At 43.0% G+C, this 144,179-nt stretch overlaps 1 protein-coding gene across 1 annotated transcript; it reads left to right on the forward strand.

The window, feature by feature from the left end:
• Positions 1 to 1,683: 1,683 nt before the first annotated feature.
• ADRA1A (adrenoceptor alpha 1A) lies at positions 1,684 to 101,453 on the forward strand. The gene is made up of 3 exons (XM_075273165.1): positions 1,684 to 1,852; positions 67,378 to 68,984; positions 100,445 to 101,453. Exons 2-3 carry the CDS (start codon positions 68,087 to 68,089, stop codon positions 100,984 to 100,986), a joined length of 1,440 nt encoding a protein of 479 aa, XP_075129266.1. The 5' UTR covers positions 1,684 to 1,852; positions 67,378 to 68,086; the 3' UTR covers positions 100,987 to 101,453.
• The last annotated feature ends 42,726 nt before the right edge of the window (positions 101,454 to 144,179 follow it).

Raw genomic sequence — 144,179 nt, forward strand, 5'->3', positions numbered from 1 at the left:
GCTTCAATTATACCTATATGGAAGCCGCCAGCATTTCTGTAGGTATAGGGATGCTGTGATTTCCAAAAATGCGATAGTTTTGGAAATCGCAGCTCTTGTGCTGTGGATATTTTTCTGCAATGAGTGAATGGGATTCGCTAGAATCCCATCCACTTTGCTGGTACTGTAAAATGCCACTTCAGCCATTCAATGAATAGGAGCTGTGGAAGCACAGCCGCAAAACCGGACAGGAAAAATAGTCATTAAAAATAGATTGGCGGGTTGGGCAAAAAAAAAAAAGAAACTTTTTTAACAATTCCAATAAAGAGAACCTTTTATATCTTCTATGATGTGATATATTATGTACTGCTGAAATCGGCGCACCATTGGGTTTGTAGGTAGGTGCCCATACAGAGATGTTGGTGACATTAATTTCAGCTATCAATATCACTGCCCCTCCTTTACAGTCTATAGAAGTATTGTCAAGAGGTCGTTCCTCACTGCCCAGGGATGATGCTGAACTATAAGATCGACTCTTCTGACAGTGCAGGGATATTGGTAGCCGAGAGTAACAGCATATATCCGGCACTGGGAGACATACCTTCAAAACCAAAAGTGCTGAATTGAGCGCACAGTCGAATTTGCAGCACTGTATAACAGGGCACATCTTAGAACCTGTTCACATCTACGTTTGAGTCCCAAGTTGACTTCCCGAACAGAAACTTATACACATAAAAAAGCAGTTACCTAAAGAAACGCAGAGACTCCATAGACTGATCCATGTGGTTTCTACATGCGGAGAGAAAAGTCCTGCTTGCACAACTTTTCTCTCCACACGTTTCATGCGGAAACCACACGGACCCCATTACAGTCTATGGGGTCTGCGGGATTCCTTAGGTAACCGCTTTTATATGCATATAGGTTTCCATTCGGGGGTCCTGAAGTGGAACGGAATCCCGAGCGCAGATGTGATCCGGGCCTTAGAGGACATGAGAAGTCCTCCTTAAAACCAGATGTATAACAGATGACACTTGGCCGCCAAATATAAACAAATGGACATGGAACAGATATAAAACAGATGCAGGACTGGCAGATTATAAAAATCTCATCTACTGGTAGATGTTTTCTGCACATAAATTAACCTCTGACGCAACATATCATATTGCAATGCATAGGGTGAAATCCAAGGCAAATCTACAACAAAATCCCTACAATTTGGATGGAATCACAACCTATTCTGCATGCAGATTGGCACAGAAATGTGCATTAATTGATATAATGAAGCAATAATTACTAGCTAACACCTTTACAACGAATTACCCACCAATCTGTAAATTATTCTAATTGCATTAACCTCTTCCCTGCTTCTCAGCACCTATTAAACCCACAGTTTATGTCACACATCCATTCATAGAAATAATAAGCAACTTCCAGGGATTGAGTTGGAAGGAGATGCTGGGATTTATAGTGTCACACAGTCTCTACAACTATAGCATCAGCCCTGCATGTCCATGGAGTCTTACAGTTGTACAGAAGCCACTGGTTGCCTGAGCTGTTTTTTAAATGCTACACTTAAAGGGATCAGACACTCCTAGCGCTTGCAGCAGGAGCTGACCACCCAGGGTAAGCTAGGAGTGCTCCTATACACCAGCCATTACGGTAGCAGCCAGGCTGCTCCCTCTCCCTCTGCTACATGAAGAGATGAGTAAAGTTGCATTCACATAATGCGGGTGTTAATGTGAGGATCAGGCAGTGTCCTGTCACTGAGGACTATGTGCCATGCAGACTGTACTGCAGGAATCCTGCTCAGCAATGGCAGCCTGAGAGGGGACAGGTCACATCTGGGGACTGATGGCATCAGGCTACTGACAAGGTGAGTGATTGATCACATCTATCGATTATTGGCTCCTGTACAGACAATGACATTGATCCAGGACAAGTCGTACCTCTGCGCTCAGTGTGAACACGCACACATGCACTTACAGCTTTATGCATTGCATATTTTGCAAAGTTTTTCCTATTTTCTGCATTTTTGGGTTATGGTCTAGATGTCTTATGCAGCCATAGACGTAACAGTTGTCATTGATAATAGGATATTTCCTAATCGGGAGCAGATTATTATTCCAGATGATTGATGATAATAATGTGATTTATTCCTGCACGCTTCATTAACTATCTGTGACCGGCGCGTTCCATGTCATTGCCAAATATAGGACATAATAACACTATAAAACAATAATAACATAATAACACTATAAAACAATAATAATCAATATCAATAATTGGAACATGTATTGTATCCAACAATATGTAATAGATACATTTATAAAATAATAATATATCTGTGGCAGAACCTGTATAATAGCAGGGTGAAGTTGTTCTTGCTAGGTGTCTGGCAGGAAAGAGTTAACGTTATATAGTGTATATACGTTACAGAATGACATACAGTATACTATGACACCAATTGGTGACAATATTCTGACCAATATGTGTCCCTGGTGCATGGAAACGTTCAGGTATTAGGGTAAGTTCACACGCTGCAGAAATTTCTGCAACAGAAAATGAGTTCCGTGTATCTGAATGACAGCAAGCAGAGAAAGCACATGGGTTTGTGCAAGGCTTGATGGAATATTTACTAAAATTTACTGTGTGTGAATAGAGCCTTACGCTGCAGTGCTTGGAATGGACACTTGAGTCGCAAAATTAGTGGAAAAAATTACCGATGTAATTTACTGTATTTGTCAGGATATTAATGTAAGCATAAAATAAATTAAATTCTGTGGATATTTTTGCCATTTGCCTCCAATATATTATTCTGGGTACTATCTCTTATCCTAAGAGTGGTTTGTGGTGTACTAGGCGAAAGGCAGTGCATATATATATATATATATATATATATATATATATATATATATATTGTATATATGCAGAGGATTGACTCCCAGTGCTGGGAGTATTAGTAACAACAGATAGGACTGATCTCATCTATCTAATTAAGATAAGATAATCATTTAATACGTGTGAGTATTAATGCCAGCAGTGCTCTAAGAATCTTAAGGATCTATTCACATGTAACAGATTTGTTCCAAAAATTCTGTAACTTAAAATCTGTTCAGTACATCAGAATGCATCGATTTTTCAAGCCCTATTTAAATGAATGCGATAGTGACAAATCCTATATTTTTTGAAACACATCTGCCAGGTGTAAATACGCATTAGGAAAGCAGAGAGCATTCCTAAAGGCAAATATATACTCAGCTAAGGTGTATGGCCGGCCGTAGTGAGGAGACTTATCTACAGGTAAGGCACTCTGATATCATAAGAAGTTGTGCTAAAAGTAAAAGCCAGCTCTGCTACATCTGTAGTTTCACCACAATATTACTTCCTTTTGGTTAGGATTTCCCCATCGTGCTATGTAAGTACATAGATAAAGTCCTAGCAGGTTTTGTGATGTTATTCTGCACATTGTAAGAACTTAACATGGTGTATGCAAATAATATGACCATAAAATAGATGCACGTGGAGCAGTGGTGACTTCTGTTATACTGCTCATATTGACTACGTTTCCCAAATGCTCTCATCTACAGCGTTCATTTTAGTCCTGTAAGGAAATGTGTCACCAGAAAATAACCGATTTTAACCCCAATTTTATGCTGAACATACTTATAGGAATTTTTTGATGATTTTTTTGAAATTTTCATATCACTATATATAAAAGACTACTAAGTCCTGCAATGTTCACTCTGGCCGCTAAGCCTAAATATAGACTGGCACTTGCAGATTCTGTAAGGGTTTTCTTTGCAGTAGTCAACTCATTTACATCACAGGCACGCTTACAATAGAAGATAGCACCTCCATTGATAACACCACTGACCCATCATTGCATTTAGTACTGACAATAGATGACATATCTACTTCCTCTGCCTGCTCATAGTATGCCTAGACATCTCTCACATAGATCTAATGGACTATTCCTGCCTATGGCTATAACTATGCTGTAAATCATATCACTGCCTTCCTCTGGATCAACACTGTAGGGGATTAGGGGCAACATGGTAGCTCAGTGGTTAGCACTGCAGCGCTGGAGTACTGGGTTCAAATCCTGCCAGAAACAACATATGTAAGGAGTTTGTATGTTCTCCCCGTGTTTGTGTGGATTTCTTCCCATTCTACAAATACATACTTAAATGAAAAAAATTATAATGTACATTGTGATCCCTATATGGGGCTCACTATCTACATTTACAAAAAGGGATTGTAGGGTTATAGGTTGGACTTGATGGACTGATGTCTTCATCCAAAATCATCTACTATGTAAATGTTGTTAACAGAGCAGAGGAGAAGCTCAGGCAAGATGGCAGCCCCCATAGTCATGTACAGAAAATCTGGTGATTTCGGACGGACATACAGAGGACAGGCTCCCATCGCAGATGCTAACATAGCTTTATAGTAGATAACTCTAAAATACACCAGATTTATCACAGTGTCTAGTGCTAAATTATATATATGGAATATTTTTTGACTGTCTTGTCTCACTTTACATCATCTCCCTATTGCTTTAGTTTAGGTCCAGTTGCGGAATTACTGCCCTAGTGGCTGCTATGAGGATAGAGACCTTAGGGGGTCTGGTTGGCTCCCTTATGTTTTTTACTTCCACTGGTAACAGCCACTATCTATTTATCAATCCCTGCTAATTCCCATGCCCGCCTGCACATCCCTCTCATACATCCCACATCACATTGCTGTGAAAACCTCCTAAACGCTCAAGGGGAAGCGCAAGCGGAGGCAGTCGTGGGCAGGAGTTGGAATTAGTAAAAAAAAATAGTAAAAAGCAGAGGTCTCCATAGGAAGCAGCCTATAGTCAAATTGGAGGTTACTTACTGTATTGGGTTAATAAAGCATCTGAATGCAGTGTGGGAGTCCAGTAAAGGGGGCATTTACTGTGTGAGGGGTAAGTAAGGGGGTCTTTATACTGTGCGGGGGCCAGTAAAGGGGTTGTTATACCATGTGGGGGCCAGTAAAGGAGATGGTATACTGTGTGGGCGTCAGTAAATAGGGAGTTATATCATGTGGTTGGTGGTCAATGGGGAGTTATACTGTGCAAGAGCCAGTAAAGGGGGTGTTATACCATGTGGGGGCCAGAAAAGGGGACTGTATACTGTGTCTGTAAATAGAGAGTTATATCGTGTTGTTGACAGTCAATGGGTAGTTATACTCTGCAGGGGCTAATAAAAGGAATTTTATACTACGTGGGGGGCAGTAAAGGAGGTGTTATACAGTGTGGGGGCCAGTAAAGGGAGTGTTATACCATGTGGGGGTCTGTAAAGGAGGTGTTATACCATGTGGTGGCCAGTAAAGGAGGTGTTATACCATGTGGGGGCCAGTAAAGGGGGTGTTATACCATGTGGGGGACAGTAAAGGAGGTGTTATACTATGTGGGAGCCAGTAAAGGAGGTGTTATACCATGTGGTGGCCAGTAAAGGAGGTGTTATACCATGTGGTGGCCAGTAAAGGAGGTGTTATACCATGTGGTGGCCAGTAAAGCAGGTGTTATACCATGTAGTGGCCAGTAAAGGAGGTGTTATACCATGTGGTGGCCAGTAAAGGAGGTGTTATACCATGTGGTGGCCAGTAAAGCAGGTGTTATACCATGTAATGGCCAGTAAAGGAGGTGTTATACCATGTGGGGGCCAGTAAAGGAGGTGTTATACCATGTGGTGGCCAGTAAAGGAGGTGTTATACCATGTGGGGGACAGTAAAGGAGGTGTTATACCATGTAGGGGCCAGTAAAGGGGTTCTTATACCATGTGAGGGTTCAGTAAATAGGAAGTTATACTGTATGGTTGGCAGTCAATGAGGTGTTATACCATGTGGTGGCCAGTAAAGGAGGTGTTATACCATGTGGTGGCCAGTAAAGGAGGTGTTATACCATGTGGGGGCCAGTAAAGGGGGTGTTATACCATGTGGGGGCCAGTAAAGGGGGTGTTATACCATTTGGGGGCCAGTAAAGGAGGTGTTATACCATGTGGTGGCCAGTAAAGGGGTGTTATACCATGTGGTGGTCAGTAAAGGAGGTGTTATACCATGTGGTGGCCAGTAAAGGAGGTGTTATACCATGTGGGGGCCAGTAAAGGAGGCATTATACCATGTGGTGGCCAGTAAAGGGGGTGTTATACCATGTGAGGGGTCAGTAAATAGGAAGTTATACTGTATGGTTGGCAGTCAATGAGGTGTTATACTGTGCGGGGGGCAGAAAGGGAGCCTTATACCACATGGGGGCCAGTAAAGGAGTTGTTATACCAAGGGGGAGGGCAGGAAATACAGAGTTATATTGCGTGGTTGGCAGTCAATGATGCTTTATACAGTGCAGGAGGCAGTAAAGGGAGCATTATACCTCGTGGGGGCCAGTAAAGGAGGCATTTTACCACACGTGAGCCAGTATATGCAGTGTTATACATGTGGGGGCCAGTAAATGGGGATTTATATCATGTGGGCACCAGTAAATTGGGGCCAGGAGAGGGTGCTATGTCATTTGGGAGGTGGCTCCAGTCAATAGTTTGCTATGGCACCGTTCTCCTGACTAGGACAAACAATTCCATCTTTGCCAGAAACAATGGACCTGCATGTTGTAAAGCTATGGAAGTCAGTGGCGGTGGTGAAAGGTCCTCTTTAATATACGAACATGAAGGTGTCAGTGATTGCTCAAAATCTAGAATCCATATTACTGTATAAGGTGCATATTTAAAGCGGATCTGTCACCAGCTCTGAAAAGATCTCTTCAGACCTGTTGACAGATCCTCTTTGAAATGTTATTCCAATGTTATAAAGTGCTGTCCTATTACTAGCATATACTATCACTTTATGATTAATGGTGGTCTGACCTCTAGGACCCCCGCAAATCCTGAGGATAAAGCTTCCGCAGCACTGATTTAGCACAGGGGTCTTTCATTGTTTTTCTGTGCTCAGTGGTCCGCAGCCATCCGCTGTGCCAGAGACTCCAGCACAACTGTATTGAAGTGAATGGAGCCAGCAGCAGATCCCTGCACGCCCGACTATGACAAAAGGAACAGCACTAAAGCAACACTGCAAGTCCTATAATGTCAGGATTAGTGCAGTCCCAGAGGTTAGACCAGGGGTAGGGAACGTACGGCTCTCCAGCTGTTGCAAAACTACAACTCCCAGCATGCATACTGGCTCTGCTGTTCTGGGAACTCCCATGGAAGTGAATGGAGCATGCTGGGAGTTGTAGTTTCACAGCAGCTGGAGAGCCGAAGGTTCCCTACCCCTGGGTTAGACCCTCACCAATCATAAATAATGTCACATCCCAGCTATATATAAACATCTTATCAGATAAAAATAACCCTTTAACATTTCACATTTCCTTATTGGGGGGGGGGGGAGCATTTTTCAGTCTGTGCCTCCTACACAGTTGCATAGTGAATACTGCAGGACATGTCCATAGAGTTCAACCAGGTGAGAGAAGAGAATGAGGGAAATCTATGAAGACATGGCGGTCCTGATCCCCTGTGCTCTGGAGTGAGATGTGCCTAATGTACTAATAGACACATTGACACTGTGGCCTCTGTGGATCAAGAATCTATACCAAAAGGATAGTGTAGATTTATGCTATCATGTACATCAGTAAAAAATCACTTATTTTCTCTGCAAACACGGTCTAACAAAAAACTTACATCAGAAATCTAGGAAAAGCAGCTTAAGGACGAGGCTCCATGGGCCATAAACGTAGCGCTAAAGCGCTGCAAGAAGAACCGCAGAGTGAACACATTGCGGTTCTTTCCGCAGTACATTGAAGAGAAAGTTCACTGAGTTTTCTTCCGCAGACTTTCTCTTACCATTATATCTATGGGAAAGCCACCGGCGTTTCCATAGATATAATTGACATGCTACAATTTTCAAAACCGCAAAGTGGGCATGGGATTCGCATGAATCCCATCCACTTTGCAAGTACTGTAAAACGCCACGTCTCCGCCACGGGCAAATCGTGGCTTTTCCGGCCCGTGGAGCCCAAGCTTTAAGGGGTTTCCAAGACTAAGAATCAGTGACACATCCTTAGCATAGCTCACCAATTTAAGATCAGTGGGATCTGTACAATGAGCTGCTTTTAGCACAGTGGTAAGGAGCCAGGAGCAGACAGCTCTGTACACTGTGTAGTGACCAGACTGTACTATAGCAGCTCAGATCCCATTCAAATGAGTGGAAACTGAGCTGTAATAGTGACGGTTTGTGTGAATAAAGAACTAAAACAACTCAAAACAACACAGAGAAGGATTTACTAACATTCTCTAAGGGTCCATTCACACGGAGGAAAATGATGAGGAATTTAATGTAGAATTTCAGCGCTGAAAAAAAAGTCTTCCATTGACTTCAGTGGGTTCCTTTTTCAGCATTGAAGTCAATGGGAAGCTTTTTTTTCAGTGCTGAAATTCCACACCAAATTCCTCACCATCTTCCTCCATGTGAATGGACCAGTGTAAAATTATCCTAGACAGTTATAACATGTGCCATCTTTATCACACTGGCTATTGCTGGATGTTAAATGGGGCATATCTTTTGACTGTCTAGTCTACACCTCTTTGTTACCTTAGGTTTGGTAAAAACTATGCACTTGCCATCGCGTTTGGTATTCCTTTCGGGTCCCCATGCAGACTCCCCCGAACAGATTACCAACACAGATGTGAATTAGGCCTTAGCTAACCAAAGCATACTACTTTGGCTTTAGCGAATAGCTACTCTGGTGTAAGGAATATGAGAAACTGAGTAAGTATAAAGGTTTTTTTAACTCATCTATGGACAAAATTAGTATTGGGCTATCTGAGGCTCGGATCACATCTGCGCCCGGTCTCCGCTTTATTCCTCTATTACTTTCTCTGCATTTTACACCCTTTTAGTCGGAAACTGAAAAGAAACCACGCAGACCCCATTATAGTCTATGGGGTCGGCACGTTTAAGGTATCCACTTTTGTATGCGGACTAGATCCCCAAGTGGACCCCCGGTCAGAAACCTGAGCGCAGATGTGAACTCATCCTGTGACACCAAACCACTGTCCAATAAAACAGTACAACACAGATAAAGAAAGGAATTTTGAAAGTTTTCTACATTGTGGATTGTTTGTTGAATTTCACAATAATGCTCAGTAATATCCATTGGAGTATGACAACGCCTGCACACTAGTGTTAGGGTGACAATAAAGCTATATAATGTGAATATCTATACTTTTACCGCCCTGTTGAAATTTGATTGATGTCCAATTGATTCTGCAAATCCAATGCGCAGTGTTGTCAGATGAACTTTAACTATACAACACATCTATATCCTATAGTAACTTTCTACAAAGACATCCTATTACTTACATTATAGTCTATGGGTATAAATACAACAAGGTCACACAAGGTGCCCGTACACAATTTAGCTGAGGTGCAGCTAATGGAGCTGAAAGATGCGCTCAGCAGCTCCTAAAAATACTCATCTTTTTATAGAAAGATGATCACTCTCATTCTGTTTACTCAATTCGTGTCCCAAGCCATGATCCTTTCGGACAGCGTTTTTATCCAGTGTTTACCCAGCGTAGTATAATTTCCAGAATACACATTGTTGTGTCTTATCACATCACGTTATTAAATAACCCACCATGACGCTCTACTGCAGCTATCTCTGGCACTGAGAAATAAGTGAATGGAGATAAAACCAGGAATGGGTCAAAACACAGGGCAGCTGCTAATCTTTCCATTATACCTTGTAGTCTCTACTCCTGGTTTTGGCTACATACTGATGCAAATCACTGACCAATACACTGATGTGTGAATACTGCCCTAGTCACTGCTGTCTTAATTGCATAAAATAAGTCAGTCTACAACCAGATATTGAAAACTCTCCTTTTCCTACAGGTGGGACTTCCAAATCCTCTGTTTCCTACCCCCAAGGGTCACTTGACTGTTTTGGCTATATTAAAGGGATCTTCTAGTATTGTGACACTGATTGCTGCAGCTCTTCACTATTTACCAAACACAGCGCTGTACTTTGTATAGTGGCTGTTCTTGGAATTGCGGGTGAATGGGACTGAACCAAACATTTTGGGCCATGCCGACAATCGCTGGCCTGAAACAAGGTAAGGGGCGGGTATCGTCACTCCTTGGGGAGAGACCACCATATAGGTGTGTGGAGACTTATTAAGCCTTTAGCACTCCACTTTGCAAAGGACTATGGGAATAATATGCAAATCTGTCTTCCATGATGTAATTAGGAAGTCAGGTGCCTCAGTGTTGCAAACCAATAGAGGGCGCTCACTGGAATGTGACTTCCTAATTACATCATGGAAGACAGATTTGCATATTCTTCCCATTGGCCTGAAACAAGTAAGTAAGCTCAATATCAGAGGTCTGGATAACCCTTTTAAGCCTGGAATAGGGCTTTGCATTGGGAGGCTTCATTGTCTGGTTGCAGTGGATGAAAATCAATCCTGATCATGTGATGTACAAGAAGCTTTCTTAATGCCACAGATGCATCCTTCTTTACCTTTCCTCTTGGCTTATTATATACTGAGATATGTGATGCGAGAAGACCAGCTTTTCAGAAAAAATATATATTTTATGATATTCTGTCACAAGATGTCTATCCTCTTGTCATGTGACTTGCAGCCTGTTGAGGATTATCCTAGTGTTTATACAAAAACACTAAAAGCATTGAAGAATTAACACAAAAACTATGTTAGGAAATTGGATGACTTTTCATTATAACATGAATAGGCTTTGTACAAGCTATAAATGGAATGCCCCTTTAATTATACAGAAAAGGATATTACACTTACAGTAATCGTGTCCTGCTAAATTAAATCCTTCCTTTCCATCCAGAGGAGAATTGAGCTACATTAGTCATTTGTAGGCTGAGAACACCATCTCTCTATTTGTAATGCAAAATCCTGTTCATCTGTAGCTATCTTACTCCATAAATCTGTTCTCTGAGATGACAATAGAGACACAGTGGCGGAGACTGGAGAACAACAAAGAATTTGTACTGCACTTTTTTCGTCTTTGAAACTAAACTAGTGACATAAAATTGGGATAAGCACATTGTACTCATGAAATAACCACCTAACCTTCACTTATTAAAGGGGTTGCCAGGACTTATGTATTGATGGTCTAACCTTAGAATAGGCCATCAATATCTGATCAGTGGTGATCATAGAAGATGATGCCAGAAAGATGAGTGCTGCAGCTTCACATTTGTGCATGGGTTTCTGTTTGGGGAGTCTACTTGGGGACCCCCCAAATGGAAATCTAATCTGCATAAAAAAATGGTTACCTTAGGAAAACCGTGGACCCCATAGACTATGAGAAAAGTGCTTCATGTGAAAAGGGTAACGGAATGGCCCGAACACAGATATGAACCAGACCTTATCACTTACTTGCTTACACTTTACAGACATTGTCAGTCACTGTCCCATATACGGCTCACAATCTGAAGTCCCCATCAGTATGCTTTGGGAGAAAACTGGAGTACCTGGAGGAAACCCCAATATGGGTGAACATACAACGAAAGCCATGGCTGCTTCAAACATCTGATATTGGGGTATCTGGTTGTTGGATCCTTGTTTTGGGTTTTTTTGTAGATTGTGAGCCCCACATAGAGCTCACAATGTACATTTTTCCCTATCAGTATGTCTTTTTTTTTGGAATATGGGATGGAAATCCATGCAAACACAGGGAGAACATACAAATTCCTTGCAGATGGTTTTTTGCCCTTGGCGGGATTTGAACACCAGGGCTCTGGCGCTACAAGGCTGCAGTGCTAACCACTGAGCCACCGTGTGCCCCCCTGTTGGACCCTTGTTGTACCTAAGGAGCGGCTATCACTATTTTACTCCTAAAAAACCCTTTTAAAATGCCATACTACAACTAGTGGGTTCAAGCCAGTTCTCTTAGTACATTTGTCTGTGTCGATCAATGAAAAATTCTGTTTTAGATTGAGATTGTGAGCCCGTAAGTGCCAACCACAGTGTCCTCTCAGTGGTTAGCCACAGTTAATGACTTCCCCTTTCATGCTCTCATATGCTTTTCTTCTAGTCTTATCATACACATTACAAAGCTGTTGCCTGTACGCTCATTCAGCCGACGGCTATTTCTCCTGTTTCCAACATACATACGCATGTTATATCAAGAGTTCTCTATAGGAAAAAGATTCTAGGCCACTGTCAGACACCTCTGGCTGCAGAACGTCTCCTCTGAGAAGAAATGTTCTGGCATATTGAAATTCCGAATTCCTTGGACACCACCATTGGAGCTCTCATTGGAATATCTAGAATATTTCCTCCTCTAGTTGTCATCCTTATTCGTTGTCACACAGAGTTCAGTCTGAATTCTAGAGTATTGGGAATTCATGGAAGAAAGCATTCTCTGCTGTGGGTGTCCTTGTGTTCTTCCAGATATGTGGGCAGCATGTGGTCCGACAGGTGTTGTCAGATGTTTTGGGATTAGTTTTTCCACATTAACAACTTGTAGGCATGGGGACAACGTACGGGAGTTCAATCCTCTCAAGTTTGTGCTTTTATGCCAGATAGTATAAGTCACAATTATGTAGAATTTGTCTGAGATTCTGTATACAGAATGTTGTCTCTAGGTATAATGGATTTATCCATTGGAGTTTCATTGTTTGTTTTTTATTGTATTGGTAGAATATGATAATTTTTGTGATTGCATCATGTCCTATCAGTGTGAATAGATGCCATAGAGATGCCATAGAGATCCGGATTGGGGAGCATTTGACAAAAACATTGAAATTGGACTCAACATACAATGGTGGAGGTTCCATCAAATGTACATGGTCATTTCATTGACAAATCCCATGTATTAGTGACATGCATGCACTGATTTATTGACTAGTAGCGCCTCTCTACAGTACAGTGCATTACTACATGTCCTTTGTGTCTATACGAGCTGCTCCTTTGGGTACCAGGTGAATACGGCTCCATGTTATTTTTTGGATACACTATACGTACTGGTGTCTTCAGAACCAATGACCAGTTTTCCATAGAGTTACCAAGTTACAATGGTTTCATCTTACAATGGTCGTCCTGGAATCAATTAATATTGTAACTTGAGAGACCACTGTGCATATACCTACCAAAAGCAGAGTGAGTTCACACGGTCCTGTTGTAAAGACGGCATGTTATAGTCAGGACAGTAATGTTACGCTTAGACTGTGCTCGCTTAGGGGATACGTTTCGTTATATCAGGTTTCTATCCAGGATGTCTGTTGCCCAGTAAAGAAAAAAACAGATGGAAACATGACAGACATATTCAAAATAACTATAAGATTTATTCCATTATGAAAAGGATCAAAATAGATTTGACTTATCCATCTTGGATCCTTCAAATCAAATCAAACAGGCTTTATTGGCATGTCCGAATAGATATTTGGCATTGCCAAAGCTAGTAAAGTGTGTGTGGGGGGGGGGGAGTTGGAGTCGGGGGGTGTAGTGGGTATGGGGGGGGGTTGATTTGGGGATCCTGTTAAAATGGATTCTATGATGTCTGTGACAATGAAACATTACAATTTCTGTAGTTCAATATGTATAGGTAAATGTCTTTTAGGACTTACAGTATAAATTATAGCCTCTAAATAGTGTATCTGTCATTTTGTATAATATTAAAGTTTTATTGACACATCAGAAGGTTTGGATCTGTAGAGAAGAGATCTGGATCTTGAAAACCCAACCAATCACTGAAATGTAACGGACAAAGGTCTTAGTTGTGCACCTAAGTTTCTGAATGACTTTGTTTGACTCTTCTCTGAGAGCCAAGCAAGTAGTTTACTGGCCACATACGTTCAGGCAAATGGTCTTATTTCACAGGTGTCTCCATTTTAGATAACTCCCAATTCACTCCATGAAGGTCCATCCATAGATACTTTAGATACATAACATAAGTAGGTGGAAAGGGAGGATCTGTTGTGAATGAAGAGGGAAGGGGCTGATTCTCCTCATAGTCTCCACACATTTCTGCAAACTATTTCCCTGCGCAGAAGACAGAACATTCTGCAAATCTCACTGTTTACAATGTAAGAAATCAATCTTCTATGTATTTGTATTAACTTCTGTCTGCTTTTAGGATAACAGATGAGATATTATTCACAGACAGCAAGCAGCTTTCCTGACTGTGCCAGATTTATTTATTTTTTGTATTTGACACTTGTATTGCATTTTTTTTTTGTATTCCAGAAAACAGAAATTCAAGCCGCTTAAAAAGTGGTTATCCACAGAAACCCATGAACCCCATAGACTATAATGGGGTCTTCTGGGTTTCCGCCCAAAAAATATCCTGCTTGCGGGAATTTTCTCTCCACATTTTTCAAGCAGAATGGGGGACAGAATGACCAAACAATGAGCAATCGCAGATGCGTGGCCAGTCTTTGCTACTTGCCTGTGTACATATGTAGCCCAGTGGTACGGGATCTCCTATATTATGGTGACTTGAGCTATGTGTTTGCAATTGTACAGTTGGTCCTGGCAAAATTACATATAAAGAAGCTAGTATTATCAGTGATGGATAGAGGAGGGGGGTCAGACTTCTCCTTGTACATGCCTACAGCCTCAGACAAATGTGAAATATGCTGAAACATTATTCGCAGCAGAAAAACTGATAGGACACCATGTATGATGGCTTATACAGTCATAGAACAGACTGTCCCACAAGGCTCTGCATATAATTTAACTTTTCATTAAAATTTAGGTAGCCTGTTCAACTTTCACAGGTCTAGTGTAAGCCTAACAAAGCCTTTTTTGTGACTGTAGACAGTGTAACCTTATAGGGAAGACTATTCTTTATGACCCCCGCTAATTTTGTTCCCTTATTAATTGAAACAATTTGCTAGAAGTAATTATTTAGGATTCATTTGCCAAGTATCCAACTGTTTGTTTTTCTTTCAACCCACAAAATGGAAAACTTTGAAATTTAAAACCTTTCCCACATTAAAATGGTAGGTGGGGAGACGGCCTTTTTGCAGATTTTGTATTTTGACCCAAGAACTTCAAGTTGTGACTATGTCCATACACAAAGTCTCATTCACAGATTGGAATATTCCAATCTCAGCCGTCATGGCTCAGACCAGAATGACTTTCTTGATGGTGGCCCAAATTACACTCTCTGTGATACACTGTTTCCTTAAGTCTCCTTCACTTTTGTGGGAGTTACAGAAATAGCGTAAATTGAGTTGAGCGATCGGGATCGGGAAAGATCATATCCTGATTGGTGATCGAGCAAATTTCATGATCGGGTTTGGGATCAGCTGGAAAATGATCGAAGTTGGATTTTAAAAATGATCCTGAAATCTCAAGATCGTCTCACCCCTAAAAGTTACTTTTCCCATAGAGAAGCATTGACTAGGCTTGAGCAATCGGGATCGGGAAAGATCGGATCCCGATCGGCGATCGAGCAAATTTCACGATCGGGATGAACTGGAAAATGATCAAAAATCGGATTTTAAAAACTATCCTGAAATCTCAAGCTCGGCTCAACCCTAAGCATAAAGTAAACTGCTCAGCTACTTCCATACTCCTGGCCGCATCAATCCACAGCATGGATGGGTGGACCAGTCTCAGGCACGGTTTGACACACCGTAAAAGCTTGATGGTAATTGAAACTGGGTTACCGTGTCCCTAAGCACAACCTAAAGGAAAGTCCTTAGAACTGTATGGATGACAGATTAAACACCATTTAGTGTGAAACAATTCAGTCTGATACTGTACATCCAAGATGTGAAATGTAGTCTGGAAGAAGCGAAAACCTTCAGGCCATCACATTCATAATAAGACAATAAGAACTGAAATCTTCACAGACTGGAAACAATTCCTCTAGAATGAAGAGTTCCAAAAACTAGAAGTCTAAATTAAAGGTGAAGAAAAGGAAACACAAGATATAAGTAGTTTCTACCTGAAATAAACCTAATGTGTTTGTAGCCTGCGGGCTTCATTTGCCCAGTATCTAAAATAAGGTACAAGAAACATAAAAGTGTATAAGAGGTATTGCCTGCTGGATACTGCCACGAAGGAATAAAGCCGAACGCGGCCGCACATATAACCCTTTCAACCACCCAAGTCGAGGCAGAGATAGGTCTATTATGTGTGCAGTAAAAGGAGTAATGTTCAGCTATAGTCCATTAAAGATGTGTTATGGTCTTCAGCCAATAGCTTTGATCATGGGGACTGCGGTTTTGCACAGTAGGGATGGCGATGTTAGTTTATTTGCATCTGCTACATGAATATCAGATACATCTATGTATAGATATCTATTGTATATATACTATTTAATAAATCTGTGTTAGCATTACATGCCCTATTACAGAATATGGATTCTATCACAAGTCTGGTGGACTCAAGCGTCAATATACTGTATTACATGAATGGCAATTTATCTAAATGTCCGCATGTAATATTACTGTTCCTTAAGTGTTTCCAAGAGCTTGCTCTAATCTGCTGATCACTGGGGCTGCTTATTTAATATCCAGAGATGTGGAAACTCTGCTCCGTCACCCATGAAGGACTAGTGGTGCCTACAACGGACAAGGACATTGGCATCTCATTCCCAGTGGTGATGTTCAGACTGGGAACCTTTTTGTAGCATAATATACTATTAACCCATTTTTTAACAGCACCAATCTATCTCCTGTCCTAGGATCCAAGTCGTCTAACACTGATACATTGTATCAAACTGGATCAATCTCTGTAAACAATAATCCATTCCATTCACTGCCTGCAAGCAGCAAAAATAGTATTTACTATGTCATAAGGTGATCTGTGTCTGTAAGGGGCAGAATGGATTCGATTTCTTTTAACATATACATTTCAAGTACCTTTGTAGATGGAATCTGATGGCTGCAAGATGAATGTTATGTATCGTGTTTATTCTGGATACATGGCTATCAATATTAAATGGGATAGGGATCATAGTGCCAAAAGTCATGTGCCTATAATCTACACTGGTGCAAATTCATTCCTGGTGCAGTGAAGATAAATGGGTTCATTTATTTAACAGATGATGTACACTGGATAAGAATGGCATAGAAAGATTGCTTAAGGTTATTGGTTCAGTCCTGATGATTATGTAAACTGCAGGTCATTGCAGATTATACTTTCTATGGCAGGTGGAGAAATGAGCAGGCACTGGTTTCAATACTAATACCCAGCACAGCCCATAAAGCCTATTCTAGTATCAGAGTATTGGTATAATACTAGCTTAGAGGGCATAGTAGGAGCCAGCAACAAGAGGGGCTATTTCTTCTTATATATAAGTTAATGATGACAATGGAAGGGGCTTGTAAAATTAAATGTGACCCTGTGCATTGTCCATTCTCTTGGCGTTACTTTTTGCATTATACTCTTGCCGCCACCAGCATGGGATATTGTTATGTGTTTATTTCTACACTGTGAAGACACAGGTACATGAAGACTTTTATGGGTGCCATATCACTGCTCCTTGATATTACTACATATCTACAGTATTTGTATAGTTTTGTTCTGTAACATCCATGAACTGTGACATCTTCATATATTATTGTTAGAGCTGACTGTGTTCCCTATCCCCTGTCGCAACTTTCAAAGAACAGAAAGAGGGACAAAAAGTTTGGCACGCTATATGTGTCACAGAAAATTTTGCCCCATACGCTTATATGTTGACTCCGCCCATTCTCATCCATTTGTTTGTGTGCCCCCACACAGAATAATGTTCCTTCAGTCACCCTAACATTATATGCCCCCACATTATAATTTTCCCCTCAAATTGCTCCACAATATGAAGTCCCTCTCCTCGGTCCACATTTTAAACTAGGGGTAAATAGAGGGGGCATTAAACTGGGGGCAACTAGAGGCAAACATATCCTCCTCCAGCTACCCCCACAGTTTAATGCCCTCCTCCATTTGCTACCACTTTAATGTCCTCCTCCATTTGCTACCACTTTAATGTCAACCATCATCTGTCCCCTCAGTTTAATGTCCACTTCTCCATCTGTCCTCACTTTAATGTCTCTTCCATCTGCCACCAATTTAATGTCCCCATTCATCTGACTCCAGTTTAATTGCCCCATTTCAACTGTCACCAGTTTAATGTCCCCCTTTATCTGCCAACAATTTAATGTCCCCCTCCATCTGCCACCAGCTTACCGTCCCCCTTCATCTGGCCCTAGTTTAATTGCCCCCTTCATCTGCCCCCAATTTAATGTTCCCTTCATCTGCCACCAGCTTAATGTCCTCCCTTCATCTGGCCCCAGTTTAATTGCCCCCTTCATCTGCCCCCAGTTTAATGTCTTCTTAATCTGCCACTATTTTAATGTCCCCCTTTATCTCTCCCCAGCCTAATGTCTCCCCCAAAGTTTAAGATACTAAAATCACTATCCCTCTCTCCCCTGTTTAATCTGTATTGTGACATCATTCTGCGCATTATCCCTGTATTGTAATACTATTTTGAGCCTTATTCCTCTGGTTTAGGAACAGCAAAATGCTCATTAAAGGGTTTATCCAACCTTTTTGTAAAAAAAAATATATATATATAATAATTTTGGCTGACCATAGGGTCAATACAATAGATTAAAAAAAATTCTTGCCACTCTCAGTTCCTCTGTTTCTAGTTTTGAATGTTCTAATTCCGTGTACAGGGCCACCGACTAATGTCAGCCATGACACCTATTTGTGTCAGGTGACCCCTTCAATCAATCACAGGCCTCAGCAGTGGCCTCTTCACAAACAGAAGCCATTGCAGAAGCCAGTCTGTTACATGCTGTTCATTTTGGCACCGATATCTCCCCACTCTTAGAAGGATGGGCCTTACAATGTAGCGTCATCGCTGGACATTGACGAATGGTCCCCCTGACTGTACTCTTCCATAGACTTGTACTGTCAAAGGGGGCGATGATGTTGAGCTGTAAGGTCCGTCCTTCTAATAGCGGAGATATATCTGAGTCGAAATTATCAACACTAATATCTCCAGCACCAGTGCACTGTTGGCTTTCTAGCCATATAAAATGCAACACACCAATGAGGACATGAAAGGTTCTCTTTAAAACTTTCTAAATTCTGTACTTGCTGCAGAGAGGTTTCCCATAGAGACCCATGGTTACTTGTTACACCCCTTGTATCAGAGCTAATTCTCCCTCAATAACAGTATATGCAGCCCAGACACATCTTATCATTGTCTTCAGATTTGATGTGCATATGGTAAAATATTTATGACTTACAGTCTGCGGGAAGTATTATAATTCTCGACTGTGTTCGCCTCATTGTACAAACTATTCATATTCTAGAAGGCTCAATTCATCATATGGTTTAATAGACAGTGACACAAGGAATAAGACCTAGAAATATTTCTGATAAATCGAGACACAACATACATATTTCTATAGCCATTTACAAATTGTAAAAGATGCCTGATCACCCCAGGCGCCCAACCCAAGCCCATATATCAGGCCGATATTATTTATATTAGGTAAACAATCTTATATAGGGGGGTATTGTTTCATATATATATATATATATATATATATATATATATATATATATATATATATATATATATATACAGCAGGGGATGGAAGCATGCAGCTTCAAAGACATAGGAGCTGTAGGTTTTATAAAGTGGGAGAGTGAGCTTCATGCGGAGCTGCCGGCAGTCAGTTCACTGGAAACTTAGGACATTACTAATAATACACAAAGCATCAACTTCCTAGAAAATTGATGCCCTGAACACTAAACAACCCACATAATATTCACTTCATTTGTACAGATTTAGTAATTGTACATAGATATTTTCATCCCCATATGTGGATATGACAACATGTATTTATACTTATATGAAGACAATGGTGAAAGTAATTTTATTCTGGACGAATAATCTGTATATTAATAACACTAGAATAAATGTGTGTGTGTGTATATATATATATATATATATATATATATACACACTGCCTGGGCAACCATGAGCACGAATAACAGCACGCATTCGTCTCGGCATGGAGTCTATAATGTTCTGTAGTGTAGACTCAGGGATTTTGATCCAATTCTCTAGTATCAGGGGGCCCAGGTTACGCAGATTCGTTGTGGTGAGTGAGTGACAGCGCAGGTTCCTTTCCAGCACATTCCAGTGTTTCGTGTGCTTCTCGTCGCACCCAGACACGACCATCACTCTGGAACCATGTGAAACGTGATTCATCTGACCACATGACCTTTCTCCACTGCTCTAGGGCCCAATCCTTGTGGTCTCTTGCAAATGACAGGCGCCGACATCTGTTGGTCTCTGTCACCAATGGCTTTCGTGTGGCGACACAACTGTTGAGACCCATTCCTTTGAGTTGTCGCATTGTTTGCTCCGAAATGTGTCGCTCTGTCGAGTTGAACATCTGTGTGAGCTCAAAGGTGGTTTTCCAGCCGTTATTCTTCACCAGTCGCTTTAGGGACCTACGACCTCGAGTTTCGAGTATAGTCTTACTCCCACACTTTCCACGGTTGGAGGGGGGTTCTCCACCATCTCGTCATGCTCGTATGATACGCTGAACAGTTCTCTGTCCGATACCAGTTACTTCGGCTATCTCCTTGGTCAATTTGTTGGCCTGATGCAATCCAATGACTTGCCCCTTCTTGAAGGCACTAACATCTCTTCCTCTGGTAGCTCTTCCGTTGGTAGACATCGCTTCACACCTTTAATTATGATCTGCACTTGACAGGCTACAGCTCAATTATATATATTCAAGAATATGTGCAAATTCCTGACAGGAACAGTTCATAATTAGAGATGAGCGAACACTAAAATGTTCGAGGTTCGAAATTCGATTCGAACAGCCGCTCAATGTTCGTGTGTTCGAACGGGTTTCGAACCCCATTATAGTCTATGGGGAACAGATACTCGTTAAGGGGGAAACCCAAATCCGTGTCTGGAGGGTCACCAAGTCCACTATGACACCCCAGGAAATGATGCCAACACCTCTGGAATGACACTGGGACAGCAGGGGAAGCATGTCTGGGGGCATCTAACACACCAAAGACCCTCTATTACCCCAACATCACAGCCTAACAACTACACACTTTACACACTCAATACCACCTCTCTGACAGTAGGAAAACACCTTGAAACATGTGTATTTGGCACTTGCAGTGAGGAGAGCTTGTCACCAGCAGTGAATTTGGCCCTTGTAGTAAGTTGAGGTTGGCACCAACATTTGTTTTGAAAATCAGGGTGGATTGAGCCTCTAACCAGCAGAGTTTGGGCAAATTCATGGTGGAGGGAGCCTCTAAAAACCCCAGTTTGGACCAATTCATGGTGGAGGGAGACTCTAAAAACCCCAGTTTGGACCAATTCATGGTGGAGGGAGACTCTAAAAACCCCAGTTTGGACCAATTCATGGTGGAGGGAGCCTCTAAAAACCCCAGTTTGGACCAATTCATGGTGGAGGGAGCCTCTAACCAGCCCAGTTTGGACCAATTAATGGTGGAGGGAGCCTCTAAACAGCCAAGTTTTGGGAAATTCATGGTGGAGGGAGCCTCTAACCAGCCCAGTTTGGACCAATTCATGGTGGAGGGAGCCTCTAAACAGCCCAGTTTGGGCAAATTCATGGTGGAGGGAGCCTCTAACCAGCCCAGTTTGGACCAATTAATGGTGGAGGGAGCCTCTAAACAGCCCAGTTTGGACCAATTAATGGTGGAGGGAGCCTCTAACCAGCCCAGTTTGGACCAATTAATGGTGGAGGGAGCCTCTAACCAGCCCAGTTTGGACCAATTAATGGTGGAGGGAGCCTCTAACCAGCCCAGTTTGGACCAATTAATGGTGGAGGGAGCCTCTAAACAGCCAAGTTTTGGGAAATTCATGGTGGAGGGAGCCTCTAACCAGCCCAGTTTGGACCAATTCATGGTGGAGGGAGCCTCTAAACAGCCCAGTTTGGGCAAATTCATGGTGGAGGGAGCCTCTAAAAAACCCAGTTTGGACCAATTCATGGTGGAGGGAGCCTCTAATTAGCCCAGTTTGGACCAATTAATTGTGGAGGGAGCCTCTAACCAGCCCAGTTTGGACCAATTAATGGTGGAGGGAGCCTCTAAACAGCCAAGTTTTGGGAAATTCATGGTGGAGGGAGCCTCTAACCAGCCCAGTTTGGACCAATTCATGGTGGAGGGAGCCTCTAAACAGCCAAGTTTTGGGAAATTCATGGTGGAGGGAGCCTCTAAAAAACCCAGTTTGGACCAATTCATGGTGGAGGGAGCCTCTAATTAGCCCAGTTTGGACCAATTAATTGTGGAGGGAGCCTCTAACCAGCCCAGTTTGGACCAATTAATGGTGGAGGGAGCCTCTAACCACCCCAGTTTGGGCAAATTCATGGTGGAGGGAGCCTCTAACCAGCCCAGTTTGGACCAATTAATGGTGGAGGGAGCCTCTAAACAGCCAAGTTTTGGGAAATTCATGGTGGAGGGAGCCTCTAACCAGCCCAGTTTGGACCAATTCATGGTGGAGGGAGCCTCTAAACAGCCCAGTTTGGGCAAATTCATGGTGGAGGGAGCCTCTAAACAGCCCAGTTTGGGCAAATTCATGGTGGAGGGAGCCTCTAACCAGCCCAGTTTGGACCAATTAATGGTGGAGGGAGCCTCTAAACAGCCAAGTTTTGGGAAATTCATGGTGGAGGGAGCCTCTAACCAGCCCAGTTTGGACCAATTAATGGTGGAGGGAGCCTCTAACCAGCCCAGTTTGGACCAATTAATGGTGGAGGGAGCCTCTAACCAGCCCAGTTTGGACCAATTAATGGTGGAGGGAGCCTCTAACCACCCCAGTTTGGACCAATTCATGGTGGAGGGAGCCTCTAACCAGCCCAGTTTGGACCAATTAATGGTGGAGGGAGCCTCTAAACAGCCAAGTTTTGGGAAATTCATGGTGGAGGGAGCCTCTAACCAGCCCAGTTTGGACCAATTCATGGTGGAGGGAGCCTCTAAACAGCCCAGTTTGGGCAAATTCATGGTGGAGGGAGCCTCTAACCAGCCCAGTTTGGACCAATTAATGGTGGAGGGAGCCTCTAAACAGCCAAGTTTTGGGAAATTCATGGTGGAGGGAGCCTCTAACCAGCCCAGTTTGGACCAATTCATGGTGGAGGGAGCCTCTAAACAGCCAAGTTTTGGGAAATTCATGGTGGAGGGAGCCTCTAAAAAACCCAGTTTGGACCAATTCATGGTGGAGGGAGCCTCTAATTAGCCCAGTTTGGACCAATTAATTGTGGAGGGAGCCTCTAACCAGCCCAGTTTGGACCAATTAATGGTGGAGGGAGCCTCTAACCACCCCAGTTTGGGCAAATTCATGGTGGAGGGAGCCTCTAACCAGCCCAGTTTGGACCAATTAATGGTGGAGGGAGCCTCTAAACAGCCAAGTTTTGGGAAATTCATGGTGGAGGGAGCCTCTAACCAGCCCAGTTTGGACCAATTCATGGTGGAGGGAGCCTCTAAACAGCCCAGTTTGGGCAAATTCATGGTGGAGGGAGCCTCTAAACAGCCCAGTTTGGGCAAATTCATGGTGGAGGGAGCCTCTAACCAGCCCAGTTTGGACCAATTAATGGTGGAGGGAGCCTCTAAACAGCCAAGTTTTGGGAAATTCATGGTGGAGGGAGCCTCTAACCAGCCCAGTTTGGACCAATTAATGGTGGAGGGAGCCTCTAACCAGCCCAGTTTGGACCAATTAATGGTGGAGGGAGCCTCTAACCAGCCCAGTTTGGACCAATTAATGGTGGAGGGAGCCTCTAAACAGCCAAGTTTTGGGAAATTCATGGTGGAGGGAGCCTCTAACCAGCCCAGTTTGGACCAATTCATGGTGGAGGGAGCCTCTAAACAGCCCAGTTTGGGCAAATTCATGGTGGAGGGAGCCTCTAAAAAACCCAGTTTGGACCAATTCATGGTGGAGGGAGCCTCTAATTAGCCCAGTTTGGACCAATTAATTGTGGAGGGAGCCTCTAACCAGCCCAGTTTGGACCAATTAATGGTGGAGGGAGCCTCTAAAAAACCCAGTTTGGACCAATTCATGGTGGAGGGAGCCTCTAATTAGCCCAGTTTGGACCAATTAATTGTGGAGGGAGCCTCTAACCAGCCCAGTTTGGACCAATTAATGGTGGAGGGAGCCTCTAACCACCCCAGTTTGGACCAATTCATGGTGGAGGGAGCCTCTAACCACCCCAGTTTGGACCAATTCATGGTGGAGGGAGCCTCTAAACAGCCCAGTTTGGGCAAATTCATGGTGGAGGGAGCCTCTAACCAGCAGAGTTGGGGGAAATCAGGGTGGAGGGAGCCTAGTATTAGCAGAATTGTGCAACGCTTATGGTGGATGAGTATGAGGATGCGGAGGAATTGGAGAGGTTGAGTACAGACATGGAGTTTCATGTTGGGGTGCTTTACACAGGTGGGCACAAAAATGACGGCTCTACCCAGTGGTGGTTCATTTTTATCAAAGTGAGCCGGTCGGCACTCTCAGCTGACAGACGGGTGCGCTTGTCAGTGATGATGCCACCGGCTGCACTGAACACCCTCTCAGATAGGACGCTGGCGGCAGGACAGGACAGCACCTCCAAGGCATATAGGGCAAGTTCAAGCCACAGGTCCAACTTCGACACCCAATACGTGTAGGGCGCAGAGGGGTCGGAGAGGACAGGGCTGTGGTCGGAAAGGTATTCCCGCAACATGCGCCTATACTTCTCACGCCTGGTGACACTAGGACCCTCCGTGGCGGCACTTTGGCGAGGGGGTGCCATCAAGGTGTCCCAGACCTTAGACAGTGTGCCCCTCGTTTGTGTGGACCGGTGAGAACTTGGTTGCCTACTGGAGGAACTGCCCTCCCTGCCGCCAACGTCACATGCTGGAAACATCTCCATCATATTCTGCACCAATTGCCTGTGGCAAGCATTGATGCGATTGGCCCTCCCCTCTACCGGAATAAAAGACGAGATGTTGTTTTTATACCGGGGGTCAAGGATAGCAAAGATCCAGTACTGGTTGTCCTCCATGATTTTGACAATACGCTTGTCGGTTGTAAAGCACCCCAACATGAACTCAGCCATGTCTGCCACAGTGTTAGTTGGCATGACTCCTCTGGCCCCACCGGAAAGTTCAATCTCCATTTCCTCCTCATCCTCCATGTCTACCCATCCGCGCTGCAACAATGGGACGATTCGAAGTTGCCCGGAAGCCTCCTGTATCACCATCACATCATCGGACAACTCTTCTTCCTCCTCCTCCTCCTCCTCCTCCTCCATTAAACGCAGTGAAGCGGACAGATGTGTGGACCTACTCTCCAGCTGTGACGGATCGGATGCTATCCCTAACTCCTCTGTGTGATCTGAGTTATCCCTGATGTCAATCAGGGATTCTCTCAGAACACACAAGAGCGGGATTGTAAGGCTCACCATCGCATCCTCAGAGCTCACCCTCCTTGTGGACTCCTCAAAGACCCGTAGGATGTCACAAAGGTCTCTCATCCATGGCCACTCATGGATGTGAAACTGAGGCAGCTGACTTTGTGGCACCCTAGGGTTTTGTAGCTGGTATTCCATCAAAGGTCTCTGCTGCTCAACCACTCTATTCAACATCTGAAACGTTGAGTTCCAGCGTGTGGGGACGTCGCACAAAAGCCGGTGTTGTGGCACATGCAGGCGTTGCTGGAGAGATTTTAAGCTAGCAGCGGCTACTGTCGACTTGCGAAAGTGGGCGCACATGCGCCGCACTTTCACCAGTAGCTCTGGAACATTGGGGTAGCTCTTTAGGAAACGTTGCACCACTAGGTTGAAGACGTGGGCCAGGCATGGAACATGTTGGAGTCCGGCAAGCTCCAGAGCTGCTACCAGGTTCCGGCCGTTATCACAAACGACCATGCCTGGGCCCAGGTGCAGCGGCTCAAACCATATTGCCGTCTCATCGAGGAGGGCATCCCTCACCTCGGAGGCAGTGTGCTGTCTGTCCCCCAAGCTGATCAGCTTCAGCACAGCCTGCTGACGTCTACCAACGCCAGTGCTGCAACGTTTCCAACTCGTAGCTGGGGTCAATCTAACAGCGGAGGAGGAGGCGGTGGCGGAGGAGGAGGCGGTGGCGGAGGAGGAGGCGGTAGAAGAGGAGGAGGAGGGGGGTGTTCTTCTCGTGTCCCTGCCAGGAATGTTAGGCGGGGAGACGAGGTACACCGGGCCAGTTTGGGAAGCAGTCCCAGCCTCAACTACATTCACCCAGTGTGCCGTCAGTGAAATGTAGCGTCCCTGTCCGCATGCACTTGTCCACGCGTCGGTGGTCAAGTGGACCTTTGTGCAAAGCGCGGAACTAAGGGCCCGCCTGATGTTGAGTGACACGTGCTGGTGCAAGGCGGGGACGGCACACCGGGAGAAGTAGTGACGGCTAGGGACGGCATAGCGAGGTGCCGCAGTTGCCATCAGGTCCAGGAAGGCGGGAGTTTCAACAAGCCGGAACGCCAACATCTCCTGGGCCAGCAGTTTAGCGATGTTGGCGTTCAAGGCTTGCGCGTGTGGGTGGTTAGCAGTGTATTTCTGCCGCCGCTCCAATGTCTGAGAGATGGTGGGTTGTTGTAAAGAAACGCCTGATGGTGCCTTTGATGGTGCAGGAGAAGGAGATAAGACAGGACCAGGGGAGGATGAGGTAGAAGTCAACAAAGTGGCGGAGGCAGATGAAGTGGTGTCCTGGCTCGTCCTCTGGAGTGCATCGCCAGCACAGTCAGCAGTGGCAGTGGCAGAGGCAGAGGCAGAGGCAGTGGCAGTGGCGTGAACGGCAGTCGGCCTTTGTCCTGCCGTTGCTGCCTGCCACTGATTCCAGTGCTTGGATTCCAAATGACGGCGCATTGAAGTGGTGGACAGGTTGCTCTTCTCAGAGCCCCTAATCAATTTCGAGAGGCAAATTGTGCAGACAACACTATATCTGTCCTCGGCGCATTCCTTGAAAAAACTCCACACCTTCGAGAAACGTGCCCTCGAGGTGGGAGTTTTTCGGGGCTGGGTACGAACTGGAACATCTTGGGAGATTCCGGGTGTGGCCTGGCTTCGCCTAAGCTGCTGACCTCTGCCTCTGCCTCTAGCTACCCTTTTTGGTGCTGCACCTGCCTCAACATCCACACTACTTTCCCCGCTTGACATCCCCCCTGTCCAGGTCGGGTCAGTGTCCTCATCATCCACCACTTCCTCTTCCAACTCCTGTCTCATCTCCTCCTCCCGCACAATGCGCCGGTCAACTGGATGCCCTGACGGCAACTGCGTCACATCATCGTCGATGAGGGTGGGTTGCTGGTCATCCACCACCAAATCGAACGGAGATGGAGGAGACTCTAGTGTTTGAGCATCTGGATACAGATGCTCCTCTGTTAGGTTCGTGGAATCGTGACGTGGAGAGGCAGGTTGAGGGACAATGAAAGGAGCGGAGAACAGCTCTGGGGAGCAGGGACAGTTTGGGTTATTGTTCTGTAAAGCTTCGGAATTTTGGGAGGAAGGAAGACAAGACTGTTGGGTAATAGGAGGAGAGGAGGCAGAGTCTGACTGGCTGCTGGACAATGTGCTGTAAGCGTTCTCTGACAGCCATTGCAAGACCTGTTCCTGGTTCTCGGGCCTACTAAGGTTTGTACCCTGCAGTTTAGTTAATGTGGCAAGCAACCCTGGCACTGTGGAGTGGCGCAATGCTTGCTGCCCCACAGGAGTAGGCACGGGACGCCCTGTGGCTTCACTGCTACCTTGCTCCCCAGAACCATTCCCCCGACCTCGCCCACGGCCTCGTCCACGTCCCTTTCCGGGAGCCTTGCGCATTTTGAATTACTAGTTAGAAATTGGCACTGTATACCAGTAGTAAAAATTGTGGGTGCACGTAACCCCAATATATTCTTTGAATTCCCAGTCAGAAACTGGCACTATATGGCAGTAGCAAGAAATGAGGGTATTTGTATTCCCAATATACTCTTTGAATTCCCAGTCAGACAATGGCACTGTATACCAGTAGTAAAAATTGTGGGTGCACGTAACCCCAATATATTCTTTGAATTACCAGTCAGAAACTGGCACTATATGGCAGTAGCAAGAAATGAGGGTATTTATAACCCCAATATATTCTTTGAATTCCCAGTCAGACAATGGCACTGTATACCAGTAGTAAAAATTGTGGGTGCACGTAACCCCAATATATTCTTTGAATTCCCAGTCAGAAACTGGCACTATATGGCAGTAGCAAGAAATGAGGGTATTTGTATTCCCAATATACTCTTTGAATTCCCAGTCAGACAATGGCACTGTATACCAGTAGTAAAAATTGTGGGTGCACGTAACCCCAATATATTCTTTGAATTCCCAGTCAGACACTGGCACTATATGGCAGTAGCAAGAAATGAGGGTATTTGTATTCCCAATATATTCTTTGAATTCCCAGTCAGACAATGGCACTGTATACCAGTAGTAAAAATTGTGGGTGCACGTAACCCCAATATATTCTTTGAATTACCAGTCAGAAACTGGCACTATATGGCAGTAGCAAGAAATGAGGGTATTTATAACCCCAATATATTCTTTGAATTCCCAGTCAGACAATGGCACTGTATACCAGTAGTAAAAATTGTGGGTGCACGTAACCCCAATATATTCTTTGAATTCCCAGTCAGAAACTGGCACTATATGGCAGTAGCAAGAAATGAGGGTATTTATAACCCCAATATATTCTTTGAATTCCCAGTCAGACAATGGCACTGTATACCAGTAGTAAAAATTGTGGGTGCACGTAACCCCAATATATTCTTTGAATTCCCAGTCAGAAACTGGCACTATATGGCAGTAGCAAGAAATGAGGGTATTTGTATTCCCAATATACTCTTTGAATTCCCAGTCAGACAATGGCACTGTATACCAGTAGTAAAAATTGTGGGTGCACGTAACCCCAATATATTCTTTGAATTCCCAGTCAGAAACTGGCACTATATGGCAGTAGCAAGAAATGAGGGTATTTGTATTCCCAATATACTCTTTGAATTCCCAGTCAGACAATGGCACTGTATACCAGTAGTAAAAATTGTGGGTGCACGTAACCCCAATATATTCTTTGAATTCCCAGTCAGACACTGGCACTATATGGCAGTAGCAAGAAATGAGGGTATTTGTATTCCCAATATACTCTTTGAATTCCCAGTCAGACAATGGCACTGTATACCAGTAGTAAAAATTGTGGGTGCACGTAACCCCAATATATTCTTTGAATTACCAGTCAGAAACTGGCACTATATGGCAGTAGCAAGAAATGAGGGTATTTATAACCCCAATATATTCTTTGAATTCCCAGTCAGACAATGGCACTGTATACCAGTAGTAAAAATTGTGGGTGCACGTAACCCCAATATATTCTTTGAATTCCCAGTCAGAAACTGGCACTATATGGCAGTAGCAAGAAATGAGGGTATTTGTATTCCCAATATACTCTTTGAATTCCCAGTCAGACAATGGCACTGTATACCAGTAGTAAAAATTGTGGGTGCACGTAACCCCAATATATTCTTTGAATTCCCAGTCAGACACTGGCACTATATGGCAGTAGCAAGAAATGAGGGTATTTGTATTCCCAATATATTCTTTGAATTCCCAGTCAGACAATGGCACTGTATACCAGTAGTAAAAATTGTGGGTGCACGTAACCCCAATATATTCTTTGAATTACCAGTCAGAAACTGGCACTATATGGCAGTAGCAAGAAATGAGGGTATTTATAACCCCAATATATTCTTTGAATTCCCAGTCAGACAATGGCACTGTATACCAGTAGTAAAAATTGTGGGTGCACGTAACCCCAATATATTCTTTGAATTCCCAGTCAGAAACTGGCACTATATGGCAGTAGCAAGAAATGAGGGTATTTATAACCCCAATATATTCTTTGAATTCCCAGTCAGACAATGGCACTGTATACCAGTAGTAAAAATTGTGGGTGCACGTAACCCCAATATATTCTTTGAATTCCCAGTCAGAAACTGGCACTATATGGCAGTAGCAAGAAATGAGGGTATTTGTATTCCCAATATACTCTTTGAATTCCCAGTCAGACAATGGCACTGTATACCAGTAGTAAAAATTGTGGGTGCACGTAACCCCAATATATTCTTTGAATTCCCAGTCAGAAACTGGCACTATATGGCAGTAGCAAGAAATGAGGGTATTTGTATTCCCAATATACTCTTTGAATTCCCAGTCAGACAATGGCACTGTATACCAGTAGTAAAAATTGTGGGTGCACGTAACCCCAATATATTCTTTGAATTCCCAGTCAGACACTGGCACTATATGGCAGTAGCAAGAAATGAGGGTATTTGTATTCCCAATATACTCTTTGAATTCCCAGTCAGACAATGGCACTGTATACCAGTAGTAAAAATTGTGGGTGCACGTAACCCCAATATATTCTTTGAATTACCAGTCAGAAACTGGCACTATATGGCAGTAGCAAGAAATGAGGGTATTTATAACCCCAATATATTCTTTGAATTCCCAGTCAGACAATGGCACTGTATACCAGTAGTAAAAATTGTGGGTGCACGTAACCCCAATATATTCTTTGAATTCCCAGTCAGAAACTGGCACTATATGGCAGTAGCAAGAAATGAGGGTATTTGTATTCCCAATATACTCTTTGAATTCCCAGTCAGACAATGGCACTGTATACCAGTAGTAAAAATTGTGGGTGCACGTAACCCCAATATATTCTTTGAATTCCCAGTCAGACACTGGCACTATATGGCAGTAGCAAGAAATGAGGGTATTTGTATTCCCAATATATTCTTTGAATTCCCAGTCAGACAATGGCACTGTATACCAGTAGTAAAAATTGTGGGTGCACGTAACCCCAATATATTCTTTGAATTACCAGTCAGAAACTGGCACTATATGGCAGTAGCAAGAAATGAGGGTATTTATAACCCCAATATATTCTTTGAATTCCCAGTCAGACAATGGCACTGTATACCAGTAGTAAAAATTGTGGGTGCACGTAACCCCAATATATTCTTTGAATTCCCAGTCAGAAACTGGCACTATATGGCAGTAGCAAGAAATGAGGGTATTTATAACCCCAATATATTCTTTGAATTCCCAGTCAGACAATGGCACTGTATACCAGTAGTAAAAATTGTGGGTGCACGTAACCCCAATATATTCTTTGAATTCCCAGTCAGAAACTGGCACTATATGGCAGTAGCAAGAAATGAGGGTATTTGTATTCCCAATATACTCTTTGAATTCCCAGTCAGACAATGGCACTGTATACCAGTAGTAAAAATTGTGGGTGCACGTAACCCCAATATATTCTTTGAATTCCCAGTCAGACACTGGCACTATATGGCAGTAGCAAGAAATGAGGGTATTTGTATTCCCAATATACTCTTTGAATTCCCAGTCAGACAATGGCACTGTATACCAGTAGTAAAAATTGTGGGTGCACGTAACCCCAATATATTCTTTGAATTACCAGTCAGAAACTGGCACTATATGGCAGTAGCAAGAAATGAGGGTATTTATAACCCCAATATATTCTTTGAATTCCCAGTCAGACAATGGCACTGTATACCAGTAGTAAAAATTGTGGGTGCACGTAACCCCAATATATTCTTTGAATTCCCAGTCAGAAACTGGCACTATATGGCAGTAGCAAGAAATGAGGGTATTTGTATTCCCAATATACTCTTTGAATTCCCAGTCAGACAATGGCACTGTATACCAGTAGTAAAAATTGTGGGTGCACGTAACCCCAATATATTCTTTGAATTCCCAGTCAGACACTGGCACTATATGGCAGTAGCAAGAAATGAGGGTATTTGTATTCCCAATATATTCTTTGAATTCCCAGTCAGACAATGGCACTGTATACCAGTAGTAAAAATTGTGGGTGCACGTAACCCCAATATATTCTTTGAATTACCAGTCAGAAACTGGCACTATATGGCAGTAGCAAGAAATGAGGGTATTTGTATTCCCAATATATTCTTTGAATTCCCAGTCAGACAATGGCACTGTATACCAGTAGTAAAAATTGTGGGTGTATATAGCCCCAATTCTATTGCTAGGGGACTTGCAGGGTATTTCTGGGGTGAAGGTGGGGGGGCACACCGTTGGAACGGGTATCGGGGTATATATCGGGTATACGGGAATACACTGACAGTGTATTCCATTCAGGATCCTGGGAAAGCTGGGTTGCGGCGATTGAGCCCGTCAGTGCCACGTTACACTGACAAGCTTCTCCCTGGAATTTAGCTCTTACAAGAGCTGTTGGTTGTCTTCTCCTTCCTATCCTAGCCTGTCCCTGCCTACCCAGAATCTAAGCCCTAGCTAGCTGGACGGAAACCTCCGTCCTCGGTGAATTGCAAGCTCATAATGACGCGAAGCTGGGCGTCGCTGTTCTTTTAAATTAGAGGTCACATGTTTTCGGCAGCCAATGGGTTTTGCCTACTTTTTTCAACGTCACCGGTGTCGTAGTTCCTGTCCCACCTACCCAGCGCTGTTATTGGAGCAAAAAAGGCGCCAGGGAAGGTGGGAGGGGAATCGAGTAATGGCGCACTTTACCACGCGGTGTTCGATTCGATTCGAACATGCCGAACAGCCTAATATCCGATCGAACATGAGTTCGATAGAACACTGTTCGCTCATCTCTATTCATAATTATATCAGGGGTGGAACGGTACCTTGTTGCACAAGGCGACTTTTTGTTTGGCCAGGTAGTGTATGTATATAATTTGGTGTGACTGCTCATTGCCTTCCATTGGTTCTTCTTGATACTGTTAGTTAGTTAGTTGGTTAGTTAGTTTTCGCAGGAGCACAGCAGGGAGTTTGTTCCCGCCATCTTGGATAACTAAGCACAGACCTTGTATGGATGTAGACTTGCTCCAATCCTTCTGTGTTTTCATGTAATCCCAGACAGACTGGATAATATTGAGATCAGGACTCTGTGTGGGCCATATCATCACTTCGGTCACACCAAATATTGATGGGATTTCTCTTTCATTCATTCACTTCATTTTATTAACTGACAAATATAAACTATTAACACTTCTATTTCTGGAATCATTCTTGCTCTGCAGCATTTTCCCACACTTGCCTAAAACTTTTGCACAATGCTGTATATAATATATGTAGAGTAGATAAACTCTGAAAGACAATAAATTCCCCTGCAAGGCATTACTCAATCGGGGCATTAAAATGTCCATGTCCAATAGTCAGTCTGGCTTCAGAGTTATGGCAGGGCCATTAAGTGTATCAGTTTGGGCATAAAGTCGTCGTCCACGATCCTAAAAGATGGAATTTATCACATTATGTCTGGGAAATTAATGAGAACATTTGAGAAAATACAGTCTTGCTCAAAAATGTGCAACTTTTTATAACCAGTTTTCAGCCACAAGGGACTTGATAAATTCTTCCCATTGTTTAAAGGTCCAATGTAATTTCTGACTATTTCTTTATAATGTTCAGATCTCGATTCTCCTGCCCAGACAGGGACAAAATTCTGGCAATCTCTATCCAAAAATATCATGTTTTTACCATATAATATCTCTTTAACTCATTAGTATTCTCGGCATTGTCAAAGCACGGTGATTTATTTACAAAGCCCATCTGCCTCTTCCATTTGCTTTGGGTCGTGCACAGAAAATTGCATTTGCTTTTTATTGTAAGCTGCATTACAGAAATGTCACGGTGTGCGGCAACAGATGATATTTCTAAGGAATAATACAAACAGACTCAACGTGTGCCGCTCAGGTGATTTGTAAGTAACACCGGTCATTGTATCCAGGGCAATCCAAGTAAATGCCTGAAAATAAAATTGTTTTGCACTTTGTACAATAAACTTCAGTCTTGCTGACGCTCACAACCCTGCACGTAAAACTTTCTGTATAATACAAATTGGGATTACTACAGCTCTCATATAATGGGACTGCACCCCAAGTGTGAGAAGGAGCGCTATCGGAGGTCCTTCCTCCCAACCATGGTCAGGCTGTATAACCAGCATCAGGCTAAGCGAATATCACTTTGCACAGAGAACTAAATGATCCTGAAGTATTTCTTTTACTTCTTAGTTGCTATGACTCTTAGTATCTTTTCTATCTGCTATGAGCTTGTATGTGTTCATTCTTGTAATATATCACTGTATTATCCGTGCTGCTGTAACACACTGAAATTCCCCATGGTGGGACTATTAAAGGATTATCTTACCGTCAAGAATCCACCATGTGGAATCCACCAGCAGCATAAATGGAAGAATCCTTCCTCGCAGGTGTTTACAGGAGGAGTAATGGTGTAAAGAATGTTTTCTCCATACATCTTGGGTTCTCTGATACCTGTTGGTGGACATTTGGTCAGTAGGGCTTCCCTAAGCCTTGTACTAGACCAAATTCTTCCCTTCATGCAGCTGTTTACTCTGTAGAAGAAACAGATAACGCACAACGCAACCCCTGGTATAACTATTGGGGGGTCTCAGGGGCCCCACAAGTCATCCTCAACACTTTGTTGTAAGCATCTGACCCAGTACAGGTGGTGGGTGATAGAAGGATATTGTCTGTGGTGAGCTCCATGCGGGAGAATAAATCCCACCCCATGTATGAGACCTTGATGGCACTTGGCAGTGACCGTCTGCTTCACCCCAAGTGTGAGAAGGAGCTATCGCAAGTCCTTCCTCCTAACTGCGATCAGGCTACATAATCTACATCAGAGCAAGCGAAGATCACTCTGCACAGAAAACTAAGTGACCCTGACGTCTTCCTTCTTTCATCTCTTACTTAGCTGCTACGGACATCTAGTATATCTTCTTTTTCTCAGTATATGTGTGTCTATTTCTTTAATATATTACTGTTTTATTATCCTGTATCTGTATTACTATGCTGCTGTAACATACACATTAGGGAGAGTGTGTGCCTACATAGGCGTACGGAGACTTACAAGTCATTCCTGCTCTGCTAGGGATTCTGGGTAAAAAATCTGCAAATCTATTCTCCAGGATGTAATTAGGAGAACAGTGCCTTTGTATGCTGCCCTCTAGGGACAGCCCCCTTAACATCATGCATGACTCTAATAAGCCTACTGACATGATGCTGCAACATACTGAAATTTCCCCACGGGACTATTAAAGGATTATCTTATCTTATCTAAAACAGAAGTTCTACCATTATACTCTGAGGTCTCTTCAGAACCCTAAAGTATAATAAATCCTCTTCAGACCTCCTGGAAGACGTCACATCAGACAAACTTAATTTCTTTTATTTTTTCCACCCTATTAACAAATAATATAGAAGAGTCACAAATGTTGGGATATTTTTCTTCATCGTTGATCACCTTCTCTGGCGTATGTTTGATCATTTCACTTCTTTCTGATACGTTGACCTCATGACATTGGCATAGTCTTTGCTGTTTGTTTTGTCACATATGTCCTTTCTTCTATTTGTCTTGTCACATATGTCCTTTACTGACCTGTAATATAAATTGGAGTTTACCAGAATTTGCTCAGGCAGAGCCTTAAACTTCACATATTCTCCCAATGTGCGTTCCCTGAAATTGCATTTTATGCAAATTCCTATGTAATTTATTGTTATAGTTGTATGCAAATGAGATGGAGTCTTTAGCACCTTGGCATAGACTGAGGTAGACCAAGTAGAAGGAAATTACATTGTTTTATACATAGTTATTGGAAAAGAAGATTATATCGTGTTTTGTGAAATTGAAATTCAGACGCTGATACAGATTTGCAAATCTTATGTGTGCATGGTGTCATAACTCTTTCTAAAAGAGGCTATCCCTCCTTGGAGACTATGCTTTAGATAACATGTCTCACCCAGGTAGACATACAGCTCTTGGGATAAGACGTACAACACTTGGGATAAGAGATGTTTTACAGAATGAATTTATTTTCTGATTTGTTATTGATCCATGAAGGTAAAGATATTGGAGATCCATGATGTGAAACTTCTACAGATATTAAAGGAGCTGCGGCATCACGTAACGCAATCCAACATCTTGGGAACTGATTTGTAGTTTTACGTAACATCGAACCTTTCATAAAGGACTGGACTAAAAAAGCTAATGATACTAAATGTAATTGTAGATGGACATTGACATGGTAGGTTTAGTAGCATTACTGAGATGGGAAGTGTTTTAGCTCTGTTCACCTCACAGTTGCACCACTATTATGACTTTATCATATATACTTAGATATATCCATACTTTAGACTTAATAGTCCATTTAATATGTACTCTCTACATCATTGCACCTCTTGTAATATATTGCAATTGATGGTAGATGCTCTGTATTTGGTATATTTTATGTGCACTTCTTCCATTACAAGGATTCTGAAATGTAACTTTCTCATATACATTATGGGCACCATAGTGCAGCTGTATAATATTACTGTATTTTTGGACTATAAGACACACTTTTTCCCCAAAATTTGGGAGGAAAAAGGGAAATACGTGTTATAGTTCGAATGTGGATGGGGCAGGGTGGGATTAGAGGGTGTCCCGGGGGGTGCTATCTCTATCCCGACAACCACCATACTATCATGCTGGATGTCAGGTCTCTAAAGATGATGGCGGCCTCTAAGCTGCAGACTGGCTGCAATGGCTACCAGGTCTCTGCTGTAATTCCCCTGAATGAAAAACTGAGCAAATTGGCAAGCGGTGAGCTTATGAAACCACACGAACTCCATAGACTATATTGGGATCCGTGTGTTTTCCGCACAGAACATGCAGACAGAAAAGTAGTTCATGAAGTACTTTTCCCTCCGCATGACTCATGCAGACATCGCATGGAAAACACGGACCCTATTATAGTCTATGGGGTTTCATAAGCCTACCACTTGTCAATGTGTTCGGTATTTGGTTTGGTGGGGGTTCCCATGCGGAGTCCTCGAACAGAATACCGAACGCAGATGTGAACCAGGCCTAAGTTCTTGAATCTCCAGCAATCAGCTTATTAAAGAAGCAGACACAGCACCATCCATTATGTAGTGGTCATGAATGGTACTGCAGCTCTCTCCCATACTTGGAGGAACGAGGAGTCAACTTCAGTAAGCAGGGAGTCTCCACACACAAGGAGCTATGCTGCAGTCCTTTACTCAGTTTGCAGGTGTTGGACCCATAACAATGTAATGTTTATGATCTATCCTACAGATAGGTCATAATAATAATAATAATAAAAAAAAAATTTATTTCTATAGCGCCAACATATTCCGCAACGCTGTACAATTTGTAGGGTTCAAATACAGACAGAAAGATACATTACAAAGGAAGTCATTTCACACAATGGGACTGAGGGCATCAGTCATAAAGAAGGGAAAAAACCCTATAAGTGATGTTCAAGCCATAGCTTATCTATTCATAAAATCTTAGCTCTTGCATTGCATTGTAAACAAATTCTAACCAAAATTCTAGATGCCTCACATATAAATATAAACCATATCATTGATGTTGAGCGGATTGGATGGCGTTCTGCGGCTCAGATGTCGCCCTCTTTTGGACTTGGTTTCCATATCTGCCTGCCAATGATATAATCTGCGACTCTCGCAGGAGCTCACCATCACTTATTCTCGGCAGTCTTCATTATATTTCTTATGTTGTTTTTTTGAGAAATGTTTCTTATTTTCCTGCCTCGGGGAAGACGACTGTGATGGCTTCTGCACGTTAAATTATTCCTTTACCTGTGCCCTCAAGCCCTGAACACTTATGGGAAAAAGAAATGTTTCATTGGATGTCACTTGGAAAACCAATTCCCCAAGTGCCATAAAAGAAAAATTATTGCATTTTGCAAACAGCATCTATTTTGGGTCTTATTGTGTCCTTGTTGAGAGTGCGGTGTCATACATAGCAAATAGAAGGCAATGTACATTCCAGTACTGTACTGTAGTGGGACGGATACTTGTCGCTAGGGCAGACCTCTTCCTGTAAGGGCACCTTGCTTGTAAATTTGCAATCCAACAGCCGATATAATTCAGTTTTTAGAATTCTGTGTTTTGAAATTTTTAGAAATATACAAGGGACAGCAAAATACAGGGTTACACTGAATATATTACTGTGCAAATATTTTAGGCAGATTTATGGAAATGTGCTGAAGTAAGAATGCTTTCAGACATTGAAGTGTTAATATTTTATTTTGGTCAATAAGCAAAGCGATATGAACGAAGAAAAAAGAAATCTAAATCCTATCAATATTTGGTGTGACCCTTGCCCTTTAGAGGAGGAAGCCTGGAAGTGATGATATGCCCCCCCCCCTCCCCCGTAGAGCCCTCATCTCAACATCATCCAGTCTGTCTTGGACGACATGGAGACACAGAAAGATTGGAGGAAGCCTACATCCACAGAAGATCTGTGCTTAGTTCTCCAAGATGGCGGGAACAACCTCTCTACTGAGTTTCTTCAGAAACCAAGTGCAAGTGCACGAAAAAGGGTGGTCATACCAAATATTGATCTGATTTAGATTTTTATTGTGTTCGTTCACTTTTTTTAAAAAGCGTTTCCCAATGGTAATAAATATGGTGCAAAAGTCTACAGACACTACAAGACTTAGGTCTCATGAATGAATCCCATACTACAGCCAGTGGTGTAGCTAAAGTCTTGTGGGCCCCGATGCAATCTTTTGTCCAGGGCGCCCTACCTCATCCCTACAGTGAATTCTTGATAGTGATGGTTATGGGTGCTAAGGAGTTTAATCAACCTTAGTGTGGTCCAGGTAATCTCTGGGTCTCCTTGGCTTACAGGACAGATGGAAGCTGCAATCTCAATACTGATGCCAGGGCTTATGGGCGCCCTAAGGCTCCTGGACCCCAGTGCGACTGCACCTTCTTCCCCCCTTCAAGTTACAGCACACATAGTAGTATGAAACTGTAGGCACTATACGATATGTGTAGGGGAGAATACCTACTTATATGGTGATGGGTGGAGCATGCTACAATTTTGTAAATTAATCTGTGTGCTAGGGCACCCGGATCCCGCACAGATCCGCCAATCCAGCTGACTCTACGCATCAGAAGTTTGAGAGGTGGGCAGGGAGTGGAAGCAGTCTGTGACTATTCAAGTAATGGCAGTGGAGCTGCAGTTCTTCCTCTATACAGTGGATGGGGCTGCACAGAATTTATCTGAATAAGAGCAGAGTTGCTTCCTACCCACTGGAGAGGTCATCAGTATCAAAAATGCATTTGAGGCTGGAAAACTAAGCAGCTCACTAAAGGCAAAAAGTTGCAAATTTTGCCCAAAAATCCAAGTTTGAAGCTAAAAACGCAACTTTTCATTCATACAACCGAAAACTAGCGTACAAGTCATGAAAAATCACTCAAAGTATATCCAAAAACTGTCAACTTTACAATGGTGCCATTGTATAGCATAAAATATACAAAGTCCTGTCTGATACCAACTCAAATAACTTGCTCAGTTGAAGTAAACCCTTGAGAACACAAAAACAGGATGCCGTGTCACAAAGTCTAGGAATCTTCCTGGATTATATATCAAACAAATGGAAGGAGTGACAGCACCCAACTGGGTGTAGGAAAAACCCAAAGCCTTTACGCCTCCAGCATCAAAAATGTGAGGTTTCAATTCACAAAGTGATTTTTTTTTTTTTTTTGCATGTCTAAAAATTCTCCTGCGGAGGGTTGAAACGTTGCATGATTTTGATGCTGGAGGAATAAAGGCTTGGGAGAATGTTACACCTAGTTGGATGCTGTCACTCCTTCTTTTTGTATGGTGTTCCACAAAGTCCCAAATGACATAGATGTTAGAAGTAAGCTCGTTCTAAGTCATAGTGGACACGTGTCATCAGATTCATGGTTAGGCTATGTTTATGCTGTGATACGGCATATCACAATTATCTTAAAGGGATCCTATCATAAAAACTCAATTTTTTTTCCCTTTTGTCGGAATAGCTTTAAGAAAGGCTATTCTTCTCCTACCTTTAGATGTCTTCTCTGCACCGCCGTTCAGTATAAATCTCAGTTTTCGTCGGTATGCACTGGAGGCGGGCCCCAGCTCTTAAACAGCACCAGGGGTGTCCCCAATGCTACCAGAGAGCTCTCCAGTGCCGCCTCCATCTTCTTCAGGAATGGGTTCTCTTCGCGTCTTCTTCCGGCGCTGGCTTCAGGCCTAGGGCAAAGCAAACTGTGCATGCACACCGGCCACAAGAAAATGGCTGCTTACACAGTATTGTAAGTAGCCATTTTCTTGTGGCCGGCAGGTATGCGTAGTTGGCTGAGTGAGGCCTATAAGTTTGAAGCTAGTTCTGGAAGAAGATGCGAAGAGAGCCCGTTCCTGAAGAAGATGGAGGCAGCACTGGAAGGTTCTTTCGCAGCATTGGGAACGCCCCTGATGCTGTTTAAGCGCTGGGGCCCACCTCCAGTGCTGCGAGAGAACTCATTTGCATACGGATGAAAACCGAGATTTATACCGAACGGCGGCGCGGAGAAGACATCTAAAGGTAGGAGAAGAATAGACAAAAAATTGAGTTTTAATGATAGGATCCCTTTAATAAAGAACTTTATATTTCATTGTGAAATTGAAGTAATATGGATGTGCAGTAGAACCACATAGGGTAAGGAATTGCCTCTTTGTAGAACCAGAGATAATATAAAGCGAATGAGCCACAATCCAGCATATCAACTCAGCCACACAGATAGATAGGTTATGGTCAACTGATTTAAATGGTGCCTTCTCCTTGTGAATCGCTGCCTCCATTGCTGAGATATCGTCACATGCATGAGATCTTTGGAGCAACAACGTTGTTGATGCTTATCTTTTTGGAACTACAGGAACGGTCTCATTGCACCAAAGAGCTCATTTCCATATTGACAAAACTGACAATTTCTTGACAACAAGGGCACCGAATCACCGTTTGGTATACTGAAGGGGAAAACACCATTTGATTAAGGTAAACCTAATCTATCTTTCTGGAATGTTATGATTCTGGGGTCCTGGTGGCAGAGTCACATTAAAGGCAGGAATTTAAAGGGATTCTATCATTAAAATCCCTTTCTTTAACTAAGTACACGTCGGAATAGCCTTAAGAAAGGCTACTCTTCTCTTACCTTTCTTTTTCTGATCTGTGCAGATGTTCCTGAGAAATTTCTTATTTCTTCCATATGTAAATCAGCTTTCAGACAGCACAGGGAGCGACCCTGTGCTGTCGGAAAACTCTACAGCGACACCTCTGTCTTCTTCTCCCGATGACTCTTCACCGGGTCATCGGCCCCACCTTCAACCAAAAGTGCCAACTGTGCATGTCTGACGGCCATTCGGGCGCTCATGTAAAAAGCCACAGGAAAATGGCCAACGGACATACTCAGTCGGTGCTTTTAGCTGAAGATGCAGCCGATGACCAGGCGAAGTGGTGGCTGGAAGAAGAGAACAGAGGCGTCACTGGAAAGTTTTTCAACAGCACATAGGACGACCCCTGTACTGTTTGAGAAACGGGAAACGCCCCCTGTGTGGTCTGAAAATTCATTTACATATGGAAGAAATAAGACAATTCTCAGGAACAGCAGCGCGGATCAGAAAAAGGAAGGTAAGAGAAGAATATCCTTTCTTAAGGTTATTCTAACGTGTACTTGGATAAAAAAGCGATTCTAATGATAGAATCCCTTTAAGGTTGTCCAGCAAGAATTCAAGACAATTGTCTGCATTTGGTCAGAAATATAAAATTATTGGACATACTATTATACTGTATTTGTGAAATGTGTCCGATCTCTCGCTGTCAGTCGGGATCTGGATCCTGGCACCTCCACTTACAGCTTGCAGAGTTGCCTTTAACCATTACTGTGTGTGAATGGGGCTGGATGACTGGCTCATTTTATAGCCCACTTCTGTGTCTGCAGCAATCATGGCAGCCAAGTGAAGTTCGCAGGACCAGGCTGGGACAGGGACCGACAGCGTGAGATCGGTGGACTTTCGGCAACACAGCGTATTAGTCCCATAATTGTACATTTCATATTTAAAGGAAATGTATTCTTAGCCTTAAAGGGACAACCCTTCAAGGTTAAGCAAATAACTTTACCTGCTAAACACTAGCTATATCCACTTCTATGGGGGCAATTATCAGCTCTTACATTCTTGGCACTTACGTTATAAATATTGAGCAGAACTCCTTATAAAATGAGCTTGGAAACAGCTGGAGAGATAAAAATTCTGTAATTTTGTAAATTGCTGTAATTCTAAATAATTTCAGTGTGCCGCAGGCTATTTTTAATGACTCGACCTTGTATGAATAGAAGGCAGCGTGACTAAATGCATAAGCCTGTAAATGCAATTTAACCAACGTTATTTTCTAATCTCGCCCTTCACGTCGCCTTCCGTTAGTCCCTTCGTTCCCTGCCACAAGTGATGGCGGTGTGTGTGATTGATACATAACCGGCCCCGGTCCTCTCAGTGTGCTACGGTTACATTTATTAGACAGAGTAAAGTAATTGATTTTTGTTAGAAAGCTGAAAAATGAGAGAATTAAGTCTATTCCCTAATGAAAACAGTAATTGCTGCGTCGGCTGTGTTTCTTTCTTAAATGCCATTTCTGATTCACTACAAGCTCTCCAATGCTAAATACCTAGAGAGGAATTTAATAAAATCTGTATTACTCTCGCTGATGAAACGTCAGCCGCCAGTTGACAACCAAGAAATCAAAACTTACACGGTGGCGCTCAGACCCTGTTAATCTGCTTTTCATTTGTTATTTTAATCTCTCTGATCACCTCCATGCCGACGTGCCATGAACAGCAATGTGTTCTGTGCCCTCGATGACTGCTAACCTTTATGGCCTGACAGCATTTCCGCAGACCCCGACAGAACTGGCCATTAATAGGTCTGCAGATATTTCGTTACGTGCCATAGAGAACAGTAGAGACTGTACTGTGCATTAAGGTAATTTATATCAAATGAGGTCTCTTCAAGAGCAAATCCTAAAAAATTGGCAGTGTTTTTAGAAATCTGGGATGAATGCTCAGTAAACGTGAACATATCAAATGGTAGGGGACTAAAAATAGATAAGTGTGAAAGAATACAAATACTGGAACATTGCGTGCTGCAGATCCCTGCCTACTCTCATTTTAAAGTAATCTCTTGTATTCAAGGCTGAATAGAGGTTGGTGGAGGAGCTCGGGCCAAAAATTTGGTCAAGGCTATGCCAAACTGAGTCATATAATGTAGCCAAAGGTTTTGTTGAATTCATATATATGGCAGTAACCCCACTTACTCCCAAATATCTGAAGTTTGGTAAGGTTAAAGAAGACCTTTCACCACTTGGGGCACATGCGGTTTTATATACCACACGTGTTGGAGTTACTCCAGCCTGTAACGGGCCCTACTTACTTACTACTTACTACTACTTACAGGCCCCACAAACACTATTATTATACTTGGGGGTCTTTTCGGACCCCCTGAGTATAATGATCAGAGACCAAGGAGAGGTAAGGGAACATAAAAAAGAATATTACTTACCTCTCCGGGATCCGCGTGACGCCACGTGACCAGGAACTGCGTCCATATGCGACACGACACAGGCCCCCCGGTTACATGATGTCCCAGACGTCATTGAAGATGGCCAACAGTGGCGAAGAGTGCAGCGGAGCCAGAGATAGGTAAGTAACAGTGTTTTTTTATGTTTTTATCCCCCCTGGGTCTCCAATTATTATACTCTGAGGTCTGAAAAGACCCTAGAGTATAATAATTGTTCATGGGTGTCCACAATGGGGCATAATACCGTGTGCAGGGGCTACTATGGGGTATAATGCTTTGTGCAGGGGCCACTATGGGGGATAATACTGTGTGCAGGGGCCACTATGGGGTATAATACTTTGTGCAGGGGCCACTAAGGGGCATAATATTGTGTGCAGGAGCCACTATGGGGCATAATACTGTGTGCAGGGGCCACTATGGAACATAATACTGTGTGCAGGTGCCACTATGGGGCATAATACTGTGTGCAGGTGCCACTATGGGGCATAATACTGTGTGCAGGGGCCACTATGGGGCATAATACTGTGTACAGGGGCCACTATGGGGCATAATACTGTGTGCAGGGGCCACTATGGGGCATAATAGTGTGCACAGAAATGCGGTGGGGGGGAGGTTGGTTGAGGGCTTTGGCATCGGCCGGGGGGGGGGCATGTCAATAGTTCACCATGGGTCCCGCCATTCTTAGTTAAGCCACTGGGCTGTATCTTCTAATCCCCCCATACACATGCATGCGTGAGTGAGTGAGCGGGGTGTGTACTACTGCCAGAGATATTTGGTGGGTGCTTATCTCCCTTGAAAACAAAAGAATTGGACTTACTTAAACGTAACAGCCCAAACAGTCTTTCACTCAAAATCTACTGTTAGGGGAGAGCCTGGACACCCCATACACTTTTGTCTAAGGCAAGGTTCACACCTACGTTGGCTCACCTCTGGAGAATTCCGTATCCCATTCCGCTTTAAAACTGCGAAGAGAAAAGTCCTGCAAGCAGCGCTTTTTTTCTCTCTGCATTTTTTGACCTTTTTGGACAGAAACCCAGCAGACCCCATTACAGTCTAAGGGATCCGCGGGTAATCCCGGGTAAATCCAAACACAGAAGTGAACCTATCATAATGTGTATTTGTTACCAGAATAATCCCTCAACATACAACCTATTCGGATCTATAAAGACTATAGAGAGAGTGGTCCGCTGCTACTAGAGAGCAGATAGATTATTCTGTAAACCGCTCGACATTATCATCTTCATTTGCTGCAGGGGAAATGTGTAGGTGTTGGAAACTTTCCTGGTCATGAGTTTAGCGACATTCCTCAGAAAATGAATGATCCTAACTAGAGATGAGCGAACAGTGTTCTATCGAACACATGTTCGATCGGATATCAGGGTGTTCGCCATGTTCGAATCGAATCGAACACCACGTGGTAAAGTGCGCCAAAATTCGATTCCCCTCCCACCTTCCCTGGCGCCTTTTTTGCACCAATAACAGCGCAGGGGAGGTGGGACAGGAACTACGACACCGGGGGCATTGAAAAAAATTGGAAAAAGTCATTGGCTGCCGAAATCAGGTGACCTCCATTTTAGACGAATAGTGGATTTCAAATCCGGGTCATATGAGAATGTGAACTTTGTGACTATGAGACAGGGATAGCTGTACAGGCAGGGATAGCTAGGGATAACCTTTATTTAGGGGGGAATGTTATTAAAAATAACTTTTTGGGGCTCTATCGGGTGTGTAATTGTGATTTTTGTGAGATAAACTTTTTCCCATAGGGATGCATTGGCCAGCGCTGATTGGCCGAATTCCGTACTCTGGCCAATCAGTGCTGGCCAATGCATTCTATTAGCTTGATGAAGCAGAGTGTGCACAAGGGTTCAAGCGCACCCTCGGCTCTGATGTAGCAGAGCCGAGGCTGCACAAGGGTTCAAGCGCACCCTCGGCTCTGATGTAGGAGAGCCGAGGGTGCACTTGAACCCTTGTGCACCCTCAGCTCTGCTACATCAGAGCCGAGGGTGCGCTTGAACCCTTGTGCACACTCTGCTTCATCAAGCTAATAGAATGCATTGGCCAGCGCTGATTGGCCAATGTATTCTATTAGCCTGATGAAGTAGAGCTGAATGTGTGTGCTAAGCACACACATTCAGCTCTACTTCATCGGGCTAATAGAATGCATTGGCCAGCGCTGATTGGCCAGAGTACGGAACTCGACCAATCAGCGCTGGCTCTGCTGGAGGAGGCGGAGTCTAAGATAGCTCCACACCAGTCTCCATTCAGGTCCGACCTTAGACTCCGCCTCCTCCGGCAGAGCCAGCGCTGATTGGCCGAAGGCTGGCCAATGCATTCCTATGCGAATGCAGAGACTTAGCAGTGCTGAGTCAGTTTTGCTCAACTACACATCTGATGCACACTCGGCACTGCTACATCAGATGTAGCAATCTGATGTAGCAGAGCCGAGGGTGCACTAGAACCCCTGTGCAAACTCAGTTCACGCTAATAGAATGCATTGGCCAGCGCTGATTGGCCAATGCATTCTATTAGCCCGATGAAGTAGAGCTGAATGTGTGTGCTAAGCACACACATTCAGCACTGCTTCATCACGCCAATACAATGCATTAGCCAGTGCTGATTGGCCAGAGTACGGAATTCGGCCAATCAGCGCTGGCTCTGCTGGAGGAGGCGGAGTCTAAGGTCGGACCTGAATGGAGACTGGTGTGGAGCGATCTTAGACTCCGCCTCCTCCAGCAGAGCCAGCGCTGATTGGTCGAGTTCCGTACTCTGGCCAATCAGCGCTGGCCAATGCATTCTATTAGCCCGATGAAGTAGAGCTGAATGTGTGTGCTTAGCACACACATTCAGCTCTACTTCATCAGGCTAATAGAATACATTGGCCAATCAGCGCTGGCCAATGCATTCTATTAGCTTGATGAAGCAGAGTGTGCACAAGGGTTCAAGCGCACCCTCGGCTCTGATGTAGCAGAGCCGAGGCTGCACAAGGGTTCAAGTGCACCCTCGGCTCTCCTACATCAGAGCCGAGGGTGCGCTTGAACCCTTGTGCAGCCTCGGCTCTGCTACATCAGAGCCGAGGGTGCGCTTGAACCCTTGTGCACACTCTGCTTCATCAAGCTAATAGAATGCATTGGCCAGCGCTGATTGGCCAGAGTACGGAATTCGGCCAATCAGCGCTGGCCAATGCATTCTATTAGCCCGATGAAGTAGAGCTGAATGTGTGTGCTAAGCACACACATTCAGCACTGCTTCATCACGCCAATACAATGCATTAGCCAGTGCTGATTGGCCAGAGTACGGAATTCGGCCAATCAGCGCTGGCTCTGCTGGAGGAGGCGGAGTCTAAGATCGCTCCACACCAGTCTCCATTCAGGTCCGACCTTAGACTCCGCCTCCTCCAGCAGAGCCAGCGCTGATTGGCCGAATTCCGTACTCTGGCCAATCAGCACTGGCTAATGCATTGTATTGGCTTGATGAAGCAGTGCTGAATGTGTGTGCTTAGCACACACATTCAGCTCTACTTCATCGGGCTAATAGAATGCATTGGCCAATCAGCGCTGGCCAATGCATTCTATTAGTGTGAACTGAGTTTGCACAGGGGTTCTAGTGCACCCTCGGCTCTGCTACATCAGATTGCTACATCTGATGTAGCAGTGCCGAGTGTGCATCAGATGTGTAGTTGAGCAAAACTGACTCAGCACTGCTAAGTCTGCATTCGCATAGGAATTGATTGGCCAGCCTTCGGCCAATCAGCGCTGGCTCTGCCGGAGGAGGCGGAGTCTAAGGTCGGACCTGAATGGAGACTGGTGTGGAGCGATCTTAGACTCCGCCTCCTCCAGCAGAGCCAGCGCTGATTGGCCGAATTCCGTACTCTGGCCGATCAGCACTGGCTAATGCATTGTATTGGCTTGATGAAGCAGTGCTGAATGTGTGTGCTTAGCACACACATTCAGCTCTACTTCATCGGGCTAATAGAATGCATTGGCCAGCGCTGATTGGCCAGAGTACGGAATTCGGCCAATCAGCACTGGCTAATGCATTGTATTGGCTTGATGAAGCAGTGCTGAATGTGTGTGCTTAGCACACACATTCAGCTCTACTTCATCGGGCTAATAGAATGCATTGGCCAGCGCTGATTGGCCAGAGTACGGAACTCGACCAATCAGCGCTGGCTCTGCTGGAGGAGGCGGAGTCTAAGATAGCTCCACACCAGTCTCCATTCAGGTCCGACCTTAGACTCCGCCTCCTCCGGCAGAGCCAGCGCTGATTGGCCGAAGGCTGGCCAATGCATTCCTATGCGAATGCAGAGACTTAGCAGTGCTGAGTCAGTTTTGCTCAACTACACATCTGATGCACACTCGGCACTGCTACATCAGATGTAGCAATCTGATGTAGCAGAGCCGAGGGTGCACTAGAACCCCTGTGCAAACTCAGTTCACGCTAATAGAATGCATTGGCCAGCGCTGATTGGCCAATGCATTCTATTAGCCCGATGAAGTAGAGCTGAATGTGTGTGCTAAGCACACACATTCAGCACTGCTTCATCACGCCAATACAATGCATTAGCCAGTGCTGATTGGCCAGAGTACGGAATTCGGCCAATCAGCGCTGGCTCTGCTGGAGGAGGCGGAGTCTAAGGTCGGACCTGAATGGAGACTGGTGTGGAGCGATCTTAGACTCCGCCTCCTCCAGCAGAGCCAGCGCTGATTGGTCGAGTTCCGTACTCTGGCCAATCAGCGCTGGCCAATGCATTCTATTAGCCCGATGAAGTAGAGCTGAATGTGTGTGCTTAGCACACACATTCAGCTCTACTTCATCAGGCTAATAGAATACATTGGCCAATCAGCGCTGGCCAATGCATTCTATTAGCTTGATGAAGCAGAGTGTGCACAAGGGTTCAAGCGCACCCTCGGCTCTGATGTAGCAGAGCCGAGGCTGCACAAGGGTTCAAGTGCACCCTCGGCTCTCCTACATCAGAGCCGAGGGTGCGCTTGAACCCTTGTGCAGCCTCGGCTCTGCTACATCAGAGCCGAGGGTGCGCTTGAACCCTTGTGCACACTCTGCTTCATCAAGCTAATAGAATGCATTGGCCAGCGCTGATTGGCCAGAGTACGGAATTCGGCCAATCAGCGCTGGCCAATGCATTCTATTAGCCCGATGAAGTAGAGCTGAATGTGTGTGCTAAGCACACACATTCAGCACTGCTTCATCACGCCAATACAATGCATTAGCCAGTGCTGATTGGCCAGAGTACGGAATTCGGCCAATCAGCGCTGGCTCTGCTGGAGGAGGCGGAGTCTAAGATCGCTCCACACCAGTCTCCATTCAGGTCCGACCTTAGACTCCGCCTCCTCCAGCAGAGCCAGCGCTGATTGGCCGAATTCCGTACTCTGGCCAATCAGCACTGGCTAATGCATTGTATTGGCTTGATGAAGCAGTGCTGAATGTGTGTGCTTAGCACACACATTCAGCTCTACTTCATCGGGCTAATAGAATGCATTGGCCAATCAGCGCTGGCCAATGCATTCTATTAGTGTGAACTGAGTTTGCACAGGGGTTCTAGTGCACCCTCGGCTCTGCTACATCAGATTGCTACATCTGATGTAGCAGTGCCGAGTGTGCATCAGATGTGTAGTTGAGCAAAACTGACTCAGCACTGCTAAGTCTGCATTCGCATAGGAATGCATTGGCCAGCCTTCGGCCAATCAGCGCTGGCTCTGCCGGAGGAGGCGGAGTCTAAGGTCGGACCTGAATGGAGACTGGTGTGGAGCGATCTTAGACTCCGCCTCCTCCAGCAGAGCCAGCGCTGATTGGCCGAATTCCGTACTCTGGCCGATCAGCACTGGCTAATGCATTGTATTGGCTTGATGAAGCAGTGCTGAATGTGTGTGCTTAGCACACACATTCAGCTCTACTTCATCGGGCTAATAGAATGCATTGGCCAGCGCTGATTGGCCAGAGTACGGAATTCGGCCAATCAGCACTGGCTAATGCATTGTATTGGCTTGATGAAGCAGTGCTGAATGTGTGTGCTTAGCACACACATTCAGCTCTACTTCATCGGGCTAATAGAATGCATTGGCCAATCAGCGCTGGCCAATGCATTCTATTAGCGTGAACTGAGTTTGCACAGGGGTTCTAGTGCACCCTCGGCTCTGCTACATCAGATTGCTACATCTGATGTAGCAGTGCCGAGTGTGCATCAGATGTGTAGTTGAGCAAAACTGACTCAGCACTGCTAAGTCTGCATTCGCATAGGAATGCATTGGCCAGCCTTCGGCCAATCAGCGCTGGCTCTGCCGGAGGAGGCGGAGTCTAAGGTCGGACCTGAATGGAGACTGGTGTGGAGCTATCTTAGACTCCGCCTCCTCCAGCAGAGCCAGCGCTGATTGGTCGAGTTCCGTACTCTGGCCAATCAGCACTGGCCAATGCATTTCTATGGGGAAAAGTTAGCTTGCGAAAATCGCAAACTGACAGGGATTTCCATGAAATAAAGTGACTTTTATGCCCCCAGACATGCTTCCGCTGCTGTCCCAGTGTCATTCCAGGGTGTTGGTATCATTTCCTGGGGTGTCATAGTGGACTTGGTGACCCTCCAGACACGAATTTGGGTTTCCCCCTTAACGAGTTTATGTTCCCCATAGACTATAATGGGGTTCGAAACCCATTCGAACACTCGAACAGTGAGCGGCTGTTCGAATCGAATTTCGAACCTCGAACATTTTAGTGTTCGCTCATCTCTAATCCTAACGTCAAAGAAGAACACAAATTGTCTCCATTGCATATATTGTATTACTCTGAATAGTATAGTGTCGTACTGATTCAATATTTGTTGCACCTTATTGTTATTGAACACTCCATTCTGTTTCTTTCAAACACTATTCTAGTGAAGATCGAGACCCTAGCAATCTGATATTATTGTCAGTCTTGTCCAATAGTGCCCGATACGAGATCTGTGTGCAAGGAAGGAGACCCTTGATCATTTGATTTCTAAAATCTTTGCCTTGGTCTCATTCTCACTTCATATAGGATGGGCCAATCTTATTGGTAACTTAAAAAGGATACAAGTTTACTATTGCTACTAACATAGTTACTTTAACTATTGTCAAGATTATAATTACTGCTATTAAAATGGAATATATATTAGGGACTCCCATGTATGGACAGTTGCTTGGTCGCCTGCCTTAAGGATTGACCATCAGTTTTGTAAAAGTGGATAAACCCTTTAAACACCGCATTAGGGAGGATCGCCCTCTTGGACACCCCTATTTTAGCCAAATCAGAGAACCGTTACCAAGTGGCTCCATCTCTAGGACCCAGATCACCAGGGCATTTCATGGACAGTCCTTTGACTTCTGCAATGCTTCATGTCTCCGTTGCTCTTTTCTTGGCAATTTGGACTCTAAGGGACTATTATCAGGGGCTTTTCATGATGAACTTGTTAGGCTGAGGCCCCATATTGTGGAAATGCAGCTCTTTTTGTTGCAGATTTTGTTGTGTTTTTTTGAGCCAAAGTCAGGAGTGAATTGAGCAGAAGGGAGAAGTATAAGAACTTTTCATGGCGTTCCCATTCCTCTTGTAGCCATTCTTGGCTTTGGCTCAAGAAACCGCAACAAAATTTGCAACAAAAAAAGCTGCGTTTCTGCATCGTGGGGCCTCAGCCCCAGAGGACCCTTTTACAGTAGATTTTCCTACATAGAGTACAAGACCTTCATGTAAGGATTCAGTATTATTCTCAGTTCTCAATAATAGGTGCTGTAGGTTCTATCACTTTGTCTTTGCTTATACTAATTATTTGGACTGATTGTTCCAGAAAATATATTGTGTAAAGAGCTTTTATCGTAGCCTTTATTGAGAGTAAATCTCTGTATCTGCTCTTTAGGTTTTATTATTCAATCGTCCCAACATAACAAGTAGGATTGACGCAGATTCACCCGAGCCTTGGAAATGTCATAACACATAGAGACACGGAGACCCAGATTTCAATATGTGTTTAGGATACAGAGAACAAAGCCAGGAGTCGAATTCTTTATAATGTGGGTTGACATGCGCTGTGCATAGTGAGGCAGTACTAGCATACTAAATAAGTGGCAATGGCCCTGCGGTTCAGTAATCTGAGGCTTCATGGTAATATGCGTCCTCTTCAGTTCTACTAGTGCACAAGAGTGTCTGGACTTGTCAATAACTTATGCAGGGGACCTGAGAGCCACATATGGTGCCCACATGGGAACCGCATGCTAGTACATTGAAGCTATATAAGGCAATAGGACAGACATTGCTTAGTTTTAATATGTGTCCTAAGTTTTATTCCAGTCTTAAATTAAAAAAAAATTAATGTAAGAAAATGTCTTCTGAAGGTGACTACATTAATCTTGGTATCTTCAATGATCTAGATCCATGACTGCCATTGAATCTAAAAGAAATTATTTTAGGAACCCCCTTCAATGATTCCTGTTTTGTAGAATAACACGGACCTGGTTTGCAGTACTTTGTTAACACAGTGCTGAGGCCCCAGGTTGCAGAAACGCAGCTTTTTTGTTGTTGTTGCAGATTTTGCTGCTTTATTTTTGAGCCAAAGCCAAGAATGGCTACAAAAGGAATGGGAAATACCGTATATAGTAAGTTCTTATACTTTTACCTTCTGCTCCATCCACTCCTTGCTTTGGCTTTAAAAACCGCAGCAAAATCTGAAACAAAAATGCTGTGTTTCCGCAACGTGGGGCCTCAACCTTTAGCTTCCACCTCCACCTCCCCAGCGCCACTTCTCTAGTGATCCCTACTAGTCCTGCAGTAGTGACACGACATCATATGTACATCATTCACATTTTACTGTCCTCATGCGTCATGTCCTGTACATGCAAGCATCACTATTGAGTCACAGGCACAGACCATCGCAGCGGTGGTAGTAGATTTAACTAGTATGTTTCTAGATTTTATACCATTGCCAGTGATTAGGCAATTTTCGGCAACCCCTTTATTAAACACACAATAACATCATGGTGTTAAAAAGTGGCCACTCACTATAAGCTGTAATGTAACGTTCTGGGCTTGTATAATCATAGCATAATTAGAGTTTTAATAAGGCTAGGTTTTTTTCAGCCACTTATTCGATTGCTATTACTTCCCGTGGGATTTCATGCCGAGAATGACTAAAACTGTGCCGTCAGAACAGCTTTAGAGAATACTGAATTATACTGCTTCCTATTGACTTGAAAACAATATGTTCATAAGTATGTACACAGAGCAGCTGTACTGTGCCAGAATGGGATCCATGGAGTGAACAATTTTCAGCTACGGCGCTTTTAGATGGTGAACATCAGTAATTATTATCTCGCCATGAACATATAAAAGTAGTGAATATTCAGGACCACTAAATGTATTCAGCAGACGTAGTTCTATCTGAATCTGCAGAAAAAAATAAGTTAAAAAAGTTTCAGAACATCTGGCATGTACATTAGTATATAGAATCTGATGCTATTCAGACATAGAGGGGTTAATACAAAATGTTGTAGCTCTATATTGTGCTGTTGTCAGACACCTTATCTTGTGACACAATCTGTTATGAGACTCAATAGACTTGGAAGGCTGAGGGACGCTTTGCACACTCAATGGGACCCTCACATGGTAAATATACAGTCCAAGCTGCAGGACAGTTTTATGAGAGAAGATTCAGTATATCTGATATTTCATTGGTCAAGATCTTCTTATTGTTGGTTAGGAGTCCATTGGGCGGTCCTACTCAGGGATTGACAAGCCTGAACAAGCATACAGAGATGGTTGTCACAAGGGGCATAACTTGGGGGGGGTGCAGAAGGTGCAGTCACACCAGGGCCCAGGAGCCTTAGGGGGCCCATAAGTCCTGGCATGAGTATTGAGATTGCAGCTTCCATCTGGCCCATAAACCAAGGAGACCCACAGATTACCCTAACCACACTAAGGTGGATTAAACTCCTTATCTCCCATAACCATAGCTATCAAGAATTGACTATACGGTTGAAGTATGGGGCCCCGGACAAGGCTTTAGTTACGCCACTGGTTGTCACTCACTGACTATCTTTTTCTGCTCCATAACGTGCTAGCAGTGTCTTCAGTTAGGCCTTGACCTTTTAGATGTCACTACAGTTTCAACAGCCCATTGGGAGCAGGGTAAGGATGCTGAGAGTAGTAACTGCTGTGGTCACAGTGACACAGATCTCAACCAGAACCTCCAAGGCTGGTGTAGTAGTGAGGGAGTCAGCAGAGTTGCTGATGGTATCAGTACTGTTCATCTAGGGCTCATCATAATGGTTGTGGTTGGAGTGCCAATGATGGTCATGCAGGAATAAGACTCAGGATACACAGTTTTGCAAAAAAAAAGTGTAATTCACAGTGTTTATTTGAGGAAAAACAAGGTAACCTTCTAGATTCAAGTGCTAGGGCACTTTTCCACTTTATCAGTGTGCTACACACTGAATTCAGCGCACTGTCGACTTTCCCGATCTGTGCCCTGGGTGAAGAGCTATCGGTCCCGGTACTGTAGCTCTTCACTGTTAGAAGGGCGTTCCTGACAGTCTGTCAGGAACGTCCTTCTCCACAGCAGCGCCTGTAGCTCTGTACTGTGAGGAACGCCCCCTCCCTCTGCTCACAGTACTCGTCCATAGACGTATATCATGAAGGTCCAAGTCAGGCAGAAGTATGAGAGAAGATTTGACGCCTAGCCAGAAATTTGGTCACTATCAGAGTGTGCAACAAGAACAGAGCAATAGATATTTCTGAGAATAAAATAAATGAACAAAGGTCAGGACATACAGTAATATCAGGAAACACTAAGGCCTGGGCCACATTAAGGCTATTTCAGATTCCAAATGATCTTTTTTTTCCCCATAGATCCTCAGAAAGATTAGAAAATGTAACATGTGACTAGAACATACAGTATGTACCCTCACAAGAGATCCATATTCAAATAAACCCCCATTATGAAAAAATCCAGAACATAACACGATAGAAGAATCCATAGACATTACTATGATAAATAAATGGAAGAAATCCAGTGCCGACAGCATCCATCATAACCAGCCATTCTAAATAAATAGGAAATATCTAGCACTATAAAGCAATAAACCAAGTGAGCGCACAATCCCAGACTATTGCACAAGTGGGATTTTCAGACATGAGGAGTAAATTATTCACTCGCTTTAATACCATTTAGAGCAGATGTGGTAAATTACGTCTATCACTATAGTACATATGGGTGATATTTATGTACTATGCATTATCTTCAGGGTTGGCTGCTTTTTAACTCTGTCGTGTTCTATTGGGGCAATTGCTGTTTCTGCAATTTTGGTTAATAGGACTCTAAGGTAGTATAAAATCCACCACCTATGGCATACGGGGCTTAGATTTTCCACTATGGTTATACTGCCATAAGCACAGGTTTACCATGACATCAGTGCGTGTAGCGCCAGTCAGATGGAATAGTTGTAAACTACACACAATTATAAACCCCAAAGGAGAACATTATCAAGTTGTCGCACATATGCAAAGGAGACACAACCAGGGGGAATCTGGAGATATTCTCTAAAGTGAACTTGTGAGATGATTTATTTTCTCCTAGAAATATGATAGAGAAGCTGAGCTGCCACATACAGCCTAAAGTGATTTGGCCAAGAATTTCTGAGCAAAAAGCAGAATAAATCCTGTTAGGACTCTTAGGAGAGACCTCAGGAGTCCTCAGTACCCCGCCCACACACAGTGAGTGACATCTCTTCCTCTATCCTATAAAAATATATGTCACAGAGCTCAGCTTCTCTCCTTTATCATACAACCATATGTATTATGGAGCTCAGCTTCTCCCCTCTATCCTTTAAACCTATATCATAGAGCTCAGCTTCTCCCCCTCTATCATGTAAACCTACATTGTTGACCAAAAGTATTGGCACCCCTGCAATTCTGTCAGATAATACTCATTTTCTTCCAGAAAATGATTGCAATCACAAATTCTTTGGTATTATTATCTTCATTTAATTTGTCTTCAATGGAAAACCACAAAAATAATTGTCAAAAAGCCAAATTGGATATAATTCCACACCAAACATAAAAAAGGGGATGGACACAAGTATTGGCACTGTTTGAAAAATCATGTGATGCTTCTCTAATTTGTGTAATTAACAGCAACTGTTACTTACCTGAGGAACCTAACAGGTGGTGACAATAACTACATCACACTTGCAGCCAGTTGAAATGGATTAAAGTTGACTCAACCTCTGTCCTGTGTCCTTGTGTGTACCACATTGAGCATGGAGAAAAGAAAGAAGACCAAAGAACTGTCTGAGGACTTGAGAAGCAAAATTGTGAGAAAGCATGAGCAATCTCAAGGCTACAAGTCCATCTCCAAAGACCTGAATGTTCCTGTGTCTACCGTGCGCAGTGTCATCAAGAAGTTTAAAGCCCATGGCACTGTGGCTAACCTCCCTAGATGTGGACGGAAAAGAAAAATTGACGAGAGATTTCAACGCAAGATTGTGCGGATGGTGGATAAAGAACCTCGACTAACATCCAAACAAGTTCAAGCTGCCCTGCAGTCTGAGGGCACAACAGTGTCAACCCGTACCATCCATCGGCGTCTGAATGAAAAGGGACTGTATGGTAGGAGACCCAGGAAGACCCCACTTCTTACCCAGAGACATAAAAAAAAGCCAGGCTGGAGTTTGCCAAAACTTACCTGAGAAAGCCAAAAACGTTTTGGAAGAATGTTCTCTGGTCAGATGAGACAAAAGTAGAGCTTTTTGGGAAAAGGCATCAACATAGAGTTTACAGGGAAAAAAAGAGGCCTTCAAAGAAAAGAACACGGTCCCTTCAGTCAAACATGGCGGAGGTTCCCTGATGTTTTGGGATTGCTTTGCTGCCTCTGGCACTGGAATGCTTGACCGTGTGCATGGCATTATGAAGTCTGAAGACTACCAACAAATTTTGCAGCATAATATAGGGTCCAGTGTGAGAAAGCTGGGTCTCCCTCAGAGGTCATGGGTCTTCCAGCAGGACAATGACCCAAAACACATTTCAAAAAGCACTAGAAAATGGTTTGAGAGAAAGCACTGGAGACTTGTAAGGTGACCAGCAATGAGTCCAGCCCTGAATCCCATAGAACACCTGTAGGGGAGAGATCTCTTGATGGCAGTTTGGAGAAGGCCCCCTTCACATCTCAGGGACCTGGAGCAGTTTGCCAAAGAAGAATGGTCTAAAATTCCAGCAGAGCCTTGTAAGAAACTCATTGATGTTACCGGAAGCGGTTGTTCACAGTTATTTTGTCTAAAGGTTGTGCTACCAAGTATTAGGCTGAGGGGGCCAATACTATTGTCCGGCCCATTTTTGGAGTTTTGTGTAAAATGATTAAAGAATTGACTTTTTTTTCATTCTCTTTTGTGTTTTTTCATTGCAAGCAAAATAAATGAAGATATTAATACCAAAGAGTTTCTGCTTGCAATCATTTTCTGGAAGAAACTGAGTATTATCTGACAGAATTGCAGGGGTGCCAATACTTTTGGCCAACACTGTATGTATCACAGTGCTCAGCTTCTCTACCTCTATCATACAACCATATGTATTACATAACTCAGATTCTCTCCTCTATCCTATAAACCTATATGTCACAGAGCTCAGCTTCTCTACATTATTATGTGAACCTATATACCACAGAGTACTTGCTCAATGAAGACAACCCCTTTCCATATTCCTATTAAAGAGCACTGTAGATTTTCCTAGAGCAGAAAGACATTAACAAAGAGCAACTCTCACTTGGACTGCCCCAGCCTGTCCCTGTACTGTATGATAAAGACATTTGGATTACCAGCATGGGGAAAGGCCGGCAGCTGGTGCTAGGGAAGTGTTGACTGGCACACAACTTTTCCATGTGGCAATAGCTGATGACCAAGAGTTCCTGGAGCCGGACTCAGGAAAAACACTATATCACAGCCTGGCAGCATAATGCCACACACTGTTAATGGAATTTTGCAGAATTTGTTCTTTTTTAGGATGATCCCCTGATTTTTTAAAGAACTTTAAGAAGATTAAAATTGTTTTGCCTGAGTGAAATAATAAGAGCAAAATGTAATATCAGATATCTGCGCAGGACACACATTGCTGTATTCTTTAGATTTATTATTTAACATATGCCAGACTGAATACTCTGGATATAGACTAATCCGAAACCGCTGCGTTTACACCACGTGGGGCCCCAGCCTTAGAGAGACCCCTGTACTTGTCAGAGCAGAGAGTTGCTAACACATCACCAGACTGGTTTCCTTTAAATAATTTAAAAAACCCCTTTAAGGCTGAGGTCCTACGGTGAAGAAACACAGCTTTTTTGTTGCAGATTTTGCTGCGTGTTTTTGAGCCAAAGTCAGAAACGGATTGAGCAGAAGGCAGAAGTTTGCAGTCGTAGTAATTGGAGATGAGTGAACACTGTTCGGAACAGCTGTTCCGAACAGCACGCTCACAGCACGCTCCCATAGAAATGAATGGAAGTGGCCGGCACGCGGGGGGTTAAGTGGCCGGACGCCGGCAAAGTCTGCGTGCCAGGTGCTTCCATTCATTTCTATGGGAGCGTGCTGTTCGGATCGGCTGATCCGAACAGTGTTCGCTCATCTCTAGTAGTAATGTGTAGCAACAGATATTATTAATATAACATAGTAGTAAAAGATCTTTAATCCAATATGAATGGAACAGAATAGGTGTTGAATTAATGTGTATTCTGGATTATCGTATTATGGAATTCACCAAAGTACGGCACTACCTTGAATGTGAATAAGGCTCAAACTTCAATGTCCTGGTGAAATGAACATTTATTGTGTGTGATGGGTTGACCTGTTAGGTCGCCTCCATTCTTCCAGTCTTTTCCTGCCTTGTATTAGGTTTGATGACTTTGGAGACGGGTCGCTTTCAGTCTTTATTTACAGAGCAGATCTGGCCTACCGTATTGGGGGCTCTGGGCAATAAGTAGTCATTCATGTTTATACTGTGACACCAGCGTGCAAAGGAGAAACATGAGTGAATTTATGGCGCCCCTGTAATATGTTTTACATCTACAGACTGTAAAGTAAGACGCTGTATAAGCTCCCTGACACCGAACACTAAACAGGTATAAGTTACTGGTGTTGTCTTCTCCATGCAGTGAAGCATAGCCCTGGTTCGTGGAGGTTCACGGCGGCTGTTTTGTGGCATTTTATCATTATTAAAGTGTCAGAGATAATGGCGACATTAAAGCACTTTGCGGTTCGCTCATTTCTGCTGTTTAACATTACATCTGCTTTAGTGCAATAAAACATCACCAGGGTGCTGTTCATACAACGCTTTCATATTCATTTCCTTCTTCACAAGCGCTGCGGCTCCTGTTCAGCCATAAGCCATCATTTCATATTCTTCTGTATGGACAACACAGAATCTCAAGAATTTATACTGATCTCTGCCAGTAATAGCATATCTATATGGATATCTATATGGATATCTGTAACCCACACTGCCGGGCTTATGGCATTGCCCTATGGAACCATTTTATACTCAATTTCTATATGACATGGCGTCTACTTTCATCACTTTATTTCTAAATATTGCAGTATTTCCGTATTCTTCTCCATAAGAACATCCTCTCTGGAGCAGAGCTACATCCACAGGGCCTCCCCAATGTACCGCTCACTTCCCGTGCCAGGCTGCTGAGACGGTGACGCTAAGCCAGTCCAGGACAGCTTGTCCTGGACTGGCTTACATAAGCAAAAATGCCGCACCACCCCCTGCCCATCCCCAGGGGCCCTGCAATAGTGCCACCTGAAGCGGTCGCTTCAGGTCGCCTCATGGGAGGTGTGGCGCTGGTTGGAGCCTATACGTTTTTTTAAGCAATTTATTTAGTTATCTGTGTTCTTCATCCAATAGCTGCCCATATGTTGTTACGCTGTAACCTGTGGCTATTAAGACACAGTAGGAGTTGGAGAGTCTGATAGTCGGTCACATGACACAGCTGAGGACCAGAAGGGAGTGGATAACTCTGAAATAAACCCATTGGCAAAAAGATTGCCTTTAGGCTAATTGCACATGACTCTACGCAGGCCACTGGCCATTATTGAATGGCACGGATGGTACACGGGCAGGAAATGGATATTCTCTGTGTGCCGTCTGTGCAATGGCCGTGCTTTTGTGGCCCCGTTCATTCAATGAATAGGGGTCTTGGAAGCATGTCTGCAAAACTGGACAGGAATAAGACCTGTCCTGAGTTTTGCAGCCCGGACTGTTGGTCCCCACATGGAATGTGGCGTGAGTGTGGGTTGACAGAAATGATTGGGTCGGTGTACTACCTGGGAAAAACTTGGCTAGCACACTGATCTAACACATGGTCATGTGCAAGGGGCCTTACTAATATTTATACTATGTACTTTGCTAGGGGTCAGGCGAAAAAAAAAAATTATTGGAGAGCTTTAAATACCAGCTAGTGTTCATGTGTACTGTAAGGCCTCACGTAAGTCACCCATACTGTACGCTCCATGTATAATTACCGTATACTGATCTGTTTTTCAGAATAGTTGTCAAGGAGGCTAAAGAATGACAACGGTATGTCCTAATAACCAACACTGCCACCTGACTAGTCCATAAACTGTAGGGTCAATTGAATCCTCCATAATGAAGGATGCCAACAGAGTGCCCCAAAAAGCAATACTGCAAGCAAGCAAGAGTGTCCCATATATACAGCGTCAGTACCCAGTAATAATAGTGCCAGCATTGTAAGTCAAATCTACAGTGACTAACGTTAAAACGTAGATATTTGGAGATAATGTCTCCTTAAGGATACCAGTTGTAATAGAGACATATTGCAAATGTTGCATGGAAATTGAAGCTATTTCCATACAGACACATGCTAGGTTCAAACCAGCGCTTGCACCACATTTGGGGATTCTGTTCCCCTCTTTGCATGAAAAATGTGGAAAGAAAAGCGCTGCAAGCGGTGCTTTTCTCTCTGCACTTTTTGCCCTTTCTGGGTTGAAACCAAGTGGAAAACACACTGACCCCATTATAGTCTATGGGGTGCACAGGTTTCCTAAGGTAACCGCTTTTTATGCAGATTACGTTTCCATTCAAGGGACCCACTTGGGAAACTAGAACGCAGATGTGATCCTAGCCATAGACAGTTTTTGTTTGTATGAAGTATTGCTGTATTAAACAGCAATTTTTGCTATAAACATGGCTTTTATGGAAGAATCTACAAGGGTACAATTCAGCGGCACTAGGAGTACCTTCAAAATTGCAATGTGTACACATATAGACTCCATGTCCCACCTTAAATTTCTATATACAGACCCTAAATCTATGGCTTATGTTACATTCACATCTACTGTGTTGCCTTTGTTCTTCTTGTCCATTGGGACCAGAAGAACGGAAAACCAGTTCGATGATGGACAACAATGGATCTCAAGGGACCCCATTGACTAATATGGTGTCTGTCTGTTGCCCATTATTTTGTCGCAGGTTTTACCAGATGAAAAAGTCGATTTTTGCAGGACTTTTTGTCGAAATTTCTGCTTGACTCTGCACTAGAGGCTCCAAACAGAGACTCTAACACAAAAGGGACCATAGTGGGCCGCAGCAAAAAAAAAAAGTCCTCTGCGGACTTTCTGATTTAATTAAACCTATAGGGAATCCGCCAGTATTTCTTTAGGTATAATTGACATGCTGTGATTTCCAAAATCGCAACAGTTTTGGAAACCGCAACATTTTTCTTGCTAGAATCCCATCCACTTTGCAGTGACTGTAAAATTTGGCGGTTTTTACCGCAGGGTTTATGTTACATGGGGCCTCAATCTTAAAATCAAAATGTAAACCTGGCCTGACTACTATTTTCACCTGAGTTCTCGAATTATATAATCTTATGTGGGTTGTCCAGGATTCCTTAAAATTGCGCAGGAAACAACAGGGCAGTGCAGAGCTGGAGCCGAGGGGGAATTGTATGATCAGATATTTTGTTATTTATAGTATTTCTTGCTTGGTGACTATTTAAAAAAAAAAAATTGGTTCATTGCCTTTAAATATTCATTCCATGTGTTTTCTCTTAGACCTAAATATAACGGAAAAGAGAGATACAAAGGGATCATTACTTCAGCCAGAAAACGTGAAATTGGTGCTAAGTCAAGTTTAGTAAGCCATTTATCACTATGACATAAAGAAGAGACGCTTCAAACTGGAATTATTAAATATGATTTTTTTCTATTTTCAGAATACATTTAATTTCCAGGGTACATTTAATTTTGCATGGCTGGGTTATGAAGGCCTCATACTGAGCTGTCAGATGTACAGACATTCGCGATACACTGTTCAGAGCTCCTCAAGCGCCTTCTGTAGGCCCATAGAATACTATTTCTGCACCGCATTTGCACATGTAGCAGAGATGATTTGACAATCTGTAATGTAATAACTTGCTCCAGTCTGATATCTTAACAAAAGCCAATGGAAAGTCTTTGAAAAAATTCAGTGAACGCTTTTTGCCATGGTGTTGTGTTAAATATGATCTATAGCTACACCCCTGACCGACAAAATTCATATGGACACAATAGGTGGAATTTATTAAAAGTAGCGTTCTTATTGACGTCACCAGATGGCGTGACTTGTGTACGGCTGTAACCAATGGCAGAAAACTGGTGGCACTTATTGTATATTTGTCAGGTCAAGGTGTCCCTGCCTACTGTGGTCTTCACCCTGCTCTACCTACTTTGAGGGTAAGTTCACACAAGGTTTTTTTGACCGGAACCTGAGGCGGAGGCCGCCTCAGGTTCCGGTCCAAAAATGGGTAGCCGGCTAGGTGTCTTCAGGCATGTAATTTGGGCTGATTGGGAGAGGAGCAGTGTGTATGGCCAGCCATACTCTAGGTTCACACTTGCGCTAGGGTCTCCGTTCTTCGGGTTCACTTGGGGACCTGAAAAACGGAAACTCAATCCGTTTGCAGAGTGGTTACCCAACAAAACTATATAGACTATAATAGGCTCCACCAGGTTTCCGCCCGAAAAATGTGGCGAGAGAAATCCTGCTTGAAGAACTTTTCTCTCCGCATTTTTCAAGCAGAGTGAGTAATGGAATCCCACAACGGAGACCGAGCACTGGTGTGAATCCAGCCTTAGACCTTTATTTTTAGACTAATTGTACAGAGAGTGATACTTATTATAAGTATGGAGGTAAAGCATTGAGAAAATATCATTCCGGAATATATACGATAGTCTACTGGAGGATCTTACTCACTGGATCAAATGCTTGATATCTTTTCTCACCACCATGCAGTTGACAATCCTGGTCACATATGATCAGAGCATGATAGGATTTGGTGGCCTTTTTATGTTTTCTCTAACCTGGCCACGACACAGACATCTATAAACCAACATGACATTTGTTTTCATTAGGATCCTGTTCATACGCCCAGCCATGAAAACAAATCTTTACACGCAGTATATGTACTCAGGCGGATTTTCTAATTGCCTCCGTCACACTCCTGTCGTAGAGTTCATGATTAATAAGCAAATAATAGACAAAATTGCTCTGCTTCATTTAGCTTGTTACATCTGTCATGGCGTCTTACGCTAATAGACTTCATATTTAGCCTGGAGCAGAATAACACAACTTCTTAAGGAAAACTTATTCTATTAGACCTTAGAGGTATTAATGGCATGCATAATTAACATGTTAACCGTTAAGGGTAACGAGAACAGGCAATCCAGCAGATGTGCACCAAACAGCTCATCTCCGTACCAAAAATATGGTTGATTTCCTTGGCAGCGAGTTTACATGTTGACATAAAAAAGGTATGTTCACTTTGTTACTAGGAACCTCTGCAACAACATATAAGGAGCAATACGGAATAAACAACAATGGAACAAATCCTGAAGCTGCATCGAACAATCTGTTCTGCATTTAGTAGTGTAGACGTAGACATATCGAGGAGAATTTATCATGTAAGGAAAACCGCACGCCAGGTTTTCTGCAAAGCACATCATAACTAAAATTGACTCCATCGCGATGATTTCCCTTTTGACCAACTGCAAAGCAACCTGGCATATTCTCCTTTTCTTACTGTGTGCAATGTAGTGTCCACCCATCAGCTCAGATTGATTGAATGGCCAGAAATAGCAGATATACTCTTTGTGCAAGTACATACCTAGCAGCTAATCCCGGAAGGTCGCCTAAAATGGGTATGCTGTATGCTAAAAAAAAAAAGACATTAAAAACAGAACAACTCAAATTCAGTTTTCAGATCATCCTTCACCCAGATCTGATCCTATAAGGCCCTCCTTCCCTTATTATTATCCCTTTATATTACACCCCATGCAGAGCATTTTCCTAGGCGTTGTCTGAATTTCTTTTGTTCTCCATCGGATGATTGCTTCGAGATTGTAAATGAAGACAGAAAAAATTCCCATCACATTTGGTTAGCATTAAGTAACAAAAGCCAGGGGAACGGCTTCACCTCTTCTTGACCTCTTCTCTATGGGGATTTATTCCATACCGCAGTGTAAAAATAATTTATTGTTTTTCCAGATAGTAAATAGGAGACATTTTTGTGACTTTACAAGCTTACGTCGTGTGAATACTATACTGTTTGTCATTGACCCAGCAAGTGCGTTATATTATATTGTATGTAATGTAGTATATAAAATTACAGACATGTCATAATGAATCAATGAAAATCTATGGCTCCACCACACTAAGAAGTTATATGCATGTATGGGAATGTTATACAATCTTTTACCATTAGCATCAAGCATCTTTATGTTAAAGTAAAGCCTGGTTCACATCTGCGTTCAGTAATCTGTGGACGCCCCCGAACTGAATACCGAACGCATTGGCAAGCGGTGAGCTTATCAAGGCACGTGGGCCCCACAGACTATTATGGGGTCCGTGCGTTTTCCGTGCAGTGTCAGCATGGAACATGCGGAGAGAAAAGTACTTCATGAACTACTTTCCTGTACGCATGACTCGTGCGGAGACACAAGGAACCCCATTACAGTCTATGAGGTCCATGTGCTTTCACTGCTCACCGCTTGTCAATGCGTTTGGTATTCCGTTCGGGGGGTCCCCATGCAGACTCCGCGAACAGATTACCGAACACAGATGTAAACCAGGCCTGACAGTTGTGAAAGGAGATATTTCCATCTGGGACATTTATGGAACATCCATAGGATATGCCGTAAATGTCTAATAGGCCTAGCTTCCACTTCTGGTACCCACACCTATTTTGTGTTCCAGAGTTCCCTGAACCCCATCCCATGGCCACAGTAAGGGGATAGATGGACAGATCCATCCATTCACTTCTTTTTTTTTTTTTTCAAATATAGTTTTTATTGAGAAGAACAAAATAAACATACAGCTTTTTCAATTGCATAAATGAAACAAAACAAGAACATAGAGATGAAGAGCCAAAATAAAAGCAAAATGGACTAGTAGAGGCAACATTATCACCCTGGAAATTCCCAGGACACAACAATAGTATGTGAAACAAACAAGAGTAATGCCAGCGCATAGTAAGATGCGATATGACAGGCTCATCCGAAAAGGGTAAATAGGGGAGCAAGAGAAACATAACTAAAGAGAACAGTATTTTCGGGGGAGGGACAGTAAGGCTACCGAAGGGTAATTCAGGCGCCCAGGGATATGTTTTCGCAATATAGTCAAACCAAAGAGACCACTTCTTACTCATTTTACTGTAACTATGGTTTTTGGAGGCTAACATCCGTTCCAGAGAGAAGGCTAGGTGTACGTGTTGGATCAGTTCCGCTATTGTAAAACAGGAGATGCTCTTCCAATGGTGAGCAATTATTAGTCTCGCAGCCAAAATGATCTGTCCCAGTACAGTACTCAGAGTGTCAGGGAGGGATGCAGAAATCAGAAAACAAAGCGCTAGACCCAGGGACGGTTGCAGCGGGAGACCAGACAAATGTGACATAAATTGAAAAGCGGCAGTGCAGAAAGCCGAGACCGGGGGGCAGTACCACCACATGTGCAGCATGGTGCCAGTGCCACAACCTCTCCAGCAAAGGTTGGAATGGGAGGGAGACATATGTGCCAACTGGGTCGGCGTTCGATACCATCTAAGTGCTATCTTGCAGGCCATTTCCCAGTGAGCCGCCCCCTGGAGACTTTCCTGACAAAACCCAATGCCGAGTACCAGTCTTGGAGAGGGATTGTTCGATTAAGATCAGATTCCCAACGAGATAATCAGGCTGGTGTAGCCTGCTCAGGAGGAGTGACAAGGAGTTTGTAAAATGCTGAGGAACCACCCCTGATCTCAGCATGAGGTCACCATAGACGGAGGGCCAATTTGGGAAACACCAGTGGCTGCACGCGACTGCAAGAGGTGCCTAACCTGAAGGTATTTGAAGAACTCGCTGTGGGGGAGAAAGAATTCTTCCTGTAGCATAAGGAACTTTATCCATTCACTTTTATGGAAGTTCTTAGAATTTCAGATCATGGATGCTCAGTTATTCTGAGAAGTACCATAGAAGCAGCGAGAGAAGGCGTCTACACCGCCATCTCTCCACTCACTGCAGCCTCAAGGAAGGGGTTAGATGATTTCATATTCCATATTTTTGAGATGCGAATAATAAGCTGACCATACACATTAGATTAAAGTCATCTGAACCCATCAGTTTTTGTTGTGACCCGCCAGCTATCTGATATGTTTGTGTGTGGCCTCCGCACTCTTCCAGATATTGGGGAGAGAAGAACTTGGCTGTTGTATTTCTACATCCCAGATCATTTTGTTCTCAAAACATAAAACATATGACCAGAGGGGTCTGGCAGTGTCTCTCCTCTGCCCCCCACTCAGAACACATGTATTCTCTGCCGAGCCAATGGTGTATATGTAGAGTAGTATACAGCTTTATTTTACAGGCACTGTGGCTGGTAGTTCATGCATACCATGGCACCATGTGAGCATTGTAGTAGGGAGAATTATAGGGACTCGATATCACTGTGTCATGTTTTATTATACATGATCTGTGGAAGACATATTACATAAGTTGTGTGGCAGACAGTTTCATAACATATTTTGCAATAGTTTCAGCCATAGCTTTTCCATATTATAGACCTCAATTTATGAAAAAATGGGGTCGTGCTCTCTATCGGAACCTTGCAAAGTTCAACTATTAATTTCAGAAAAAGACAAATATTTTTATCTATCCAGATTTTTAATAAGATAGCCATGCTTTGCATTGGGGGTATACTGTATGGTGCAAAAGTTGTAGGCAGGTATGGAAACAAAATGCTGTAAAGTAAGCTTTCAAAAATAGAAGTGGTAGAAGCTTTGGTGTGCCAATTAATTAATTTAGAGAAATCGAAATCAATCAATATTATGGGGAGTCCACCCTTTGACTTGAGAACAGCATCAATTTTTCTACGTACACTTGCAGTTATTGAAGGAACTCGCCAGGGAGGTTGTTCCCACCATCTTGGAAAATTAAGCTCAGATCTTCTGTGGATGCAGGTTTGGCCCAATCCTTCTGTCTCTTCATGTAATCCCAGACAGACTGGATGTTGTTGAGATCAGGGCTCTATATTTTCACTTCCAGGACTTCTCCTCCAAGGGGTGGCCACACCAAATATTGATGGGCTTTAGATATTCACTTCATTTTATTCATTGACAAAAATTAACAATTAACACTTCTATCTCTGAAACCATTCTCAATTTTTCCACACCTGCCTAACATTTCTGTACAATACTGTACGTCAGGAGTATTGCCAAACATACAATACAACGCTAATGGAAGCTTCTACATATGCCACTGTATAGTATCCGTCATCCATAGGTTCCCATGTTAAAGAGAAATGTATACCATGTGTATGCCTAATTTAGATATATACTGGCCACACCATGTTGAGGATACAATCTCTTACCAATTTTCTTTATTATGTTTCAGGTAAATAGACAACTGGATTAACATGAGAAGAACGCATTGTCCTAACCAGCATTCACTCCAGTTTATACTACTTGAGTTAGTAGGCATCTGTTGTGACCATTCTACATCAACATCTACAAAAGTCTTGTCTAAGGATCGGAGCCCATTAAAATGCATTTGTGAACTCCTGGAACATTCCCCGAGAGGTTCATGTGAGTTAACGCATAATAGCGCAGTGTGTAAAGCCATCATACAAAAGAACTCAAACCCCACCACACTAGTATATTGTGTAAACCACAAAGGAGCACGTTTAGTTGTTGATCTTCTCAATGGTTTACAGCCAAAAACAGCAAGAACAAACAATTTAACCCAAGGACACTCTCGTAAAGTAAGTTAAGACCAGCAGGAAGTCCTAAAACTTCTAATTTCACCAAAGAAATGATGTCTAATGAAGGATCCCAACATCTGTAATTCATCTCGCTAAAAGGGGAAAAGTCTAAAGAAGTAGAAAACATTACAAAAAAGTGAAAGTTGCCATCTTCCCATCAATCATAATTAGTGGCAATGTAAACACAGCGTTGGCTGAATTCTAGACTTTACGCGCTAATCAGAGCCTGGCGGGACATCGTGGCCAAAAAAATATTTCCAGACCTTTTACTTATAAACAAGATCTCTTCTGTCGAAAAGCCGAGGAAAGGATTTCTGTGAACAGACATCATTTATATTGATCATGGTCCTACTTAATCAGAATAATTCCATTGAGTCCATCCCTCTCTGCTTAAACTGTACCCACCAGTCATCGCCCAACAATATTCCCAAAACAATCATCATTGGAGTCATCTTTGGAATATTCATCACGTTCGGTGTCCTTGGAAATATTTTAGTCATCCTTTCGGTGGCATGTCATCGGCATCTACAGACTGTGACCCACTATTTCATCGTCAACCTTGCGGTTGCGGACCTTCTCTTAATGTCTATGGTTCTTCCTTTCTCTGCTACTTTTGAAATCCAAGGATATTGGCTTTTTGGCCGCATCTTCTGTAATATATGGGCTGCAGTTGATGTCCTTTGTTGCACAGCTTCTATAATGAGCCTATGTGTCATATCTATAGACCGCTATATTGGAGTCAGCTACCCGCTGAGATACCCCAGTATCATGACTGAAAAACGAGGTCTTCTTGCCCTCCTTTGTATATGGGTCTTGTCCCTTGTTATCTCAATTGGACCTTTGTTTGGCTGGAAAGAACCAGCACCAGAAGATGAAACAATCTGTGAGATCACAGAAGAGCCGGGCTATGTGCTCTTCTCAGCTTTTGGATCCTTCTACCTTCCACTCTCCATCATTCTCGTCATGTATTTCAGGGTCTATGTTGTGGCTAAAAGGGAGGGAAAAGTTCTAAATAGAGGGATGAAATGTGACAAATCAGACTCTGAAGAGGTGACTTTGAGGATTCATCGGAAGAGCACTCCAGATAGTATCAACTCCAATTCCAGTACAAAGCAAAAGACTAACTTCTCAGTGCGACTCCTCAAGTTTTCTAGAGAAAAGAAAGCAGCTCAGACTTTGGGAATCGTAGTAGGATGCTTTGTCCTGTGCTGGCTACCCTTTTTCCTGGTAATGCCTATAGGTAAGATTCAATATCAGTAACATTGTGCTTGTGGAGTGTTTTTGAGTACATGGCTTACATCTTTAAAGGGAACCTTTCATGATGAACATGGTGTCTGATCTTGGAATAGCATATTATAGAGCAGGAAGAGCAGAGCAGATAGGTATATAGTTTTATGGGAATACAGTATACCTTGCATTTTGTTCATATAAATCCCTTTCTATGCTTAGAAGTCTAGTGAGCAGTCCTATTTAGCCATTGTATGACAGTGTATACTGCTTTATAACATGCCGCCTGCAGATTACACGGCATTTCCCATGTTACAGGTACCCTTTAAATGCATAAGATACAATTTACACAACAGTGAAAAATTACCATTTTTGCAACGTTGCAAACAGCTATTTAGAGACCACATTAAAGGGATTCTATCATTACAATCCCTTTTTGAACAAAGACCACGTCGAAATAACCTTTAGAAAGGCTATTCTTCTCTTACCTTTATTATTCTGATCCTCGCTGCTGTTCCAATGTAATTTCATTTTTCCTCTGTATGGAACTGAGTCTTCAGAAAGCACAGGGGGTGTATGCTGTGCTGCGTGAAGACTCTCCAGAAACACCTCCATCTTCTTCGACTGCCTCTCCACCATGCGGTGGAGAGGCGGTCGGCCGAAGAAGACGGAGACATCACTGGAGAGTTTTCAGGCAGCACAGGGGGCTTTCTGAAGACTCATTTGCCTATGGAGGAAAAACGAAATTACACCGGAACAGTGGCGAGGATCAGAATAATAAAGGTAGGAGAAGACTATTCTTTCTAAAGGCTATTCTGACGTGGTCTATGTTGAAAAAGGGATTCTAATTTTAGAATCCCTTTAAATTCAATGTGTCTATTTACATGTCCGTTTTTTGATCGTTTATAACAGCCTCAATAAAGCTGACATGCTGTTTCTTTGTCTGTTTTCACCGACACTGATGAAAACAAATTCAAAATGAACATGTATGGTTTTTAATGGCCATTAGATCTGTCAGAATCGTCACCGTCCTGTGTATAAGGCCTAAGTATATTATTCTGCTCAATTGCTCCTATGTTGTAACGTGCATGTACAGATGTAGTATGTATGTATGGACACATACTACACCTCCTTGTGCATTAGATCAGACACACAGAGGTTTGCGGCTTGTTTCATGATACAGTCCTATGAAAAAGTTTGGGCACCCCTATTAATCTTAATCATTTTTAGTTCTAAATATTTTGGTGTTTGCAACAGCCATTTCAGTTTGATATATCTAATAACTGATGGACACAGTAATATTTCAGGATTGAAATGAGGTTTATTGTACTAACAGAAAATGTGCAATATGCATTAAACCAAAATTTGACTGGTGCAAAAGTATGGGCACCTCAACAGAAAAGTGACATTAATATTTAGTAGATCCTCCTTTTGCAAAGATAACAGCCTCTAGTCACCTCCTGTAGCTTTTAATCAGTTCCTGGATCCTGGATGAAGGTATTTTGGACCATTCCTCTTTACAAAACAATTCAAGTTCAGTTAAGTTTGATGGTGGCCGACCATGGACAGCCCGCTTCAGATCATCCCACAGATGTTCAATGATATTCAGGTCTGGGGACTGGGATGGCCATTCCAGAACATTGTAATTTTTCCTCTGCATGAATTCCTGAGTCGATTTGGAGCGGTGTTTTGGATCATTGTCTTGCTGAAATATCCATCCCCGGCGTAACTTCAACTTCGTCACTGATTCTTGAACATTATTCTCAAGAATCTGCGGATGCTGAGTGGAATCCATGCGACCCTCAACTTTAACAAGATTCCCGATGCCGGCATTGGCCACACAGCCCCAAAGCATGATGGAACCTCCACCAAATTTTACAGTGGGTAGCATGTGTTTTTCTTGTAATGCTGTTTTTTTTGGACGCCATGCATAATGCCTTTTTGTATGACCAAACAACTCAATCTTTGTTTCATCAGTCCACAGGAACTTCTTCCAAAATGAAGCTGGCTTGTCCAAATGTGCTTCTGCATACCTCAGGCGACTCTGTTTGTGGCGTGCTTGCAGAAACGGCTTCTTTCTCATCACTCTCCCATACAGCTTCTATTTGTGCAAAGTGCGCTGTATAGTTGACCGATGCACAGTGACACCATCTGCAGCAAGATGATGCTGCAGCTCTTTGGAGGTGGTCTGTGGATTGTCCTTGACTGTTCTCACCATTCTTCTTCTCTGCCTTTCTGATATTTTTCTTGGCCTGCCACTTCTGGGCTTAACAAGAACTGTCCCTGTGGTCTTCCATTTCCTTACTATGTTCCTCACAGTGGAAACTGACAGGTTAAATCTCTGAGACAACTTTTTGTATCCTTCCCCTGAACAACTATGTTGAACAATCTTTGTTTTCAGATCATTTGAGAGTTGTTTTGAGTAGCCCATGATGCCACTCTTCAGAGGAGATTCAAATAGGAGATCAACTTGCAATTGGCCACCTTAAATACCTTTTCTTATGATTGAATACATCTGGCTATGAAGTTCAAAGCTCACTGAGGTTACAAAACCAATTTTGTGCTTCAGTAAGTCAGTAAAAAGTAGTTAGGGGAATTCAAATCAATAAAATGATAAGGGTGCCCATACTTTTGCACCGGTCAAATTTTGGTTTAATGCATATTGCACATTTTCTGTTAGTACAATAAACCTCATTTCAATCCTGAAATATTACTGTGTCCATCAGTTATTAGATATATCAAACTGAAATGGCTGTTGCAAACACCAAAATATTTAGAACAAAAAATGATTAAGATTAATAGGGGTGCCCAAACTTTTTCATAGGACTGTGTTATATGTCTAGTGTACTACTCTGTACAACGGCTCAGGAACTAACAAGACCAATGTAGTGAAATGATATTTGCACGGCAGCGACACTGTCGAGCGACCCCTCTGTAGTAATTTATTAGCAGGTGCATCCAAGTGTCAGTTCTACAGTCTGTGTGTAATGGAGTGTTACGTCAACACAAGCTTATAATTGATATTGGGCATTTTCATTATTTAATGAACATAAGACCTTTACAACTGCAAATTAATGGCGTGCACAAGTGTGACTCCCAGCGGACGTGCCCTAGCGGCTACGGGGGCTTACTCTTAAAGCCATACACTTCAGATAGCTGTCTTTCTTCAGCCAACAGCTGTTCTATTCGATGTTCCCATACATATGCACCCTTAGCTTGCATGTCTTCTGAATTCAGATAAAAGATTAAGCCACTACAACCCTGATGGTGACTTATCTCCCCTGAGAACAAAAGGGAGTCTCAATGCATCCAGCATAGGTTAGAGACACTTGAATCCTTTTTTTTATATGTAGATTGTGAGCCTCCTATAGGGATCACAATGTACATTGTTTCCTCTCAGGATGTCTTTGTAGAATGGGAGGAAATCTACGCAAACATGGGGAGAACAGACAAACTCCTTGCAGTTGTTGTACCTGGTGGGATTCGAACTCAGGACTCCAGTGCTAACTACTGAGCCACTGTGCTGCCCCGTAGACACCTGAATCCTTATGAGTTGGTGCCTGTGTTACCAAGATGTTATTTTTGCTGTATGCAAATAAACTCCTTGCAGCCATGAGGGTGTTGCTGCTTACCTCTTTGGACAGCCCATAGCTCCAAGGAGCTCATTTGCATTTTGACAAAAACAGCAATATCTCAGCAACAAAGGCAGCAATTCACAATGGGAACACTGTTTAATTTAGGTGACCTATCTGCAGGGTTATGGTGACAGGCTTCCTCCAACAGCATAATTCTTATATCAATATGTAAGGGGAAAGTTGGGTCCTTAGAGGGTCGGTCACCGTCTGTCCCACTGAAATCAGCTGGCTTGGGTAACACTAATCTAAAATGTATGGCCAGGTAGATAACATGTGCGAATGTATGTAACAATGCATCACCTGGTAGTGAATTTACTATGCAGCTGACTATGAGGGTGCATGCGCATGGTACAGTTGGTTTAATCGGAACTACATTGGAAAACACTCCATTTATTGTTAATGCTGTTTTTTATTTTACAGGTGTAACATGTTTCTTAGCAACATTCCTTTGATCATAAAGTATATGTACCATTGAGAACCCATGGAAGAAGAGTCTTAAGTAGAGATGAGCTGATCCGAACAGCACGCACCCATAGAAATGAATGGAAGCACCTGTGACGCTGACTTTACCGGCGGCCGGCGTCACAGGTGCTTCCATTCATTTCTATGGGTGCGTGCTGTTCGGATCGGCTGATCCGAACAGTGTTCGCTCATCTCTAGTCTTAAGGAAGATCTGTCAGCAGATCTGAAAATAATAATGACTTACATCATCTGTTACCGTCACCTTCAGTATTCTGTTCAGCCATTCCTAAGATATAAACCCTTTTAGTGTTGATTGTTTAATGTTACGAATTAGGGTACACTAACCAAGTGAGTGGTAATACTGCATGGCATATAGTACACAGAGACCCCCAATCTGGCTAGTATACCCTAATCTGCATCAACAGTAACAGGGCTTTAATCTTTGGAATGGCTGAACAGATGTGGATAAACAAAACACCAAAATTCAGGGTGCCAGCGCCTATCAGATGATGTATGTTATTGGGCTTTTCAGATCTGCTGACAGGTCCTCTTTAATTGAACCTATGATCTTCAGTATTGGGTGCAACCTTCTACCATCCAGAAGTATATGGTACTGCCTTCTACTACATGAAATTGGTCTTGAAATTCTTGAATATACCACAGCCTAGCTACAGCAATATTATGAGATTTCACAACTCCAGTCCATTGATGTCTTCTATGGGTAGTAGATCTGTTGTATATCTGTCACCGGTGTGTCAAGCATAAATCGAAAAAAAGCCAATAAAATGAACAAAATCTTTTCCTTATCACATAATCTGAGAAATAACTTCAAGATCCGTAAAAAGTCTTGGCATTATGGCTTTTAAAATGAGTCATCTGAATGAAAACAACTATAATGAGCCGAGGTGACAAGAAGATGTATTAACACCATCCAGTGCTTATTCCTGAGTGCAGAAAGTTCTGTGGATAGAAACTTTATTTTTAAGTCAGTGCAATTGTATAAAATGTTGCGAAAATTGATGAAGAGGATCTTCACCATCTCTGACATGCCTGGTATTCTCCATAATATAACAATTACAATTGTATACATCTGCATTGTGTTATTCCTGTTATTCCTGTATGGATGAATGGAGACCTGGGCATGACCAGTACTGGTCTGGTACTATCCGCTCACTCTCTAGGCATGGATGATATAGCCACAGAAGATAACAGGCTCCAGAATTGTATTTTCATGGGGAATGAAAGCATTTACTAAACCAAACATGTCAGGATAGGTGACAGGTCCACTTCTAATAAAATATAAGGTTGGCTCCCTATTTAGTAAGTAGAGAAGTCCAAGCTCAGCAGATATTTCAGTCACAGCAGTAACTATAGGGGTCGCAGTGCTCTAAGGCTGGATTCACACTTGTGTTGGAGACTTTGCTGCAGAATCCACCTACAGTGGGTACGCAAAGTATTCAGACCCCTTTAAATTTTTCACTGTTTGTTTCATTGCAGCCATTTGCTAAAACCAAAAAAGTTCATTTTATTTCTCATTAATTTATACTCAGCCCCATCTTAACAGAAAAAAAACCTGAAATGTAGATATTTTTGCAAATTCATTAAAAAAGAAAAGCTGAAATTTCCCATGGTGATAAGTATTCAGACCCTTTGGTGTGACAATCATATTTAACTCAAATTCTGTCCATTTCCTTCTGTTCCTCCATGAGATGGTTCTTCTCCTTCATTGAAGTCCAACTGTGTTTAATTAAACTGATTGGACTTGATTAGGAAAGGCACACACTTGTCTATATAAGACCTCACAGCTCACAGTGCGTGCAAGAGCAAATGAGAATCAAGAGGTCAAAGGAACTGCCCAAGGAGCTCAGAGACAGAATTGTGGCAAGGCACAGATCTGGCCAAGGTTACAAAAGAATTTCTGCAGAACTCAAGGTTCCTAAGAGCACAGTGGCCTCCATTATCCTTAAATGGAAGAAGTTTGGGATGACCAGAACTGTTCCTAAACCTGGCCGTCCAGGCAAACCGAGCAATTGTGGGAGAAGAGCCTTGGTGAGAGAGGTAAAGAAGAAGCCAAAGATCACTGTGGCTGAGCTCCAGAGATGCAGTAGGGAGGTGGGAGAAAGTGCCACAAAGTCACCTATCACTGCAGCCCTCCACCAGTCGGGGCTTTATGGCAGAGGGGCCAAATGAAGCCTCTCCTCAGTGTAAGACATATGAAAGCCTGCATAGAGTTTGGCAAAAAAGACATATGAAGGACTGCCAGACTATGAGGAATAAGATTCTCTGAACTGATGAGACGAAGATTGAACTTTTTGGCGTTAATTTTAAGAGGTATGTGTGAAGATAACCAGGCACTCCTCATCACCTGCCCAATACAATCCCAACAGTGAAACATGGTGGTGGCAGCACATGTTATGGGGGTGTTTCTCAGCTGCAGCAACAGGACAACCAGTTACAATTAAAGGAAAGATGAATGCGGCCAATTACAGAGATATCCTGGAAGAAAACCTCTTCCAGAGTGCGCTGGGCCGAAGGTTCACCTTCCAACAAGACAATGACCCTAAGCACACAGCTAAAATAACAAAGGAGTGGCTTTGGACCAACTCTATGACTATTCTTGACTGGCCCAGCCAGAGCCCTGATCTAAACCCAATTGAACATCTCTGGAGAGACCTGAAAATGGCTGTCCACCAACATTCACTATCCAACCTGATGGAACTGGAGAGGATCCCCAAATCCAGATGTGAAAAACTTGTTGCATCATTCCCAAGAAGACTCATAGTTGTACTAGCTCAAAAGGGTGCAAATACTCAATACTGAGCAAAAGGTCTGAATACTGAGCAAAAGGTCTGAATACTGATGACCATGTGATATTTCAGGTTTTCTTTTTTAATAAATTTGCAAAAATATCTACATTTCTGTTTTTATCTGTCAAGATGGGGCTGAGTGTACATTCATGAGAAATAAAATGAACTTTTTTGATTTTAGCAAATGCCTGCAATGAAACAAAGAGTGAAAAATTTAAAGGGTTCTGAATACTTTCCGTACCCACTGTAAAATCAGCAGAGAGAAAAGTCCTGCAAGGAGCTTATTAAGTAGACACAGTTTCCAACTTTCGGGGCCCAAGCTGAATCTTTGTACCAGGGCCTGTGAGCCTTTAGTTATGCTCTAAGGCTAAGGCGGTTTTTTGAGCCAAAGCCAGGAGTGGATTGAGCAGAAGGTAGAAGTATAAAAAGTTCCTATTTATTTCCCTTTCCATTTGTAGCCATTCTTGGCTTTGACTCAAAAAATGCAACAAAATCTGCAACAAAAAAAGATGCGTTTCCACAATGTGGGGCCTCAGCCTAAATCCACATGCAGCTTTTTCCTCTGTAGTTTTGATGCTGTCTTAGTTGCACAGAACCTGAACATATGAATGCACTCCTACTTCTTGTATTTGTGATCCTGGGCTACAGAAAGCATTATTACATCTTTGACCACTATTACTGTCTACAGAGCCAGAGCACGACTTCTGAAGGGGGGAGTCACTGGCTCCACACCCAGCACACTCAGTGCCCAAACCTGTAAAATAAACTAGCTGTACAGAATGCACTGACAGCAATACAAAATATACCCTACTAAACAGTATGAGAGTATACACTGTCTACCAATAAGTATTTGGACACCCATGCAAATGAAGATATCTGCGGTTGTGATGTACGTCACACCTTCTGCCATTAAATAGGAAACAGCATTGGCATTAGTGCATTGGCATTAGTCGCATTCAAGATGCCATGAAGTGCAGAGTTGTCTGATTTTGAGAAAGGGGAAATTGTGGGGTCCACAGAAATGGTCGATCCTTAAGGGACATAGCAAGCGAACTGAATTATCCAAAATCGACAGTGGTCTATGTGATTATGAAGTGGAAGGTAAACGGTGATTGTCAGAATGTGCCCCGAGTCGGCAGATCCCCGAAACTGGGAGATAGAGACCGACGAGTGCTGGCCAGAGAAACCGCACCCAACCGATGGCTCACATACACCAGGAGTTTCACCAGGCATCCGGGAGTATTGTGTCTATCAATACCATCCGTAAGGAAGCATCTGCTGGGTTCTACCAAGTATTGAATGTGAAAAAATTCTGTTTTTCTATTCTACCACAGGGGTCCACATACTTATTGGTAGACTGTGTATTAACATGTAGCAGATGAGTTGCAGAAATTTCCACTTCTGAAAATAAATCCTGTACGTCTGAATAGGGCTGTTGCTGAAGCATGTGCAGACGAATAGGACAATCGTGGAAATTTCTGCAGTAAATTTGCCATGTGGTTATATAATGTATGTCCTTTGGGTATTTTGATTATTTTATTTGGGCACTATATAGTATGGCCCAGGGCACCAACCACACTACAGCCAGCTCTGCCAGTCTCACCCCCTCCAAACACTCTTTACCCAGATATGGGAACAGTGAGACCCTAGTAAATAATATGGAGGGATGTTGTTCCCATATTCATTACTCTTTTATGAATTCCCTGTCCTATATGGCATTTTTAGTGATAGCCCCCTTGTTTTTAATCATATCTCTCTTAGTCTATAACACGTTCTTGTTCATTAAGCCCAAGTTTTGCATTAACTGTTGAGAATTTACCATCTCCATCTGTCTTGTGTGCTGCTGATGAAAGGGCCCGCGAGGCTGTGACACATGTTCACATTCTGCATTGTACTTTTATTAGTTTGGTTGCACGACTCTCCTGACAGAATTTTATTGCCATGTTCCTTCATTGTCGCGCATCTGTCTCATTCCTGATTGACTTTATGTGACTCGACATGTCTGAGTATGGTATTGGAGAATGTTTATGGATGCTGCCAGTTGTAGTTTTGCAATTGCTGGAGAGCTTAAAGGAACACAAAACCTATAAAAGAATGGTTAAGTATACAAGGAATATGGGGGTTCTCACTGTTTGGTAATCTCCAGAATTACGCACGTGACAGTCTTGTAGAAATCCTGCAGAGAACACGGGTTCATCCGCCGCTGATCTGCTCATCTTCACGGTGACGTGGAGGACGTAGCTGGAGGGACAACGCTCAATGATCCTTCTGTCCTACTGCAGACTGGGCACAGCAGGGAGCTCCGGCTCCATTCACTTGTGTTAGAGCAAGACACAGGACTGTAAGGAAGAGAAGGAGAAGACATGGCCGATCTCCTCGGACATATAGAGTATATATTGTTATATATTTCTCAGTTTTAGTTATAAAATAAAATAGAAATAATTTCCTCACTTCTAGTTCCGGTCTCCAGGCACCTCTGGTTTTTGGGCTTTGTTGTAACTTCAACTTCTCCACCAACTATAGTTAAATAGGATGACCAGATTTAGCAAAAAAAAAAAAGCCTGCTCTCGTTCTTTCTTCTAGTCTATGGGTTGCATGTGATATTTCAGTGCTGACCCCTATCTGCTCCTGACATAATCATCTCCAAGATTTCTCCTGCACATCCCCCATACTCTGGAACTCAGTATCCAAACACCTCAGACAGCCTCTGTGATCGAAACCTTCAAACGCAACATGAAAGCCTCCAACCTGCAGTAACCCCGCTGCCACTACACTATCATCATTGCCAACCATCTCTATTGACCATCCCTTGTATATTCAGTTTAAGCCCTTGCAGGACGTGTTCTTCTTACTGTACTATGTCAGTCATCTAGCTAGCTTTGTGATTTATGTATATAAACCCCTTTACCAACTATATAGCAATATGGAATTAATGGTGCAGTAAAGTGGATGGGTCTAAACTGTAATACTACACATCACCTGTGAATATTTGTTGGATTGTTTTTGTAATCCTGGACAACCTCTTTAGGCGAAGGCTTCATGGGACGACCCGCAGCTATAAGTTGCTGCGAGAAAAAACGCATCAGGAACGCATCGCGGTTCTTCCCACAGCACTTTAAACAGAAAGTTTGCAGAGTTTGGGGGTTTTTTTAACACTATTCAGGATTGAGATCCAATTGATGATCTCAATTCCCAACAGCATTTTTTTATGTAGATTGTGATCCCCATATAGGGCTCACAATGACCATTTTTCCCTATCAGTGCGTCTTTGGTGTATGGGAGGAAATCTGCACAAGCAGCGGGAGAACATACAAACTCTTCACAGATGTTGTTCCTGGCAGGATTCAAACCCAGGACTCCAGCACTGCAAGGCTGCAGTGTTAATGACTGAGCCACCATGTTGCCCTGCAGAGTGTTTCTCTTTGGACTTTTTGTTACAATTATATCTACAGGGAAGCCACCAGCGTTTCCATAGATATAAATGACATGCTGCGATTTCCAAAACCACGCTGGTTTTGACCGCAAAGTGGGCATGGGATTCTTCTGATATGGTCACTGAACAGGGCAGGCTATGAGATCGGCAGACATCAAGACATCCCTCTTTTCTATACAAGTCGGTAAGAGTCTTACTTAAAGGTTCTCTTACATTAGAGCTATGGTCACACTACCGTTATTACAGCCTACTACGACGGATACTTGTCCTCCTGATGGTGAAATACAGATATACACCTGGCAGAGGAGGTTGTAACTGCACCTGCCATCTTGTGATGGATGAGAGCAACGGACCTTAAATAATGGTAGTGTGAATCCACCCTTCTATAGAACAGGAGACGTCTGACTGTTGTGTGAATCATCAAGTCAGTCTACTGATCCCATCACCTGCCAGGAGGTCTGCTGGGTGGTCATAAGATAAGTGTGCTGAGTGAGTGAGTTCACCGTTCTCCATACATCTCCATGCCTAGTACTGATGGGCTAAATAAAGAGATATTTCACCAAAGTGTAGTTTAAGTCCCTGTTGCTATTCTTGCACTACAGAATTGCTCACAAGGCAGTCTTGTCTTATTCAGGATAACCATTAAAGTAAAACTGCAATGACAGACTGGTATGTGTTCTTAAAATTTCCAGAAGTACTGCAGTAAATTGGCAGATTATGATTTAGACTTCGACTTTATGCCATTGCAACAATATGTTGGAAGGAGCCTGGAGGCAGAAATAGTAAAGACTGCATTTGTCTTGTTGACTTGTAGACTTCACCAATTACTCCAGCTAAACCCCTGGGCTGGTGCAGAGCTGAGTGGGCCGGTGATCTACCTAATGATAGTGGTAGTCTTTTTCCGGGGCATGTAATAATAGTCTTCAGCCCTCCTGAGCCAGATGGAGGTTGGAATGCCCATGATGTTGTTGCAGGAATTCTGACTTAGGAGACCTGTAGTTGCATCCAATGCAATAAAACAACCATCAGATCCCAGAATACAGAGGTCCACTGTGGGTATGGGTTGAGTTTGGTGTTTGGTAGTTCTAGCAGCCTGTGCTTTGGTCTCGGTCTCCCTCTCTCTAGGTGCTATATGTCCAAAATGTCCTGTCCATCCTGTGTCTCGACCGAGTGATCCTTGTTATACTTGTCCTTAGACTTCACAAGAAGGCACTTGCCTGACTCCAGAACTTCTCCTTTTGGCTGAAGGCAGCTCAGTTTTAACTGTTTCAGGGTTGCAGTGGTTCTCAGTAACAGCTCAGCTCACGCACAACATTGCTTTATGTAAACTTGTAGAAGACTCTAGGTTTCTTACAGCTTTCTAGAACTTGCTGGATGGAAGCTATCAATAGCTCAGTTTCTCCCCATTGACAGCGGACCGGCCAATTCAAGGGGGCAAGTTACATGCAAAACTATATACATACTGCACACAAATATGGAAAATATAAAATAAAGAGTGCACCGTCAATTTAACCTGATAACAAATATTTATGATTGATGTCCAGTGACATCACTATAGACAGGGCTTCCATCCAATAAAACAATCTAATATAGTAAACACAGTGGTGAACATACCAGACCCCTGGTGCACAGAGGCCCGAGAGGTTAGGGGACCCACTGTCACCCTAAAGAAGATCTCTATTAGATTGCATATAAATGCTTTTTTTTTGGCTACAAATTTCAATACCAATTATTAGAGAGACCATAAAGGTTGTACTCTATGGAATAACAAGGGATATATGCTATTCCCGCACAGGTTCCATCTACTGTCTGTACTGCCCCCCTCATTATAAGAGGGACATTTATTAATATAATTATAACGGTTTTCTGATATAGCATTAGAAAGACTTTCGTCATAAGTCACGAGTAGACTTTCAAGTCTCATCTATGTTTCAATGTAGAAAAGTGGTAGTGAAATACACCAGATACAATCTGCCATATTTCAGTAACCGCACCATATCCCTGAGTTGACATTGCAGTGTAATTACATACCAACATATCACTCGGCATCGGACCAACATCAGTAACTGTGCCCCAGTGTGTTCCAGTATCTTAGAAATGCATAAACCAAACACTTCTGTATAGAACCACAGAGACTTAATTTAGGTTTGAGTTTGGCCGCATTTCCAGACTCAGCATTGAGTTGAGGCTGTGTTTTGTGCCACTTCTACCCCCATCCAGCATTGACATACTGAATTACAGAAGGAGTTTGTTCATGTGCAGTTCAGGAGCTGCTATAGACAGACGTCTCTTGAGTACTTGTTATTAATAGTGAAGTCACGAAAGGTCTGATACGACTATGATACATCTTCCTCCACATGAAAGACTCCAGGGAAGATTGCAAAAGATAAAAGGTGTAACATTGCCTTTAAATGCTTAGCAGGTCCACGTTTCCTTTTGGGAACATGACTACCTTGAAAATGTTCACATCAATGTCCTGTATTTCTATATAGATCCCTGCTGTAGTGGTAACCGTGCCAGCTGGAAGCGGCCACCTTTATACCAGCTCATTTAAAATGTATCTACAACTTTTTGCAGAATGCCTTTTATGACTGTAGTTTATCCGAATTTTTTATACAGTTTTGTCAGGTTTTCACTAACAACTTCATTGCACATTAAGGCTTTGTTCAGACATATCCAGATGTTACATGAAATTTAAATGAAAAGGATTTTAGAAAAGTTATGCAAATCTATGGCACACAAAACTGTATATATTTCTTTTTTAGCAAAAACCACATCTAATTGTGAGCATTGTCAGAGCTCAACTTCAGAAGGGACAATAACTAGCTTCTACAATGTCCTCCAAGTAACCCTGCACCCTGCATAAATAATGGGATCCATGTGACCGACTTCATCATGAGACATGAAGCCTCTCACCAAATACCCTACACACAAATACAGCAGCAGCAGAGAATTTAGGACATTGTCCATTAAAAGACTGGAGGGTCTCCTTGTCTACACAATAAAAGGGGCTGTCCATCAAAAAGCATTTATGGCATATCCACAGGTTAGACCATCAATGTCGGATAGATGTAGATTCCACCTCTGGTTCTGGACTTCCTATAAACAGGTCATCAGTCCACACAGGTTTGCTGGTTATTGTGACTCTGTCTTGTGACTTTGTTGCTTGCTAGCTGTTCTCTTCCTATTGTATTACTGACTTCTGACCTTTGGTTTCCCCTGTGACTACTCTTTTGGATTACTATTTGGTACTTCTTGTCTCTCTGGCTTTGACCCTTGACTTGCTGACTCCTCTTCTGTGTTATTTGTCTTATCTTGTTCTCTATACACGTATTCCAAGAAGGGATCGCCGCCCAGTTGCACCTGTCATTGCGACAGTTATGGCAATTAGATAGGGACAGGGGCTGGGTCGAGTTTTAGGGCTCAATGTCTTTGTCTTTCTCTTTTTCCATTGTTCCAGCAGCAGCACTAGGGAATTACACAACTAGCAATTCCCTTACAATTTCACTGTCAGCATGGTCACAATGAGGTAGAGCCAGTGGACAGACCCTGGAGGTTCATTTTAGACATAGGCTTGTGTCCCCCTGAGGTGGGACCTGTATCTAAGAGTATCCTTAAGATATGCCAGAATGTGTTTTATGGGAAAACACTTTTAATGGTGCAGCCACCAAAGGGAAATGTACTTTTTTATACCAGCTGTTTACATGAATGGCCGTGCATGTAATATATGGAGGGGTCAATTCTTCCAGAGCAAGACCTGCTTTTTGTTATTGGCTCTCTGTTTTCGATCAAAGAGGGATATCTCAAACCATGAACCCTCACTCTTTGATGTCCATGTGTCCCAATAGGACATATGGAAATTATTTATCATGATACAAAATACAAATTGGAAGAGTTTCATTGTGGAATGAGGCAAGGAATCTGAGACAAAGATGAGATGATAAATAGAGATAAACCAATTGGGTCTGGTTCGCCAAGTTACCAGATTTCCTAATCTGCAAATTCACTACAGAAGGATTTATTGGTTTATCATTTTCCTTAGCGATACGTTCTCTGCAACTATTGTCTTATTGGTATACTGTACTTAAAATAATTCAGCAAGCTTACAAGTATTGCATTATTTTGTGTATGCAGTCTCCATATTTATAGTCAGATTGTACAATGATATTATATCTTTCCAACCTACCAGATGTATAATAGTAAGGTGTAGGGGAGAGGCGGAAGACAGTTTGACTATTGGACCTGACTACACAGGGCTTATGTGTAGTCTGTATCTATAGAGACACATAGATGTGTATAGAGCTGAATCCCATACTTGGTAAACCACTGATACTAATGGCCGACAAACCACAAGACGATTTGGGAATCATCAGACTTTGGACAAAAATAATTCTTATCTCTGATGTAAGTCCTTAATACAGGAAGATAATGAGATTAGTAGAGACAATGTCACAGGCAGAGTAGAAGTTGTGTACTTGTTGGCAGATTTGGCCACATATTTTTTCATATTCCCTATGTGAATAGCAGCTATACTAGTGACAATGTTAATTCCTGGTGCTGAACTATATTATGCAGGAAGCATACATAAGAAAAGTGAAAGGATTTGTCTCTAGCTACTAAGGTAACTTGATTTCTATGGTAATTCTTCCCAGCTCTCTATTCATGAAGCTTCTATCTTTAGCTGCTCCCCTATGGGTTTCTCCAACCACTTGGCTATCAAGTCATGTACAGGACTTGTATTCAGCTCCTCCGGCCAAGTAACCAGTTCACTTTAGATGTCTAAGAACACAAGCCAAGAGCCTCTGGACATGTTCAGATGGCATTTCCCAGAGTTTCTGTTAATATAGGTGTCTTTATTTTAATGTATTGGTGGGAGGAGTTGATATTGATGACCTACCCCTAAGATAGGTCATCATTGTCAGCTTGTGGTCTGACACCCCGCACCAATCAGCTGTTTTCAGAAGCCTCTGTGTAAGATCTATATACTGTATAGAGCCAGAAGGAGAAGACTCACTACACTGTGTAGTGGCCATGCTGGAGTACTGCAACTCATCTCCCATTTACTTCAATGGAAGCACAGCTGTAGTGCCGTGACATGACCACTATGCAGTGTACTGAGCCTTAGTCATGTACTGTAAACTGTGGTAAACATGGCTGTCATTATTATGAGGACAGAACTCTGCAAAGTTTCCTATAGATGCAGTTCTAGCAATATTTTGCAACAAATGGACAGCACTGATGTGACTCTCAAGTCCCTCTATATCAGATCTGGTGTCTTAGATAGAGTGCCAGCTCTAGGTTGATCTATCCTATATGTCTCTTCATTTATGCTTCTGTGTTCAGAACTCACTGTGCACAGCGGCATAAATTTTTTTTGCTGTTGAACAGCAGAAGATACACACATGCAGGTTTGTGCTGGCCCGATAGTCTGACATAGCGACAAAAGATACCTACATATATACATGCCCCCCCCCCCCCCGACCTCCGCATTCCTCGACCATTCCAAGACCTCGACTGCCCCCCTCCTCCGCATTCCTGCGCGCTCTATTATGCCCCATAGTCGCCCCTGCAAACAGTATTATACTCCATAGTGGCCCCTGCACACAGTATTATGTCCCATAGTGGCCCCTGCACACAGTATTATGCCCCATAGTGGCCCCTGCACACAGTATTATGTCCCTTAGAGGCCCCTGCACACCGTATTATGCCCCATAGTGGCCCCTGCACACAGTATTATGTCCCATAGTGGCCCCTGCACACAGTATTATGTCTCTCAGTGGCCCCTACACACAGTATTATCCCCCATAGTGGCCCCTGCACACAGTATTATGTCCCTTAGTGGCCCCTACACACAGTATTATGTCTCTCAGTGGCCCCTACACACAGTATTATCCCCCATAGTGGCCCCTGCACACAGTATTATGTCCCTTAGTGTCCCCTACACACAGTATTATGTCTCTCAGTGGCCCCTACACACAGTATTATGTCTCTCAGTGGCCTCTGCACACAGTATTATGTCCCATAGTGGCCCCTGCACACAGTATTATGTCCCTCAGTGGCCCCTACACACACTATTATGCCCCACTGTGGACACCCATAAACAATTATTATACTCTGGGGTCTTTTCGCACCCAAGAGTATAATAATCGAAGACCCAGGGGGGATAAAAAATAAAAAAAACACTGTTACTCACCTAACTCTCGGCTCCGCTGCAGTCCTCCGCTGTCAGCCTCTGCTGTCAGCCTCCGCTGTAGTCCATCTTCTATGACGTCAGACGACACATTACCCGGGATGCAGGCTGAGGTCATGTGACGTCAGAGACGTCAGACGACTAGGCCTGAAGCCTGCCCGGATCGTGGAGAGGTAAGTAACAGTGTTTTTTATGTTTCTTACCTATCCCTGGTCTCCGATCATTATACTCAGGGGTCTGAAAAGACCCCTGAGTATAATGATAGTGTTTGTGGGGCCCGCGGCGTCTCTTACCGATCCCGGCCCTGGCAGGATCAGTAAGTAAATAGGGCCTATTAAAAAAACAAAAACGCAGCAGTAGCGGCTGTTGCCAGGCCCCCTAATGTCCCGGGCCCTGTGGCAGCTGCGTCTGCTGCTACAGCGGTAGTTATGCCACTGGCTACAGACGTAGCCAGGGCAGGTAAACTTTTCCACTTTAGTACTTCAAGTAACTTAGTAGGTCTTGCCAATAATCCACAGAGGATCCACCTACTGGAATCTTTAGAGATTATCCGTCATCTATAAGTATTCAGTTTCCCTGCAGTGCCAGCACTGGAGAAGCTAAACATTACAACAACTTCTATGGAATACAATTAAAAAGATTTACACTGGGCTGAATTCTTGAAGTCAGTTTTGCTGGAAATTATTGTAAATTGTGCCAAATTTATCAAACATTGCATAATGTTTTATATATTTGGCTTAAGTCTAACACTTCTGTCCTGAAATGTTCCTCCACTTTCCAATGCTGGAATGAGAATGTGAACATTTTTGTGCCTTTTTCTTAATGGCAGAGTATCAAATTGTGTTGGAACACACACTAAAGAATGGAAGTGTTAACACCCAGTTGTCAATTCATTTATAAATTTCCAGAAGGAATAAGGGTTAGTTCACATCTGCGTTGTTATTCTGTCTGGGGGAGTCCCACATGGGGACCCCCCTGAACGGAATACCAAACTCAGTTGCAGGCGTTGTGCAGTAAAAGCACACGGATCCCCATAGACTATAATGGGGTCCGTGTGCTTGCCGCGCGCTGCCCGCACGAATCCTACATGAATCACAATCATAGATTGTGAAGTACTTTCCTGTCCGCATGTTCGGTGCGGAGATCTGGCGGCAAGCACACGGACCCCATTACTGCACAGCGCCTCCCCCGGACGGAACACCAACACAGATGTGAACGAGGGGTAACAGAGGGCACAATGTAGAATTTTAAGGAAAGATATCCTCAAATTATTTAATGGGAGTACAAGCATTTAATAAACATGTCAGAATGCTCCATTTCATCATTCTGTTTATTAAAGAATTCCAAAATTCATTTTCCCCATAATTTTAATAATTGTACATATACAGGACTGTTTTAGTGCTTCCTGGGGTCACTCTTAAAAACACGCTGATACTTCCACTATATAAAAATAGAACAGGACTTCTTAGGGTATCGCATAGTTAAACATGCTCAAGGGTCTCGTATTTTAGGAGAACCAGCTAAGCTCCTCTGTCTGTGTTTGGAAAAGGAAGCTGTCATATGAAATGGGGGATTGGTGTGCTAGCCATTTTCCATAAACTCAGCCTGTCTGGGTGTTTGTTGTACTGGCTTTCATAGGGCAAAGGGTGGTAAAAGTCATTTTAGTGAAAGCAGATCTGAAGTGTTTGCAGTCGTCTCCACCAGATAGGCCTTACCACGTGTAAACTGTTTACATTCACTCAATGGAGGTGACAGGCCCATGAGACGGAGCTGGTTAGACAGGCAGCGATCAATATAAACCGGATTTAGGTATGTTATGGTATATAATACTCTACATTTATAGAAAGGTTACATTGTCAACCTGCTACATTTGGGATCCATTTACCTAATTGGAAATATTTTTTTTTCCATTTTGAGATTTATAATAAGAATTTACTATGAATTTTAATTCTGTCCATTGATTTGCTTATAGTTTTAATTATGGTGAATTTTCCATTAATGTTTCATACAAGTGTATCTATGTAGAAAGTGGAATTCTGGTTTTTGTAATTTTGGTGGATGCTAATTTTCTTAGTTATTATTTTTTTCTCAATATAAGGCTATGTTCACATCTGCATCTGATGTCCTATTAGGAACCTCTGTTGCAAATTCCATAAGAAATTACAGACCAAATAGTTCTCCTTGCAGAACCTTTCACATTTGTCAAACTGATATAAACCATGACCGATACCCAATACCCCCATTACAGTCAAATCAAGATCCATTTCTGCCCATCATACAGCAGATCCATCACTGCCAGGATTTAGTTTTTTCCGTTTCCATAGCAGAACAGAAAAACTGAAATCCCGATGAGGATGTGATCAAAGTTAAACTACAAAAATATCTGGAAAAAAATGTACAAAAAGTTTAAAATCATCTGTGGTTGCCTTTCAGTATGCAAAAATTCCTCCTGTCTGAAACATGCCTTAGGACTATGAAATGTCATGTAACGCAAAGCCATATGCCAATACACCATATTTATTAGAACGTTTCCAACCTCATTCTGTTATGTCTGTATCATCTTGTGTTTGTAGAGGTGGAATTGATAGATCTTTACTCCACCCTCCTCCATCAAATGAGTTAAAAGACACCTTCTTCAATATGTTCCTAATTTCTTTCTCATCTCCCCTACTTTCTTTTCTGGAGATTTGGTGTAGTATCCATGGCTGTGTTCCAGTAATTGTTGAGAACTGTTTGAGGAGGGGCGAGGTACATGTCTTCATAGCATTGGTTGTTTTAAGGGATCAAGCGTTTCACCTTACAGCTGTTGCCTCCTACTTATTTGGCTGAACCCAAGTGCCTGCTAACAATATGTCCATTTAGAAAGTCCTGGACCGAGGAAGTAACAACAATAGACATTAAAGAGATCAGTGGAGCTAAAGGTCAAAGCTTAGAAAAGTGAAGTTTATATAAGAGGCCATCATGGGGGCAGACATGTTTGGATTTTCTTTCATGTAGAACACTACATGTTTCATCCAACTGTAGAGCAAATGTGGATGGAATAAAATAGATCTTACAAGAACAGAAAAATCATAGAAAAATATGCCCTTCATCTTTCCCTTTCCTTTGGTAATATTTTGCCTCAAGTTACTGTACAATTAAAGCCAAGGAATATATAAAGAAATCTCTATGTCTCAGGAGATCAGCCAAGTCCCCCCTCTTTCTCTCTTTTACTGTCCTGTGTCTGGTTGTAAGAGAGTTCTCTGCAGTAGGAGCCTCTCCCCCATTTGCAGTGAAACAAAGTCATTTATAAGCCATACACCTTTGACTATATTCTACCCCTTAATCACTACCCAACTGAAATGGGTTTCTGCAATCTTATTATCCGACCAATCCAACTAAAAATAAAAAGTAAAATAATTGAAAAATAATATAGTAAAATATTTGAAGCAAGGTTGCCAACATATGATAAGTATGTCTGACTGGTCATTGATGGCTATAATACAAAACGACAGCCCTTTCTTTAATGGTGAAGATCACTTCTTAACCCATTGTTGGTTGTGATCAATGCTAGGCGCAGGGCAGGGAAACAAATTTTTCACGAGCAGAGTCCATATCTGGGTCCATAAGAATAAGAATAAAAATAAATACTCAGACATTTGCTAGATTTTGGTTTACCAGGTTCTTTACGTGAGCTGGTTGCAATTGTAAAGTTTTATAATGAGTTCACACTGAAGTGACAACGGTCGCAGTTGAAGACCCTTGATGATGCCATCAGAATCTCAACGCCTGAAGAGAATTCAGCTGCAGCCTTGTTTTCACGCTAAACACGAAACAAACTCTGTGAGTCTTAGCTACCACCATATATTGCACCACTAGCAACCAGGACAGGTTCCAAAGCTCACAACTGGACTCAGCCCCAGCTTCTGCTAAACTGGTTCGAAACTGGCTTCCGACTTCCTAAAGAAGCAGAGATACTACTATGTATAGTAAGAATTCCTGCCACAGTATTGAAGCAACCTGATGCTGCAGTGTACATAGACCATACCTTGGGAAGTGCACACAAAATCCACAGCACAGCCTATAGGTGCAACAGAGTTCTGTGTATGAGGCAGTCACTGCACCATCACCTTTCCAGAACATGCTAGAATAAGAAATGGTGCAAAATGCTATTTAAAGTGACTGCAATACAATAATACAGTATTACATTTTATATATATATATATATATATATATATATATATATATATATATATGAGTCATTAGCAATAGCTAACCTACAATATACACAATGCAGTACTTTATTATTACAGCACAGAGAATAAGTGCATGCAATACAATGTGCAAGCTTGTCTATGGTGGGGACTCCTATAAGTCCTTCACTTACAGTAAGGCACAATTGTGGAAGGGGGGTAGCCTTCACCACCTTATACCCACAAGCATAAAAGCAGTACAATAAGAAGCACTCCAGTAAATAATGAAAAAAGTGCCTCCCTTTAAAAATTAGTTTATATATAGTTTAATTTGATTAAATAACTTACTGATATATTTTATTGTTGAGTTATATGCTCCCCTGTGGAGCACTGACCTCATCTCTACTCCCCCGATGCACACAGAGTTTCCTGTATAAACAGGAGATCAAGCTCACAATGTATGTCTAATGGAGTCAGATAAAGGCTCTAATTGATGTTCATTCTGAGTTGAACTTCCTGTTCATCAGAGGAGCAGAGAGGAAGTCAGTGCTTGCGAGGGAAGCACATAACTTCACAATAAAGATATCAGTAAGTTATCCAATAAATTACACTACACAAAGACTCATTTTCAAAATGGGGGCAAAAAAATACTAGATTGCTTCTTTAAGATATAATTTAATTAAAAATGGCACCTAAAGAAAGTGCAAAAACTCATACCGCTGTGCAAATCTAAAAACAAAAAAGGCATGTCTAATGAATTATAAAGGGAAAAATCAAAAAATTCTTTGGATCCTCTAGGATTTTAAAAAAATGTCTACTATAAAAGAAGATACATTGGGTCACTAATTGCATGTTTCTGATATAATCTGCTTGGCACCTGTTCTCACATAGCGATAAGCAATGCTTACAATAGTCATTGACTAGTATCAGGACCATCTACTAAATAAAAGGCCAGTCACTAGGAGCTTTAAAAAATCCATAAACTTGTATTTTTATTGAGATTTTTGTTGTCCAATGTTATCGCTTCCTAAAAGTAGATTGAACACTTTTCAGAGTCTTTATTCTGACATTTACAATAACCTTCCTTATCTACACCTCCAAGTATCCAACAAGTGCAGATATCAGAAGCCTTTCAATGCGCAGCTCAAGGAGCGGGGGAGTGCTGGAAGTGTTTCTGTATTCTGATCGGGGACGCCAAATCCATAATTGTTTAACAGTGCTACTTCGGGAGATTACATTTCAATTCCCAGCCTCATCCGCTTTCATAAAATGTAACTTTTGTCATCACATAATTCAGTAAACAGCACAATCCTACTGAGTCTCCGGAGCACCGCTCTATATCAAGCCATTTACATAGTACAGAATCTCATTGATCATATCTTCCTCTATGGGGAGGGAACTATTGCAATTTTATTTTATGCCTGCAAGTGTATTGGAAGGCTTTGCTTATGAAAAGTAATAAATATTCGGAAGCCCTACCATTCTCCAGACAGGGTTGTACTGTAGCTATAGGTAATGCAGCGGTAGCAGTCACACCTGGGCCCTGATGCTTAAGGGGGTTGTCGGAGACCCAAGGACCATGGACACTGATGACCATTTCTCAGGATAGGTCATCCGTATCAGATCAGTGGGGTCCAACACCCACACCCCACACGGATTAGGTAATTCAACTAAAGTATATGGTTGGAAACAGTTCAACTCCTATTCAACTGAATGGGAACAAAACTATAGCTTCCCACTGTCACTACTGCAGTGTACGGAGCCAGAAGATATATACAGTGTGCAGAGACATACATTGCAGCGGTGGTGCCGGGTACTTGCAGCTTGACTCCTACTCACTTGAATAGAAGAGCTGCTTCTAGCCATTTACCTTGTATACAACTTCTGGCAAGCTCTTCTACTGATCGAAGGGAGGTCCAACAGTCAGAACCCCACCGATCTAATACCAATGGCCTATCTTGTATATAAGTCATTAGTACACGTGATCCTTGGGTCTCAGATAACCCCTTTAAGGGGGCTCATAAGCCCTCTACAACATAACAAGACACCAGTGTTATAAATAGATCATGTCATGTGAGAATCTTATTAAAAATTATGTATTGGGGCCCAGATGCTTTAAAGGGAATCTGTCGCATTGAAGTTGCAATCTGATTGCGGGCATCATGTCATAGAGATGGCGGTACGGAGCAGATTTATAGCTTTGTGAGAATATATCAGTATAACTTGCAACTTATTGATTAAAATCCTTGAGCCATATGATTTTGGGAGTCCAGTGGGCGGTCTCACTAAAGTATTAGCCATGTTCCCTCTACAGACCTCCTATAACACAATGCCTCTACATGGTATTGTATTTTCCTAGGCACAGGCCTCAGAGGAGGTTTTGTGTAGTTGGTACACTCGTTACTCCCAAATTTGGTAATGTAAGGAGAGCCCCATGACAGCTATACCACCAAATAAATACAATAGACTTGGCCCTAAAGATATTGACAGGGAAAAGTCCAGATTCAGCAGAAAAGTATCCCATGTCATCCCAAAGGGAGTAGGTCAGGAAATGGGTTAGAGTACAAGAAGAGAACAGTGATGCAAGTCGATGATTCCCAAACTTTCGTCACATCCCCTGGAGGGTCGTGCAGACAACCCCAGGGAGTCGTGTGCTGTTCACCGATATTCTGGCTGTGATGCTGTGGTTTTGATATGGCCGCTGAAGGATGAGTCAGGTCACATGACCCTTCATGACCCAGCAGAATAGTAACCAGTACCGTCCCAGAGGGAGTAGGTCAGGAAATGGTTTGGAGTACAATAACATAGTGCATTACTTCCTGTATATGATTTGGTTTGCTAAAGAGAACAGTGCTCTAAGTCACTGGTTCCCAAACTTTGGATTGTGACCCCATGTAGGGATATGCAGAGACCTCTTGAGGGTCATGAGCTTTTCACTGATATTCTGACTGTGACACTGTGAGCCCAATATGACTGCGGATGGCTCAGTTAGGTCACATCAGTGACCATATTGGGACCACGCATCACATAGCCAGAATAGACTGACATCTGTTACACTGTCTGACCACACAAGCTTATAAACATTGGGTGTGGCTATTCAATTGCTGGGTCATCTAGGAATTGTAGACCAGATGGTGTTCCTTTAGTAATGGAGCCTCTGCCAAACTGAACTGCATTTCCCAGAGATTATAGAAACAACATTGTTACATGCCTACAGGATGCATTGTCCTGCATACAAGGACCATTACTGGCTGGACTCATGGAGTATCCTTGGATGAGGCCATCATGACGAGAGCTCAAGCTAGACTGTGATCAGTGGTAGGGGATGTTAAAGAGAGAGCTTGGAAAAACCAACGGCCAGCCAATGAAGAGTTTTTGGCATTGAAATCTTCCACATTCCCTCCCTTGCATATTCCTCAGTTTTGGGACAGTTTGGGGAGCATTGGAAGGTGGATGGGCCAACAACATAAAAGAGTGTTATGACATGTCATGGTAGTGTAGATGGATGGTCCTCAGAGTTGGTGAACTCATTATGGGCTTTGCAGTTAGGGGGAGCAGGTGAAGCCCTGGACTCCCCAATAACTATTACTATTATAAGAGGCATTTGGTCTGGCTGAGAGCAGGTGCTGTTTAATGGGTTAAGTTTTATTCATCTTGACAGGGTGAGTTGGTGCCTTTGAGCTTGGCCACATCTCATGGCTTTGAAGACCTTTGTCTTTAAGGTTGTTTAATGGACCTTCCTGTCGAAGGTAAGAAAATCTCTGTCAGCGGCTTACTCCCTTCTCTTCAATTAATCTGGTGTGCATGTGTCTGGTGGAGTCTAGAGGAATAGCTGTTGTATGAATGAGTGTTTGGCTGACAGTTTTGGGGGTTCCCACCTTCTATCTACACAGAAGGTGTACATGTCCATTTTAATTATTACTATTATTATGAGAACACATTGGGCATATCATAAGTAAGATTTATTAGGTTATTGTAATTTCACCAATAAAAAATAGGTTCTAGTAAAATTTTAGCAAAATCAACAGTGGTTGGCAACAAAATCAACTTCAATTGGGGTTGTTGTTTAGAATTTCGGTGGGCCAGTAAGGCTTTGGGTCCACATGGAGACCTGAAAGACCGAGACCCTGTCCACTGAAAAGCAGTTACCAGTGGGAACCCATGGACTCTGTAGACTATAATAGGTTCCGCTGGGTTACCGCTGGTTTAATACTGAAACTGTCGGAGAGATAAGTTGCAGGACTTTTCTCTCCGTCAATCTTGAGCAGAATTTACAGCAGAGTAGTCTATCCCTGCTTGAAATGGACAGTAGAACTGTAATTATTTGGTCTTGCATGAACCTTTGTGCTTTATTGCAGTAAATATCTTTTATATGTGTGGAGGTTCTTTACCTGTTACAGATAGGATTTCCATAAAAGTGAACAAATAGCCTTATCAAATAATCAAATGCAACATAGCAAAGAGATGACGGTTTATTGTGGTCCATTGCAGGATCAGAAGAACGGAAAAATGGTCCACCTAATGACATACAACAGATCACGATGAATCCATTGACTATAATGGGATCAGTCAGGTGCTTTGTGCCAAATCTTAATGGAAGGGGCCCACTACCTGGCAACAGAAATTAAAATCGTGATGTATGTATGTATGTGCTGCCAGGCTCCATTACATTAGAAGGGTTACTGCACAGGAACAGCTTTCAAAGCATCAAGCAGACAGAAGTGGGCCATGTAGCAATTGGCCGCAGCACCCACTTCTTTAATATTCACCGCTGACATAGAAGTCAGTGCTATGAATACTAATGAAACAACTGGAGGCTCCTAGATCCATTAGACTGTGCAGAGCACTGGAGTACTGTGTGGGGACACTGGGGAGCATTGTACTGTATGAAGACCACTGGGTTGCATTATAGTGTATGGAAACCATACTATATGGAGACTACTGAGTAGAATATACTGTATAGAAGCCAATGGGGACCATTATATTTTCTGGGGGACACTGTGGAGTATTATGGTGTCTGGGGGCCATTAGGGACCTTTATACTGCATGGGGGCCAACTTGGACCATTATATTGTGTAGGGGCCACTAGAACGTATTATACTGTGTGAGATTGACTGGGTAACATTATAATGTATGGAGGCCACTGGGGATTATTACTATCTGTGTGGGACCACGGCCACATCTCATGGTACAAATGATATACTGCTACCATGTGCTAGGGGTGTCCTGAGGATTGTAAAAGTTGAGAATCCCTGGTTTGAGGTCCCTAATAATTCAGTCCATTCTGAGATCTGCCAAAAAAACACAATCCCATAGCTTGCCCACCTCTTCCCCCCATAATCATGTAGCCTGTCCACTTCAGACAGGAACATGATAGAAAATGGTAATATACGCTTGGAGGCCCAAGAAATTTGTGATGGCTGCCCTATATAAAATACACTATATACTATAAACATCATAGTGTTGTGCAGTAAAATCTCTCATATTCCACGTCTGACTTGTCCACCTATAAAGAATCCCGCCCTGTAGTGGACATGACAGATAGCATAAATCACTATCATCTGTACACGTTCCTCTAAACAACATAAAATGAAATTTCTCAGACAGGAGTGACATGACTGTAAGAGATGGCTTAGCATGATGTGCGTGACCTATACTGGTGATTTTTAGGGGATTGCATTCTGTCATGAACGCTCTATCCATCAAGAAATGTCAACTCAAGAAATTGCTGTGTGGAGACCCTCGTAATGTAGATAAAATGATGTGCTAGAAGCTATATTTGGAGAGCTGGAGACTTAAGGGGTCAGAATACAAGCAGGATGGATGTGTCTGAGATGAGAGATTGTTGCTATGTGTGGATATTCTGTATACGTGAATACCCTGTATTATTTCCCAACGAGTAGAGCTGTATAGTATATATTCTGTTATATTGACTCTCAGTGTTAGTAAGGATATGCTATTGAACCTGATAAAAATTCTGTTTGGGGATCCATTCAAAATCGCATATTGTATGCTAGTGGTGCATCCAACACTACATGGTCAGGAGGTACGCCATAGTCCCAGCTGGGCATTTGTGTGATAAAAAGGTCTACAGTCTGGGACCATATGGGTATTTCTTGACCAGTCAGTTCTGGCATATGGTGACCACTTTTGGACCCAAACCATAAACTGCATCTAAAAGGTACAATCTAACAGGTACAATAGCAATAGCCTTCTGATCTGGTGTTACCAAGGGGTTGGAGTTTGTTACTGTACAGTCTGACACTGTCCAACCGGTGCTGACAGCATGAGCCTTGGGGCACAACTCTTTTGGCAAGGGGAATAGTAACACCCATTTGGTAATTTGTTCCAAATTGTTAGGAGAAATAATAGAGGAACAGTACAACACAGAGAAACAATGCCTCCGAGAGGTGAGAGGACTGCTTATATTTAAATGGGATATATCACCAGGTTTGAAAATCCCATTGGCATACATCACCCTATAGGTGCTGTCACCCTGAGCATGTTGGTGTTTTTTCTATCCAGATCTGTTCAGCCATTCCAAAGATATAAACCCTTTTAGTGTTGATGCAAATTATGGTATAATAGCCAAGGGGGCTGTAACACTACATGGCATACAGCACACAGAGACCCCTCACCAAGAGAAACCACAGTGTTACTGCCCACACGACTAGTATAACCTAACTTGCATTAATCTTGGATAAATATGTTCTTTCATTCCAAAGATATAAGTTCTTTTAGTGTTGATGCAATTTAGGGTATAATAGCCAAGTAGGGAGTCATACTACATGACGTATCGCACACAGAAAAATCGCAGTGTTACCCATACCTCCCAACCGCTTCCGTAGGACGCCGATGAGCTGAATACATAGGCAAAGAGGACCTTTCATGGTTTGGGGCACAGGCAGTTCTATATACTGCTGGAAAGCCGACAGTGCGCTGAATTCAGCGCACTGTCGGCTTTCCCGATCTGTGCCCCAGGTAAAGAGCTATCGGTCCTGGTACCGTAGCTATTTACAGTCAGACGGGTGTTCCTGACAGTCTGCTCACAGTACTCATCCATAGACGAGTATTATCAGGAGGGGAGGGAGGCGTTCCTCCCCGCTCACACAGCACAGCGAGATAGGCGCTGCTGTGGAGAAGGACGTTCCTGACTGACTGTCAGGAACGCCCTTCTGACTGTAAAGAGCTAAGGTACTGGGACCGATAGCGCTTTACCCGGGGCACAGATCAGGAAAGCCGACAGTGCGCTGAATTTTCCAGCAGTATATAGAATTGCCTGTGCCCCGGACCATCGCTCCGGCATTTGTAGCCGCGATGTAATGACGTCACATCATGCCTACAACTATGTGTATGAGGGAAAGAGCGGTGGGGGAGCAATGGAAGGTGAGTGTGTTTGTTTGTGTTAAACATTAAGGTGGAACATAATGTAGGGGGCCCATGAAACTGGGAACAGATGAAGGGGGGGGGGAGAACGGGATGACACTGGGGCAGATGAAGGGGGGGAGAATGACATGACACTGGAGCAGATGAAGGGGGGGGAAGAACGGCATGACACTGGGGCGGAGACGGGGGGACATGAGATTGGGGGGATATGAAACTGGGGACAGAGATGGAGGGGGGACATGAAACTAGGGGCAGATCAAGGGTGTATATGAAACTGGGGGAGAGATGAAGGGGGACATATAATTTACAGGTGACTGTAGGAGGATTATACTGTGTGGGAGCACATGAAAAATTAATGAGAATGAGCGGAGTCAACATAAAAGTGGGCGGAGCCAAATTTGCCGCGGCACGCAGCGTGCCGCACATTTTGTCCCTCTTTCAATATCATTTAGGAAATAAAGAAACAACTTTGTTATATAAACCTTTTTCTATTGTGTATCACTTTACAATATAAGCAATAGAGGTTTTCATTCTGGTTGTCATGGAAACGATCAGGGACGTATATAGATGTTTACCACGAAGATGGTTTTATCACTTAGATTCTTTATAATATCACTTTTACACCCGTAATCTATTATATACCTATTATTATATAGCAAGTATAGATTAGGAGAGAAATTGTACTACGTATAATGTATACATTTCACTGGGCATAGCCATGGCGACCAGGATGTAAGCATTGATCGTTTACATTGCTGCCTGCATTCAGAAAAATAGATAAGACGGACAATAGGAACAAGGTTTACATTATATAGAGGCAACGTCATATAATGGTGTAAAGACTTGTGAAAAGCATTGTTATGGCTAACACTCCAACAAAAAACACTGCAGGAAAAACTGCGGCGGCAACACATCACGGTTTTTCCTGCAGCGTTTTTGACAGAAAGTTTTCAGAGTTTTCCTATGTGGACTATCTGTTTCCAATATTCTGCTAGCATTTCCGTAAGTATAATTGACATGCTGTGATTTCCAAAACCCTAATTTTACGTAAATTGAAGATGGCATTGGCAAGAATCCCATTCACTTTGCGGTGACTGTAAATTGCCACGGTTTTTTTCCCGTCAAGCTTCTGCTGCAGGAAAACGTTTACGCAACGTGAGGCCTTGGCTTATGGGTGCTATGTTTATGGGCAGATGTCCAATAACAACTCTGTACACTGTATATATGACAAAAGAGACTGATATAAGTGTTCCATAGTCTGTGATCTTAGCTTATCAACGCGCCTCGTCATAAACTACGCACATTCTCCGATGGCAGAGGGGATATCAATGCCGGTGTACAAAACGCCGATAAATCTTCCCCAATGTATCGGAGCTCAGCTACAGTCACTATATATTTTAGGATGCTCTGTTTAGTATCTTCCAATTGCCAGATACAAGTTGCACATTTTTGCACAAACCTATTTGTTGTCCAAAAATTTGACTTCTTACCATTCTACGCCATCAGATAGGTTTTTCAGAAAAGTGGACATGGTATGGTTGAAGCTTCTATATACTGGTGTAAATTATAGCAGATATCTACACCAGCTCCTAACCTCTAGAGGAATTCATGACTGGGTGAGAAATTTACAGTCATGGAAATCTCCAAATATGCCAGAGGAATTCTGGATCTCGCTGAGGCCCCTTCAGTTTAAGAATCAACGTCCAGGCTCATGGAGTCACACTGTTAACATTTTATGACATATCGCTGTGACATATCAATGTGGATTTTCGCTTTAAACAAAATGTCCAGGCTTAACAGGAGGAATGAAATTATGTACACCTCCACCACCAACTCCATAAATTCGTTAACAGGCACAGCTCCACCGATTCCAGTGCAGTTGGAATTTTTCTCTAGCCCCCACCGTTTCTGACAATCAGTGCAGTTAAATTTGGCACTCAATAGGCTCTCTACTGTCAGGTAGGTGGTCCCACGCATAAATAGATAGTCTCGGACCACCCACTTGACAGTAGACATCATAGTTAGTATATTAGGTGCTAAAACTAACAACACTGGTTACTCAGGAATGATGGGGAGGGCTGGAGAAAAACTGGGCCAGAATTAGTTGAGCAGCATCTATTCAAAAATAGAGATGAGCGAACAGTAAAATGTTCGAGGTTCGATATTTGTTTCGAGTGGCCCCTCAATATTCGACTACTCGAATCGAATATCGAACCCTATTATAGTCTATGGGGGGAAAATGCTCGTTTCAGGGGTAGGCAACATTCGATCAAATTATACTTACCAAGTCCATGAGTGAGGATCGGGCTGGATCCTCCGAGACGTCTTCTCCTTGCAGCGTCCCCGTGGCATCTTCCGGCTCTGAATTCACTCTGCCAGGCATCAGGCACTACAAGCGGGCATGCACAGTCGGCTCTGACCAGGCCCGTTGCCTGGCAGAATGAATTCAGAGCCGGAAGGCGCTGCGGAGAAGCTGCACGGAGAAGACTTCCAAAGGTAGGAGAAGAACCAGCGTTGATTGGCCAACTGTATAGCATTCGGCCAATCAATGCTGGTTCTGCATCGAACTTTTACATTCGAATAGCGAGTGGTACTCGATCGAGTACGAGTATTTCGAATACCGTAGTATTCGATCGAATAACTACTTGATTGAGTACTACTCGCTCATCTCTATTAAAAAACATAGTAGATGAGGTTGGATAAAGACATCAGACCATCAAGTCCAACCTATAACCCTACAATCCCCTACAGTGAAAGGTCTTCTGTAATCCATCCCCCTGCTGGTTTCTAGCTACGCTTGAATTATTAAGAGGCTTTATGGCATGAGTTATAGTAAATTTTTTGACCTGCCTTGGTCTCTGCTCCACCCATATTCATATAAAGATTGCTAGGTCACCCTGCAGTTCCTTCACCAATATTAGTTCATGAAATCACATTGCGACCCTTCTAGTGTGCCATGAGAAGTTGCGATCACAACACACTAGTGGTCACAATGTGACTCCATTCACCTACTTTAGTGAAGAAGTTGCAGGACAACCTGCAGATCTTTGGTCAGTTGATGGGAATGGTGGACTTCAATCACCATGTAGACCTGGCCTTACACCCATCTATGGCGTACATGGGTTAGTAAATTCTCCCCGATTTCTGCTAAATGAAGGTCGTGAGGGGGTAGTGAATGACTCGTATATGGCCTCTTTAGGCCCTGCACTAGGTATGGTATAATGTAAACGTTTTTTTTCTGGTGTATTCTTTTAACTTTATGGTACTATGTTCATCAGTAAAAAAAAAAAAAAAAAACCTTGTCCCTAAATTCAGTAAATCCATGTACATCTGTTTAGTTTACATAGTGACCTAGTAATACTGAGTGTATTTTCTGTTTTTTTTCCAGGCTCCCTGTATCCTCCAGCCAAAGCCTCCGTTACCATTTTCAAGATAACTTTTTGGCTAGGCTACTTTAACAGCTGCATCAACCCAGTTATCTACCCATGCTCCAGCCGTGAGTTTAGGAAAGCCTTCCAGAACATTCTGCATGGTCGCTGCTCTCATAGGAGACAAGCCTCAAGTAAGTACTCACAAGGATACATCCTAAGCAGCCCAGTGCATCGCAGTCCAGAGGAACAAAGAGATGTTGTGAGAATCCCAGTAGGTTCTGGAGAGACGTTCTACAAGATCACAAAGTCTGATGGAGTCTGTGAATGGAAGTATTTTTCTCCAGTACCAAGCCCATCTTCTCCGTATGGGCAACCAAAAGACTTCTCAAACTGTTCAACGGCCAGGGTGAGCAGTAAGTCAATCTTACGGGCCTGCTGTTGTATTGGCACAGGGCAGATACGTTCATGCCATAGTACAGAGCAGATACGTCCGTGCCATAATATTCCAACTATTAAAATACATAAAATCTCCACGAGTGAAAACGGAGAACCGGTCTGAGCATACGAGGAGAAGACTACTCCAGTCAATTCCAGTACTCATAGACATGTGCTGCATGTGGGATGGAAGTGACTACGCATTTCTGTACAATCTAAATGTGCAAGTTCACAGGTTCGATTCCTGTCAGCACCATTTACATTCCATTGTAACTGAGCCTCATTTTAACCCTTGACTCAATGACTTTTTATTCTCAACGTTTTGAACCTCGAACAATGCTGCTATATTTGCACCTCGGATGTGAATGCATGGAATAAAAAAAAACTTGCTTAAAAAACTTCCATGGTGCTATGTAAATCCAAAATAAAGTCATTGGAAATGGCGAATGAAACAAATTGCCTGAAGCTGTGCTATTTATGTCCTGTTAAGGTTTGTGCAGAATTGACATGTGCTGTGCACTCTGTACAGGTGGAAATCTTCCAGATCTAGCTTTGGACGGTGACGTTTCCATCTGCCATTCACTTGCAATAAACACAATCACAAACAATAGTGTCATTGGTTATTTCTGACAAATTTGCGAATCATCAGCCTCACGAGGTTGCCGTTATGAGTAGCTGCACGGACATGGCGGTGGTAATGGAGATCATCATTTAGACACTTTCTCAATCCCAATATGAAAGAACACAAAGTACAAAACCTTACAATGAGTATGGTTATTAGGCTGGCGGAGAATTACAGAATGGCAGACTACTTATTCATCTCTGTTTTTGTGAAAACTGTCTTTCTGAAAAGGGCATAGCAGTTAATAACATTGTAAAGATTATAGAGAGGGCTTTGTCACATTGTTATATTATAGCTCCATTTATAAGGCTGCCATAGAGATGAATGATACCCCTACCGAACCTCGGACAGAGAAACAAATTGTGCCAGGCTCTATAAACATTGGCGTTCAAAGATGGGTGACCCCTACATATACAGAGTCCGATAGAGCAGTGCATGCTGGCTGTAGATATTGGTGTAACTACAGTGGTCACAGCTACGTCCAGACCATAGACACATGTGATGATGTCCCTGAACCCCGAAACTCAAACCAGTCCCATGGATAGGTTAGGTTCTCCTGAATCAAACAGTGTTATTCCCTTGGGAATCAGTAACCCTGTTGCTGAGTTGTCGCTGGTTTTGTCAATATATATGGTGTAATGGTCATTTAATAAGAACATACAGATTGTAATGAAATCCCTATTTTACAGAGCTCGCAGGAGCTACTAGCTAAAAGGAGATCTTCCATTGAAGATATATTTTACTTGTTTCCTGTACAGATGTGACTAAAAGCCTTGGCCATTAGCAGCGCATCAATAATAGTGAAGGAGCGATTCTCAGGTCTTCTCCTTTTAGGTCTAATATAACTTAAAAACTCAATAGGAGTTAATAAAGAAAAAATCCACTAGACCAATAGCATATGGAAGCTGTGAGGGCCACAGTGTGATAGGAAGTAGCTCAGCTGCTCATAGGCATTACCATTAGAGATGAGCGAGTACTGTTCGGATCAGCTGATCCGAACAGCACGCTCGCATAGAAATGAATGGATGTAGCCGGCACGCGGGGGGTTAAGCGGCCGGCCAACGTCAAAGCGGAAGTACCAGGTGCATCAATTCATTTCTATGGAGCGTGCTGTTCGGATCAGCTGATCCAAACAGTACTCGCTCATCTCTAATTACCATGCCATGTCCTCATGTACAGATGGAGCACTGTTTAACTTGACTTTTTGCAGCATGAAATCCTATCTTAGAAGACAACAAAAGCCATTAAACACCCATTGAAAGAGTCAGGTTAACACTGTGTTGGTGATGTTAACATGAGGCTGTCATTGAAGGGATCCAGCTGATGTATGGTGTGATTAAATATGTATATATTATATAGTGCTACGAGATGGGTCAAGCCATATTTTAACTTCTGTGGTTGTAGTTGTAATGAGTTGACTGCAATGTGACAGCGTGTATCCTGTGTCATTTGTATGGTCATTTCAATCTAGAAGCCAGGATATAGATGGTCAAATTAGAATTACAGTCTATACTAATGGCTACTAATTAGCAAGTCTATGTGCATGGTCAACAACCCCAGACGTCACAACTCCTGGTCAGTCTGAAGGCAAGAACGGCCTGGGCTTGGTATATGGAACGAAGAAAAATTATGACATCACAAGTGGGAGGATCCAGGAAGTGGGCGGAGCTGAGAGTTTTTGAAAAATTTATGAGGTACATGAATTCAGGGTCTTTGGGGGACACGGCTTTGCATGTGATATGTCAGTTTCTTAAATTACAGACTGGTTATTCCTTTTTATTCCATTATTCTATTTTGTTCCATCTTTTTGGGTACCGTATATACTCGAGTATAAGCCGACCCGAATATAAGCCAAGGCCCCTAATTTTACCACAAAAAACTGGGAAAACTTATTGACTCGAGTATAAGCCGAGGGGGGGAAATTCAGCAGCTACTGGAAAATTTCAAAAATTAAAATGATTGGAGTTTTTGGGTGCAGTATATGCTGGGTGATGGGGAAGGGGAGGGGGTGTTTTGGTTGTCTGTCTGCCCCTTCCCTGAGCTTGAGGACTGAGGTTTTTTCCCCCACTTGGAAATCAGCCTGGCTGAATATAGGGGATCTGCAGTGCTCCTATTAACCCCTTCCTGATGGAACAGGAGCACTGCAGATCCCCTATATTCAGTAGACCGGGCACTGTCAGACACAGGGATACCTAATGTGTATGTGTTTCACAGTCATTTTCTACTTTTGTATGTATTCTAGGGAAAGGAGGGATTTAGAACATTATTTTTTTTATTTTATTTTTTTCAATTTTTTTTTTTTTTTGCACTGTTTTATGGGAGATACTATGTATTGATATTGTGGCTGATCATAGACCCCCCCACACACCTTAAAAAAAAATATATATATATTTTTTTTTATTTTTTTTTTTTGCTGACTCGAGAATAAGCCGAGGGGGGCTTTTTCAGCACAAAAACTGGGCTGAAAAATTCGGCTTATACTCGAGTATATACGGTAAGTATTGTATTTTTTTGTGTATAGTAAATGTAAAATTTTGTAAGAGTACAGGAATTGCACAAATAATAACCAGAAGTGTAATACTGCCCATAAATTTTGAGTTAAGTGTGGGTCATGTATATATATACATTAATACAAAAAAACCATGCCCACAAAAAATAATTTCATTTTATAAAGTATAATACATATAAAAAAACACATATAAAGACAAATAAGAGGATGGGGGACTTACAAAAAGAATATGAACAACAAAGTGAGGGGTACAGGGAAATATCACAATATGTAAGGCCCAGTTCACATAAGCGTCCAGGTTTCCATTCAGGGAGTCCGCTTGGGGACCCCCGAATGGAAAACCTACATGCATTAAAAAACGGTTACCTGGGAAATCCATGGACACCATAGACTATAATGGGGTCCATGTGGTTTCCGCTCGGTTTCTGCTCTCCGCGTGTTTAATGCAGAAACCACACGGACCTCATTATAGTCTATTCGGTCCGTGTGGTATCCTTAGGTAACCACTTTTTAATATGTATAGATTTCCATTCAGTGATTCCCCAAGTGGGCTCCCCAAACAGAAATCTGAACACTGATGTGAACCGGGCCTAACCTGCATCATAAAATTGCATGAATGAACCATATTAACATTGCATATACTGCATTGTACAATCCATAAGTAACAGGCTACATGCCATAAGATATAAGGTACACAATAATAGAGTTAAGTGGTGCAAAACAAGCAATAATAGACCAACAAATAAGGATATATAAGAACAAGAATACTTCACCTGGACAGCACTGCACCAAGTTTGGCAAAAATCAATAATTCCACTAGAGATGAGCGAGTAGTATTCGATCGAATACCTCCATTGCATAGTTATTGGTGGACTTGGTTGAATACTACGCGGTATATTCGATTCCCCTCCCACCTTCTCTGGCAATTTTTTTTACTCCATTAACTATACAGGGGGAGGTATTTAGTCGAATACTACTCGCTCATCTCTAAATTCCACCATGAAATATTGGAGTCGTGGTCCTTGAACTTAAGTAAGTATTGATGACCTCTGTTTCCATCATACGGTCTTGTACAGTTTGCAGAACTCCTGGAAGCCATTTCTGCTCGATGTCATTACCTAATAATCAACTAGACAAACTCTAATAGGACTTAGATTGAAGAATCCTTGTCTACATCCACAAACATAAAGCCTTAAGTAGTGTTCAGCCAACATTCAGTAGACTTTAATTACTTTGCTTATTCACTATTGATAACACATCCATTGACAAAACCTTCTGTCTTGGTTTTCTATAATTAAACTGCTAAATATATAAACCCAATTGTTCATTCTTCAGGGTATGTTGAAAAAAAGCCAATAGGAGGATGAGATTTGGTTATTGTGAGACTTCATGTACAGGTGCGTTACCAGGAGACGCAAATCATTGTAGGAACATAAAAGTCGTAGAATTTCACCCCATGAGCCAGAACAAATCTGTAGAAAAAAATGACTTAGCTTAACCATTGTGACTTAACTCTTACCACACACATGGAAAATATCCTTGTTTAGCATGAAATTTGATTTTTACGGAGATGACTGTACACAAACACTTCTAAGAATTAGGTTTCTATGATGTACCTATTGTAGTGCAGAATATTATTATGAAGAGACACTTGGTAAGCACTTCTTCTCTGCAATTGATTTTCTACCACACCCATCTCCTGTACCTTTATTTTCCTCCACTCCTCAAATAGTTATTCTTAGTCTTGCCTGTGTGATTGACAGCCTTTCTACCAATCATGTCTGGGTCAGATTATGGACTTTCTATAAACAGGTCATCTGCTGGCTATTGTGACTTTGCCCTTGCTAAGCTTACTACTTGCTCTTACTATATTGTACATACTGACTTCAGAGCTATGGCTTTTCTTGTTACTACTCTTATGGATTACGATATGGTACTGCTTTGTCTCTCTGGCTTTGTCCCTTGGCTTGCTGACTCCTCTTCTGTGTTGTCTTGTCTTGTCTGCGTTCTGTGTGACACCTATTCAGAGAAGGGATTGCCACCCAGGTGTCGTCTGTCGCCTAGGGCAGTTTCGGCAAGTAGGTAGGGGCAGGGGCTGAGTCGATCTTAGGACTCACTGTCTCTGTCTTTGTCTTTTTCCCTTGTTTCAGCAGCAGCACTAGGGAATTGCACAACTAGCATCCCTTACAGTGAATACACCTTAGAAATAGGATGTTTGTAAAGTTTTGAGAAGGAATTATGTTTTTGAACCACATTCCCATATCATTGACATTGGGCCAAAATATTCAGTTTGATAGAGCATCATAGAGATACACTAAACCAGTGGTCTACAGCCTTTGGCTCCAGATTGGAGAAGGCCACTGTTCTAAATTGGAGGGGTTCTATAGAAAGACCATCAATATTCACCTCTCCCTACAGCACATACTTATTAATAGAGATGTTCATTAACTATTGGGAACCTAGTTCATTATTAAACAGCATGGCCCCTTTGCCTTGGCTATCGGTTGTTGCTACTATCATCGGTGAGGTATTGGTCAACAAGAGTTAAAACATATCTCCCAAAAGTGCATAGGTATATGTTTTATTAGAAAAATCAATAGTCTTCCAAAAAATAAATTAGTTTAGCCATTGTGACTGAGCTCCTCCAAGTTTGTGCATGGTAAACGTCTCAGCTTAGCATACAATCTTCCATTTATTTTACAGGATCTTAAGACGTGACTGTAGACAAACACTTCTAATAATTACATTTCTACAATGCGCATAGCATGAAAAATTATCAGATAAAAGACTCCTGGTAAACACTTCTTGCATTTGTGCTAAATAATTCAACAATGAACAGATTTTTACTTGAGATATAAATTGAAGTTGAGTAGAAAAGCAGCAGCTAAAGTGTTTTATCAAATGAGGGATACCTAGAACAACAAACCATGGACTCATGCACACCGGTGTATTACAGCTCTGCCGCGTGTCATGGTATGCACCATTGGACTACATATTGTATTTACAGAGCATTGTTTTCATAGAAGACTATCCGCCGGACACATCGTACAGACAGACGCTATACGACTCATTGGTACAGAACTATATGCCTCTATGCATTGCTTCCCAGGCTCCATCAGACTAAGTGTGTGGTAGAAGAAGCAATGTTGTGCTATGGACCCAGTGCAAAAGTTGAGCTTGAACTTCCCCATTAACTTCTCCTCTCACCCGCCATCTTTGGCTCAAATCATTACATTTCAGCACAATTGCTGGATCTCATAATGCTGCACTACCCAGGTTCATTGATAGGGTCCTAAAAGATTATGGGAACAAGTCCCAAGGCACATGATTTTCCCTCTCTTCTCCCCAAAAATATATGTATTAGAGATGACTATCTATAAAGCAACTTTTCTAACATGACAGCTATGTATGGTGGTATATCGGTAACAAGTAACAGGTGTGGACCTATTGTGGCACCTTTGGGCTACTCCTGAGGGCATAGCCTAAGTGACTCCTTGGTTTTCACTTTCTAACCCCTATATAGGGTTCTTGACTACACTGTAGGGAACCACCATGTTGCTAACTCATGTAGTGCTCTTGTAGGCGATGGCTAACTCAAGAAAGTCAAAGGACATTGATGTGTAAGAGAAATGTCTGAAAACAGACCAAGATCAAGGCTGGCAGAGTTCATGTGTAGTCAGAGGTTAGGCAATAAATCAGAGTGGGTAGCACAGGATCAGTGGTCAAGAACAGATAGGTGTCATATACAAATATACAGCAGAGTACAGAACAGATAGGAATGGGGTAACAAGCCAGGGCTAATACAAAGTAAATAGAATACAGACAGAATAAAATCTTCTCTGGCATGTGTGTAGGTAGAAATATATAGACAGGGCAGAGTGGGATTGCTTAAAAGTAGTACTGTAGGTACAATAGAAAGGGCAGCCAGGCCCACAATATGGACAGAGGAGACAGAAGAGCAGATGAGTAAGCATGGTAGCCTCCCTTTCTTCTACAGTATAAACCTACTTACTTCTGCATTGGGTACTAAAAGGTTAATGATATCCTGACAGAATGGCGGACATATCAAACAGCTTTAAAAATCTCATTGCAGAGAGCAGAAAAGTAGAATTTATGATACATAGTCTGACAGAGACCAAAGAACCTGTGTCCTATTTCTGAGACTCATGCTGTGAGAGGGGATGAGGAGCAGTTGATCTGTCAGAGTATACAGCTAGGTCCATAAATATTTGAACAGAGACAGTTTTCTAATTTTGACTTTGTACACTACTATAATGAATTTTGAACAAAATAATAGTTTAAGTTCAAACTTTCAGCTTTAATTCAATGGGTTGAACAAACTGATTGCATAAAAATGTGAGGAACTAAAGCCTATAAAGAAATACAATTCATTCAATTTAGGGGATCAAAAGTCATAAGTCTTGACCTCATGGCCATCACCAGACACCGCTGTGTTTCCTCCTTTTTAATGCTCTGCATCTCAGTTGTGGTTTGTCTGTGGCCTTCCTTCCTGATGTTTAGTCTTTAACAATTGAAATACCTGCTCTATTGGTCAGGTGACTGACTTGGCCATCCAATAATATTCCACTTTTTTGCTTTAATAAACTCCTGAATTGCTTTGGAATTTATGCTTTGGGTCATTGTCCATCTGTATTATCAAATGCCGACCACTTTGGGGGGGTTTAAGCACACAGTATGTCTCTGAATAACTCAGAATTCATCCGGCTGCTGCTGTCCTTCTGCTTGTGTCACATCATCAATAAACAGCAGTGACCTAGTGCTACTGTCGGCCATGCATGTCCAAGCCATCACCAGGGGCGTAACTACCATAGAGGCAGCGGAGGCAGCTGCCACAGGGCCCGGGGCCATAAGAGGGCCCAGTGACAGCCGCTAGCGCTGCATTTTTATTTTTATTTTTTTAAATTGGCCGTTACGAACCCTATTTACTTGCTGATCCTGGACATAATAATGTGTGCAGGGGCCACTATGGGGACATAATACTGTGTGCAGGGGCCACTATTGGGTATAATACTGTGTGCAGGGGCCACTATGAGACATAATACTGTGTGCAGGGGCCACTAAGGGACATAATACTGTATGCAGGGGCCACTATGGGGTATAATACTGTGTGCAGGGGCCACTTTTGGGGGATAATACTGTGTGCAGGGCCACTAAGGGACATAATACTGTATGCAGGGGCCACTATGGGGTATAATACTGTGTGCAGGGGCCACTATTGGGTATAATACTGTGTGCAGGGGCCACTATGAGACATAATACTGTGTGCAGGGCCACTAAGGGACATAATACTGTATTCAGGGGCCACTATGGGGTATAATACTGTGTGCAGGGGCCACTATTGGGTATAATACTGTGTGCAGGGGCCACTATGGGACATAATACTGTGTGCAGGGGCCACTAATGGACATAATACTGTGTGCAGGGGCCACTAAGGGACATAATAGAGTGCGGAGGAGGGGGTCAGTCGAGGTCTTCGGCGTTGGTGTCGGTTGGGGGGGCCCCATGTCAAAAGTTCGCCACAGGGCCCCGCCATTCCTAGTTACGCCACTGGCCATCACACTGCCTCCGCCATGTTTTACAGATGATGTGCTATGCTTTAGATCATGAGCTGTACCTCGCATTCGCCATACTTTTTTCTCTCCATCATTTTTGGTACAGGTTGATCTTTGTTCCATCTATTCATAGAATGTTCTTCCAGAACTCTGCTGGCTTTTTTAGATGTTTTTAGCCAAGTCCAATCTAGCCTTCTTATTCTTGAGGCTTATGAGTGACTTGCACCGTGTAGTGAACCTTCTGTATTTACAGTCATGTAGTCTTCTCTTTATGATAGACAGCCTCTGCCCACGACTTCGTCTGCAGGTTGTTGGCCTTGATGATCCGCCTATATTCAGCAAATTACTACCTTCGATGGTTTGCTTGCTCTGGCATTTCAGCAGCTCTAAAGTTGTCCTAGTGCTGAACTTGTTCCTTACACCGTACCTGTGATTGTTCCAGCATCTCAGCAACTTGCTGGAATGTGATATAATGAGTGTGTTGTTGGCGTTGATGATCCACATTCTCCGGTGTTTCGGCAGCTCTCAAGCTGGACTGCCGCTAAACTCATTCCTTGCGCTGTGCCCGTGATTGTTCCGGTATCTCAGAAGGTCGATGAAAAGCCATATAATGAGTGTGTTGTTGGTGCTGATGATCCTTGTCAGCTGTGCTTCAGGAGAACTCTTTGAGTTCTGGTTCCTTCATAGCTGTCGTTGTTTGGGACAAATTAGATTCTCTTTTTCCAGGCATGTTGAAAATTGGCAAACTGCCAATTTGGAGTGAAGGTGTTTGCCCATGTCAGTGTGTCAGCACTGGGCAGATCAGATAATATGCAAATGCCTGTACACTGAGGGTTAGTGTGTGTTTACACAGAGAGATAACAGCCCTGGCTTTCTCAGAAGCTGAGATAAGAGCAGTGTAATATAGTACATGCACACAAATTCATAACAGTCATGAAGCCATGTCATTTACCGGGATAAAAAGTAGCCTATGTTTTAAACGAGGTTACCATCTATCTATGTGCCAAATTTCATTCAAATTTGTTCAGCTGTTTTTGTGTGATTGAGGAACAAACATCCAAATACACAATATTAGTAGGATTTAGATATTGATACGCCTACATCCTGGAGAATGTTGTTCACTTGGTTGGCTGCTGTGAAGGGGTCATTATTCTATGATCATCCACCACTGTTGTCTTCCGTGGGCGTCTGGGTCTTTTTGCATTGTTGAGTTCACCAGTGCCTTCTTTCTTTCTCAGGATGTACCAAACTGTAGATTATGCCACTCCGAATATTGTAGCAATTTCTCAGAAGGGTTTTTTCTGTTTTTGCAGCTCAAAGATGGCTTGTTTCACCGGCATGGAGAGCTCCTTTGACCGCATGCTTTCTTCACAGCAAATCTTCTAAACACAAGCACTGCATCTCAGATCAACTCCAGTCCTCTCATCTGATTGAGAATGACATAAGGAAGGAATTGCCCAATCCTGCCCATAAAACAGACTTTGAGTCAATTGTCCAATTATTTTTGGTCCCTTTAAAAAAAAAAAAAAAAAAAGGTGGCACACCTTAAGGAGCTGAAACTCCTAAACCCTTCATCTAATTATAATGTGGATATACTCATATGAAAGCTGAAAGTCTGGACTTTATGTCCATTATATAACTATAACTTCAATATGTTTCAATGGATAAAAAAAAAACTAAATTTGTGTCAGTGTCCAAATATCTATGGATCTAACCGTATAGTGCTGCTCTCCAGCAGTACTATATACTATAATACAGATAACATGGGAAGGGTTGACCCCAAATCTGCAGATTCGACACTACATAAAATATATACAGACAGCTGTCATCTGAAATGTTCTCTGGTTCGCATTTACAGAGCTGTGCTGCTATTCTACAAGACAAGTGATCCCGATCTCATACATCACATCCATACATATCTCATCATGTCATCCCATCACTACAAGGTACCAGCGTGTACTACTGTGTAATTAAATGGAGTCGTAACCTCATCTACCTTATGTCATTTTATAAATATGAAATATGGGATATCTAAGCTATAAGTGCATTGCCGTATACATGACCTTGCGGCTATTTTCATCCATCTAATTCTTTTTATAGCAAACATCTCATTAACTTTAACCTAGACAGCACAGTCTGGTGTATGATGGATGATTATATATGGGATTCTTGTACTGTTTGTGCATGACAATGACTTATAATATGGTAGGTCATGATATAAGAATCATAGATCGGATGTCATGCACTGATCGGATTGTCCATAGATTAACCACGGGCTCTTATTTATTATGAATAAAAGCTATTTTTAGGGGCTACACGGCTCAGTGGTTAGCACTGCAGCCTTGCAGCACTGGAGTCCTGGTGTTCAAATCCCACCAAGGGCAAAAAACCATCTGCAAGGAGTTTGTATGTTCTCCCCGTGTTTGCATGGATTTCCATCCCATATTCCAAAAAAGACATACTGATAGGGAAAAAATGTACATTGTAAGCTCTGTATGTGGCTCACAATCTACATTTTTTTTTAAAAAAACTATTTTTATATCACTACCAGGGGTGTAACTACAAGCTCAATGGGGTCTCCTACGTAACTTCTCCTAATAACCATCAGCCATGACCAGGGGTGAATCTTCCTTTTTTGCTGCCCAAGGCGGACGACAGAAAGCCGCAGAGAGGAGGTGGTGGGGAAGAGCGGAGGGGGTGGAGCGGAGGGGGGCGGGTTGGAGCGGCGTTAGCAGGCAGGGAGAGGACCTGCTCTCTGCCTGAGCGTGAGGGGAGGCCGCTGGAGCAGCGCTGTGTCCAGAGGGCCTACCCAATCCACCACTCGCTTCCCGTGCCGGGCTGCTGAGAAGGTGATCAAAAGGTAATCAAAAATGCCCCATTAGAGAAGGTAATCAAAAATGCCCCATTCCCGCCCCCCCCTATTTTCGGACCGTGGAAGGCTGTGTACCACCCATAAATCTTGACACTGCAGTGCACCAGAGGACATGGGTAATACATTTACAATACACACGAAATCTGAAGGCTAAAAAGTTTTGAGAATGACCTATCAGCTTCCTTGGGTCACAGCTGCAACCACCGAGACCCCTATAGTTACAACAGTGATCACTACTAGACCAAAGATTTAGAATAGTGGTGGAACGGACACATTGTTGAAGTGATATGTGCCCTTTTGGCGATGCCTATAATGTGCTAGATTTACCTGCAATTTTTGGTAAAATCACATGGTACCAGTATAAATTGTGTCACATGGCAAGCTCAGCTCTACATCTGTGTACACATCGCTACTTACTGACTATAGTCTAACATGCATCACATTATTTAGTCCATTCCATGTTTTTAGATAGGAGATTTGCATCCCATGGTAACTCTAATCTGATTCTCCTTCTGTGTTATTTCACTGCTGCCCTACGTTCCAAAATAGGTTGAATTCCAGCCCAGGTCCTTCTCCCACGCCACAGATTCACAGTTAGAATGCCATGGCTGCAGACTGATTCTAAGGCATTGAAAAATTCAAGGTCACCTAATAAACCAGCATTAGATTTAAGTATACAAGACTATAACAAAAATCTGTTCATTACCTATATCTTTACTACGGTCTACAGGCTGGAATATATCAAGGTCTATCTGATGGTTTGTTTGCTTCTTGTGCTCTTGGGTTGTGTTGGATGTTTATGTTTGCTTTTATTTTACGGGAAGAAAATTAGAGGTTAAGTGACAATGAACAGATTAGAAGAGTCACGTGAAAGATGAGTACGTCTTAGCAAAGTCACATCGTTGATTCATCCTTGGAGTGTTTAGAAGAACAGAACGTACTGGCCCATCATGAACCAGATCTATTCTTTTTTTGATAATTTTTTTGTTTTTATCACATTTATTTTGACATATTTTTCACATTATATGTATAAACACTTCCAGAAGTCTTGAGGGGTAGCTGTCATCACATGGATCCAACTTAATTCTGTCACCCATAGGGAGCTGCACTGTCAATAATGGCCGATGTCTTCCAGCAGATAGATCTGTTCACGTTAGGACATATATGGACATATTTATTACATACATTGTCACAACTGGCGTTTCTGCGCCTAGCACAGGCGCACTACTTAGCGGAAGAAACGTCACATGCAGGCATCTTCTCATAAGTGAGGTGGGTCTTCCATCAATGCCCTGATTATGAAGCCATTTGTGCATTCAACACACCAGTCTCCATAGTTATGCCCCATAAAATTGTCTCTTAGCTAAGGCCCACCGGAATGACCTGAAGCTATAAAGCATTGTGGCAAAAACGGTGGTGGCAACACATCGTAGTTCTTCCTGCAGCGCTTTAAACTGCCACCGGCATTTCCGTAGATATAATTGATATGCTGATATTTCCAAAACCACGCCGGTTTTGGAAATCGCGGCATCCACGCCACTTTTTTTTACAGCAAAGTGGGCATGGGATTCGCAAGAATCCAATCCACTCTGCAGTTACTGTAAAACCCCGCAATTTTTTCCGTGGTGTTTCCGCCATGGGAAAATTGCTACGTTTCCGACCTGTGGGGCATCTGCACATTGTGTATTCAATGTATGGTGTTGGTCTTGGTAAGCAATGAAGAGGCTGCGGACTCTTCAAACAGATGATGGGAGGTGGTACTGGGTGTTGGACTTCCACTGATCTGATACTGATCTGATACTGATGATTTATCATACCTACAGTCCTATGAAAAAGTTTGGGCACCCCTATTAATCTTAATCATTTTTAGTTCTAAATATTTTGGTGTTTATAACAGCCATTTCAGTTTGATATATCTAATAACTGATGGACACAGTAATATTTCAGGATTGAAATGAGGTTTATTGTACTAACAGGAAATGCGCAATATGCATTAAACCAAAATTTGACCGGTGCAAAAGTATGGGCACCTCAACAGAAAAGTGACATTAATATTTAGTACATCTTCCTTTTGCAAAGATAACAGCCTCTAGTCGCTTCCTGTAGCTTTTAATCAGTTCCTGGATCCTGGATAAAGGTATTTTGGACAAACAATTCAAGTTCAGTTAAGTTAGATGGTCGCCGAGCATGGACAGCCCGCTTCAAATCATCCCACAGATGTTCAATGATATTCAGGTCTGGGGACTGGGATGGCCATTCCAGAACATTGTAATTGTTCCTCTGCATGAATGCCTGAGGATTTGGAGCGGTGTTTTGGATCATTGTCTTGCTGAAATATCCATCCCCGGCGTAACTTCAACTTCGTCACTGATTCTTGAACATTATTCTCAAGAATCTGCTGATACTGAGTGGAATCCATGCGACTCTCAACTTTAACAAGATTCCCGATGCCGGCATTGGCCACACAGCCCCAAAGCATGATGGAACCTCCACCAAATTTTACAGTGGGTAGCATGTGTTTTTCTTGGAATGCTGTTTCTTTTTGGACGCCATGCATAACGCCTTTTTTAAGATCATTTGAGAGTTGTTTTGAGTAGCCAATGATGCCACTCTTCAGAGGAGATTCAAATAGGAGATCAACTTGCAATTGGCCACCTTAAATACCTTTTCTTATGATTGGATACATCTGGCTATGAAGTTCAAAGCTCACTGAGGTTACAAAACCAATTTTGTGCTTCAGTAAGTCAGTAAAAAGTAGTTAGGGAAATTCAAATCAATAAAATGATAAGGGTGCCCATACTTTTGCACCGGTCAAATTTTGGTTTAATGCATATTGCACATTTTCTGTTAGTACAATAAACCTCATTTCAATCCTGAAATATTACTGTGTCCATCAGTTATTAGATATATCAAACTGAAATGGCTGTTGCAAACACCAAAATATTTAGAACAAAAAATGATTAAGATTAATAGGGGTGCCCAAACTTTTTCATAGGACTGTATATTTTCTGATCTTAGTTATTTCTAGAGATGAGCGAATAGTATTCCAAACTATAGTTTCAAATACGTCACTCCATAGGAATGAGTGGGAGCGGCCGAGCGTCGGCCAGCGCTTAACCCCTTGCAGTTTGCCCACTCCCATTCATTCCTATGAGAGCGAGGTATTCGAAACATAGTTTCCAATAGTATGGGCATAAGTTAATCTCTGTATCTCTGGTTTTGGGTGGGGTCTTTCCCTGATATTCTGCCCCACTCTCTGGTGTGCTATTTTAGCTGGGTTCTGGTAACACTTCAGTTGATCTCCATATCCTGATAATAAGCATTCCCTGATCTAATTACCTGTATTCCTCACCCTTTTGCCTGAACCTTTGACCTTGTCTCTGTTTCCTGATTCCGTACTCTGCCTGTTACTGGTAATGACCTCAACTTGCCACTTGGATTTCCCTCTGTACTGCGCTGCCTTCTTGCTGACGACCTGGACCGCACGACTACGATCTACTCTCTGCCGTCACCTGCTGACCACCTACTCCAGCTTTCTGGATCCCTGGACCAACACCGCAACCCAAAATGTCTGCTGGTAAGAGTCTCAGTGTCTGAGTTGCTGTGATTTGTGGTACGCTGTGTGTTTGGCATTTCCCGACCCATACCGCTCTGCCCAGCAGTGCAGCCAAGTCTATCCCTACCATCTGGGGCTCTGGTGAACACAATTGTGGGGTTGGTGTTGGTGCGGCCCAGAAGGTGTTGAACACATGGAGCCGTGTAAACCATTTTAATCGGTGTATCTAGTACTGGTTCTTACTTCAGCTCTTAAACTGCATCTGCTATCCAAACACAGCTCTAGTTCCTAGTACTGCAATGATGAGATGTCCAACTACCGCCATGATGTGGCCAATCACTGAACTTGTGGTCATGTAATCCCTGCAGCATCTGACAAAAAGACAAGTAGGGGGGGGATTGAACAGGTGAATTCAGTTTATTTGTGGTTTTATGGGTGGGATCTTACAAATCCCATTTAAACCTGAATAAAGTTTTGCAAAATATTTGATTTTACTTATGAAATTCTAAAAATGTCAATTTAACATCAGTGGAAACATAAGCCTCAAGAGATTTCATCATATTCTTATCTCCATAATTATAGTCACAAAATGTTCTATACCGGAGTCCAACAAATCTGACCCCATGGACATGGTTAGGACAGGAGCGCCGTTTTAATGCATTCCCCTGGTGTGAATCTTTTCTCATCACATATTCTGTATCTACATGAACTAAAATCATGAACATATGTCAGGTTCCCTAACTCAATTTTAAAATTGGAAAAGACCAAATGGAAAAACTGAAGAAAGAAACCCATATGGACTAGCACACAAAGTTTTATACCTAAAGGGATCCCGAATGACTTTAAGCCTGAGGCCACACATTGTGGGAAAGCTGGATTATATTGCTGCAGATTTTGCTTTGTTATTTTCAGCCAAAACTAAAGGTGGTTTTAGCTAAAACAAAAGCAAAAGCGTTGCCATTACAGCATAAAAATACAGCAACATGTGCAATGAAAATTGCATCTGGTCTCCGGCTTACAGGTCTTCTCAGCTGTGGATGATCCATACTTTTTAAGCTGGGTTGACATGGGGTTTTTTAGACCGGATTTGTACGCAGGAATCTGCCTCAGTCCGATCTAAAAAACGCCTCCTTCGGTTAGCGAGACTGTCACGGTATTCTGACAGTCCCGGCATTCCGCTCTGGATTAGGCCCAAATGAATGGACCTAGTCGGGAGAGAGTGTCGCATCGCGGAAAAAGTAACCCATTGAAGTCAATGAGAGACTTTTTTTTCAGCGCTGAAATTCCACACCAAATTCCTCACCATTTTCCTCCATGTGAATGGACCCTAACATTAGGCTAATGCCCCACATAGCAGGCTGCCCCCAAAAATGTGCTGCGAGAAAAACCTAAGCTGCAACAAATCACAGGTTTTACCGCAGTTTTTTTCATAGAAAGGTTTCCTCATCGGACTTTCTGCTTTCACTATACCTATAGGGAAACCAGCAATCTTTCCGCAGGTATAATTGCATGCTGCAATTTCCAAAACCGCAATGATTTTGGAAATTGCAGCATTTCCACTGCATGTATTTTTCTGCACTGTAGGGAATCCCTTTAAAATGGTTTAATTTACGTGGGGCCCCAGCCTTAACTATGCTATTTCTTGATAAGTCAGGGTTGCCTTGCGCCTATCTAGCCCTATATTAAAACAGGTGTACGAAACGCTAGTCTTAATAAATCTGCTCCAGTTTCAGCCTGTTAAGACCACCACAAAGCTCTTATCTATGGGAAAACCTGACAGTAATTCCTCCGTCAGGGGACCCAAACAATGGAAAGGTGGACCACTAAAGAGTGGTAACACGCAGAGTCCAGCATAGACTATAATGGGATCCGTCATTTTTAAACTGAAACCGGTGGAGGAAGAAGTCCTCCTTGCAGGACCTTTGCCTTCACCAATTTTCCCAATTTTCATCATTGTAGACACTCCAGTGCCAATGTAAACATAGCCTTAGGCTAACGAATGCTTAGATCTGCTGGCACATCCATCGATCTGTATCTGATTTATCTGCAGTGCCTCTACAGGGGAAAATAAGTATTACACAGTTCTCATTCAAATCATAGAACTGTCTGTAATGCAGGGCTAGAGAAGTCCTAGGATGGATGTAGCTTGTAGACATCTTCCAATCTGACCAAAAGGTGAGGATCCTGACTATGGGGCTAATTTATCATCTCAGATTTCCCATGAAAATGGGTTCACTAAAAAGACAACCCATGTAAGTATTGCAGAGGCTAGATGACTTGTCCATGCAGAATATCTAATAAGCCGGGGCCACACGGTGGCTCAGTGGTTAGCACTGCAGCCTTGCAGTGCTGGAGTCCTGGTGTTCAAATCCCGCCAAGGCATAAAACCATCTGCAAGGAGTTTGTATGTTCTCCCCGTGTTTGCATGGATTTCCATCCCATATTCCAAAAAACACATAATGATAGGGAAAAATGTACATTGTGAGCTCTATGTGGGGCTCACACTCTACAAAAAAAAAAAAAAAGAATATCTAAGAAGCCACTACAGCATTGAGGGCTTGGGTGGTCGTTCCATTTCACCTACCAAGAAGTGAATAGGGGATTTGTCTTCTTAGCTAAATAAGACACTTCCCATTGTCATGACCTCATGTGACTGAAGTTAATACATTTTACTTGGAGCTTCTGTAAATGTTCACTAGTTTATTCGATAATATAAACTTGTTTTTGGAAAATGTTGACCGGTCACAGAAGACATTTCCTTCCAAAAAATGAATGTGCACAAAGCAGCATAAACAGTCATAAATTGCGACATAACTATAAATCAATACAAATATACCAACAATTCCTCCGAATGGATATCAAATATAATATTCTGTGGTGTTACGTTCCCACTGATACCACTACCCAGAAAAGCATTAAACCTATGAGAGGGAAATGACTACCTTAATACAGATTTCTGACACAACTGTGAAGCATTGTTGGAACACAGCCCTTATGTGCGACAAGAAATGAGCTCTGCCTTCTTTCTGTGCCCTGCTCAACATTCTTCATTAAAGCAGTCAGACTGGGGCAGAGAGCAAGCCAAGCTGGAATGGGGACGCCTCAGCGGAGCAAAGTTACTATAACTGTTTATCATACAGATTTCTGGCGTGTGTTCTATAAGAAGTCTACACCAGTATTAGGAACCAAATACAGTATAGAACAGACAATTCATCCGGGGCAAGCAGACTCCTCTATACACTTAGGCAAAACAGCACTGAGCATCCAACGCCCTCCACACCGGAGCAGAACCAGGCCCCAGAGGTCTTTGCCAGAGCTCCTGATGGTGGAGATGGACTGGTAAATTCTGGGACCCAGAACTGCAGCCGTCCAGAGAGTGTCACATGCGTAGTGCACCCCAAGTCACAGCAGGACCCAGAAACCTGAAAACCACTCATCTAGGTGGGTGTAGAAGCAGATGAAGTTGGTCAGTGGAGTAGAGTGCAGTAATAGGAGTTCACCAAAAGATGGTGGAAGCACCACAGAGTAGTCGTACTAACTGGGTCGGTAATCAGGAGGCCACGCATCCAGGGATGAGTTGTAGTCAGACAAGCTGGGTAATACACAGGAGGTCACGAGGTGCAAAATCGCAGGTCATGGAGAGGTGGTCTGGAAGGCAAGCATACAGAGGTGGCAAATGACAGATACACAATTGGAAGGCAGGAATCAAAGTCAGGGGCAAATAGGAACGCAGAGTGTAGCTGATATCAGGGATCTAAACCAGCGGCGAGCCGGAGCCAGAGTCAAACTTAAATAGACTTTGGCTCGCCGCTGACCCCAGAAGTCCACATTCCGGACCCAGGAGGAGACCAGCAACCTCTGCAGACTATTGCAAGGTTCTGGTCCTCCCCTTGAAGGACCCAGAAGCCCCAGATGCAGTGCAGACAGAGAAGAGGGCCGGCAACCTCCATGCAGTGTAGCAAAGGCTCCAGTCCGGCTCCTAACAGCCAGCTCCTGAATGGTGTAGACTTCCATTCTGGTGTATGGGAGTGAACCTAAAATATTAAATGGCTGGAGACTCTTGATAGTTGAGGTGTAGTTAGTGTCATTTGGAACTTCATTGTCTTAATGTGTACAGGTGTACAGAATGCCAGTCCTAACAAATCCCCCATTGTCCCCTTGCCTTTCATATGGTTAGCTGTGACTGCAGCTTTGGATGAAGTCCTCTATCATGTACACAAATGCAGATGAAACATGACAGCAATGCTCTGCAGACAGTCTCTAATATTGTGTCGCTCATCTACACAACCATTTCTCCCGGGAAGAATGGCTTATTTTAAAATGTTATCTTGAATGTCCGATGAGAGATAATATCAGTCTTCATTATTTCTCCCTTCATCACATCCTCATCTCGGAGACTCTGGCGATAGGAAACTACACAAATGAATGTCAACGAGATTACAAGAGTTGTGGCGCAGACAGCGCGCTCTATCACCCCGTGCCCCAACCCATAATATAATAACAGATGGTTCATCTCTGCTTGTTCCTTGAGATTTGCATACACATTCACTTAGAGCACCACGTGGCCTCTTTTTATAGAGCTGTCATTAAGGAAGACTTGGATGTATCAGTGATACGTCTTTGCCTTCCCATGTACTGTGGCGCAGACAACATGGACGGTTTGCCATACTTGCAAATGATATATTAAATATATGGTTATCACTTCTGGATGAATTTCTTAAGTGATCTGTGAAGAAACATATGGTATTAAGCATCCCACTGTGTTCAGATTAATATAGATGAAGAAATGGCACATGGATGGTAGTAGATATATATATATATATATATATATCTCCCTATATTATAAAAATGAATTTCTGTCTGTCTGTCTGTCTGTCTATCTGTCTGTCTGTCTGTCTGTGCTCTAATGCGAACCAAACGACTGGACCGATCTTCACCAAATTTGGTACAGAGATACTTCAGATATCCGGGAAGGTTTAAGACGAGACTCCAACTCGCTCGGACGTACCGTTGCTGAGATACAGCATTCCAAATACAGTGCCCCCCCCCCTTAGCCAATACAAACCTGCAAGACTTTCACTCATATTCCAACTGCAATACACATGGTCACTCCACATGCACAATACAACACTGATATCCAAACTGAGATACACGCATCAGAGGATTAGATACACAGATCAGCACACAGTATCACACCCCAGAGGATTAGATACACGGGTCTGCACACAGTCCCACAAACCAGAGAATTAAATACGCACTTCTGCACACAGTTCCACACACTGAAGGATTTGATACACGCGTCTGCACACGGTTCCACATACCGAAGGATTAGATACAGGCGTCTACACACAGTTCCACACTCCAGAGGATTAGATACGCGCGTCTGCACACATTTGTACACGCCATAGGATTAGATACACGCGTCTTCACACAGTTCCATACTCCAGAGGATTAGATACGCGCGTCTGCACACTGTTGTACACGCCATAGGATTAGATACACGCGTCTTCACACAGTACCACATGCAGTAGGATTAGATACGTGCGTCTACACACAGTTCCACACACCGAAGGATTAGATACACATGTCTTCACAGAATACCACACAGGGAAAGATTAGATACGTGTGTGTGCACACAGTACCACACTTTGGAGGATGAGATACATGCCTCTGCACACAGTACCACAAGCCAGAGAATTAGATACGTGTCTCAGCACACAGTACCACATGGAGGAGGATTAGATACGCGCGTCTACACACAGTACCGCATGCCATAGGATTATATACGCGCGTCTGCACACAGTACCACATGCTGGGGGATTGGATACATGCGTCTACACACAGTTCCACACACTGTAGGATTAGATACGCACCTCTTCACACAATACCACACAGGGGAGGATTAGATACACGTGTCTTCACACAGTTGTACACGCCATAGGATTAGATACACGCGTCTTCACACAGTACCACATGCAGTAGGATTAGATACGCGCGTCTACACACAGTTCCACACGCCAAAGGATTAGATACGCGCCTCTTCACACAATACCACACAGGGGAGGATTAGATATGTGTGTGTGCACACAGTTCCACACTTTGGAGGATTAGATACATGCCTCTGCACACAGTACCACAAGCCAGAGAATTAGATACGCGTCTCAGCACACAGTATCACACGGGGGGGATTAGATATGCTCATCTACACACAGTACCACATGCCATAGGATTATATACGCACGTCTGCACACAGTACCACATGCCGGGGGATTGGATACATGCTTCTACACAAAGTTCCACACACTGTAGGATTAGATACACACCTCTTCACATAATACCACACAGGGGAGGATTAGATACACGTGTCTTCACACAGTTGTACACGCCATAGGATTAGATACGCGCGTCTACACACAGTACCACATGGGGGAGGATTAGATACGCGCGTCTGCACACAGTACCACATGTCGTAGAATTAGATACGCGCGTCTACACACAGTTGTACACGCCATAGAATTAGATACACGCGTCTGCACACAGTACCACATGCCGTAGGATTAGATACACACATCTACACACAGTTCCACACTCCAGAGGATTAGATATGCGCGTCTGCACACAGTTGTACACGCCATAGGATTAGATACACGCGTCTGCACAGAGTACCACATGCCGTAGGATTAGATACACACATCTACACACAGTTCCACACCCCAGAGGATTAGATACGCGCGTCTGCACACAGTTGTACACGCCATAGAATTAGATACACGCGTCTGCACACAGTACCACATGCAGTAGGATTAGATACGCGACTCTTCACACAGTACCACACAGGGGAGGATTAGATACGTGTGTGCACACAGTATCACACTTTGGAGGATTAGATACATGCCTCTGCACACAGTACCACAAGCCAGAGAATTTGATACGCGTCTCAGCACACAGTATCACACGGGGGAGGATTAGATACGCGCCTCTTCACACAATACCACACAGGGGAGGATTAGATACAGGCCTCTGCATACAGTACCACATGCCAGAGAATTAGATACGTGTCTCAGCACACAGTTCCACATGGGGGAGGATTAGATACGCGCATCTGCACACAGTACCGCACGCCAGAGTCATTAGATACGCGCATCTGCACACAGTTTCACTTACTGGAGGATTAGATACGCGCCTTTTCACACAATATCACATGGGGAGGATTAGATATGTGCATCTGCACAAAGTACCACACCAACAAGAATTAGACACTTGCATCTAAACACAGTACTACACGGGGAAGGATTAGATACAGCTTTACTCCAGGTATCCATAACAACTGATCACAGGTTTTTCACTGACATCCAAAATGAGATACACACACGTCACATGACGCTTATGGACATACACACAAACCACATACAAAATACACCAGTGCAAAACTGGACAATTCTTATGGGGCCACTACACAAACATAAATTGTAATATACCCGTGCGAAGCCGGGTCCTCCCTCTAGTATATATATATATACACTCACCGGCCACTTTATTAGGTACACCATGCTAGTAACGGGTTGGACCCCCTTTTGCCTTCAGAACTGCCTCAATTCTTCGTGGCATAGATACAACAAGGTGCTGGAAGCATTCCTCAGAGATTTTGGTCCATATTGACATGATGGCATCACACAGTTGCCGCAGATTTGTCGGCTGCACATCCATGATGCGAATCTCCCGTTCCACCACATCCCAAAGATGCTCTACTGGATTGAGATCTGGTGACTGTGGAGGCCATTGGAGTACAGTGAACTCATTGTCATGTTCAAGAAACCAGTCTGAGATGATTCCAGCTTTATGACATGGCGCATTATCCTGCTGAAAGTAGCCATCAGATGTTGGGTACATTGTGGTCATAAAGGGATGGACATGGTCAGCAACAATACTCAGGTAGGCTTTGGCGTTGCAACGATGCTCAATTGGTACCAAGGGGCCCAAAGAGTGCCAAGAAAATATTCCCCACACCATGACACCACCACCACCAGCCTGAACCTTTGATACAAGGCAGGATGGATCCATGCTTTCATGTTGTTGACGCCAAATTCTGACCCTACCATCCGAATGTCGCAGCAGAAATCGAGACTCATCAGACCAGGCAACGTTTTTCCAATCTTCAATTGTCCAATTTCGATGAGCTTGTGCAAATTGTAGCCTCAGTTTCCTGTTCTTAGCTGAAAGGAGTGGCACCCGGTGTGGTCTTCTGCTGCTGTAGCCCATCTGCCTCAAAGTTCGACGTACTGTGCGTTCAGAGATGCTCTTCTGGCTACCTTGGTTGTAACGGGTGGCTATTTGAGTCACTGTTGCCTTTCTATCAGCTCGAACCAGTCTGGCCATTCTCCTCTGACCTCTGGCATCAACAAGGCATTTCCGCCCACAGAACTGCCGCTCACTGGATATTTTTTCTTTTTCGGACCATTCTCTGTAAACCCTAGAGATGGTTGTGCGTGAAAATCCCAGTAGATCAGCAGTTTCTGAAATACTCAGACCAGCCCTTCTGGCACCAACAACCATGCCACGTTCAAAGGCACTCAAATCACCTTTCTTCCCCATACTGATGCTCGGTTTGAACTGCAGGAGATTGTCTTGACCATGTCTACATGCCTAAATGCACTGAGTTGCCGCCATGTGATTGGATGATTATAAATTAAGTGTTAACGAGCAGTTAGACAGGTGTACCTAATAAAGTGGCCGGTGAGTGTATATCTCCCTATATTATAAAAATGAATTTCTGTCTGTCTGTCCGTCCGTCTGTCTGTCTGTCTGTCTGTCTGTCTGTGCTCTAATGCGAACCAAACGACTGGACCGATCTTCACCAAATTTGGCACAGAGATACTTCAGGTATCCGGGAAGGTTTAAGATGAGACTCCAACTCGCTCGGACGTACCGTTGCTGAGATACAGCATTCCAAACACAGTCTCCCCCCCCCCCCCTTAGCCAATACAAACCTGCAAGGTTTTCACTCATATTCCAACTGCAATACACATGGTCACTCCACATGCACAATACAACACTGATATCCAAACTGAGATACACGCATCAGAGGATTAGATACACAGATCAGCACACAGTATCACACGCCAGAGGATTAGATACACGCATCTGCACACAGTCCCACAAACCAGAGGATTAAATACGCGCTTCTGCACACAGTTCCACACACTGAAGGATTAGATACATGCATCTGCACACTGTTCCACATGCCGGGGGATTGGATACACGCGTCTGCACACAGTACCACACGCCGGGGGATTGGATACATGCGTCTGCACACAGTACCACATACCAAAGGATTGGATACACACATCTGCACACAGTTCCACACACCAGAGCATAAGATATGCACATCTGCACACAGTACCACATGCCGTAGGATTAGATACGCGCGTCTACATACAGTTCCACATGCCGTAGGATTAGATACGCACCTCTTCACACAATACCACACAGGGGAGGATTAGATACGTGTGTCTGGACACAGTACCACACTTTGGAGGATTAGATACATGCCTCTGCACACAGTACCACAAGCCAGAGAATTAGATACGCGCATCAGCACACAGTACCACACAGGGGAGAATTAGATATGTGCATCTGCACACAGTACCACAAGCCAGAGAATTACATACACGTCTCAGTACACAGTACCACACAGAGAGGATTACATACACGCGTCTGCACACAGTACCACATGCCGTAGGATTAGATACGCGCGTCTACACACAGTTCCACATGCCGTAGGATTAGATACGCGCGTCTACATACAGTTCCACATGCCGTAGGATTAGATACGCGCGTCTACATACAGTTCCACATGCCGTAGGATTAGATACGCACCTCTTCACACAATACCACACAGGGGAGGATTAGATACGTGTGTCTGGACACAGTACCACACTTTGGAGGATTAGATACTTGCCTCTGCACACAGTACCACAAGCCAGAGAATTAGATACGTGCATCAGCACACAGTACCACACAGGGGAGAATTAGATACGTGCATCTGCACACAGTACCACACGCCAAAGGATTAGATACGGGCGTCTACACACAGTTCCACACGCTGTAGGATTAGATATGCGACTCTTCACACAATACCACACAGGGAAGGATTAGATATGTGTGTCTGCATACAGTACCACACTTTGGAGGATTAGATACAAGCCTCTGCACACAGTACCACAAGCCAGAGAATTAGATACGCATCTCAATACACAGTACCACACGCAAGAGGATTAGATATGCGCATCTGCACACAGTACCACATGCCATAGGATTAGATACGCGCGTCTACACACAGTTCCACTCGCCGTAGGATTAGATACACGCCTCATCACACAATACCACACAGGGGAGGATTAGATACGCGCATCTGCACACAGTTCCACATACCAGAGGATTAGATAAGCATGTGTGCACACAGTACCACATGCCGTAGGATTAGATACACGCGTCTGCTTACAGTTCCACATGTCAGATGATTAGATACGCACATCTTCACACAGTTGTACACACCATAGGATTAGATACACGCGGCTGCATACAGTACCACATGCTGTAGGATTAGATATGTGCGTCTACACACAGTTCCACATGCCGCAGGATTAGATACACACCTCTTCACACAATACCACACAGGGGAGGATTAGATATGTGCGTCTGAACACAGTAGCACACTTTGGAGGATTAGATACATGCCTCTGCACACAGTACCACATGCCAGATAATTATGTGGTACGCGTCTCAGCACACAGTACCACACGGGGGAGGATTAGATACGTGCATCTGCACACAGTACCTCACGCCAGAGGATTAGATACACCTGTCTGCACACAGTACCACACGCCAGAGGATTAGATACGCGCGTCTGCACATAGTACCACATGCCGTAAGATTAGATATGCACGTCTGCACACAGTTTCACTTACTGGAGGATTAGATACGTGCCTCTTCACACAATGCCACACGGGGGGAGAATTAGATACACACATCTGCACACAGTACCACACACTGGAGGATTAGATATGTGCATCTGCACACAGTACCACACCAACAAGGATTAGATACTTGCATCTAAACACAGTACTACACGGGGAAGGATTAGATACAGCTTTACTCCAGGTATCCATAACAACTAATCACAGGTTTTTCACTGATATCTGAAATGACCACATAACCACATGACGCTTATGGACATACACAGAAACCACATACAAAATACATCAGTGCAAAACTGGACAATTCTTATGGGGCCACTACACAAACATAAAATGTAATATACCCGTGCGAAGCCGGGTCCTCCCTCTAGTATATTATACAAGTCAATACAAATTAGTTGTTAACGACTTCAACATTATCAAAAAAAGTCTATTAAATTTGAGAAATTAAATTTGCCATTCTACAGTTTAAAATATAAGCGGTCTAGGATAAGAAAAACATGGTTATCTCCCTATATTATAAAAATGAATTTCTGTCTGTCTGTCTGTCTGTCGGTCTGTCTGTGCTCTAATGCGAACCAAACGGCTGGACCGATCTTCACCAAATTTGGTACAGAGATACTTCAGGTATCCGGGAAGGTTTAAGACGAGACTCCAACTCACTCGGACGTACTGTTGCTGAGATACAGCATTCCAAACACAGTGCCCCCCCCCCTTAGCCAATACAAACCTGCAAGTCTTTCACTCATATTCCAACTGCAATACACATGGTCACTCCACATGCACAATACAACACTGATATCCAAACTGAGATACACGCATCAGAGGATTAGATACACAGATCAGCAAACAGTATCACACTCCAGAAGATTAGATACACGCGTCTGCACACAGTCCCACAAACCAGAGGATTAAATACGCACTTCTGCACACAGTTCCACACACTGAAGGATTTGATACGTGCGTCTGCACACAGTTCCACATGCCGAAGGATTAGATACACGCATCTGCACAAAGTACCACACCCCGGGGGATTGGATACATGCGTCTGCACACAGTACCACATGCCAAAGGATTGGATACACGCATCTGCACACAGTTCCACGCACCAGGGCATAAGATTTGCACGTCTGCAAACAGTACCACATGTCGTCGGATTAGATACGCGCGTCTACACACAGTTCCACACTCCAGAGGATTAGATACGCATGTCTGCAGACAGTTGTACACGCCATAGGATTAGATACACGTGTCTACACACAGTTCCACACACCAGAGCATAAGATATGCACATCTGCACACAGTACCACATGCCGCAGGATTAGATATGTGTGTCTACACACAGTTCCCCACGCCGTAGGATTAGATACGCACCTCTTCACACAATACCACACAGGGGAGGATTAGATACGTGTGTCTGCACAAAGTACCACACTTTGGAGGATTAGATACATGCCTCTGCACACAGTACCACAAGTCAGAGAATTAGATGTGCGTCTTAGCACACAGTACCACACAGGAGAGGATTAGATACGCACATCTGCACACAGTACCACATGCCAGAGGATTAGATACACACAGCTGCACACAGTTCCACACGCAATAGGATTAGATACACGCCTCTTCACACAATACCACACAGGGGAGGATTAGATATGTGTGCCTGAATACAGTACCACACTTTGGAGGATTAGATACATGCCTCTGCACACAGTACCACAAGCCAGAGAATTAGATACGCGTCTCAGCACACAGTACCACACAGGGATGATTAGATACGTGCGTCTGCATACAGTACCCCACGCCAGAGGATTAAATATACGCGTCTGCACACAGTAACACATGCCATAGGATTAGATACGCACGTCTACACACAGTTCCACACGCCGCAGGATTAGATACTTGCCTTTTAACACAATACCACACAGGTGAGGATTAGATACGTGTGTCTGCACACAGTACCACAAGCCAGAGAATTAGATACATGTCTAAGCACACAGTACAACACAGGGAGGATTAGATACGCGCGTCTGCACAAAGTACCACATGCCTCAGGATTAGATATGTGCCTCTTCACACAATACCACACAGGGCAGGATTAGATACGCGCGTCTGCACAAAGTACCACATGCCTCAGGATTAGATATGTGCCTCTTCACACAATACCACACAGGGCAGGATTAGATACGTGTGTCTGCACACAGTACCACACTTTGGAGGATTAGATGTATGCTTCTGCACACAGTACCACAAGCCAGAGAATTAGATACGCGTCTCAGCACTCAGTACCACACGCCAGAGGATTAGATACGCGCATCTGCACACAGTACCACATGCCGTAGGATTAGATACACGCATCTACACGCAGTTACACACGCCGTAGGATTAGATACGCGCCTTTTCACACAATACCACACAAGGGAGGATTAGATACGCACATCTGCACACAGTTCCACACACCAGAGGATTAGATAAGCACGTCTGCACACAGTACCACATGCCGTAGGATTAGATACACGCGTCTGCTTACAGTTCCACATGCCAGACGATGAGATACGCACGTCTTCACACAGTTGTACACGCTATAGGATTAGATACATGCATCTGCATACAGTACCACATGCTGTAGGATTAGATACGTGTGTTTGCACACAGTACCACACTTTGGAGGATTAGATACATGCCTCTGCACACAGTACCACATGCCAGATAATTAGATACGTGTCTCAGCACAGTACCACACTGGGGAGGATTAGATACGCGCATCTGCACACAGTACCTCACGCCAGAGGATTAGATACACCTGTCTGCACACGGTACCACAACGCCAGAAGATTAGATACGTGCATCTGCACATAGTACCACATGCCGTAAGATTAGATATGCACGTCTGCACACAGTTTCACTTACTGGAGGATTAGATACGTGCCTCTTCACACAATGTCACACAGGGGAGGATTAGATACACACATCTGCACACAGTACCACACGCCGGAGGATTTGATATGTGCATCTGCAAACAGTACCACACCAACAAGGATTAGATACTTGAGTCTAAACACAGTACTACACGGGGAAGGATTAGATACAGCTTTACTCCAGGTATCCATAACAACTGATCATAGGTTTTTCACTGATATCCAAAATGAGATACACACAATCACATGACGCTTATGGACATACACACAAACAACATACAAAATACACCAGTGCAAAATTGGACATTTCTTATGGGGCCACTACACACACATAAAATGTAATATACCCGTGCGAAGCCGGGTCCTCCCTCTAGTATATATACAGTCCTATGAAAAAGTTTGGGCACCCCTATTAATCTTAATCATTTTTTGTTCTAAATATTTTGGTGTTTGCAGCAGCCATTTCAGTTTGATATATCTAATAACTGATGGACACAGTAATATTTCAAGATTGAAATGAGGTTTATTGTACTAACAGAAAATGTGCAATATGCATTAAACCAAAATTTGACCGGTGCAAAAGTATGGGCACTCTTATCATTTTATTGATTTGAATACTCCTAACTACTTTTTACTGACTTACTGAAGCACAAAATTGTTTTTGTAACCTCACTGAGCTTTGAACTTCATAGCCAGATCTATCCAATCATGAGAAAAGGTATTTAAGGTGGCCAATTGCAAGTTGTTCTCCTATTTGAATCTCCTCTGAAGAGTGGCATCATGGGCTACTTAAAACAACTCTCAAATGATCTGAAAACAAAGATTGTTCAACATAGTTGTTCAGGGGAAGGATACAAAAAGTTGTCTCAGAGATTGAACCTGTCAGTTTCCACTGTGAGGAACATAGTAAGGAAATGGAAGACCACAGGGACAGTTCTTGTTAAGCCAAGAAGTGGCAGGCCAAGAATAATATCAGAAAGGCAGAGAAGAAGAATGGTGAGAACAGTCAAGGACAATCCACAGACCACCTCCAAAGAGCTGCAGCATCATCTTGCTGCAGATGGTGTCACTGTGCATCGGTCAACTATACAGCGCACTTTGCACAAATAGAAGCTGTATGGGAGAGTGATGAGAAAGAAGCCGTTTCTGCACGTACGCCACAAATAGAGTTGCCTGAGGTATGCAAAAGCACATTTGGAGAAGCCAACTTCATTTTGGAAACAAAGATTGAGTTGTTTGGTTATAAAAAAAAGGCGTTATGCATGGCGTCCAAAAAGAAACAGCATTCCAAGAAAAACACTTGCTACCCACTGTAAAATTTGGTGGAGGTTCCATCATGCTTTGGGGCTGTGTGGCCAATGCCGGCACCGGGAATCTTGTTAAAGTTGAGGGTCACATGGATTCCACTCAGTATCAGCAGATTCTTGAGAATAATGTTCAAGAATCAGTGACGAAGTTGAAGTTACGCCGGAGATGGATATGTCAGCAAGACAATAATCCAAAACAACGCTCCAAATCGACTCAGGCATTCATGCAGAGGAACAATTACAATGTTTTGGAATGGCCATCCCAGTCCCCAGACCTGAATATCATTGAACATCTGTCGGATGATTTGAAGCGGGCTGTCCATGCTCGGCGACCATCTAACTTAACTGAACTTGAATTGTTTTGTAAAGAAGAATGGTCCAAAATACCTTCATCCAGGATCCAGGAACTGATTAAAAGCTACAGGAAGCGACTAGAGGCTGTTATCTTTGCAAAAGGAGGATCTACTAAATATTAATGTCACTTTTCTGTTGAGGTGCCCATACTTTTGCACTGGTCAAATTTTGGTTTATTGCATATTGCACATTTTCTGTTAGTACAATAAACCTCATTTCAATCCTGAAATAGTACTGTGTCCATCAGTTATTAGATATATCAAACTGAAATGGCTGCTGCAAACACCAAAATATTTAGAACTAAAAATGATTAAGATTAATAGGGGTGCCCAAACTTTTTCATAGGCCTGTATATATATATCTGCTATGACATAAGAGAGCCAGATATATTATGACACATGCACCATTCGCACTATGTTCTCATCTGCACCCATGGTGTGTTTGTTGTTCTAGTCCAGGGGTAGGGAACGTATGGCTCTCCAGCTGTTGCAAAACTACAACTCCCAGCATGCATACTTGCTCTGCTGTTCTTGGAACTCCCATGGAAGTGAATGGAGCATGCTGGGAGTTGTAGTCTCACAGCAGCTGGAGAGCCAAAGGTTCCCTACCCCTGTTCTAGTCCATCAGATGTCCCTAACAACAAACACATGGACCGGTAACATTAACTATAATGGGATCCATTGGGATCCACTTGTTTTAAACTGTCTAGCTCAAGCTATACTGTAGTTGTAAAATTATCAATAAAGTTATAAAGACTCTGATAATGTGACACTTCAGCAACTCTGCCTTATAACACTTATACCAGCAGCCACATTATAACCGATGCCAGTAACATTGATAAGGTTAGAAAATACATATATTCATTTTGTTTGCTGTCATATTGCAAAAATATTGTATTCTTTGATTAGATGTATATATGCTGCTTAAGAAACATGCTGTGAGGCTATATAATAAGATGGTGCCTGCATCCAGGATGAGTGCACGAAAAACAAATGCTTGGCTTGTTGCCAGAAGACAGCTCCCCAAGGTTACCACACAGGACCGGGAGTAGCTGGCTATATATGAAACTGCTTAAACCTTTTCTGTTTGATTGAGATGTACCATACCAATCAGGAATGAATATGAAAACTTATGTTGTTGTTATATCACTTCATTTCTCTGCTGCTATTTAACCCCACGTTGTTTTAATAAAAGCATGTCAGTATTTCCTCATTGGTTGAGAGAGGAACTAATACCAACATTGTGAGTTTGGTGTCATTTCCTTACTGCTGGCACTCAGGTTACCCAGGATTACTAGTCAATTAGTCATAAACACGGCTGTGACCTTATTAACATCGCTGCCTCCATCAAAAAAAAAAAAAAAACTCTGAAAAAAAATATTCCTGCCTTCTTTACCTCTGACAGCCAGTCACTGAACCTGTGGCTGCACAACTATGATACTGCGACCACTAGAATAGGTAGGTTCAACCACTGAGACCCCCACCGCGGTCGAGCATTGGTCAAGCCTGCCACTCCATTAAAGTCTATGGTGCTTTGCTGAGCTGTTTTCGTCACTGCCATAGACTTTGCATGGAATGGCCACACAATATAAACTCCTGCTAGATGCCAGCTTACAACTGAGGGGAACAAGGGATTCAAATCCCCCATTCTGGTCATCGTTGAGAGCGCCATCTATAATTTAAAAGACTGAGAAATTCAAGTCGTCTTCCTATATATCATTGAGTAAGTCCTTCATTTTCTGAAAAACATTCAGTTACGATCCAAGATCCCGGTCACTTTGTGTTCTGAAGTGAATGAGAAATAATTGAGTGTGAAAAATCAATAGCGTAAAGAGTAGCATTAAGAAGAGAGGCCGAGAGAATCCTAAATACAGATGAAACATCAATAATCCCATAAGGTCATGTTATATGAGACATCATGGATCATAAAGCAAAAAAAACAAGATTAATTGTCAGCTATATAAGGTAAGCTAATAAATCAATGTTAAACAAACAGCACTCGATCTCTAAATAAATGGAGGTCTATGAAGGGTCGAAACCGTCGTTGCATTACACATTACACTCACTTTGGAGAGCTCGGTGGCTGTCAGACATTATTGAAGGTAAGTTAAAGGAAGAGTCGCTGTATAGGTTTAGAAGTGAAGAATAAAAGAGGACATAACTATAGGGAGTGCAGAGGTCGTAGTCACCACCAGGCCCTGGATCCTGAAGGTCCCTCTGCCACATATAATATACCACTATCCTAAATGGCACAAGATAGGTAATGGCCCCATTACAAACTCCCTTCTTTCCATCCCCCGCCCCCAATGCCCAGATCCTCACTATTCACCACTTTTTGGTACTTGGAGGCGCCCACCCAGCAAATCACTGCATTACCTGGTTTTAATACTCAACATGTAATGCTTCATTTCACCTGTGGAGGTGCTGCAGGAAAACACTTTCTATCCCACAGATTATATTATATATTAGGGGCCCCACAGCATCATGACAGTGGTCGAGGAAAGCTTGATACCCCGACCGTAATCGCCCTTGTAAAGATAGCACATCACTAATAGTAGAAATCTCTGCTGCTAATGATGTATTATCTTTACCATGGAGACAGTCATTGGGTTATCAGGCTTATATGGTACGGTCTCTGCAAACAGCTCAAGTGTTGGACCCTGCTTTCAGTGCTTAGTACTGAGACTGAAGAAGAGCAAACAGCCCTGCTGCGGCCAGTGCGGACAGGAGAGAAGTAGCCATGAGAGGAATCTACAGACACAATGTGTATTTGGACTATAAGAGTCATGGTCATTTTTTCAAGCGAATATGAACATAAAAGCATGAACATAGAAAGGTAAAATGGCCACCAAGAAGAAGAAATAAGATATGTAAGCAGTTTATAAAAAGAGATTATGTTAAAAGGGTAAGGGGTTTGGACGATATCCAGCAATTCCGATTGTCCATACATTTGCTATGTTTCTGTTGGATATGTGTATATATGTACTCATAATGGATATCCCATTTTAACCTTTTGTACCATACCCTCTATTTTTCAGTTTTTCTCTAAGATGAAACAGTCGACAAGAATACATGGCATACTACTGCGCTAAGAGGTTTGGGGATTATGTCCAAGTCCAGTCCTAACAGCTTAGGTCTAGGGTAAGGGATAGATGTTGAGGACTTAAACGTGTAAAGAACTAATGGATTTCCATAGAGGATATGTTATTGGGTATTCCCAGGATGTATGAAGTACAGTGCCTATATGCCCAGAGCCCCTCCAACAATAGGGAGAGTATGTTGAGTATATTTTGAATAGTTTATACGGGGTGAAATACCACCTGTATAGTATCTTATAATAAAGTTTGTTATGACTGACACATAAAGTAGACCGAAACATTCGTTTAAATGCTTTAAAGTTTACCTCCCATTTTATTTTTTTGCTATTGTGTGGTTTTTATGTTATTAACCTATGAAACTTCCTTTTAATAGAAAACAGGCTGTAAAGTTCCCATTAGCAATGCTCTAACTAAGCATTGCCAGGAAGACTGTCCTTACACCTGTCTTCAATGCAGCACACAGAGCTGAAGCATTTATCAAAAGGTGGATGGTTACTGCAAATGGCTGTATCTCTGGCTTTATACCACCTAGATAAATGGCTCTGGTATCACAGTAAGGGCCCCTTCACACGGCGTATACGCTCACTGCTTTGGAGCGTGTAAACGTTCCGTAGCAGCGGCGTCTAAAAGCAGATCGCATTGTTTTCTATGGGAGCCGGCAGACGCGCGCTCGCCATAGAAATGAATGGGCTGCTTTTTCCATTCATTTCTATGGGGAGCGCACGTCTGCCGGCTCCCATAGAAAACAATGCGATCTGCTTTTAGACGCCGCTGCTACAGAACGTTTACACGCTCCAAAGCAGTGAGCGTATACGCCGTGTGAAGGGGCCCTAAGGCTGAGATTCTCAGCTTTCATATGTATGTTCAAATTCCTGACTGTGTTTATAACCGGTTAGATCTCCGGTTCTGTTTTACTCTACCAATAAGTATTTGGACACCCATGCAAATGAAGATATCTGCAGTTGTGATGTACGTCATGCCTTCCACCGTTAAATAGGAAACAGCATTGGCATTAGTGCATTGGCATTAATCACATGCAAGATGCCATGAAGTGTGGAGTTGTCCGATTTCGAGAAAGTGGTAATTGTGTGGTACCACAGAAGTGGTCAATTGTTAAGGAACATAGCACTGACTGAATCAAAATCGACAGTGGCCTATGTGATTACAAAGTGGAAGGGGAACGGTGATTGTCGGAATTTGCCCCGAGTCAGCAGACCCCCGAAACTGGGAGATAGAGACTGACGGGTGCTGGCCAGAGAAACCACACCCAACCGATGGCTCACATACACCAGGAGTTTCACCAGGCATCTGGGAGTATTGTGTCCATCAATACCATCCGTAAGGAAGTATCTGCTGGGGTCTACCAACTATTGGATATGAAGAAATGGTGTTTTTCTATTCTACCACAGAAGTCCAAATACTTATTACTAGACAGTGGAGATAATACTTCAATCTTGGCAGCATATACAGGGCTGATTCTGGCTTTTCTGCTGCCTGAGGTGGAAAGTGAATTGGGAGGAGAGGCCACAGGCAGGTGTAACATTAAAAAAAAAAACAAAAAAACAACATACTCACCTCTCCCCAGTACTCCAGTGTCTGCCACCAATGCCCATTTGGTCGTTCACCATGCTTTGGTTCAAAGAAGCCCTGTGCCCAATGTGACCATTGAAGACAATCTGCGGCCTCAACGGTTCTTAAGTAGGCACAGACTACAGGAATTTGTAAAATTCATTTTGTTAAGATATGTCTGCAAAAAACATCTTTAAATTTCAACACAGCCACGCCATCTCCTCAAGGGGATAAACCACTATCTGGCATTTGCTTAATCCCCGTTACCCACTGAGAACACATATATGCTCGACTAAGCCAAGAGTGCACATTTTTAATTTTCACATTGCGGCTGGGTCCAGTACATATACAGCAGTACATAGAGCCCATGTGACTACTTTAATATTAGGTCATATGATCTCTGTCACACACTTTGTTGGATGCCATGGGTATGGAGAGATTTTTCTAGAGGAACCTTGGATATTGTGCAATTTTATTGTACGCCAGGAAGCTGTCCAGAAATGGCTGGTTACTAAGCATATTGTAGGACAGCTTGCTGTACTGTCATCTTTTATGCCAGGTAGTTTAATGCATCTCATTATGTTATTGAGTCGATTACATTAATTATTCAGTAATCACACCAACAATTGACGATTATGAATTATGTAATATAGTGAATAACTGTAGTGCTATTTGCATATGTAATACCGAAATATATTGCACTTCTGACATGCTATAAGGAAACTGCTGCGGGAAAGAAATTAAAGAGATCAAAAACTAGTTGCCCAGGGGGATAAAATGCCATCAAATAATACAAGAACCATTAAGTACCTAATAAATCCCCCACTTGGTTGATTATCCAACAGTGAGGATGTCATCTGAACATGACTGCAGGATTAAACAGAGGACTCTTGTGTATGACATAAAACTGGTGCATCAAACTATGGTGAGAAAATAGTGGCAAGACGCCTCGGGCATGCAGTCCCGGGCGGACCAGAGTCGTGCAACAGTAAAGAGGTTTTCCAGCCCTTTTTTTTTTTTTTTTTTTTAACACTGATGGCTTATCAACAGGATATGTTATCAGTAGCTGATCAGTAGGGGTCTGACAGCTGGACCCTCCCCCCCCCCACCCCCCCTTCCCCGACTGGTAAGCTGGTCCAGCTATCTCCCAGTGCTGAAAGCTACTTCCCTGAATTGGGTCGGAAGCAAATTTGTTATTATTCAAGAAACAAATGCAGAGTCACCACCATCAGTATTAAAAAAAAAGCGGAACTACTCCGTTCTCAATGGGTTCATTGTGATTGAATGTTGTCACAAACCATGGAAAAATTCATACGGTAGGTACGAAATACTATAAGCTACAGGGTAATATAGGGATGTTTAAGTCCCACCCTTGGACAGCCCAATTTTTGTTAGGTTTTGTAATAGGAAACAATTATACAGTGTCCTAGAATTTTGAAAAAGTTGTAAAAATTTCTATTATGTTTTTTATGTTCTTTTACGTTATCGCTATATTTCTGATTTCATATATTAAAGTAAAAATTAAAAAAAAATAAAAAAAAATCTCCTGTGCCCCAAAGTAAAATCTATAACAAGACTCTCCCAGGATCCAGAGCCCGAGTATCATTCAGACATCCTTGGGTTAAAAAATATACATTTTCTGTTCTGGTGGGAGCCAACAAAATAAGAAGATAGACCCCATGGAAGCCAGCAGCAGAAATGGTTTGCATACCAGCTCTCTGATTACATTTCTTCTTCCATGTACTCACTATGAATAACAAATGACAGATATCTTCTGTGTGATGTTAGTTTAGTTTTTGGGGAGCGGCAAATATTTAGTCAGGGAACAGTAAAGAAATGAGTCATGGGCAACTCAAATGGGCTATTGACCACATATAGAGAAGGTTATGGCGAGGCCCTGACTGATGTCCCAAGCAAACACGTTATACATTGCATTTCTAGACCCTGACATCACTCCTGAACTGCCGGTGGTAAATGCAAGTGTTGTTCATTGAGACTTCTATATGACTTGAAGCACTTCATGGATCATGGCTGGATTTCCAGAAGTTTCAGGGTTTTTTTTATGCAGTTTTTCAAAGTATATCCAGGTATGCATCATGAAGAGAGAGAACGTATAAAGGACAGATGGTACTTATCCTCTTGTTTTCTAGCCACTTCCAGCCTACGACTGACCCACAGAGTAGAAAGTGAATCCACCAGTGAGTCAGGCAATATTTGCAAGGTAGCCGTATAGTGGGGCCCCCAGACTGTATTTTAGTAGTGGGCCCTACACACCACAGTCAGACAATACAACTGCCAACAAGTGGATGTCTTCAAAAGCTGCCTGCAAACACCTGAACTTAGAAGCCATAAGGATACTAGCGGAAACTGATATACAAGGTGCATTGTAGCTGGGTAGACTACCTGATGTGGAGTAATACATTGCAGTGTTGACCATAAACTTTGCATAAATGTACAACCTAATGGATTAGAATAAAGGATCTGATGTCTTTTCAGAAACAGCATCACCTTTGTGCATAGCCATTTTCTGCTTAGTCAATCAATGGCTGTAGTGGTGAGGAGCCTCCAGGGGCTGCAGTACGTTATGTCTTGAAGCTGAAGAGATGTCAGGTATGAACCAAGGTCAGGACTGGCAGAGCATATTCATAGTTAATGTTTAGGCGTCAGGTCAGACAGCACAAGTTTGGAGGTCAGGAACAAGCTGATGTCAGGAATGGGTAATCAACAAAACAGGGAAGAGGTAGCAGGAACACACAACAAGCTGGGGTCAATATACAGGTAGATATGAGTAAAGCACCTTGCAGGAACAACCAAGCGAGGAAAACACAGTTACTTACCTCTCCTGTGCTCCAGGAGAGGTAAGTAACTGTGTTTATTATGTTTGTATCCTCCTCTGGGTCTCCGATTATTATATTCTGGGCAGTGGCGTAACTAGGAATGGCGGGGCCCCGTGGCGAACTTTTGACATGGGCCCCCCCCCCCCCGACTGACGCTGAAGACCTCGACCAACTGACCCCTACCACCACCGCCGCCACCCCCCCCCCCCCCCCGCGCATTTCTGCACACACTATATTGGCCCCCATATTGGCCCTTGCACACAGTATTATGTCCCCATATAATAATCGGAGACCCAAGGGGGGGATGCAAACATAAAAAACTCTCTTACTTACCTTTCTCCCGACTCCCCTCCTCTCCGTCGGCCATTTTCCGGGACGTCATGTGACAGGGCCCTGCGTCGCGGGTCATATGACGTCGCGCAAGTAGGCCGAAGCCTGCGCGGATCCTGGAGAGGTAAGTAACAGTGTTTTTTATGTTTCTTACCTCTCCGGGCCTCCGATCGTTATAATCGGGGGTCCGAAAAGACCCCCGAGTATAACAGTGCTTGTGGGGCCCGCGGTGTCACTTACCGATCCCGGCCCCTGCCAGGATCGGTAAGTATATGGGGCCCGTTACCGGCTGGAGTAATTCCATCCGGTAACGGCCTATTAAAAAAAACAAAAAACGCAGCAGTAGCGGCTGTCACCGGGCCCCCTAATGTCCCGGGCCCTGTGGCAGCTGCTACTGCTGCTACCACGGTAGTTACGCCACTGATTCTGGGGTCTGAAAAGACCCCAGAGTATAATAATTGTACATGGGTGGTCCACAATGTGGCACAATACTGTGTGCAGGGGCCACTATGGGGCATAATACTGTGTGTGCAGGGGCCTCTATGGGGCATAATAGTGCATGTGAGTGGGGGGGGGGGGGGGCGCGATCAGAGGGGGGGAGTCGGCCTGGGGGCCCATGTCAAATGTTTGCCTTGGGGCCCTGCCATTCTTAGTTATGCCCCTGCACCTTTGGATGTGATAAGGTGCCTGTAACATCTCTGCCTGTTCGGGCCTCTGCGCCACCCTCTGCTCGTGTGCTGCGGCGCAGGAGGCGTGTGCAGTTTGATAATCTGCTTAAAGTTTTTAGTCGCACTGTGTGAACTCAGCTCTAGTTCTGTGATTGCATTTGCACCACACCCGTCTTCTGCCTATGTTGCCTCGGTCCATTAAGTGGTTAATCTGTCTTGCCTGTGATTGACAGCTTTTCTTCCTATCAGGTTCAGGGCGGGTTCTTCCTCCCCTATTTAGTCTTGGCTCACAGTCACAGTCACTATTCTCTTGACTCTGATTTGGCACTGCATCGCTCTCTTGTTACCGAACCCTGGCTACCTGACCTCCCTTTGTTGTTGTACGTCTTGTCTGCGTTTTGTGTTTCACGTATTCAGGGAGGGATTGTCTTCGTGGTTGTCGCCTATTACCTAGGATAGGGTCTGGCAATAGGAAGGGCAAGCGGGGGGCTTCAGTTTAGGGCTCACTGTCCCTTGTGCCCCTCCCTCCAGGGTTCACCAGCAGCTTCTGGGGAATTATCATCTGGCTATTCCCTAACAGTGCCATTTATAACCAAAGGCTAGGGTTGAGCCGATCTTGAAATTTCAGGATCGTTTTTAAAATCTGATTTCCGATCATTTTCCATTCGAACCCGATCCCAATTCCAATCCCAATGCAAGCCAATGGGATTTTTTAAATAATCGGAGATCGGATTTTAAAAACGATCCTATTCACTACACAGCATGTAGTCCAAACATTGTTTCAACCCCCTCTAACTGAACTTGAATTGTTTTGTAAAGAGGAATGGTCCAAAATACCTTCATCCAGGATCCAGGAACTGATTAAAAGCTACAGGAAGCGACTAGAGGCAAAAGGAGGATCTACTAAATATTAATGTCACTTTTCTGTTGAGGTGCCCATACTTTTGCACCGGTCAGATTTTGGTTTAATGCATATTGTGCATTTTCTGTTAGTACAATAAACCTCATTTCAATCCTGAAATATTACTGTGTCCATCAGTTATTAGATATATCAAACTGACATGGCTGCTGCAAACACCAAACTATTTAGAACTAAAAATGATTAAGATTAATAGGGTAGCACAAACTTTTTTATAGGACTGTATGTGCATCTCTCAGTTGAATTTTATTGGAGTTATGGAAACAACTTGTCAACTGTGAACGCAGTGGATATTGCACAACAGATGAGACGACCTTCTTAACTAAATTCTGTTTTGCAAAACTACGCGTACAAAGTTAGTGCTGTAAAGTGCAGGTGTTGTCAGAGTCGCGCAGGATGGGTGCTCTCATGACAGTGAATCACTATGATGGTAAGGACAAGTTCACAAGATCATGTCAGTCAAGGAAGAAGCTTGCCAGATTGAGATGTCAGATGCTGATGGAACATTTCCTTACATCTGCCAGCTGTCTCAAGGGAAACTTTTAAAAATACTTTAGCATTATATCATTAAGATAGATTTTCCCATGGGGCATGTCAGTGGCAGGAGCACTGCCAGTCCCTGAACATAGCTGGCATTATCTGCAAGAACGCTGCTAAATTAAATCCCAGACATCCTGTGGACATATCTTCTCAGTGAAAGAACGTCACCTGAAGAAAGGAGCGATAACCGAGTCTGACTCTATAATAATATTTCTCATGAGCGGAAAAGGATAAAAGTCAGTGTCTGCAGAGGTGGTCTTCAGAGGTCTATGTCCTCTAACTGACTGGTATGGTGATTATTCTCCGCCATGATGTGCACAATACCTTAGGTAACCCTGGCTAGACCAGATGTACATTGTACAAGGAAAACATTGCCTACACTATTATTCATTATTAGCCATTACCGGTCCCTGCCAGGATCGGTAAGTATATGGGGCCCGTTAGCGGCTGGAGTAACGGCCTATTAAAAAAAACAAAAATGGAGCGGTACCGGCTGCCACCGGGCCCCTAATGTCCCGGGCCCTGTGGCAGCCGCCTCTGCTGCTATGGCGGTAGTTACGCCACTGCCTGAAATACTGAACTATATAGAGATATCACATCACAATTAAACATAAAAATGAGTAGAATAAATGACTATCATGTCACCGGGTAATTGGTAATACGGGATAGCACATATTAGTCACATCATCTTCCCCATGCTAATAGTAGAGAAGTATTTCTAAAATTCTATAATATGCAAATCAGCCAGAGGAGGATACAGTATTAATAGATATGGTCTAATCTCTGAGAAACATGAACATTGAGCATCATGGAGAGATTTTATGTTATAATGAACCAAACGCAAATGATTTCTTGTAAATAATAAATGTAATGGCTGCACATTGTACCAGATGTGATTTGTACGGGGTACAGTGTCTCAGCAGCAAAATGGAGATGAAAGATATTTACTAAGGCTTGGTAATGTAGCTGCATGTATTAACCCCGTCAATGCCAGAATACTTATAATGTGGGCACTTTAAGATGGTGATGCGCCCAGAACAGTTTAGTTTCTATCATTTCCGGTTCTCTGTATTTCAATGATACACATATTTAAATGGGCTTTCCAGACTTAAGAACTCATGAGCTAATCCTATAACTGAATATTGTCAGGAGGCTGATACCCAGGACCTCACAGATCAGCTATTTGAAGAGGCAGTAGCATTCAGGTAGGCACTGCAGCCTATTCACAACTTACCAAGCACAGTGCCGTACCTAGAATAGCAGCTGTGTTTCACTTGAATGGGACTGAGCTGCAAACAGGCCATGGAATCAATGAACGTGACATCATATGGTCTGGCAGGTGGAAGCAGCACTTCAATTGATGGCCTATCCTAAGGATAAATGGGAAATGTACGAGACTGGGGACGTATCAGCAGCAATGTCACTGGTACCCAACATGCAACTGGTCGCTTCATTGACCAGATACACTGCACTTCCAGATTGGGCAGTCCAGGCACCGGAGAGAACAGCGGACGCGCCATCCAAACCAAGAACCTGAACATAGGTGAATATTGCTTCTTTGTTTATTTCGCACCACCCCTGCCCCCCTCCCAGTGAGCATTGGATTTGTCCTATAAAACCCACTAAAAGGTAGCCATACACCTTACGCCGGGATCACACGAAGTATTGTGGCTCGTCATTTGGTACGTACATGCCGCGGGATCTTTTGCAGCCGTGATTTTGCGTCGGCCGCAAAATAGCGCCGCGTGTACGGTACCGGCTCCCTTTGAAAACAATGGGAGTGTATACGGCCCGCAAAAGATCCCGCGGCGTGTACGTACCAAATGACGAGCCACAGTACTCCGTGTGAACCCGGCCTTAGATACAGCAGCATTCGACTGAATGCATATGCAGCCAAAAACTTTTGCTCTTGAACCCAGTACACATACACACTCAGCCAAGGATGTGTTCCAAGTTGAGAAACCTCCAGTGGCTTATCATCAATGAGAAAATAGGATTGCGCTTTATAAAATTCAATATATCCAAATTTTCTAAGCTCTAACATCTGCATTCAGGAGAGAGTCAGGACAGCCCTATATACATAAGGTGGTTTCCAATATTGTAAGATTCAGCCAACATCCATCTAGTGTATAAGAGCATACATAAACTTGCTATATACAGGATTAGCTGTTTGGTTCCTGTTGTTTAAGCAGAGTTGGAAGAACTTCCCGCATCATGGCAGCAGGGTTTCTAAAGACAGGCAACCTATTCAATAGTCAATAGCTGCCATAAATCAAGGAACGCTCTTGCAAATACACAATTCTAGTAGAGAAAGCAGACAGGCTTTAAAGATTTACAGTCAAAAAGATCCCAGCACTGTGTGAAGTAAAGCTTTCAGCTCCGATCCATGCAAACCACTTCACACAAGCAAACACCATGCCAACAAGTATATCTTCTCTTGTGAGGATTACTGCCATGATGTTTGAAGATCTGCCAGCTCTAGCCCAACCACCAGGGACAATGGGCTACCAAAGTATAGGACAGACTTATAGTGGTGTGATCGACCTACCTGCTAAAGTAAGGCGCTATAAATGTTATTTTACTTCTATGTACTAGGGTCTACTACTAATAAATATCAAGAGACCATGCGATGCTGCAGAATATGTTGGTGCCATATAAATAAAAATGGAT

The sequence above is a fragment of the Leptodactylus fuscus genome, chromosome 5 (assembly GCF_031893055.1).
Source record: "Leptodactylus fuscus isolate aLepFus1 chromosome 5, aLepFus1.hap2, whole genome shotgun sequence".
Lineage (NCBI taxonomy): Eukaryota > Metazoa > Chordata > Amphibia > Anura > Leptodactylidae > Leptodactylus > Leptodactylus fuscus.

Excerpts from the sequence above, each read along its gene's own strand:
- ADRA1A (XM_075273165.1), top strand. The coding sequence starts at position 68,087 with ATGGTCCTACTTAATCAGAATAATTCCATTGAGTCCATCCCTCTCTGC. Across the intron at positions 68,985-100,444 it reads TTTCCTGGTAATGCCTATAG|GCTCCCTGTATCCTCCAGCC; the intron begins GTAAGATTCAAT and ends TTTTTTTTCCAG.